Consider the following 138,484-nt stretch of genomic DNA (forward strand, 5'->3'; position numbering starts at 1 on the left):
TAATATCTTAGGATTAATTAAAAGGACATAAAACTTAAATAAAGTCGGAAAGCTAGTTGTAAGTGTTTCATGAAGAAATTCATAATGAAATAATAAATTGCGGAATAATAAAATAAGACATAAGAGTTTTACGTGATTCGGTCTGTAATATTCTACATCCACAAATAAAGCCTTAAGGGCTACATTATACTTTTATTCAATAAATAATTTTACAATACAAATAGTCTCTATTTATAGGGATATAGAGATAATACAAAATGGTATGATTGATAGAATCAAATCACGTATATTTAATTCTGATTTGATTTTATCAATTACAATCAATGCTAATATATTCTCATAATATCACAATATATTCTAATATTTCAGAGCGTTTTCAAAAGCCACATTCAATGGGGCGAATTCCAAAAGTCAGATCCGGCATATTTGGAAATGCCAGCCTCTTATCGGTTGTTATGGGAACACAGATATATATTCATAATGTATTCTCTTTATTCGATGGGTTGTTAAAGCAGTTCTGGTTGTTGGGTGGTCTTGGCCGGGCATCTCTTAACCCCAAAAGTTAGCTCAAAATGTAAGGCTTTTTCTCACACTTTATAAGTAACCACTAGCCCCTTCTACAACCGATATGGGATAACTCCAATAATCTCCCCCTCACACATTGGGACTTGGGATTAGAGTAGAGATAACCTAATTTTCCTATGAAACGAGAAACAGAGTAGGCTGCCAAACACGATAAGGATCTTCTCCATGTTAAATCAAATAGATAGTATATTCATTTCATGATCAGGATTAGAAGTTTGTGCATTCGACGATGTAGATCATTCTACCTTATTTAAATGTTTTAAAATCTGTATTAATATCGACTTCATATAATTAACAATTAGATATACCAATTTTAAATCATTTTAAATGAATATAATCCTAGATATTCCTACCAAACGGTCTAGACTTTTTATTTATTTAGAGCTTGTTTGGGATTACCTTTGAAAAATAGAGTTTTTAAGTCAAAAAGCTTTTTTTGGCAAAAGCTTCATTTTTAAGCTTTTGTTAAAAGTGTGTTTTGGCCATTTTAAAAGCACTTTTAATTTTTTTTACCAAACAACTACTTTTTTCATCAAACAGACTTTTTGAATATTAAACGTACTTTTAAGCTCCTCAAACGCAATTCCCAACAAGCCCTTAGTGATCTACCATTTCTTCCATAAGGGTTTGGTGGTTTACGGTACTTAAGGTCAAAAATGGAGGAAAAGGATTTTTTTTTTTTTTGTTTTCCAATGACTAAGATTGTATGAAACAAAATAAGAGTGTGATAAATAGCAGCCCTCTACTGACTTTGTTGTAATTTAATTATGAAGATTCTAAAAATTTGAAATGCTTTCAACTGGCTTGCAGACATTATAATCTTAAAATATTAGTGCATAACATGCACTCATACATTAAAAAATTTTACAAATCAAATATGACTTGATCATTAGAGACGATATATAGGAGCTTCTTGGAATTTTCGTTTTGTATTAAACGAAATTATTTACTTTGACTAACTTTTCAAATTTTTGATTGTTTGCATTAAAAAATGTTCTTTACATTTATTATTCTAATAATCTTATAAGTTCCTTGACAACGAAGGACGGGACGGGATTCCTAGTCTTGAAATTCTAACAACCGGCTTTCAGACATTATTTGGGTTGTTAAAACAATCTTAAAATTATAATAATATTAGTGCGCGCATCACTTGCATTCATACATTACAAAATTTTGGAAGACAAAAATATCAATGAACATGCATGTATTTGATCATAATTCAATTTTTAATTTTCTGCTTATAGGTATATTTTGTCAGAACAATTTTAATTTTTGCTTGACTTCATCTCAACTGTCTTGTCTAGTTATACTTGAGGCAAAGTTTTTTGAGTGCCTTGTCGAGTGTATACCCGAGATGCAGTTGTTGTTTAGGATTGAGTTTGTTTAATAAGAATTACTTAGAGTTAAGTTTCTTCTTGATTTTCCTTCAAAACTAATGTAAGTCGGGATGCCGTCTGGACATGCCTTCATTCTGTTCGAACAGGCTTGCATTCTGCCTAGACGGCCTGTCTTACCTTTTAGACTTTTATTTGAATTAGGTTTCTTTGTTAGTCTTTTACTTGTTTTAGTTTTACTTTTTAGTCTCATATTTGACTTTCAGTAGGCCGGTCCGGACGGAGGTTTATTCCGTCCGCACGGCTAGTTGTTTTTCGTAGATTTAATACGGTTTTGTGAGGGACCGTTCGGACGGGAGTATGTCCCGTCTGAACATGCAGCGTAGATTTTCAATTTTTATTCTAATTCATAGTTTTATTACGTTTAGGAGTCTTTGGGCTATAAATTCATGCTTATAGCCTCAAGAAACGTAGATTTGGATTATTATTGAGTTTGTTTAATAAGAATTACTCAGATTTGAGTTTCTTCTTACTTTTCCTTCAAAACCTAGAGAGTATCTAGCATTTATAGAAGTTTTTTTAGATAATTGATAGAATCTAGATCTGTAAATAGATATCCGCTGCTTATTTATGTTATTTGCTGCAACCCACTAAGTCACGTTGCATCAGTTGGTATAAAAGTTCAAGTTACTTTCCATGAATGGGGAGGGGCAACCGACTGACAGACATGAACGAAGTGCATGTGCGCACGGAGGCAGTACATAAGGAGCAACCAGCAATTCGTTGCCACACATGGAGGAGAGGTTTGGTAGTATAGTCGTGCAAAAGAAGGAGCGTGAGCGCACCCAACACGGGGTCCTTACCGATCACTTAGCCAACATGAATGGTTCGAGCGTTCGTCGTCATCAACCAAGACCGCAGAACGCATGGGCGGGTGACAAATTTATCGTTGAGAGTGAACTTGTCAATGCTCTTGTGGGGCGTGGAGTGTGGAGAAAATATCCTACGACACAAGCTCATGCTATATCATGGGACACAGGCGTCAAGCTCGACACCCAAAAAGAAAAGGTAAAAAATTCCGACAACAAGAAGGTGCCTAGAGAGGTGGCAGCAAGGAGGAATCAATCGGAGATCCGTTGGCAGCAACATGTGGATGATCAGATGGAGACCTTGTGAGAACAGATAGACAATCTCACTAACCAGTTAGCTAACATGGGTGGTCCAAACATTTGTCACCGAAAATCAAATCTGCAATGGAAGACATGGGTTGAGGCGGAGATTCCACGACAGGCTAACTTGACCCTTATTCGCCAACCTCAACTTCATCTACCCAATCTATATGTGGAGGGGGAAGGTGAACTAGTTGATGAGGAGTTCCAGGAATTTGATTTCCTTAATGAAGAGTTCAAGCATGAAGATATTGAAGATCATTCACAAGGATTCAAGGATTGGGATTCCCCACCAACCTATGATGACGATATCAGTTGGGTAGATCCGAATGAAAGACCTTTGTCATTCGACCTAAAGGAAGAGTACGAAGAAGATGGGTTTTCTTCCATGTTTGGAGGCTTCTACTCCGAAGAAGATGACCCATTGGAAGAGGAAGAACCCATGGATAACATTGCAGATTATGAAGAGGTTGATGAAGACCTTTGAGGTAAAGTGCTTAATTTTAATGATGAAGAATTAGGTTATGTTGATTTCCTTGGAGTAGACGATATATTGTCAGATTCTCGTAACATTAATCGTGATGAGTTTTATGCTGATGAGGAGAATTATATGTTCATAAGGGAGACAACGACTAACTCATTCTTAAGTATCTTTATGGCATGTGGAAGGAAAAAGGCTCAAGGGAAGCCCGGCAAGCCCGAAGTATGGCAAGGTAGCGTGTAGAGCCTTCAAAATAATCATCATAATCTACCGATGATTAAGAGCATCATGTTTGTTGTGAGGTGTTTCTTTGTCTTGATCTTGAGGAAGGGAGAATGGAACAAGTTGACAGGGCACCCGAAGAACCGTGGAAAGGACAGTCCAAATTTGAGGGCGAATTCTCTCCAACTTGGGGAGGATGATGTAGATCGGGATGCTGTCCAGACAGACCTTCATCCCGTTTGGGCATACCTTCATTCCGTCCTAACAGGCTTGCATTCTGTCTGGATGGCCTATCTTACCTTTCAGTCTTTTATTTGAGTTAGGTTTCTTTATTAGTCTTTTACTTAGTTTAGTTTTCCTTTTCAATCTCCTATTTGATTTTCAGTAGGGCTGTCCACACTATGTTTTGTTTTTAATTCTTGAGAAGGGTTTTTTATTCTTCTATATATATATATAGAAGTCACACGGACAGAAAGTAGGATGGCCATTCTAGACAACAGGGGAACACGCAATAGAGTTCTGAACTTCTCTCCCTCGATGTATTTTTAGCTTTAATTTATTTTTTTTTTATTTAAGGTTTAATGTTTAGCACATTATGTTTAAGATTTATTTTTTATAGTTATGTGTAGCTAATTTTTCAACTAAGGTTCAATTAGTGAGATGATTATTGGATTTGAGTTCAATTATGTTTTTCTCATGATTTAAGATAGTTTTATTAATTGATTTACTTGGGTTTTCATTTATCAAAACATTGGATATTTATTGTGTTTCGTTCTACGGATACATTTGATGATTTTGTTTAAATTATATATCTTTTATGATTTGTTGTGCAAATGTATTCATTTGATGATTTGATTAAATTTTTAAAGCAAAGTAGAACATACATAAGATTTTTATGTTGAGAATTTCGGATATATTAACGACCATGAGAATATGTTGTTATGATTTGGTAGGTGTGGATTCCAAAACCTTAGTGCTTTATCTTTTGATTAATTTTACTTTGTTTAGTTTATGTTTTGTTTTTTATTCAAAAAAGAAATCATAAATCCTTGGAACTAGGTTAAGATTTAATTGGTTCAGGTGTAATTGTTTTCATAAACATAATTCCCTATGGGTTCGACTTCGCACTTGCAAAACTATATTGCAAAACGATTCATATACTTGGGAGTACATTAAAATTTCATGACTAGTTTTTGCAATGCGTCCCACTAGAGTTCACCACTACCTCCAGCTTGTAGGACCACAAAGACAGAGTGCTGAGAAAGCTTATGATTTGCAACAACTCGGGTTTTGAAACGCTTTCGAGGCGGTCATTCTGGGGGTGGGTTGATATCAATGGTTGCATTGTTAGTTGATAAGTGCCAAATATTGCATATTTGGACCCCTTTATTTACATTAGTTAATCCTAGCTGTGTCGTTATTTAATATTTTGTGTTAGTTTTGTGTTTTTAGTATTTTATAGGTCATTGAAGAAAAACTACAGCTTTAAAGGGAAAAATGAGAAGTTTAGAAGAAAGAATATTTTGAGAAGACCTAGATGATGTGGTTAAGTTCAACCAAATCCAAGGAAAATGTTAAGTCGGATTAAGGATCAGATTGGATAAGATTTCGGATCAGATTCAAATTCAGATTTTGTACATGTCTCAGTATTTTGATCGTAACTTTCTTCTCAAATATCGGATTGAAGTGATTCAAACGGAATTGGAAAGCTAACTCAAAATACTACAATTTGTTGTGAAATATGATTTTCCTAATTCGGACGGTTTCTATACCAAAATCGCCTCACAATTAAAGAACACAAATCTGGACGAATCCTATTCCGATTTCAGGCTTCTATTTTGACTGGGAGACAGACCTCCGAATTATCTAGGTTTACTTGGGCTTCTAGGACTTCCCTAAGCCTATAAATAGACTTCTTTGCATTCAAGAAAAGATACACAATCCCAGAGAGCAAAATTCTTTTGTTTAGTTTTTCTTTAGGTTTAGGTTTAGGTTTAGATTTTATTTTTATGTGGAGCTAAATTCCCAACTAAGGTTGGGGATGAAGCCTCACCGATGAAGAACAACATCACTTTTATGTAAGTTTTTATTATTCTGATTTTATTGGGTTTTATATTTTAATTGTTTTACTTCTAATCAATTGTATGGAGTGATTCTTGGATATCTCTTGTGATTCAAGGATACATGTGATGATTTGAGATAATTTCATATGATTGATTGCTTGGCTTTTAACTCATAAAAATTGGATATCCCTTGTGATTTGTTCTACGGATACATCTGGTGTTTCAATTGAATTTGGATTCCTTTTGTGATTTGGTCAATGAATGGATACATTGGATGGTTTTGATTAATTCTTTAAAGCATAGTAAAACATATCTATGATTTAATACAATTCTCTGTGGGATCGACCTCACACTTGCAATCCATTAAATTACAATTGATTCGTGCACTTGCGAGTTAAATAAATTTGCACAACATTAGTCACCTTCTATTGCAAAATTCAATTTTACTAATTTTGCCTCTAAACAATCAAGGCTTTGATCTAATTTGGAAGATGGTGAAGCCATTGTTGGCTCTGATACCAAGTTGTTACGAACCTAAGTTTGCAACGAGATAAATTAGATTCTAAGGGAATTAGGACCTTCCAAACACAAGGTTTGAGATTAATTATTTCCATGCCTTTATTCATAGCATGTCCTCTTTTAAATCGAGGATTCATTACATATTAGATAAAAGATCAAGGGTCAAGTCACCAGAGACTTTTATTCAAATAATAAACTAAGGCTGAGTCATCAAGACTCTTAATGAAATAATATCATAACCCTAATACGGGTAGGATTAGCCGACTTATGCTAAAATAATATAACCCCAATTTTTCGCTGTTAAGGTCCCTCTTGAGAAATTCCCTATAGATAGATGTTATTATGTTCAATTTTTCTTTCAATATTTTGCCTAATTATGTCCGTAATTTGTTTTTATTTTGGCATGGCCATTCATCCATTTCTAATTTTTTATTTGGAATCTATCACCATGTCGAGGAATATTCCTTGGAAAATGACAAATGAATTGAAGACAAAAATCCTCTCCATGACATTTAATGAGAATGAAAAACTTACTGATGTTTATATCTAGATTCTACATCTTTATCGCTAAACTAAAGTTTACTGAATGATTATAGTTGAGCTTGATTTTTTACATTCCAGCATCTTCAAATTAGTAGTTGGTTTAACTTGCATGCCTCAATCAATTGACACTGCAAGCTGTTGTGACAAATGCAAATTCCAAGATCACCAAAGAAGTAAAAAAGTGCAAAATAGAAAATAACACAACCACACAAGACACCAAGATTTAAGTGGTTCGGCTTAACAAGCCTATATCCACTGGCGGAGACGATCCAAGAGAAATTCACTAACAAAAGAATGGAGTACAAATAGTAGTATGAACAAAACCACTCAAGCCCAAAATCCCCAATACACCTCAATCTCACTCAAAAGAGAATTAAATACAAAAGAGAAAATATTCTCTAAAATTCTCTAAGCTTTTCAGCACTCCAAACGTGAGATCAAACTGAAGAAAAATGATGTATCTCTTCTTCTCTCTGCAACACAAGTTTCTCTCTCTCTTGGCAACTTCAGCTCTTCTTTCTCTCTATTTTTAGCTAAAGTTGCTGCCTCCCTTTCCTTAATGAACGAATGGCTTCAATAGGAGACAACAAAGCCTTTTTGTCAAAGCTTCTAGAAGAAGCTTAATGAATGGAGAGACAAAATGGGCGTGTGGGAGAGAAACTTAAGTTAAAAGGTATGGGATGTAAAAGTAATCATAATGGTTTGGGGCCCATGGTAAGGTTGATGAACAAATTCAAGTCACCTAATTTGACAAATCTCCACCTCGACTTGAATTTCATCAAGTCTTCAACACAAATCTCCTCAAGACGTCTCCTCCAAGACCCTTAAGGGTAATTACAAACGACAAACACTAGTCAAGCCCAAGCAATGCTTGAACTTAAGGATCAGAAGTGGCTTAGTCAACATGTCTGCTAGATTTTCTGCCGTAGCAATTTTCTTCATTATGATATCATCTTGTGTCATCACGACCTCCCGAAGAAAATGATATCTAACATCAATGTGTTTGGTCCTCTCATGATACATTTGATTTTTGGTCAAATGTATTGCGCTCTGGCTATCACAAAATACAATAGTCTCATCTTGTTGCAAACCCAGATCACTAACCAAAACTCTGAGCCAAATTGCTTCCTTCACTGCCTCTGCTGCTGCCATATACTCTGCCTCCGTAGTGGACAAAGCAACCGTCGACTGTAAAGTCGCTTTCCAACTAATGGTACACCCCGAGAGAGTGAAAACAAAACCTGTCAGAGATCTTCTTTTATCCAAATCACCAGTATAATCTGAATTAACATAACCAATGACACTAGAACTGATATCACTGCCTCTATCATAGACTAAGCCAACATCTATAGTGTCCCGTAAATAATGGAGTATCCATTTCACTGCCTGCCAGTGAACCTTACTCTGATTCGCCATGTAGCGACTAACAACACTGACTGCCTGTGAAATATTTGGATGAGTGCACACCATAGCATAGATGATACTCCCAACTGCACTGGAGTAAGGAACACGCGACATGAAATGCTCCTCCTCCTCACTCTGTGGCGCTGACGCTTCTGAAAGTCTAAAATGAGCTGCAAGTGGAGTACTCACTGGTTTAGAATTATGCATACCAAAGCGTTCAGGTATTTCTCAATGTACTTTTTCTGTGACAAGTACAACTTTCTCGCTTTTCTATCCCAGTGAATCTCTATACCAAGGATTTTCTTCGCAGCACCCAAATCCTTCATTTCAAACTCATCACCCAACAAAGATTTCAGTCTTTTAATTTCCAACATGCTTTTAGCAGCAATAAGCATGTCATTCACATAAAGTAACAAATAAACAAAAGAACCATCAGACAATTGCCTGTAATACACACAACTGTCATAGCTACTTCTTGTGTAACCATGTCCGATCATAAAGCTGTCAAAGCGTTTGTACCACTGTCTTGGAGATTGTTTTAAGCCATACAACGACATCCTCAACTGACAAACATGATCTTCTTTACCTTTAGCAATGAACCCCTCTGGCTGATGCATGTAAATGGTTTCCTCAAGCTCACCACGCAGAAATGCAGTTTTCACATCAAGTTGCTCAAGTTCCAAATCATTTAGAGCAACCATGGCAAGCAAAACACGAATAGAACTATGTCTCACAACAGGAGAGAAAACTTCATTGAAGTCCATACCTTCTCTTTGACTATAGCCCTTTGCTACCAAACGTGCCTTGAACCTTGCATCTTCAGCACCTAAGATTCCTTCATTTTTCTTAAAGATCCATTTGCAACCAACAGTTTTAGCGCCTTTAGGTAATTTCACTAATTCTTATGTTTGGTTCTTATGAAGAGACTTAATCTCCTCATTCATGGCAACAACCCATTGAGCAGACTCACTACTTATGACAGCTTCTAAGTAAGTGGAAGCTCCTAAATTGCACTGTCCTCTGCCACAATAAGTGCATATGCTACCAAATCTGCATAGCCATATCTCTGAGGTGGCCTAATATGCCTCCTGGGTCTACTAGCCACAATACTAGTCTCTTGCTCTTCTTGTGGATCATCATCATCAGAATTGGAATCATGAACATCTATAACAGGCTAATCTTGAGTGTTATCTTGCACCCTCTGTGAAGCGTCCACCTGAAGCTTCACCTCCTTGCTAAAACCCTGCTCCTTTCCAGCGAAAACAATAGACTCCTTTCTCGGGTGAAGCATGGTAGATTCATCAAATACAACATCTCTACTGACTATAAACTTAGGTGATTTAGGATCAGAACACCACAATCTATATCCCTTCACCCCATCCGCATAGCCTAGAAGTATACATTTATTTGACCTAAGCTCAAGCTTACCATCATTCACATGACAATAAGCAGGATAACCAAAAGTTTTTAAAAATGAATAATCAGTAGGAGTATCAGACCATACCTCATAAGGAGTTTTACAATTAATGGATGTTGATGGAGAACGGTTGACCAAATAGCAAGCAGTATTGACCCCCTCAGCCTAAAAATCTCTAGACAACCAGGCATTTGAAAGTAAGCAATGCGCTCTCTCCAAGAGAGTCTTGTCCATCCACTCAGCGACCCCATTTTCCTATGGAGTATGAATAACTGTGCGATGTCTAGTGATGCCTTCATCGCAGAATTTATTAAATTCACCACCACAAAATTCTATGTCGTTGTCTGTTCTGAGTAGCTTGATTTTCTTCCCAGTCTGATTCTCAATTAATGTCTTCCATTGCTTGAAAGTGACAAACACATCACTTTTCTTCTTCAAAAAATACACCCAGACTTTTCTCGAATAATCATCAATGAATGTAACAAAGTATCGAGCACCACCCTTTGATGGAACCTGAGAGGGATCCCATAGATGTGAATGGATATAATCCAATGTACCACTTGTTCTGTGGATGCCTATACTGAACTTGACTCTGCACTGTTTCCTGAACACACAATGCTCACAAAAGTCAAGAGATCCTGTTTTTTGGTCACAAAGCAAAACCCGTTTGCTAGGATTGTCATACTCCTCTCACTCATATGACCCAATCGCATATGCCATAACCGGGTAGTGTCTGAATCTAGATCATCTAAAAAATACACAGCAGCTGAACATGTTACCGTACTACCCTGAAGAAAGTAGAGGCCATCAACCATGTTACCTTTCATTATAACCAATGAGCCTTTGCTAACCCGAATGACTTCACCTTCACCGGAATACTTGTATCCAAGGGAGTCCAAAGTGCCAAATGAAATAAGATTTTTCTTCAAATCTAATATATGTCAAACATTCGTCAAAGTCCTCACAACTCCATCATGCATCCTAATTCTGATTGTACCAATACCAACAATCTTGTAGGCAACATTATTTCCCATCAAGACTGAACCACCATTGATTGAATCATAGGTAGTAAACCAATCCTTTTTAGGGGACTTATGAAATGTACAAGCAGTATCAAGGACCCACTTGTCGTTAGAACGATCATTAGAAACGGTAACTGCAAGGACAAGGTCTGAACCCTTAGAATTTCCTTTGACAACACCAGCCACAGAAGAGGAACTTTGCTTGTCACCTTCCTCTTTAATTTTCAACTTCGGACACTCGGATTTATAATGCCCATACTTTTTACAATAGTGACACTTTACTTTCTTCTTTGACTTGGACTGCGATCGGCCTCTTGATTTACCTTTACCCGAATCCCTCTCACTGGATCGACTTCTAAAATTAGAAGAATTTTCAGAACGACTCTTAACAAATAAACCATCTGCCTGATTGTCACTTCCTTTACTATTCAATCTTGTCCTCAACTCCATAGAATTTAAAGCAGATTTAACATCCGCTAAGGAGATAGTATCTCTACCGTACAACATTGAAGTAACAAAATTATCAAAGGCATCAAGTAGTGAACACAACAAAATTAGGGCTTGATCCTCATCATCTACTTTAATATCAATATTTTTCAGATCCAAAATAATTCTATTAAAGTCATCAAGATGATCACAAAGCAGCATACCTTCTTTCATCTTGAGGGTATATAAACGTTGCTTCAAATACAATCAGTTAGTGAGGGATTTCGTCATGTACAAGCTTTCCAGCTTCTTCCAAAGTCCAGCAGCTATTTCTTCCTTAGCAACTTCTCTTAAAACTCCATCTGAAAGAGACAACAAAATTGCACTTTGGGCTTTTTCTTCAAGTTCCTTCATTTCCTCCGTTGATGATGTTGATGGCACCTCGCCATCCAAAATCTTCGCCAAGCCTTGTTGTCGTAACAAAGCTCACATCTTAATGCACCAAAGGCTGAAACTATTCTGACCATCAAACTTTTCTACTTCAAATTTTGTAATAGCCATCCCGCAAAATAAATACCCGAGCTCTGATACCAGTTTGTTGTGGCAAATGCAAATGCTAAGATCACTAAAGAAGTAGAAAAGTGCATAATAGAAAATAACACAACCACACAAGACACCAAGATTTAAGTGGTTCGGCTTAACAAGCCTACATCCACTAGCGGGGACGATCCAGAAAAAATTCACTAACAAAAGAGTAGAGTACAAAGAGTAGTACGAACAAAACCACTCAAACCCAAAAGCCCTAATACACCCCAATCTCACTCAAAAGAGAATTAAATACAAAAGAGAAAATATTCTCTAAAATTCTCTAAGCTTTTCAGCACTCCAAACGTGAGATCAAACTGAAGAAAAATGGTGTATCTCTTCTTCTCTCTGCAACACAAGTCTCTCTCTCTCTCTCGGCAACTTCAGCTCTTCTTTCTCTCTATTTTTAGCTAAAGTTGCTGCCTCCCTTTCCTTAATGACCGAATGGCTTCAATAGGAGACAACAAAGCCTTTTTGTCAAAGCTTCTAGAAGAAGCTTAATGAATGGAGAGACAAAATGGATGTGTGGGAGAGAAACTTAAGTTAAAAAGTATGGGATGTAAAAGTAACCATAATGGTTTGGGGCCCACGGTAAGGCTGATGAACAAATTCAAGTCTCCTAATCTGACACAAGCCGGGCTCTTCATCACCATATCCCAAGATTTCCTTCTATTCTCTCTTGTTTCTATTCCTCGAAACCAAGAAGAATTCTTTGCGGCTCTCTTGTGTTCGTGTTTGCATAAAGAATAGAAGCAAGGCTCTCCTTATATAGGCCCTAAAGTTGGTGAACTTCATCAGTGACTCCTCTAATACAAGTGGTCCATGGATTTCATTTAGGACAAAAGAATAAGCCTTTCCTTCTTAGAGAAGGACAATAATTGATGGGTTTTAAGACATCTTACGTGAACAATCTCCACCTTAACTTGAAACCTATCAAGTCGTAACAAAACGAATCTCCTTATGATGCCTCCACCGAAGTCCCTAAGGCCTATCACAATCCGCAAGTGATACTCAAGTCCAAGCACCTCTTGAACTTGAGCATCGGACTTGGTTTAGATAGAACACCACACTTCTCTGCTAGTCCTCTTGGCCACAAATTTCTCTGTTGACTCTTTCTTTCTCTTGACTCATTTGCACCTTTTACCTTTTTTGTCTTGAGCAATTATGTCAATCCCTAAGCTTTGCCTTTCTGTAGTGACTCCACCTCTGTCGGCATGCCATTTTGAAGAAAGGATGAGTCTCCATTATCAGTTGTCAGAGCAAAGGAAACCATGTCCTTAACTTCGTACCTCTCTAGTGCTTTTCAATCACATTTTTCATTACCTCTTGTTAAAGAATAAGGCTCTTCTCGGTGCTCTAAATCTGTTGAAAATTCTTCATTGTCACATATGTTCGTAAGTATACATTGTTCATCAAGCTCCACCTTCACTACCTACTTCCCTTTCTGGCTCTCAGTCGATGCTTCATTCTCATTCTTTCTTAACATATAGGCCTTAGCAAATACTACGTCTCTGCTAACAATCTTCTTCTTTGAGACTGGATCCTAAAGCCTATAGCCTTTAACACTAGAATTCAAACCAAGACAAATACACTTTCTTGACTTTGAATCTAACTATAATTGTTCTCACTTTGAACGTGAACGGATATCAGACGACCAAATATTCTCAACATAGAATAATCAATCGGTTTACTTGAACATACTTCTTCTAAAACCTTAAAGTTAATCAATGCGGTTGGAGATCGGTTGATGACGAAGCATGCATAATTAATTGCCTAAGCCCAAACAGTCTTTCACAATCTTGCATTCAACCTCATACATCTTGCCTAGCTTTTCCAATAGTGTTCTATTCATCCTCTCGATAACTCCATTCTGTTGTGGAGTCCCTCTAATCATAAAGTGACAAATAATGCCTTATATTTTGAAAATTCCAAGAATGCAATGTCTTTGTACTATAACTCATTGTCGGATCTCACATACTTTACATTTCATCTAGTCTGATTTTCCACTTGCACCTTCCACGGTTTGTAGGTGGTGAAAACCTCTGACTTGTGCCTCATAAAATAAATCTATACCTTTCTTGAAAAATCATCAATAAAACTGACAAAACAATGTGTATCTCCGTTTGACGCATCGCCACTGGTCCCCAAACATTTAAGTGAATATAGTCGAGAACACATTTGCTTGTATAAGACGCCACCTTAAAGCTGACTATTCATTGCTTCCCATGCACATTGTACTTGCAAAAACCTAATTTACATGACTTCACACTTTTCAAGAAATTCCTCTTGTGAAACTCAAACATATTATGCTCACCTAAAAGACCTAGCCGCATATGCCACAAAGTAGTACTATCATTATCTAGTTTTGCCGAAGTGGACACTCCAGCTCCACCTAACCATGTCCTCGAGTAACTTATACCAATTGTCAATTTTCCTACTCTTCATTATCACCATAACACCTCTAGTTATGTTCATAACTCCATCTTTGGCAAAATAGCCATTGCCCAAAGCAATGTGCCTAATGAGATCAAATTTTTCTTAAGATCTGGAATATATCTGACATTAGGGAGTATCCTAACAAGCCCATCAAACATGCTGACTTTTATGGTACTTAATTTGTTCAATGACCTTACACCTAGCATCATTGCCTATTTGGACACATGATATTAACAAGCAGAATCCATGGGCCCTTGGGGGTGGCCAAACCAACTCCAAATTGGCCATGGATGGCTCGTACCACCCCTTAAAAAAAAAAAATTCAAGTTTTTTTTTTAATTATTTATATTTTTTATTCATTTTCAAAGTTTTAATTTTTTTTAATTTTTTTTAATTTTTTATTGAGGCATATGACACATGGCACGTTGTGATTGGGTTGACATGGTGATTCATTAATTTTATGGATGAAATGCTAACGGAGCTACTAACCCCGTATGTATTTACCGATAACAAATGTATCATCTATGATACAAAACATACCATAGGTAGGAAAAAATAAATAATAATAATAATAATATTTTTTTTGGAAAACTTTGTTCATTTCCTCAGGAATAACTATTTCTCTCTTTTTTTTTTTTTTTTTTAGAGGAATAGTTATTTCTCTATGTAAGGAATTGGGAATAACTATTTTAGGGAAAATTACAGTTTACCCCCTCAAAGTTGACAGCGTTTTTCAATTTGAATACTAAAGTTTCAATTTTTGCAATCCACCCCCCCAAAGTTTCAAATTTTTGCAATTTGACCAATTTTATTCAAAACTTTCCATATTGCCCCTAATTTTTATTTTTTTTATTTTTTATAAAAAAATTTTAAAAAAATTCGGGGTGGCTACGGTCATCTAGTCATTTTTGCACCCCCCCAAATTTGTTTTCTTTTTCATAAAAAATAAAAAAAATAAAAATAAAAATCAGGGGCAATATGGGAATTTTGGGATGATATTGGTCGAATTGAAAAAAATTGAAACTTTGTGGGGGTGGATTGCAAAAATTGAAACTTTGATGTTGAATTGAAAAACGCTGTCAACTTTGGGGGGGTAAACTATAATTTTCCCACTATTTTAAGAATAGGACCTTACCAAACAAAAAGATGACTATTTCATTACAGGGGTTTATTCTGTAAACCAAACAGAGTCTAAATTCTTACGTATCACGCTCAAACCATATATCTGGACACAAACTTCTTCAATAATCCTAGTACAGGGTTACATTTATATCCACTTATTAAAGAGACGTAAACAAAAAGAACTACTAAGGGTAACGATAGACTTGAATCAGACTTCAACAAATAACATATATAAGACTCGACGTAAACAAAAAGAACAGTAAGGAAAACATAAGTCAGACTTCAACGAAAAAAAAGTGGATCGATAAGAGATTTCCATAAGCCAAAGACTTCCACTTCTCTTATTGACGTTGTTGTTGCAAAACCACCTCCCAAGCAAAAGCTGATGGATGAAAATAAATTGATGTGTACTGTACTGTCGTATTTCAAATAGCTTATTGCTGCTATTTGTGTGTTTTTTTTTCCTGGGCGTTCCTCGTGTTGCTTGGACCTGAATTGCTTGGCTTGGAGGAATGATCTTGACTGGCTTTCATTCGGTCTCCATTAATTGTCAAACGGGGTATCTCCCGCGCGCGCTTATACGCTGTATGTGACGTTTGCATATCTAGAATCAGTAAGTAAAACTAATTAGTCTCGCACAGACGCCCAACATCACGAATGGCACAAGAGAATTAATGCTCAAAGAAGTAGGAAATTTTAACCATGTCTAAAAGCCCTAAAACACCTTTAAATAAGTTGAATCATTTAATCAAATACTTTTAACACCCTCTCATGTATAGGTTAAATGTTCATTTTAACAGGTAAGGGCCAACCTACACACGAAATATTGAATTGAAATGAAAGTGAATGACTGAAATAATGTTTAAACCCAAGAACCCTAGTTCTGATACTATATATGTTAATCACAAAAACTTAAAGAAATAGGAAAAGACAAATTTATTCATTTAATTAATCAATAATTTAACAAACAGATAGATCCAAACTTTCAATAGGATTACTATGTTGGTTATACCTGAATTTATTGACGTGTATGAATGATCTTGGTTGGCTTCCATTCCATCTCCATTAATTGTCAAACGGGGTATCACCCTCTTAGGCGACGAATATGACGTACCGTGCAACTCATCATCTAGTAAAAATAAGTATAATTAGTCTCGCAAAGACGCCCAACATCACAAATGTCACCAGAGAATGCTCAAGGTGGTCCAAGTTTTAATATGTCTATTAGCCCTGAAATACCATAAATGACATAACATGAAAATTTGCAAACTAGATGATATATATGCAAACACACACACATCCGAAGTTTCAATATGATTACTCATGGTGATTGGAGGTAAATCATTTCTCTTGGAGGAATGATCTTGGTATTAAAGTAATGGTTAAATAATTAAATTTACATCTTCCTATTAGCTTTAAGTTTTTGAGACAACTAGTTGTTTAATGTTAAGAATATAAATCCTTGGTGATAAATGTTGATTTATATTCCTTAAATTAAGAGATTTAGATAATATTTGTTAACCCAATTTAGGGGATATGTTTGTATTTGAAATATTTCAAATCATATGTAAAGCTTTATAAATAGAGCGTGTACTCAGATCATATATCAAGAAAAGATGTTGATGTGTAGATGTAGGCTTTTATATTTATCATATTATGTGTTTCTATATGGTATCAGAGCAAAAAAAAAAAAAAGAAGAAGAAAGAAATTGCTGAGTTGAAAAAAAAAAAGCTCAAAGTGGCAGATGTGTGGCAGATGTTTTGCCTCTTGTAGCCCATTTCAAGCCCATAATTGGCTCATTCCAGCCAAAGTTGCCGCTGTCAAAATTCCGATCAAAGTAACCGATGCCGGCCAAAAAGTTGCTGACATTCAAATTCAAGCCATAGTTGTCGAAGTTCAAGGGCAGTCGATCTTTCAATCAGATGCCATCAACTCCAGCCACTCGATATTCAAAATCAACGATCGCTAACGGACCGTTCATCTTACAGGGGCATGTTAAGGATATAAATCATTGGTGATAAATGTTGATTTGTATAGAAACATATAATAAGAAAGGAAATAAAATAAATATAGAAATTAAAGGGGTTCAGCATATAGCTTACGTTCACACATCAAAGCCTTTATCCCTTAAATCGGGTTAACAAATATTATATAAATCCTTTAATTTAGGGAATACAAATCAACATCTATCACCATGGATTTATATCCTTAACAATTTGTATTCTCTAAATTAAGAGATTTAGATAATATTTGTTAACCCGATTTAAGGGATATGTTTGTATTTGAAATATTTCAAATTACATGTAAAGCTCTATAAATAGAACTGTGTACTCAAATCATATATCAAGGGAAGATGTAGCCTATTAAGGCTTTGATGTGTAGAAGTAGGCTTTTATATTTATCATATTATGTGTTTTTATATTTAACATGGTATCAAAGCCAAAGGTCTAGGAATTGAACCTTGATTCCGTCAATTTTCCTCATTTAAATTAAATATTCCACGTGTTGGACCTCACCTATTAAAAGGAAGTTTGAACCCATATATAAGGGAGAGTGTTAAAGTAATAGTTAAGTAATTAAATTTATCACTTTCTATCAACTCAGCTTCCTCCTGCTGTTTCGATTGATATGAGTCCCTTTGATGCCCATCTAGAATCAGCAAGTGTAATCAGTCTCGCACAAACGCCCAACATCACAAATGTCACCAGAGAATGCTTATCAAGTCCGAAGTTTTAATATGTTTATAAGCCCTAAAACACCTTAAAATGACATGAAAAGAAAATTTGCCGACCGGATTATAGATGCAGACACACACACACGGATACGAAGTTCCAATATGACAAACCTTGGGATGCAGCTGTTGTTTGGTGTCCACTTCTCTTAGCCGTAGCTGACTTCTTGTTATTCCTTCTTGGTTTCTCTTCCTGGGTGTTCTTCATGCAACCCAAAAAAACAAAGAAACCCAAAAAGACCAAAAAAACACAAAACCAAAAACCCACCATTTTTTCTTCTTCTTTCTGACTGTTTCCAAAAACAAAAATTGATTAGTAATGATTATTATTGGAAATGAAAGCAATTTACTCAAAGTTATATCTAATGCAAATGCGTTTTCATAGTATAAGCCAAAGCAATGTAAATTTTTTTTTTTCCAATTAATTAAAGTAATGTAATATCGAAAGAAGGAACAATATATGCTAGACATTTGTTTCGATAAGATCTTGAATGCTTAAAATTGAAAAATGTATACATCTTACTATTTATAATCACTATACATCTATTAATGATCAGATGATATAAATAGTGGATGGTGATGATGAAGATGACGCATGAAAAGAGTATGAGACTAACAAATACCTGCAGAGATATATGATAGTGAGGATAATCAGTCAAGAATTTGCGCAATACACTCCCACTGGTTAGAGTCCCTCAACAAATCAAGCAAACCTCAAGGAATGTATTGCGGTTTCTATCAGGTTTCGTGGGTTTATATATAATGGTCATGGCATATTACCATATTTCCTTCAAAGTCAACTAAATCACAAAAACTATGGGAGCATTAAGACATGGTCAATGGCAATGAGCTGGGTTTATCACTCTGTTTTTAGTTTTTAGTTTTTTTTTTTTTTTTTAAGAAAGAAACCCCGAGGCTCACAATTAATTAAAAACTAAAACAGAAGTAGCACACGCTATTCTCAATGTGAAAGTAATTAAGTCAAAGGTGACAGTTGCAAGTGTGAAAGCACCGACTACTAATCGAAGCCCAGACAAACCTACTCAAATAATTAATAAAAAATTTAAAAAAAACATATCCGAATTATTTAAACCTAAACTATTAATATTTTTTATTTAAATAAACTTTGTATTAGCTTCCATTATCCTCTTCTTATACAATTTAAATATTCTTTCAAATAAATGTTAGAGGAAAGAAAAAACTTTTTTTAATTTGTAAGAGCGCTAGCAGTTTCCCTAAATTTCATTTCGTTCCCTAATGTAGGGAAAACTCCTAAAACAAAACACCTGAAACATACTCATTGATGTTTCCTAAACCAACGGAACCAAAACTGCTACCCTAAATTAGTTTAGCTTCTTTTAACATTATTTTAATATAAAAATAGCTTTCTCTTTTTCTTCTCTCTTTTCTCTACTATTTATTTGAAACAATATTTAAATGGCTATTTATTTCCTCTCTCTTTTCCCTAGCATTGAAATTTAAAGAATATTTCAATGGGGGTATTGAAAATGTTAGAATATATGATGTGAGATTTGATATTATGAGAATATCTTTGGATTGATTGTAATTGATAAAATCAAATCAGAAATATTCAATAGTGATTTGATTTTATTAATCATATTATTTTTTATTCTCTACACATCCCTATAAATATGGATCATCTGTATTGTAAACAAATCATTCAATAAGAGCTTAATGTAGTTATTTGGGCTTTATCTGTGAACGTAAGTCATGGACCGAACCACGTAACATATTTTGTTTCTTTGTCTATTTTATTACTCCTTATTTGATATTCATAATATTATTAATTTCTTCAGAAAAATAGTAAGAAAAGTTTATTAGGAAGTTTATTTGGTATATATCATGTAGTTTTAATTGGGTAGTAATTTTTTATTTTTTATTTTTATTTTACATATCCGCAGAATGGAAAGTAAAGGTTGTTCAAGTACTATTATCATTTGATCAACATAAATCTTATTTAAGAGCTATCTCTAATATAAGCCTTATTTTAATAAACTTAAATCATTGACTTTAAAAGATGAAACACGTGACTGTGAAACTTAATTGAAATGTAAAGTTTTTTCTTGATTAAAAAAAAAAAAAAAATAAACGCGTGATTGTTTGCATAATATATTTTCGTTTTATATATATTATTCTAATATCATGCATGATGCATGTATCACTCTTTTTTTTTTTTTTTTTTTTTTTCCCAAGAATGAATTATGTTAATATTTTCTCTATCTCTTTTGTATCTTATCCTACAAATTTAATGTATCAATTATTAAATTTATGAACTCATATAAACTCCACACAAATTTAATGATAGATTTATCTATTCACTATGAATATAATTAAAAAATGATTAAGCTAAGCAAAATTAGAAGAAAACAAGGGAAGGGGAAATCTTGTATATCACTTGACAGCCAAGAATGGGACAGGATTTCCTAGTCTTTAGGATCCGAGTTTACGGACTTTGATGTACTCCATGTGCATTCTAGCAACTTGAAATTTCAGACATTATTTAGGTTGTCTGATTAAATTTATCTTAAAATATTGTACATCACATGCGTTCATACATTATAAAATTTTGGAAAACAAAATGTAAATGCGATCATAATTCCTAATTAGTGACGTCTTATCCATAGAAACATTTTTATTTTTATTTTATAAGATGTAAGCTGAGATTCGAATCTCAGCTTACATTGTATGAATAGCAGCACTCTACTGACTTTATAGTAATTTAATTACAACTGGCTTGCAGACAATATTATCGGCTTAAAATATTAGTGCATCACATTAAAAAATTTCAGAAATCAAATTATGACTTGATCATTAGTGACGTCAATCTCCCCCGAAAGCATTGCTTGCGTGTTATCGATCCGTAGGAGCTTCTTGGAATTTTCCTTTAGTATTAAATGAAATTATTTCCTTTATGTATTTTAGATTGTTTGCATTAAAAAAATGTTCCTTGACAACAAAGGAGGAGGACGGGATTCCAAGTCTTGAAATTCTAACAACAGGCTAGGCTTTCAGACATCATTTGGGTTGTTAAAACAATCTTAAAATATTAGTGCTTCACATGCATTCATACACATTACAAAATTTTGGAAGACAAAAATATCAATGCAACATGCTTGTATTTGATCATAATTCAATTTTTAATTTTCCGCTTATAATTATATTTTGTCAGAACAATTTTAGTTTTTGCTTGACTTCAATTCAAGTGTCTTGTCAAGTTATATTGGAGGCAAAGTTTATTGGGTGCCTTGCCGAGTTATACGCTTGGCAAAGTACTCAAAAGACCTCGTGCAGTAACCAACAAGAAGCTTTTGAAAGCAAGTCACCATAAAAGATAATAGACGGCCAAATTAATAAAATGAACTTTTTGGTCTCTGTCTAAAACTTTGTGCGTTAGCAATTCATTACTTATAATATTCTCAAAACAATTTGTGTGATCATGGGCTAATTAATATTTTGGATTATTATGGTGGCCAAAGTTCATTGACCACAAGATCGCTCCAAGAAATCAAAATCTGCTAGCTATTCGGCATCTATTGTTGAGGAACATGGCTGAGCCAAGCAAATATCTCTCGAATAGGAGGAGGGAAAGGCAAGTGAAAACCCACCTTGAAGGTCTCTTTGTTGAGGTAGATCTCGTGGAAGCTGGCCACGACAAGGGGCCCATCATCCATATCGGGAGGCCTTAGGACGACGGTGTCCGAAATAACGTAAAGCGAGTAGAACTTGTTGAACTCCCATATCACGCACCTTGGAACTCCTATTACCAAAACTAATCTAAAAGATGAAAATATTCCCATATTTTTTTTATGAAAAAAAATGCTACGATTTTTTTTTAGTGTTTTTGGCATTCTTATAATTTTACGTGAATATTGTTTTCTAAAATAAACTTACCCCACTGGTCCTTTATATTTATTTTAAAAAATAATATCAATGTAGGATTATGAGAACACCAAAAATAAAAAAACACCATGAGAAACCTAACATTTTTTTTTTTCGTATGGAAAAATATCTTTGGCTATTTAAATAGTTTAGAATAACTGGGGATTTTGTTTTTGTTTTTGTTTTGTTTTGTTTTGTTTTTTTTTTTTTAAATGCGGATTCTTAATCAATTAAGTTTACCTAAAAATCTCCAAACGATATGATTAAGAGTATTGGATCCACATCAAAATCTCATTGGGCCAACCAAGTTTGCCCAGGCTGCCACATCAGCAGGGTAGTTTCGAAATTGCCCCAATGCCCCCTTTAAGCAACTTCAATACATTACAATCTGGAATTTTCTTAAAAACATATTGGGAAACCAGCTTACAGGGCAAAAAGCTCTCTTCTCTCTCCTCAAGTATCCCCACCCTTTTTCTCCCGCAGCCATGGAGCGGTGGCGGAGCACATTAGGGCCAGCAGTGGCTGTCGCCCCCCCCACCCCCCCACCACAAAGAAATTTTTTTTAAAAAAAATTTGTAGGCTGTATTTTTTGAGTTATATGAGCATGCCAGCATTGCCCCTCCAAAAAAACAGAATTTTTTGACTTTTTGAATTGCTTTTTTCCTCCCCAACACACCGTACAAGTCTTCTCTCCGTCTTTCCTTCCCTCTCTCTCCCTCTCAAACGCTCTCTCCCTCTCAGTTGCTTTTTTATTTGCTTTATACTACTTCTTTGCAAGTTGCAAGGACAACTGGATCACAAGACAATGAGACATGTATTTATATTGATGAAAAAATAATTTTTGTTTTTTAATTATTTTATTAAACGAGTAATTTTTTCTTCAAACGAACTTTTTTAATGTTAAACGTACTTTTAAACTCTTCAAACGCAATCTTAAACTAGGCCTTAATGATTTTAGTTCTCTAAAAATGCGTAAGTTGCAATTTTAAGAATCTTCGTTTTTGCATTTTTGTTTCCTTTTACACTAGTACCTACATGTTATCTTATTAATATATCAATATTAGTATATATTACGAAGTTGACCGATATAATTTTTGTTACACACATATTGTATATACCCCCCGGGGGTCTTCTAAGGCTTAAATTGCCTTCTTGGAGGCACCATTTGCCTCATTGAAGGCCCTATCCATCGCTATTGGCAATTTATCTTATATCAACAGCTCCGTCGTCTCCTTCTTCACCGTCAACCGTCCACTCACCACCAACTCCAGCCATCCTTAACCTCAAATCCATCCCCTTCTTGAAATTTTGAGATTTGATTTTTTTAAAATCATATTTGTCCATTTCAGGAAGCTCTACCCCTGCGCACGCCACACCATCAAGACCCTGGGTCTTAGCACTACAAGTCGCTGCCAGCCCCGCCTTCATCCGGCCAACATGCACCGAAGCGTGTTCAACACGCGCCGATGCGTGAAGGCTGGTTCCATCCGCTTCACTACCTCCCACTGGTCTACTGGATCCATTTGTTGTATCCCACCATCCACTGTCAAAGAGTGGCCTTCACACGGTGGTGCGTGGGTCCCACTCACCGGTCGCCAATCGTAACCTTGCCGCCTTCCTTCGATGCTCTTGTTTTTTATTTATTTATTTAGTTTTTTTGTTTGGTTGTTTTAGTGCTCGGATTTAGTCTATTTCTGTGCAGGTTTCATTACAATGTTTCATTGTTGTGGAGGTCTCTAAGTTGCAAGTGTAAAATTTTTCAGGTTGCCACCACGGTTTTCTTCACAAAAAACTCGGATCCAAGTCCAATATTAGGTTACTCGTGCAAGCTGGGGCGGGTTGTGGGTAGCATTTTGAAAAAATTCTGGATACCCGCCCTGCCCCTCAATAACCCTAAATCTAAAAACCTAATACCCACAAACAATAACCCATCTTTTTCTTCAAGCCACCTCTTCTTCTTCTTTCATCTTTCTTTTCTCTTTCTCTCTCTCTTTTGCGCAACTTCTTCTTTCTTCTTTCCTCTTTCTCTCTCTCCTTTGTGCAGTTGCCCCTCTCTCTCTCTATGCTCTGCGCCTCCCACTCTCTCTCACTCTCTCTCATATGTGGCTCTCTTTCGTGGAACCTGGTGATGCCCATACTCGCATAATTGGCCCAAACCCGCACCATCCGCCCCACTCCGCTCCGACCCGCCCGCCTTACACAACTCGAAACCCGACGAATATTGTTCATCATTATCAGCCGGGTTGCGGGTCTAATTTTTAATACCTGCAATCTGCGGGTCAGATACCATAATACCCAATACCCGATCTGATCCGACCTGTGCCCAAAAGTGACAGTTAGCGTGTGTGGTCTACATTTACGTCTCCACTTCATATATATCAGCACCAACAACAACTACAGAAAAGTTGGTTCCCAAGCAATTCTAGAACTCTCTTTCTCTGAAAAGCAATGGAATGTTGTTCTATCCAAATATCGTCGTCTTTGTCTTCCTCTGTTCTCAACCTTCAGGTAACCTCCACACCCAAATAAAAAGATAAAAAAAAAAAAATTGATGAAATTTCTTATTCTTTTGTTACATTTAAGAGTCTCTCTCTTGTCAAAAAGGTACAAAACTCAAAGATGCAGTCTTAATGGTAAAATATTCGGTTAGATGAAAAGTCTATGAAAACGTAAAGAAAAATAGCTTGTGTGTGAAAAACAAAGCTAATGAGTGTTTAGTATGTTAAATGTGTATAAGGTAATCATGCAATATTGAAAATATGGAAGGATGATGGGTGAATTGAAATGGGTATGTTTTATCATCTGGGATTGTTTTAGAAAGAGTAGGGTAGATTAGAAACAATCTTAGCAGTATGAATATTGTCTTTTTTTTGAATTAGTTTTTGGTCTTCCTGTGAGTAATTTTTGCACGGTTATGTCGACTGGACACAAATCATGTTTGCTGCAATGTTCAACTGATTTTACTAGAGCACGGAGCCTGACATTATTACAGATTAAATCTTCACATTTCAAGGAGATAGGTTCGGAAATTATCATGTTCAGTTCAAATTTATAATCAAGTTTATGCTACCCAATACTATTTTAAGGAATCTCTTAATTTGTGACTGTTAAATATATTGGATAATATATTAGAAGCGGAAGAAAGAGAAAGAAGAGAGAGAGAGCGAAAGCACACAATGGACTACATTGTATTGACTCTTATATTAATAATGAATACAGAGGCCTCTATTTATAGAGAGGCAAGTAACCTAATAGATTAAGGAAAAGTAAACCTAGTAGAATAAGGAAAGGTAAACCTAGTAGAATAAGAAAAGGTAAACATAGTAGACTAATAATACTTAAAGAAGTAAATAACAAGTAATATTCTTAACATCCCCCCTCAAACTCAATGTGTAAACTTGAGTTTGGATAAACGAAAAGGGAAAGAAAAAGGAATTCGCAGAAAAAGCTGCTTGTGCCGAAACAATTGCCGAAGTAACACCATAAAAGTTGTTAGAGACCGGTGGATTCTGCCTGAATTTGAGCAATGCATTTAAGCTGGAGCCTGGTTCACTTGGTAGTAATTTGACTTGAAAACCATATACTAGTAATGAAGAAGCTTGCCTAGTCGGCTGAGAAAAGCAAGGCCGGTTAAAAGGGGCTTGTTTGGCCCGTAACCCTTGGACCGTCTCGCCTTGTCGGCTGAACAAAAATCTGACCCATCTAACTAGTAGATCGTCTCGCCTGGTCGGCTGAGATAAGCAGGGCCGGTTGAAGAAGCTAGTCATGCCTGAAACCCTTGGACCGTTTCGCCTTGTCGGCTGAACAAAAGTCTGACCCATCTAACTAGTAGATCGTCTCGCCTGGTCGGCTGAGATAAACAGGGCCGGTTGAAGAGGCTAGTCATGTCTGAAACCCTTGGACCGTTTCGCCTTGTCGGCTGAGCTAAAGTCTGACCCATCTAACTAGTAGATCGTCTTGCTTGGTCGGCTGAGCTAAGTAAGGAGAAAAATGGCCGGTTGAAAATGGCTTGTTTGGCCCGAAAACCCATGGACCTGAGGAAAGATTGGTCTGACCTGAGAGTGCCTACCGCAAGAAGAATGAACCGGATTGAACTGCGCCAAAGAAAAGACTATGGAACCGAATTCAACAAGCATGAACCAAGTTGAACCACATAAAACAAACGCCTAAATTTGGAGAATAATATTGTTTTCTGCCATATAGAGATGCCAAAAGAAAAAATAGACCACAAATTTGAAATCAGGACGAAAAATTGAGTAGAAAACACCTGGTCAACTTTTTTTTTCAGTGGTCAAAGTCAACGGTCAACAGTCAAAGTCAACGCTACAAAAGTCAACCATGTCAAGGTGCTGACGTGGCAGATAGGGCTGACGTGGTGCATAGAGCTGACGTGGCTCTGATGACGTGGTACGCATGCTGGCGTGGCACTAATGACGTGGCATTGATGGCAATGATGACGTGGCACACAGGGCTGACGTGGCTATGATGACGTGGCAATAGTGCTGACGTGTCTATGATGACGTGGCAATGAGGGCCGACGTGGCAAGGATGGCGTGGCACGTGGGTGCGATGGCGCGTGTGGTACACGCGCGAACGGAGGAGGCGTGTACTGGCGCGTGGATCTGACGTGCGAAACTTCTGGGGGCGCGTGGAGGGTCGTATGGAGGATTTGAGGCCTGTTCTGGAATCCTGGGGAGCAGATCTATCGATCGGTGGCCTGAGGGAAGCAATCGGACCACCGTGGCGGCCGGTGGCTGGACGGCAGTGGTGGAATTGCCGAACCTTTGGGCGGCGCGTGAGGGCGCGTGTGGGCTCCGATATGGCTGTGTGCGGTGGCTCTGGGACGGTTGTCTTCCGGGCTTTTCAAGCGGTATAGTGATACGCTGAAAACCTCGAGGAGAAGATAGAGAACCGTGAGGATTAGAGAGAAGGATTCGCCGGATAATACTGGCGGCGCCGGAAAACGTCAAAGACGTTTATTGGAGGCCACAAAAAGGTGGCTCTGATACCATGTTAAATATATTGGATAATATATTAGAAGCGGAAGAAAGAGAAAGAAGAGAGAGAGAGCGAAAGCACACAATGGACTACATTGTATTGACTCTTATATTAATAATGAATACAGAGGCCTCTATTTATAGAGAGGCAAGTAACCTAATAGATTAAGGAAAAGTAAACCTAGTAGAATAAGGAAAGGTAAACCTAGTAGAATAAGAAAAGGTAAACATAGTAGACTAATAATACTTAAAGAAGTAAATAACAAGTAATATTCTTAACAGTGACTAATAATATGAATTTCCAAAATCATTTCCATTTTGTTAAGTTCCGGAACAACTCCTAATCATTTTTAATCAAGCGGATATTTTCTCTCTTTATTTTTTTTCTTTCTATATTGCATCTTTTATGCTGCTCTGTGTGTGTGTGTTGCTAAAGTATATCCAAATTGTTCTTTCAATATTTTGCCCAATTATATCTGTAATTTGTTGTTATTTTGGCGTGGGCATTCATCCATTTCTAATTTTTATTCGGAGTCTGTCGCAATGTCCAGGATTCCTTGGAAAATGACAGATGAATTGAAGTCAAAATACTGTCCATGACATTTAATGAGAACGAGAAATGTACAAATGTTTATATCTCGATTCTACATCTTTATCACTATACTAAAGTTTACTGCATGATTATAGTTGAGCTTGAGTTTTTACATTCCAGCATCTTCAAATTTGTGATTGGTTTAACTTGCATGGCTCAATCAATTGACACTGCAGGGCTCTTCATCACCATATGATAGAAAATTTTCGAACAAATCTTTGCATCCTTGGTTACCGTCCTCTCCGCTTCCTAAACCGTTTCTTCAACTTAATGACAGACCACAGTCGTTTGTTTCCCGAAAAAGCTTAGCTTCTCTCTCTTCAAGAACAAAGAGCAGATCCATATCAGCAGAAGCTGCTAAGCAGAGTTGGGACTTCGGTAGATTTTTGAAAACTATATATTTTTTCAATGGACCCCCATCTCCTGCTAAGGTCAGACATGGTGTCTATTATAACTTTGATCACATCTAACATGGAAAGCTTATCTTGCCCTTACTAACAAGAATTAAATATTGTGGAATTGTGAAGTTCTTTGAATTTCTGATTGAGAAACTATCCAGTCCATCACCTAGTAAACCAGAAAAGGCCATGGATACTTCCAGTATTATCCTGGTAGCTGGAGCTACTGGCGGTGTGGGTAGAAGAGTAGTTGATATCTTACAGAAGAAAGGATTTCCAGTCCGAGTATTGGTATTTCTGCTTTTACCTTCCTAATGTATTTGTAATGCATGCTTACCTGAAAGAGCTGCAAGCCAGTGTAGCATTATTCAAGAAAACAATTTTCCATACTCTCTTAAAACTTTCGGTGTACAATACTGCCTATTTACTTGTTTCGATGTATATCCCCACTCTCATATGAAAAATTCTCAGGTCTGAAATGAAGAGAAGGCAAGAAGGATGTTGGGCCCAGATATTGACTTGGTGAGCTAGCTACCATTTACATTCATACTTTGATGAAATTGTTGCATTAAATTTCTCTTTCCAACTGATTAATTTTATGCCTTCGTCAAAATAATTGTGTTGAAATGTTATATTTGGGTGAATTCCTGAATAGAGTAATATGATCGACAACTTTAGTTTTCTGGCTGCCATTTATTGATAATCAGGTCAACTCATGACGGGTCTGGAGGATGTATGTTTTCTGTGCAAGTATGGTGGGATGGACTTCCAAATTTTGGGTTTATTTCCACCTTCTCTGTTAGTAAAATTATTCATGTCCATCCATATTATGTACTTCGATGTAAAATTTCTTCTTAAGTCGTTGAATTCATATCTGGTCCCGATATAGTTAGATATCTAATTGTGCTACTTTTCCTTGGACTGAAAAAAAAAATGATCTTTTTAGAGTTTTGATATTTGATACTCTCATGTTTTTCAGTAGAGTTTCTTAATCTAATATCCTACCAATATGTTTCTAGTATATTGGTTAACACGAAAATGCAATAACAATCAGAGCCTTTCAGCCTTATTGTATGTAATGAGCATTTTATATGAAAACTTGATTGTGTTTTCTTTCTTTACTTTCTATGCTTCCAACAGTGCCCTTTTCTGCAATATCTCAGATTGTTGGAGACATTACTAAGGAGAGCACTCTGGTCCCTGAGTATTTCAAAGGAGTGAGGAAAGCTATTAATGCCGTCTCTGTCATTGTTGGGCCAAAGGAAGGAGACACTCCTGACAGGGCAAAATACAGCCAAGTATGTTTTTGAAAGCTTTTAAGATTGTGAAAACTCATAGTTTCACATATAGATGTGGAAGAGTTCAATTAGAATATCAATCCCATTGTCATCCAATATGGTGGGCCTATTAGTAATGAAAGTTGTATACATGCCATAATATTTTCCATAGGTTGTTCTTTAACACAATATAGGTTGTTCTTTAACACGATACAAAATATTTTGGTGCAGGGAATCAAGTTCTTTGAACCGGAGGTGTGTTTTATTTTTCCTCAAATTGGAAGTTCATTTCCCCTTTACTTTTGCAAATTATACAAACATGTGGCACTGGATAACTATGAGACCTTATTTAATTGATGAGAGCAGATAAAAGGTGATTCTCCTGAAATGGTGGATTACATTGGGATGAAAAATTTAATCAATGCTGTAAAAGGGAGTGTCGGACTTCGAAAGGGAAAACTACTATTTGGATTTGAAGGTACGCCACTTTCTAGGTGAAAATCTGTGATCTAGAACCAAGATTTTGCATTTGACTGAGTCCTTAAACATGTGGTTACGCTGGTTAAGAGTAAAATAAAACTGAAGTAAGGTACATTGCAAAGCAATCAAGTCCATGTGCAGTATGCCAGAAAGAAGCACAATGAAAACAAAATTTCATTAAGTTATAGATATCATAAAACGTGGATATGAAAATTTAATTTATGACATTGTCTTTTTGTGCACAACGTTTATAATTCTATCATGTTTGTTTTGTACTCTACAAGAGATCAAGAGATTTGGTATTAGTCAATAACAATTCATCCAAGATTATCAATACTCTCTTACATAAGGGGGAAAATGTGTTGACTGTGTGGGTTAGGTAGCTCAATAGACCAATTAATACAGGTCATCAGTGCTTTGAAACTTAACCAAATCTTGAATGTCATTGCTCATTATCTGTTAATGAAACACAAATGTGTCTGTCATTTAGATTTTTTTTCCTGCTCCTATGTTGCAGATAATAATTTGAGAGAACTCGCTTGGGGTGCTCTAGATGATGTTGTAATGGGAGGAGTTAGTGAAAGCACATTTCAGATTGATTTAACAGGCAGCGAAGTTGGTGGACCAACTGTGGTCTTCAAAGGTTTGTTCTTGTTAGAAAACTTCCAACTTTCTGTCTGTGTTTTATTTTCTTGGAGGCAATTCCTTGAGGACAATGGCGAGTAGCTTTCAATCTCCAAATGCTTTGATTTATTCATTTCTTTAGCAATTTTTGGTGTATTTTCTCCAGGTGTTGTTTCCACTGCAAACAATGGTGGCTTTAAGAACAAAGGTAAAATGCAATGATTTAACTTGACTTCTTTTTTTTTTTTTTGATAAGTAAAAAGATAATTAATGATTTATCTTGACTTCTTCATAACCCTGTGTCATATATCCTTTTCTGATCCTTGGCCTGGACTCCTTTCAATGTGTATATGCTGATAAATGGCCTTTCATGCCATCTCAAATGAGCCTAATTCATATTTCTATATGAAGTGTTGGTGGCATTTGTCCAGCTGATCAAGATGTGACTTTTTTTGTAATTTTAACTGATTTTATTGATGCTCCTGATTCTTTAGGAAATGGAATGCAATAATTTCATCTATGGGATGTTCAAACATGTCTTCATTTGATTTATTTCGTGTAACCACCTTCAATCATTGCTGACATGAAATTTTCTATGTTTCTCTGGACTGCTTAGTTCATATAGTTCTGTTATTCACGTAGGTCTGTGGACAATAATTTGTTAGCACAAAGGAGTTGCTTTCCCTGTGGATCTGCTTTCCTTAACACTGACTCCTCCACAACCCCCCCCCCCCCCCCCCCCCCTCCGTTTTTCCCATGGCTCTGGGCCAGACTATGAGATAAACATCACTTAATTGCCAAATCTCTACTTTGAGTGGAGTCTTCATGGATGAGGGAACATTTGTTATTAATGAAGGTTTCTTCTTTTGTTAAAAAAAAAAAAATCTTGGGAAATAAGCTTTTCCTTGAGAGTCTTGCTTGTGCCCAACTTTCCTGCATTTTCTACCCCAATGGATATCCCTCAATTCTTGTTTTTCTCCTCTCTTATCTTGGTTCGTGTTCTGGCCTTTGGAATGAGTTAATTTTTAAATACACTTTCTTGTATGAAGGAAAGAAAACTCATGAATTTGGTTTTCAGAATTTCTCAGTCCCAGAGGATGTTTCTGCATATGAGGGCTTGGAGCTTCGCCTTAAAGGTGATGGTTGCAGGTATAAACTTATCATTCACACTAGCCGCAATTGGGACACTGTTGGTTATACAGCAAGCTTTGACACCGTCGCAGACCAATGGCAGTCAGTGAGTGACATTATAAACCCCTTGATCAAATAGTTGCATGTAATAATCACAATTCACAAGCTGATGTGCCCTTTCCCACCCAGATACGATTGCCATTTTCTTCTTTAAGGCCTATATTTCGAGCGCGAACTGTATCAGATGCCCCACCTTTTGACCCAACCAGTGTTATATCATTGCAGGCATGTTTCTGGTTAATCACTGTTTGTCTATTTTCTGCTGCATGGTTACCTTGTTTCTGACCGACAAATCCAAATTACTGCAGCTCATGTTCAGCAAGTTTGAGTATGATGGGAAATTGAATCCAACTTTTGTGGAAGGTGCATTTCAGCTTCCATTATCAAGCATTCGGACGTATATAAAGGATCTTATATGTTCTAGGCGATTCGTTGTGGCATATGGAGGAGAGGTTTGGTGGTATAGCCGTGCAGAAGGAGTGTGAGTGCACCCAACATGGGGTCCCTACCGATCACTTAGCCGACATGGATGGTCCGAGTATTTGTCGTTGTCAACTAAGACCGCAGAACGCGGGGGCGGGAGACAAATTTATCGTTGAGAGTGAACCTGTCAATCTCTTGCGGGGCGTGGAGTGTGGAGAAAATATCCTACGGCACAAGCTCATGTTATATCACGAGACGCAGGCCTCAAGCTCGACACTCAAAAAGAAAAGGTAAAAATTTTTGACAACAAGGTGCCTAGAGAGGTGGCAGCAAGGAGGAATCAATCGGAGATCCGTTGGCGGTAACATGTGGATGATCGGATGGAGACCTTATGAGAATAGATAGACAGTCTCACTAACTAGTTAGCTAACATGGGCGGTCCAAACGTTCGTCGCTGAAAATCAAATCCGCAATGGAAGACATGGGTTGAGGCGGAGATTTCGCAACAGGCTAACTTGACCCTTATTCACCAACCTCAACTCCATCTACTCAATCTATATGTGGAGGGGGAAGGAGAACTAGTTGATGAGGAGTTCCAAGAATTTGAGTTCCTTAATGAAGAGTTCAAGCATGAAGATATTGAAAATCATTCACAAGGATTCAAGGATTGGGATTCCCCACCAACCTATGATGACGATGTCAGTGAGGTAGATCCGAATGAAAGACCTTTGTCATTCGACCTAATGGAAGAGTACGAAGAAAATGGGTTTTCTCCCATGTTTGGCGGTTTCTACCTGAAAAAGATGACCCATTGGAAGAGGAAGAACCCACAGATGACATCGCAGATTATGAAGAGGTTGATGAAGACCTTCTAGGTGTAGTGTCTAATTTTAATGATGAAGAATTAGGTTATGTTTCCTTGGGGTAGATGATTTCTTATCAAATTCGCATAACATTAATCTTGATGAGTTTTATGTGGATGAGGAGAATTATATGTACTTAAGGAAGACAACGACTAACACATTCTTAAGTATCTTTATGGCATGTGGAAGGGAAAAGGCTCAAGGGAAGCCCGGCAAGCCCGAAGTATGGCAAGGTAGTGTGTGGGGCCTTCAAAATAATCATCATAATCTACCGATGATTAAAAGCATCACGTTTGTTGTGGGGTGTTTCCTTGGATCTTGAGGAAGGGAGAATGGAACAAGTTGACATGGCATCCGAAGGACCGTGAAAAGGACAGTCCAAATTCGAGGGCGAATTCTCTCCAACTTGGGAAGGGTGATGTAGATCGGGATGCTGTCTAGACGAACCTTCATCCCGTTCGGACATGCCTTCATTCCGTCCTAATAGTCTTGCATTCTATCTGGATGGCTTATCTTACCTTTCAGTCTTTTATTTGAGTTAGGTTTCTTTGATAGTCTTTTACTTAGTTTAGTTTTCCTTTTCAATCTCCTATTTGACTTTCAGTAAGGCCATCCACACTATGTTTTGTTTTTAATTCTTGTATTTTATATTTAATTGTGGGATATTGTTTAATTATTAATTTGGAACTTAATTTGATATATTAATGCAAGCTATTGCCTTTGTAGGAAAAGAAATAATATATATATATACAGAGAGAGAGAGAGAGAGAGAGAGAAGGAATGCAAACCGTAGCTGTGTATATGGAAAGAATTGAGAAACAATGAATTTAAGAAAAAGGAAAGCCATGCTCGTGGTCCCATGCGTGTTTCGATAAAAAAAAAATAATAATAATAAAAAAAATAAAAAATAAAAAATAGAAAAAAAAAAAAAAAAAAAAAAAAGAGAAAAGAAGGCCTATGCGTGAAGAGGAATTACACAAAAAACAAAATAAGCCTTTAAATGAGCCCAACCATGCGTGGAAAGGTTGAAGGGTTTTTTATTCTTCTATATATATAGAGAAGTCACACGCACAGAAAGGCTGAAAGCAGGATGGCCGTTCTAGATAACAGGGGAACACGCAGCAGAGTTCTGAACTTCTCTCCCTCAATGTATTTTTAGCTTTAATTTATTTCTTTTTTATTTAAGGTTTAATGTTTAGCACTTTATGTTTAAGATTTATTTTTCATAGTTATGTGTAGCTAATTTCTCAATTAAGATTGAGGATAAAGCCTCACCGATGAAGAACAACCATATTTTCTTGTAAGTTGATATTTTTCGAATATATGGGTTTGATATTTTAATATTTTTACTTCATTTCAATTAGTGAGATGATTATTGAATATGAGTTCAACTATGTTTTTCTCATGAATTAAGATAGTTTTATCAATTGATTTACTTGGGTTTTCATTTATCAAAACATTGGATATTCATTGTGTTTCGTTCTACTGATACATTTGATGATTTGGTTTAAATTAGATATCTTTTATGATTTGTTGTGCAAATGTATACATTTGATGATTTAATTAAATCTTTGAAGCAAAGTAGAACATACATACAATTTTTATGTTGAGAATTTCGAGTATATTAATGACCATGAGAATATGTTGGTATGATTTGGTGGGTATAGATTCCAAAACCTTAGTGCTTTATCTTTTGATTAATTTTACTTTGTTTAGTTTATATTTTGTTTTTTATTCAAAAAAAAAAAAATCATAAATCTTTTGGAACTAGGTTAAGATTTAATTGGTTTAGGTATAATTGTTTTCATAAACATAATTCCTTATGGGTTCGACCTCGCACTTGCAACACTATATTGCAAAACGATTCGTATACTTGCGAGTACATTAAAATTTCACGACAAGTTTTTGTAATGCGACCCACTAAAGTTCACCACTACCTCTAGCTTGTAGGACCGCGAAGACAGAGTGCTAAGAAAGCTTATGATTTGCAACAACTCGGGTTTTGAAATGCTTTCGAGGCGGTCATTCAGGGGGTGGGTTGATATCAATAGTTGCATTGTTAGTCACCGTCTATTGTAGAATTCAATTTTGCTAATTTTGCCTCTAAACAATCAAGCCTTTGATCCAATTTGGAAGATGGTGAAGCCATTGCTGGCTCTGATACCAAGTTGTTACGAACCTAAGTTTGTAACGAGATAAATTAGATTCTAAGGGAATTTGGACCTTCCAAACACAAGGTTTGAAATTAATTATTTTCATGCCTTTATTCATAGCATATCCCCTTTTAAATCAAGGATTCATTACATATTAGATAAAAGATCCAGGGCCAAGTTACCAGAGACTCTTATTGAAATAATAAACTAAGGCTGAGTCATCAAGACTCTTAATGAAATAATATCATAACCCTAATACGGGTAGAATTAGCCGACTTATATTAAAATAATATAACCCCAATTTTTGCTGTTAAGCTCCCTCTTGAGAAATTCCCAATAGATAGATGCTATTATGGTTAATTTTTCTTTCATATTTTGCCTAATTATGTCCGTAATTTGTTTTTATTTTGGCATGGGCATTCATCCATTTCTAATTTTTTATTTGGAGTCTATCACCATGTCGAGGAATATTCCTTGGAAAATAACAGATGAATTGAAGACAAAAATCCTTTCCATGACATTTAATGAGAATGAAAAACTTACTGATGTTTATATCTAGATTCTACATCTTTATCGCTAAACTAAAGTTTACTGAATGATTATAGTTGAGCTTGATTTTTTACATTCCAGCATCTTCAAATTTGTGGTTGGTTTAACTTGCATGGCTCAATCAATTGACACTGCAGGCGGGGCTCTTCATCACCATATCCCAAGATTTCCTTCTTGGCGAGGCAAGCCGAGCCCCAAAATTTCAGCTCGTAACGAGCTAGAGCGGAGCTCAAACTCAAGAAGAAAATCATTTATATCCGGAAACTTCAATACACTCAAATCTTATTATCACACAAAAAATATTACTTCCCAAAAAGAATACAAAAAACAGAAATACAAACTCTTTTTTTATTGGGACAAGATGGTAGTTGGTCTCTATTTTTCTCTCATTGTAGCACCCTTTCTTGTTCTTTCTTATTTTGGCTCCTCCTAAACCAAGAAGAAAACAGTCAGCTCCCTTACACACACTACAGCTCTACCCGATATTCTCTCTTGTTTCTATTCCCCGAAACCAAGAAGAATTCTTTGGGGCTCTCTTGTGTTCTTGTTTGCATAAAGAATAGAAGCAAGGCTCTCCTTATATAGCCTCTAAACTCGGTGAACTTCATGAGTGACTCCTCTAATACAAGTGGTCCTTGGATTTCATTTAGGACAAAAGAATAAGCCTTTTCCTTCTTAGAGAAGGGCAATAATGGATGGGTTTTAAGACATCTTATGTGAACAATCTCCACCTTAACTTGAAACCTCACCACAAAAAACTACATGATTTATAACGTGTCTACTGTTCATTGCATTTTGACACGTTACCATTTAGTAATATGTCAATTTGTGACACGTTACTAAATATTTTAGTAACATGTCAAAATTATTTAGTAATGTGTCAACTAAATCAAAAAGTTTTAAAAAAAAAATTTAAAAAAAATTCGAAAACTTTAGTAACGTATCAAAATTGACACATTACTAAATCGAAAACTTAAAAAAATAAATAATTAAAAAAAATCTAAAACTTTAGTAACATGTCAAAGTTAACACGTTACTAAATGGTAACGTGTCAAATTTGACACGTTAATAAATCGAAATTTTTTTTAAAAAAATCGAAAACTTTAGTAACGTGTCAAAGTTGACACGTTACTAAATCGAAAACTTAAAAAAAAAAAAAAATCGAAAACTTTAATAACGTGTCAACTTTGACATGTTACTAAATGGTAAAGTGTCAAATTTGACACGTTACTAAATCGAAAACTTAAAAAAAAAATAAATAAATAAATAAAAAATTGAAAACTTTAGTAACGTGTCAAAGTTGACACGTTATTAAATCAAAAACTTAAAAAAAAAAATTTAAAAAAAAATTAAAAATTTAGTAACATGTCAAAGTTGACACGTTACTAAATGGTAATGTGTTACTAAATCGAAAACACGAAAAAATTTTTAAAAAAAATTCGAAAACTTTAGTAACGTGTCAAATTTGACACGTTACTAAATTGGAAAAAAAAAATAACGTTACTAAATGTTAGTAACGTGTCAATATTGACATGTTAAGTCAATACTGACACGTTACTAAAATGGATTTAGCAACACCCAAATTCTTAACACGCTAAACACATTACTACACACGTTACTAATATTTAGTAACGTGTCAACCCTATTGATATGTTGCTAAATTACTGTAACTAAAAAATACAATTTAGCAAAATGAATCTCCTCTGGATGCCTCCACCCAAGTCCCTAAGGCCTATCACAATCCACAAGTGACACTCAAGTCCAAGCACCTCTTGAACTTGAGCGTCGGATTTGGTTTAGATAGAACACCGCACTTCTCTACTAGTCCTCTTGGCCACAACTTTCTCTGTTGACTCTTTCTTTCTCTAGACTCATTTGCACCTTTTACCTTTTTTGTCTTGAGCAATTATGTCAATTCCTAAGCTTTGCCTTTCTGTAGTGACTCCACCTCTGTCGGCATGCCATTCTGAAGAAAGGATGAGTCTCCACTATCAGTTATCAGAGTAAAGGAAACCATGTCCTTAAATTCGTACCTCTCTAGTGCTTTTCAATCACATTTTTCATTACCTTTTGCTAAAGAATAAGGCTCTTCTCGGTGCTCTGAATCTCTTGAAAATTCTTCGTTGTCACATATGTTCGTGAGTATACATTGTTCATCAAGCTCCACCTCCACTACCAACTTCCCTTTCTAGCTCTCAGTCGATGCTTCATTCTCACTCTTTCTTAACATATAGGCCTCATCAAACACTACGTCTCTGCTAACAATCTTCTTCTTTGTGACTGGGTCCTAAAGCCTATAGCCTTTAACACTAGAATTCAAACCAAGACAAATACACTTTCTTGACTTTGAATCTAACTATAACTGTTCTCACTTTGAACGTGAACGGATATCAGACGACCAAATATTCTCAACATAGAATAATCAATCGGTTTACTTGACCATACTTCTTCTAAAACCTTAAAGTCAATCAATGCGGTTGGAGATCGGTTGATGATGAAGCATGCATAATTAACTGCCTAAGCCCAAATAGTCTTTCGCAATCTTGCATTCAACCTCATACATCTCGTCTACCTTTTCCAATAGTGTTCTATTGATCCTTTCGATAACTTCATTCTGCTGTGGAGTCCCTCTAATCATGAAGATACAAATAATGCCTTATGTTTTGAAAATTCCAAGAATGTAATGTCTTTGTACTATAACTCATTATTTGATCTCACATACTTTACATTTTTTCTAGTCTAATTTTCCACCTGCACCTTCCATGGTTTGAAGGTGGTGAAAACCTCTGACTTGTGCCTCATAAAATAAATCTAGACCTTTCTTGAAAAGTCATCAATAAAACTGACAAAATAATGTGTATCTCCGTTTGACGCACCGCCATTGATCCCCAAACATTTAAGTGAATATAGTCGAGAACACATTTGCTTGTATAAGACGCCACCTTAAAGCTAACTATTCATTGCTTTCCATACACATTGTACTTGCAGAAACCCAATTTGCATGACTTCACACTTTTCAAGAAATTCCTCTTGTGAAACTCAAACATATTGTGCTCGCCTTAATGACCTAACCACATATGCCACAAAGTAGTACTATCATTATGTGATTTTGCCGAAGTGGACACTCCAGCTCCACCTAACTATGTCCTCGAGTAACTTATACCAATTGCCAATTTTCCTACTCTTCATTATCACCATAGCACCTCTAGTTATGTTTATAACTCCATCTTTGGCAGAATAACCATAGCCCAAAGAGTTCAATGTGCCTAATGAGATCAAATTTTTCTTAAGATATGGAATATATCTGACATTATGGAGTATCCTAACAAGCCCATCAAACATACTGACTTTTATAGTACTTAATTTGTTCAATGACCTTACACCTAGCATCATTGCCTATTTGGACACATGGTATGAACAAGCAGAATCCATGGGCCCTTGGGGGTGGCCAAACCAACTCCAAATTGGCTATGGATGGCTCGTACCACCCCTCAAAAAAAAATTTCAAAATTTTTTTAATTATTTATATTTTTTTATTCATTTTCAAAGTTTTAATTTTTTTTTTAATTTATTTTATTTTTTATTGAGGCATATGACACATGGCATGTTGTGATTGGGTTGACAAGGTGATCCATTAGTTTTATGGATGAAATGCTAACGGAGCTACTAACCCCATATGTATTTACCGATAACAAATGTATCATTTATGATACAAAACATACCATAGGTAGGAAAATAATAATAATAATAATAATATTTTTTTTTTTGAAAACCTTGTTCATTTCTTTAGGAATAGCTATTCCTCTCTCTCTCTTTTTTTTTTTTTTTTTTTAGAGGAATAGTTGTTTCTCTATGTAAGGAATTGAGAATAACTATTTTGGGAATACGACGTTACTAAACAAAAGAATGATTATTTCATTACAGGGATTTATTCCGTAAACCAAACAAAGCCTAAATTCTTACATACTACGCTCAAACCATATATTTGGAAACAAACTTCTTCAATAATCCTAGTACAGGGTTACATTTATATCCACTTATTAAAGAGACGTAAACAAAAAGAACTACGAAGGGTAACGAAAGACTTGAATCAGACTTAACAAATAACATATATAAGACTCGACGTAAACAAAAAGAACAGTAAGGAAAACATAAGTCAGACTTCAACGAAAAAAAAGTCGATCGATAAGAGAATTCCATAAGCCAAAGACTTCCACTTCTCTTATTGACGTTGTTGTTGCAAACCACCTCCCAAGCAAAAGCTGATGGATGAAAATAAACTGATGTGTACTGTACTGTCGTATGTCAAATAGCTTATTCCTGCTATTTGTGTGTTTTTTTTTCTCTGGGCGTTCCTCGTGTTGCTTGGACCTGAATTGCTTGGCTTGGAGGAATGAGCTTGACCGGCTTTCATTCCATTTCCATTAATTGTCAAACGGGGTATCTCCCGCTTATACGATGTATGTGACCTTAGCATATCTAGAATCAGTAAGTAAAACTAATTAGTCTCGCACAGACGCCCAACATCACGAATGGCACCAGAGAATTAATGCTCAAAGACGTCGAAAATTTTAACATGTCTAAAAGCCCTAAAATACCTTTAAATAAGTTGAATCATTTAATCAAATACTTTTAACACCCCCTCACGTATAGGATAAATGTTCATTTTAATAGGTAAGGGCCAACCTAGACATGAAATACTGAATTGAAATGGAAGTGAATGATTGAAATAATGTTTAAACCCAAGAACCCTAGCTCTTATACTATGTTAATCATAAAAACTTAAAGAAATAGGAAGAGACAAATTTATTCATTTAATTAATCAATAATTTAACAAACACATAGATCCAAACTTTCAATAGGATTACTACGTTGATTATACCTGTGTATGAATGATCTTGGTTGGCTTCCATTCCATCTCCATTAATTGTCAAAAGGGGTATCACCCTCTTAAGTGACGGATATGACATACGGCACACATCATCATCTAGTAAAAATAAGTATAATTAGTCTCGCAAAGACGCCCAACATCACAAATGTCACCAGAGAATGCTCAAGGTGGTCCAAGTTTTAATATGTCTGTTAGCCCTAAAATACCATAAATGACATAGCATGAAAATTTGCAAACTAGATGATATATATGCAAACACACACACATCCGAAGTTTCAATATGATTACTCATGGTGATTGGAGGTGAATCATTTATCTTGGAGGAATGATCTTGGTGTTAAAGTAATGGTTAAATGATTAAATTTATATCTTCCTATTAGCTTTAAGCTTTTGAGATAACTGATTGTTTAACATGGTATTAAAGCCAAACGTCCAGGAATTAAATCTTGACTCCGTCAATTCTCTCAATTTAAATTAAATATTTGAGCATCGCCTATTAAAAGGGAGTTTGAACCCATACGTAAGGAGGAGTGTTAAAGTAATGGTTAAATAATTAAATTTACCACTTTCTATCATCTTAACTTCCTCCGACTGTTTCGATTGATATGAGTCCCTTCGATGCCCATCTAGAATCAGCAAGTGTAATTAGTCTCGCATAGACGCCCAACATCACAAATGTCACCAGAGAATGCTTATCAAGTCCGAAGTTTTAATATGTCTATAGGCCCTAAAAAACCTTAAAATGACATGAAAAGAAAATTTGCCGACCGGATTATAGATGCAGACGCACACACACACGGATACGAAGTTCCAATATGACAAACCTTGGGATGCAGCTGTTGTTGGGTGTCCACTTCTCTTAGCCGTAGCTGACTTCTTGTTATTCCTTCTTGGTTTCTCTTCCTGGGTGTTCTTCATGCAACCCAAAAAAACAAAGAAACCCAAAAAGACCAAAAAAACACAAAACCAAAAACCCACCATTTTTTCTTCTTCTTTTTCACTGTTTCCAAAAACAAAAATTGATTAGTAAAGATTATTATTGGAAATGAAAGCAATTTACTCAAAGTTATATCTAATGCAAATGCGTTTTCATAGTATAAGCCCAAGCAATGTAATTTTTTTTCTTCTAATTAATTAAAGTAATATCGAAATAAGGAACAATATATGCTAGAAATTTGTTTCGATAAGATCTTGAATGCTTAAAATTGAAAAATGTATACATCTTACTACTTATAATCACTATACATGTATTAGTGATCAGATGATATAAATAGTGGATGGTGATGATGAAGATGACGCATGAAAAGAGTATGAGACTAACAAATACCTGCAGAGATATATGGTAGTGAGGATAATCAGTCAAGAATTTGCGCAATACACTCCCACTGGTTAGAGACCCTCAACAAATCAAGCCAACCTCAAGGAATGTATTGCGGTTTCTATCAGGTTTCGTGGGTTTATATATAATGGTCATGGCATATATATTAGCACATTTCCTTCAAAGTCAATGGCAATGAGCTGGGTTTATCACTCTGTTTTTTGTTTTTTTGTTTTTTAAGAAGGAAACCCCGAGGCTCACAATTAATTAAAACATAAAACAGAAGTAGCACACGCTATTATATTCTCAATGTGAAAGTAATTAAGTCAAAGGTGACAGTTGCAAGTGTGAAAGAACCGACTACTGAAGCCCAGACACTCCTACTCAAATAATTTTTAAAATTTTTTTATTATTAATTGGGTTGTTGAAGTAATTTTTTATTTTTTTATTTTTATTTTACATATCCGCAGAATGGTAAGTAAAGGTTGTTCAAGTACTATTATCATTTAATCAACATAAATCTTATTTAAGAGCTATCTCTAATATAAGCCTTATTTTAATAAACTTAAATCATTGACTTTAAAAGATGAAACACGTGACTGTGAAACTTAATTGAAATGTAATGTTTTTTCTTGATTAAAAAAAAAATAAAAATGAAACACGTGATTGTTTGCATAATATATTTTCGTTTTATATATATTATTCTAATATCATGCATGTATCACTCTTATTTTTATTTTTTTTTGAAGAATGAATTACATTAATATTTTCTCTCTCTTTTTTTTATCTTATGGTACAAATTTAATATATCAATTATTAAATTTAGGAAAATTATATCAAAACACTTTGGGTAAACGCGCCAAAAATTTTTTATCATGAAGTTTTTTTTTTTTTTTTTTTGACAATTTACTCCTTGAGTCAATTAAAATGTTAAGAAAATCCCTACCGTCAAATTTTTTTAACTGCCGTTAGATTGGTTGAAATGCACCGTTTTACCATGTCAACATAATAATTTTTTATTAATTTAATTTAAAAATTAAATCTAAAAAAAAATAAAAAGAAATAAAAAAAGAATGAATGGGTGGCCGCAAGCCACCCCACAAGGTTGGGCAGCCACCCCCGGAGGGGTTAGGGGTGGCTAAAAATCCACCCGTAACCCCTATTGGGTGGCTTGCGGTCACCCTAGGGGGTTAGGGGTGGTTTTCCGGCAACTCCTAACCCTAAGGGGATGGATTACGGCCACCTCATAGGGATTAGGGATGGTTTTCCATTCTTTTATATGTTACTATTAAAAGAGTGGTACTGCTGATGTAACGCTTTATTGATCATTAGATTTATTTTTGACACATATGTTATATTCAAATAAAAAAAAATGATTGAAAATGAGAGAGCAACTACTCTTGTTTTAATTCCCTCTCGTGGTCGAAGTCTGGATTATATGCTTTCTTTCTTTCTTCTTCAATTTTTTTTTTTTTTTTTAACATGTCCACACAAGGGAAAATGGATGAGAGATTCAAATCCACACAACAAAATGTCAAAATCAACCCACCATTAATATAAATAAATATAAGTTCTACCCTCCAGAAAGTTATTGTTAATGCAAAGAAAATAGTATAATCTTTTTAAATAGAAATGAGAAAGGAAAAAAGAGCAGGCTGCGCGCCAATTAACAGGACAAAAATTTTCTCAATTTTAAATGAAATAGATAGTATATTCATTTCATGACAAGGATTAAAAGTTTGTGTATTCAACAGGTAGAAATTTCACCTTATATAAATTTTTTAAAATGTATGTTAATATTAACTTCATATAAATTCTTAGATATATATATATACCAACTTTAAATCATTTTAAATGAAGATAATACTAGCTATTCCTACCTAACGGCCTTGACTTTTTATTTATTTAGTGATCTGCCATTTCTTCCGTAAGGGTTTGGTGGTTTACGGTGCTTAAGGTCAAAAATGGAAGGCAAAGATTTTTTTTTTTTTTTTTCCTAATCCAATGACTTAAAAAAAAAATTGTATGAATAGCAGCCCTCTACTGACTTTATTGTAATTTAATTACAACTGGCTTGCAGACAATATTATCGGCTTAAAATATTAGTGCATCGCATTAAAAAATTTCAGAAATCAAAATATGACTTGATCATTAGTGACGTCAATCTCCCACGAAAGCATTGCTTGCGTGTTATCGATCCGTAGGAGCTTCTTGGAATTTTCCTTTAGTATTAAATGAAATTATTTCCTTTATGTATTTTAGATTGTTTGCATTAAAAAAATGTTCCTTGACAACAAAGGAGGAGGACGGGATTCCAAGTCTTGAAATTCTAACAACAGGCTAGGCTTTCAGACATCATTTGGGTTGTTAAAACAATCTTAAAATATTAGTGCTTCAAATGCATTCATACACATTACAAAATTTTGGAAGACAAAAATATCAATGCAACATGCTTGTATTTGATCATAATTCAATTTTTAATTTTCCGCTTATAATTTTATTTTGTCAGAACAATTTTAGTTTTTGCTTGACTTCAATTCAAGTGTCTTGTCAAGTTATATTGGAGGCAAAGTTTTTTGAGTGCCTTGCTGAGTGTGTACTCGAGACAAGGTTTATTGAGTGCCTTGCCGAGTTGTACGCTCGGCAAAGTACTCAAAAGACCTTGTGCAGTAACCAACAAGAAGCCATTGAAAGTTATATTGGAGGCAAAGTTTTTTGAGTGCCTTTCCGAGTGTGTACTCGAGACAAGGTTTATTGAGTGCCTTGCCGAGTTGTACGCTCGGCAAAGTACTCAAAAGACCTTGTGCAGTAACCAACAAGAAGCCATTGAAAGCAAGTTACTATAAAAGATAATAAACGGCCAAATAAAAGGAGCATTTTTGGTCTCAATCTGCCCAAAAATTTGTGCATTAGCAATTCATTACTTATAATATTCTCAAAACAATTTGTGTGATCATGGGCTTAATATTTGGGATTATTACGGTGGCCAAAGTTCATCGACCACAAGATCGCTCCAAGAAATCAAAATCTGCTAGCTATTCGGCTTCAATTGTTTAGGAACAAGGCTGAGCCAGGCAAATATCTCTCAAATAGGAGGAGGGAAAGGCAAGTGAAAACCCACCTTGAAGGTCTCCTTGTTGAGGTAGATCTCGTGGAAGCTGGCCGCGGACAAGGGGTCCGTCATCCATATCGGGAGGCCTTAGGACGACGTACGGTGTCCGAAATAACGTAAAGCAGGTAGAACTTGTTGAACTCCCGTTCAAGCACCTTGGAACTCCTATTACCAAAATTAATCTAAAAGATGAAATATTCCATATTTTTTTATGAAAAAAATGCTGGCATTCTCATAATTTTACGTGAATATTGTTTTCTAAAATAAACTTATCCCACCAGTCTTTTATATTTATTTTAAAAAATAATATCAATGTAGGACTATGAGAACACCAAAAATAAAAAACACAATGAGAAACCTAACATTTCTTTTTTTTTTTCGTATGGAAAAATATCTTTGACCATTTAAATAGTTTAGAATAACTGGGGATTTTGTTTTTTTTTTTGTTTTTTTTTTTTAAAAAAAATACGGATTCTTAATCAATTAAGATTACCTAAAAATCTCCAAACCATATGATTAAGAGTACTGGATCCACTTCAAAATCTCATTGGGCCAACCAAATTTGCCCAGGCTGCCACATCAGCTGGGTAGTTTCCAAATTGCCCCCTTTATGCAACATTAATACATTACAATCTGGAATTTTCTTAAAAACAAATTTGGAAACCAGCTTACAGGGCAAAATGCTCTCTTCTCTCTCCTCAAGTAATCCCCACCCTTTTTCTCCCGCAGCCATGGAGCAGTGGCGGAGCACATTAGGGCCAGCACTGGCTAGCTGGCCCGCCCCCCCCCAAAAAAAAATTAAAAAAAAAAAATAATAATTGTAGGCAGTATTTTTTGAGTTATATGAGCATGCCAACATGGCCCCTCCAAAAACAAGAATTTTTTGACTTTTTGAATTGCTTTTTTCCTCCCCAACACCCCGTACAAGTCTTCTCTCCCTCTCTCGAGTCTCTCCCTCTCAAACGCTCTCTCTCTCCCAGTTGCTTTTTTATTTGGTTTATATTACTTCTTTGCAAGTTGCAAGGACAACTGGATCACAAGACAATGAGACATGTATTTATATTGATGAAAAAATATATTTTTTTTTAATTTTTTACCAATAGAATAATTTTTTTTTTTCAAGCGGACTTTTTTAATGTTAAACGCACTTTTAAACATTTCAAACGCAATCTTAAACAGAGTCTTAGTTATTTTAGTTCTCTAAAAGTGCGTAAGCTGCAATTTTAAGAATCTTTGTTTTTGCATTTTTGTTTCACCTACATGTTATCTTATTAATATATCAGTATTGGTACATATTTATGAAGTTGACCGATATAATTTTTGTTACATACATGCATGTGTAATGAAACAATTCATTTCTATTGTGTTTATCGGGGATATACCCCTTTCCAACCCCTCCCCCCCCCCCCCCCCCCCCCCCCCGCCTCTTCTTAGGCTAAAATTGCCTTCTTGGAGGCATCATTTGCCTCATCGAAGGCCCTATCCATCGCTTTTGGCGATTTATCCTATATCAATAGTTCCGTCGTCTCCTTCTCCACCGTCAACCGTCCATTCACCGCCAACTCCAGCCATCCTCAACCTCAAATCCATCCCCTTCTTAAAATTTTGAGATTTGATTTTTTCAAAATCATATTTGTCCATTTCAGGAAGCTCTACCCCTACGCGCACCACACCATCAAGACCCTGGGTCTCATCGGTACAAGGCGCAGCCAGCCCTGCCTTCATCTGGCAAGCATGCACCGAAGTGTGTTCAACACGCGCCGATGCGTGAAGGCTGGTTCCATCCGCTCCGCTACCTACCACTGGTCTACTGGATCCATTTGTTGTATCCCGCCATCCACTGACGAAGAGTGGTCTTCACACGGTGGTGCATGGGTCCCACTCACCGGTCGTCAATCGTAACCTTGCCGTCTTCCTCTCCTTCCACCGATGCTCCTGTTTTTTTTTTTTTTTTTTTTTTTTAGTTTTCATGTTTGGTTGTTTTAGTGCTCAGATTTAGTCTATTTCTGTGTTAGTTTCATTGCAATGTTTCGTTGTTGTGGTTAAGAGAGGTCTCTAAGTTGCAAGTGTAAAATTTTTCAGGCTGCTACCACGTGTGTCTCGTCTACTGTTGTCGCTAGTGAAGTCCCCATTGTGCTGCCCGCATCAAAAGACTAGATCTATGTTTTTCCATTTTCGTTTGTTATTTGCTTTAATGGTAGTGCACTTTTTAGTGCATAGTGAGTAATTAGATGGGCCCAACCTTGTGTTCGAAAGCTTTCTCGATTCGTCTCCTATTTTCACTTCCTTTCAGATCAAGAATTGAAATGACCCCCTTATGTAGGAGTGGGCAAATACCCGCCCCACCTCGCCCGGTTTTCCTCACAAAAAACTCGGATCTAGGTCCAATATTAGGATACCCGTGTAGGCTGGGGCGGGTTGCAAGTAGCATTTTGAAAAAATTCTAGATACCCGCCCGCCCCTCAATAACCCTAAACCTAAAAACCTAATACCCACAAACAATAACCCATTTCTTTCTTCAAGCCACCTCTTCTTCTTCTTCTTCTTTCTTTTCTTTTTCTCTCGCTCTCCTCTGTGCAACTTCTTCTTCTTTCTTTCATTTTATTCTTTCTTCTTTCCTCTTTGTCTCTCTCTCCTTTGCACAGTTGCCCCTCTCTCTCTCTCTATGCTCTGCGCCTCCCCCTCTCTCTCACTCTCTCTCATATGTGGCTCTCTTCTCTGGAACCTTGGTGATGCCCATACTCGTATAACCAGCCCAAACCCGCACCATCCGCCCCGCTCGGCCCCGCCCGCCCCGGCAAAACTCGAAACTTGACGGATATTGTTCATTATAGTCAGTCGGGTTGCGGGTCTAATTTTTAATACCCACAACCTGCGGGTTGGATACCAAAATACCCAATACCCGGTTTGATACGGCCTGTGCCCACCCCTAAAAAAAAATATCTAGAATTTTATTTTTCTTTTTGTTTTGTTTAATTATGGAAAGCTACAAATGCGTTAATGTAAATAAAATAAATAAATAAATAATAAAAAGAAAAAGGAAATGATTATGAAGATGTTCCACGTTGCAGCCTACTCTAGAAGTGAAGGTTCTCCAAATTGCAGCCAAAAGTGATAGTTAGCGTGTGTGGTCTACATTTTCTTCTCCACTTCATATATATCAGCACCAACAACAACTACAGGAAAGTTGGTTCCCAATCAATTCTAGAGATCTCTTTTTCTGAAAAGCAATGGAATGTTATTCTATCCAAATATCGTCGCCTTTGTCTTCCACTGTTCTCAACCTTCAGGTCACCTCGACACCCAAATAAAAAACTTAAAAAGAAAAAATTGATGAAATTTCTTATTCTTTTGTTACGTTTAAGAGTACCTCTCTTGTCAAAAAGGTGCAAAACTCAAAGATGCAGTCTTAATGGTAAACTACTCGGTTAGATGAAAAGTCTATGAAAACATAAAGAAAAATAGCTTGTGTGTGAAAAACAAAGCTAATGAGTGTTTACACTACAAAAACACAGGTCTTTTATTGATGTGGCAAACAGTAAGCCACTTTTTGCCACGTTACTAATTATTGACGTGGCAAAAGTACAACGTCAATAAAAAATTTATTGACATGTTGAATGTGCCACGTCACTATTCAGTAACGTGGCACATTCCACGCGTCAATAAATAACAACATGTCAAAGATTGCCACGTTTCTATTTTTAAATTCACTTTAATTTTTTAAAATTATGTTTAAATAATATACAATAGTGACGTGGCAAAATATCACACGGCAATAATTATTGACGTGTCAAAACGGCACGTCAATAACTATTGATGTGTTAAAATGGCACGTCAATAATTTTTGACGTAGCATTTTGGCACGTCAAGAATTATTGACTTGCCAGAATGCCATGTCAGTAATTTATTGACGTGTCATTTTGACACGTCAATAATTCTTGACGTGCCAAAATGCCACGTCAATAGTTATTGACGTGCCATTTTGACACGTCAATAGTTATCGACATGCCATTTTGACATGTCAATCAATTATTGACGTGTTAAATGGCACATCAATAATTTATTAACGTGGCATTTTGGCACGTCAAGAATTATTGATGTGTCAAAACGACATGTCAATAGCTATTGACGTGTTAAAATGGCACGTCAATAATTTTTGACGTGCCGTTATTTCACACGTTAAAAATTAATAATAAAAATTATGTGTTTAAAAAATAATATTAGGTAACAAAATTTAATTGGTATATACCCTATACGGAGTATGCTACGCATATGAAGAGATTGCGAGCATTGAACAATACGCCCTATTGCACTGGGTCGAAGAGCTTCGTCAGGGTGACACATGAGGAGGTATGTGTGAAAAATTAATAATAACAATTATGTGTTTAAAACATAATATTAGGTAACAAAATTTAATTGGTATATACCTTATACGGAGTATGCTGCGCATATGAAGAGATTGCGAGCATTGAGCAATACGCCCTATTGAACCGAGTCGAAAAGCTTCGCCAGGGTGACACATGAGGAGGTATGCATGTAATTTACCCTATACTTATAGATGTAAGCATTTGAATATATATAAACATATTTGTATGTTCTATGATTTCGGCAGGCAGTAAGTGTGGGCACTCCTCCTACATGAGCACAATCTTACATCAAGACACACAAGAAGAAGGATGGTCGATATCCGAATGACATAATCAAGGAGAGATGTGTATGCTACTCACCTTTCATATGTTGTTTTGCTTATATATGTGTGATAATTTATTTACGATTAATAGTTGTATGATGCACCAATAATTAATGTAACATACTAGAGAAGATGGAGGAGCTAATACTCACGGACCCTGCAGCATCGTTGAGCGTGACAGAGGTGACAGTACGGTGGGCACCAAACGACGCGTACGCCCAAGCGATTGGAAATAAGCCTGAGTACACTGGTAGGGTTCGACAGGTTGGACCGAATATTCTACCTATGCGGGGCAGCATACACTCATACTATACACGGTCACAGGCACAGTCACAGAACCTCGGGCACTCCGCGGTCTCAGAAGAACTTCTTGACAAAGAACTTGAGGCGGAGAGGGCATAGCACAAGGCACAGATGGATGCGCTGTTGGCCGCAGAGCGGGAACAGACAGTTGCGCTGGTAGCTTGGCAGGTGGCAGAGTAGGTGGCCGCGCAGATGGCCTGCGAAAGATTCGCAATTGGCTGAAAATGAGGCTCATATGGCGGCACATCTTGCGGAAAAGGAAGCTCAGATGACAGCAATGTTTGAGGCCCGTTTTCGCCAGCTCGAGGAAATGATGAGGTCGAGCTCAGCGCCCGAGATGACTCAATATGAGGGAGCGCCAGACAGAGCCTCCCCACCCTTTGTGATTGTGAGATCGTCGGTCGATAGTGGATCAGGTAATGACATTTTTTAATGGTCAATGTGATTTAGAACTATCCCTATATATATGTGCACTTCTAAATTTAGAGTTTGGATATGTTGTACTGATTGTCATTAATGATGTTGCAAATCCTGTTGAATTTGGTTTATATCTTGATTGGTTTGATGGTAGATGTGGGTTAGGGCTTTGCATTTGAAGTGTTTGGTATCGTGAGATGGACCACTATGGTCCTTGTAGAATGTGATGTCCATTTGATTTGATCATGAAAATATGTTGGGGGTGTAGATATAAATCTGAATTTGTCGAGTATGATGACTTTTATTTACATAGTGACGTTGGTCAATGATTAAGACTTGATAATATTCTAGAACATTGTTTGGTGATTGTTTGTTTTATCATTTGCAGCTAGTGACTATGGAGAGGATGCTATTGATATCAATGATGACTTGGATTTAACAAATGGTTAGCCATTCGCACTTGGTGTACATAAGTTATTTTGTTGATGTAATTGTATTTGTGATAATTTTCTTGATGTGTGTCTATATATATATATATATATATATATATATTTGTGATAACAAAGATAGTTTTATTGTGTCTTGCAGCTGGTTTTGGTTCATAGTTTGTTAGATGTACATCGAACTTGTATGTTTGTGATCGACGTTGATGGATATGTATTATGTTATTTGCATGGATCGATGGATAGTTTTGTTGTAGTACATGTATAAGTTGTAAATTAGGTTAAAGCCAAAATTCGGGTAGAACCCCGAAAAAATTCAAAAAAAATATATAGGGGGAGGCAAAAAAACAAAATTTAAAAATGACCAATTTTTTTGACGTGTCAAGTTATGACGCGTCACAATTTTCTGATGTGTCATAACGTTTGACACGTCAGAAGATTTCTGACGTGCCATTCTTGACACGTCAACCATTACTGACGTATCAGTAGTGACACGTCACAAAATTTATTGACGTGGAAGGAGTGGCACGTCATAAAATTTTTTGACGTGTGATCAGTACCACCACATCAGAAAATTTTTTGACGTGTCAATTTGCCTCGTCAATAATTTGTTGACGTGGCAATTTGACACGTCAAAAACATTTTTTGATGTGCCACTTTTTGACACGTCAAAATATTGACATGTTAAACTGTGACACGTCAGAAAATCCCCGTTTTTGACACCCATAATTTTAACGCCCGACACACGTCAATAAAGTTTAGTGACGTATTAGGCCACCTAACATGTCAAAAACACCCTGTCAAAAAAAAAAAAAAAAAATCCATTTTTTATAGTGTTAGTATGTTAAAAGTGTATAAGGTAATCATGCAATATTGAAAATATGGAAGGATGATGGGTGAATTGAAATGGGTATGTTTTATCATCTGGGATTGTTTCAAAATGAGTAGGGTAGATTAGAAACAATCTTAGCAGTATGAATATTGTCTTTTTTTGAATTAGTTTTTGGTCTTCCTGTGAGTAATTTTTGCACGGTTATGTCGACCGGACACAAATCATGTTTGCTGCAATGTTCATCTGATTTTACTAGAGCACGGAGCCTGACATTATTACTGATTGAATCTTCACATTTCAAGGAGATGGGTTCGGAAATTATCATGTTCACACTACAAAAAAAAAAGCAATTTTGTGACGTGTCAAACAGTACCTTTTTTTGCCACGTCAGTAAATGTTGACGTGTCAAAACTGGCACATCAACAATTTTTTTTTTGACGTGCCAAAAGTGGCACGTCAACATTTACTGACGTGTTGAATACACGTCAGGATTTACTGACGTGTGACACGTCAGTAAATTTGAATTCAATTTTATTTTAAAACTTTTTATTTAAATAACCTAAAAATTTAATATTTACTGACATGTCAAAGTTAGACACGTCAGTAAATATTGACGTGTCACTTTGACACGTCAATAATTTATTGACGTGTCAAAGTGACCAGTCAGTAAATATAATGTTTATATATATATAATATAAAATAAACATGATTAAAAAAAAAAAAAAAAAGAAGATAAAAGAAATTCCTGACGAAGGAATATGCCTATACTTAGATTTAGACAACCATGACTCTGCGCCACATTTTTCTTTCTTAGGAACAACCTTCTTATTCCAATGTCTTTGGGATTTCAACTGAGAATAATTTGGTCTAATGTGACCAACAATCCCACAATGGTAACATGTAAGAACAAACTTAACATGAGTTTCCTTGAAAGAGTCTTGAATTCGGGCTTCACACATTTATTCATGCAAGAAGTTTTGCCCTTATCCAAGCAAGCTATATTGGCTTTAACTTCTTCAACTTTCACAGACTCAACAAACAAAGTTTTTCTTTCAAAAAAAAGAAGCATGTGAAGTAGAGGCACCCAAGTTATCAATAAGCATAGTATTCTCAAATTTCAAAGAGTCAATTAAGGCATGTGATTTAGGTAATTTAATAACCAAAGACTCTTTTTCATGCTCAACATCTTTAAGCTTTTTAAGAGAAATTTTATGATGATTAGTCAATTTAACAAATTTCTTAAAGAGCTTTTATAGGCCATCTAAAGGTTAATCTCCTCATTAATATTCATGGTAAGGGACTGAGTAGTATTCATAGCAAAGGAGTCAAGGATCTCACTCTGATATCAATTGAAAAATATATGCGACTCCAAACGACACCTAGAAGGGGGTTGAATAGGTGTATGCAAATAATATACGGAATTAAAAATTAAACAATCATATAACCAACCATTCACCAAAATATGTAAAGCAGTAAATCAATCTAACACATATTTTTGTGATAAAGATGAAACCTTTTAGAAAACTCTTTAAAAGCAAAACTTTTTCGGGGGCCGCCAAACCCAGGAAATCAATCAATTATAAAAGAATAAAGATTACAAGAAGTTCACACTTTCAAAACTTTTGCAATTGACGCTTCCTTGCATAAGACAAGCGACCCACTTGACTTCTACCGCCTTCAGAACCTCTTGAACAATCATTCTATTTGATCTCCTTTATTGAAACTCCGGTAGATTTCGGTTGTTTATGATATGTGATGAAGCCACAACCTTTAACTCCAAGAGAGATTAACTCTAACGCTTAATATCTTAAACGCTCTCTTAGCCATGGAATTCTTATGCGGAATTTCTTACAATTTCGTATATAATAGCTCTCTATATATAGACTACAAGAAAACCTAGTACTAGTGAAATAGGAAGAAAACCTAGTACTAGTTGGAATAGGATTCGTCCACATTTTCGTCATTATCTTCCAGGAGAATTTTGGCATGGCAGTACGTCCGAATTATGAAAATCTTATTTCGTAAAAATTTGTAGAATGTTGTGTTAGCTTTCCAATGCTGCTGGTTTTACCTCAATCCGATTCTTAAGCCGAAAGTTATGGTCTAAATACCAAGTCAGGTGCAGGATACAAAATTTAATCAAATCCGATTTTAACTATAATTAAAGAATTTTGATTTACTCATTTCTTTGATTTGATTAAACTTAACCACATCATATAGGTCTTCTATTATGATTGATTAGGCTTAACCACATTTTCTAGGTTTTCTCTGGATATCTTATATGTACGAGCATCTCGTTGGTCCTCACACAACCTCGTATGTACTCACTGCATATAGGATTGCAGATGAATATAATTTGTCACTGAATTTGGCAATTGAAAACCCAATAAAGCTCATTGGATGAACCTTCTACAGCTGCTTTTGATTTACCTAAACTGATTGATGATCATTTAGCCACATCATACAAACAGAGTCTTTCCAATAACCTCATCGCTCCAATAGGGTAAGAGTACCTTCTACCCATCTCCAAGATTATCATTGTTTTTCTAGTCTAGCTACTTTTGTGAGGCAAGTGCTGAAGTAATGATACAAGAAGGACTAGAGAATCCTCCTAATGCTGACCCTATTTGGCAGAAAACTATGTCTAATGAACTAGATGTCTTTACCAAAACTCATACATGGAACCCGATGAATTTGCCTTCTGGAAAGTCTATAGTGGGATATTGTAAGTGGGTTTATAAAATCAAGACTCGTGTTGATGGAGCAGCGGAAAGCTATAAGGCTCACTTTGCTGCAAAAGTTTTTTCTCAAGAGTACGGACTATGAAGGGACTTTTGCTACTATAGCTAGGCTAACCTCTGTTAAATTTTTCCTTGCAGCTGCCGTTTGGCAGTTATTCTAGCTATCAACATTGATTAGGATTGAGACATAATTTTTTATTTGTATTCAAAATATAGGAGTTTTGAGAAAGGTATTTAATTTGGTGTTTTTTTTCTTCTTTTTTTCTTTTTCTGGTTGATAATTGAAACATGATTATCTTATCTTTTGTATCGTTTGAATGGTTTAATGAAGCTGGTGAAAGAGGCTTGGAAGAAGCAGTTGGTAAAGAAATTCTGCTGCTTGTCCCATGGAATAGATAGAGGATTGGGCTTGTGGAGGCCCTCCGTTCCAAAAAAAGGCTGGTTACATCACTTTCTATTTTCTACTATCACAACGAATTTCTCGTATCTCACCTTCGATCTTCATATGGATGCTGATTTGCTGTCTTCAAACTGGTGCAAATGTACGAGTTTGATTCGTCATGTTCAATTGATAGAAATTGAATTCAAAATTCCGGTGTACAATTGTGGCGTTATAGAACATATTTGGCTTAGTGCCAGGGGAGGACATACCATTTGCCCACAGCCCAACACCATCGTAAGTTAGAGTTGTAGACAAGAGTAAATGTTTGTTTTTTATTCTGGGATGCTCAGTCAATTAGAGGAATCGCTTAATCACTTATTTTTTCATCTTTTACTCGTCTCTTGTTCATTTCCATATAAAAGATTTTACAAATAAAATTACTATTAAATATTTGGAACCACACGTACGTACACGTAGATCCCACATATTAAATGGTAGTGTTGAAAAAAAGATAACCAAAAAATTGACATGTAACACTTCTTGTATACTTATGAAATAAGAATATCTGAAATGTTCAACCAAATGTCAAGTATTGGGTGAGGGAGCTCGAGTGCCAACTGCCAAATCGACATCTCTTTATTTTTTCATAACAATGTTTCCTTCTTTATTCATTGCATAAAAATAAGGGTTTTTTTTTTTTTTCTTTCTAATTTAATAAGGAAATAGTTATAAGGAATGACCATTTCCACTCTTAATCCGAAAGGAAGAAGAAGTGGACGATCCTAAAAACAAAAAAGGAGTGGCTGAGTGGGCTCTTCAACAATAGACCCAAAGCAAACTAAAATAGTGCAAAAATAATTACAAAAGGTAAGAAATTGGTCAAACAAGTGACCTGATCCTATCAAGGGGCCGCACAAGGTGGTTACAGAAGCAAAAGAGACACGAATTAAGGCAAGCCTAAGTGTGTTGTGGTCGGATAGGGTCGAAGAAGGCGGCGTTGGGAAGCTGAGAGGCCAGCGATCACGGTGGACTGGCAGGTGTTGGGGGAAATTGACTGGAGAGAGTAGATCTAGTTTTGAAAAAAACTAGATCTAAAAACCAACAAATTTCAAGGTGACGGCGGATGGTGCAACACAGAGGTGAACAAACGGCAGCAAAATGAAGGCTGAGCGAAGAAGATGAAGGAGGCTAGAGCTCCTGGTCTGGTTGGAGAGCACAACAACAAAAACTAAATAAGAAAACAACAAAAACAAGAAAACAAAAAAAACAAAAAAAAAAAAAAAAAAAAACAAAAAAAGAACAGAGAAGAGGGAGGAGAATGGAAGACTCCATATCTCCTCCCTAGAGAAACCTCACTAATTAAGGAGGTGGCTACTCTCACCGGGGAGATGGAAGGAAAAACCTATGTTTTCATAAAATAAATTCTAGAGAGCGGTTCTCTTTGATATTAAAATTTTAAGTTACACGGATAGTGGACCCTTCATCAAAGGTCAAGAATGTGCAGAAAGGGAAAGGATGCAGACCCATTAGCCGCTATAAGGTATATTGGTTTAACAGAACAATATCATAGATACAATGAGAAAGTTATTCCATCCAAATCTTATCTATATATGCTTTGTTAACTCTTTCAATGTCACTGTCCCAGTCAGTTTCTAAATCTACAGCATATTTTCGCAAATCATGTCCTTGGCCACTTCCTAGTCCATCAGAATATTGTCAACTAGACACTGATTTCCTTGCTTTTTCTTCTTCGCTACAAGTGTATTTTCAAACGCAATCTCTTTCAATGCCTCTACCAATCAGTGATAATTCTTCCATATGTCTAATAATTCATCTACTAGCGATCAACGATTTGTTCTTAGAAAAGACATAAAGAGAAAACGAATGACAAACCGGAGATCTAAGATCACTACTCTGAAGGTTTTGTTCTTAGAAAACGACAAAAGGGATAATTAAAACCCAAAAAAATACCAAAAAACTTTCGCCCCGTAGATCACTGCTGAAAGCAAATCTAAATAAAAGACATACAATAAGCCCTACAGATCCTGAGCATCACCAGACCCACCACTATATTATTCAAAAAAAGATAAGAGCTAGGGGAAGTAGAAACAAATTTATTTCTTCCCTCGTCTTAGAATGATTCTCGTTGACATCTCTTTATGATTTGGAGCCCTCTATGGAAAATTGAGACCCCCTTAATCTTTAGTAAATTAGAAGATGATTTTTGTCTGGTTAATGAATTAATTCTTAAATTGATAAATTATTGATTTGGTGAGGAATCAATGTTATTCTTCCTTTCTTTTTGATTACTTTGTCCTCTTATTCAATTGTTTTGTTTTCATTTATTTACCGAATCAATACTTTTGTTCACATGTGATATGAAACCATGAGGAACATAGAGTAATTCTAAAAGTCACTTTTGTGTCATTTTTGTATCATTCTATGAATGTGGTGGCTTTTAAAATTATCATTTAATCAAAATTCAATAATGATCAATCACAAGCCCAATGGTATTTATGTTTGCTGTTTTATTTTCTCGTTGTATTTCTACCTTTCGGTGTTTGTTCACCGATTTTGTTTGTTGGGATTTGGGTGCTTTTCAATGTTGTTGACCCAACCTTTCTCGGTGCTGGTTCTATGGTGGTTCTCTCTGCAAGAATACTGGAAGGTTTTCTTTCGGTGATTCTTGTATTGCGGTTGTTAGTAGCCCTTTGAGGCCGCCCTTTTTCTCTTGATGGGCCGGATCATTCATTTGATCCATTTCCAATGGCTCTCTGGTTCTCTTATGGGGGCACCGTTTTCTGGTTAGTTCAGGGTTGTTGTGTGGGTTGTCTACCCATTTTATTTTCATAGGATCTCTTGCAATAATAATTTTAAAAATCACATCATTTTTAGAGTAATACAAAAGGGACTTCTAGCATTACTCAAAAACATATCATATATGTAACTGGCATCCAAAATTCAGAAAGTGCCGTAGACTCCTAAAGCAAGAAGCAGTGCGGCATTCCCTTTCCCCTTTTCTCGCATTTGAATAGAAAAAGAAAAAGAAAAAGAAAAAAAAACACTAGTGCGTTGATGAAAAAAAAGACAAGAAAAAAAGGCACCACTATCGCAAAAAGGAAAATAAATAAATAAATAAATAAATAAAAAGCCACAAGTAGCAATGATTCGCTTATATAAAACAAATAAAGAAATTAAAAAAAAAAATGATCCACATAAGAAGAAAAAAAAAAAAAAAAAAAAAAAAAAAAAACCCAAAAGGGTGATTCATTTAAAAAGAAAAAAGAAAAAACAAAAGTAATAATCATTCATGACAAACGCCCGGCCAGTGACCTGAAATAACAACTAGAAGAAGATGAAATAGACGTTTTTCCGACAATCACAACCAATTCAAATTTAACAATAAACACACGATTTCACCAAATTAAAAAATAAAAATAAACACAAAAAATTTAGTGATAAAGTCAACCGATTAGTAAATTTAGAACTTCAGTCATTCTATTGTATCAAGCCTCCTCTACGATCCAAAATTTCAGTGGACGAATATTTGATTTTATGTGGGTTAATGAGGTTTAGCTAGGAGGTTAGAGATCGATTGATGCCACACGGATACAAAAATATCTCTAAGAACACAAAACAATGGCCGGTTTTTAAAAATTGTGCCTTATATATATATATATATATATATATATATATATATGGGCATCGAGAAACTTGTGATTTAAGAGCTTTCTCCGTGAACGGTAAGCTTCATCAAGCTATTTATTTTCATCTTCATTTTAGGACTTGTCAGACCTCTTCCCACATTTTGAAGAATAAAGTCTTTTCTCTATTTCATTTTTTTATGTTTTTATATTTATCCTCACACTTTCTCCCTCTTACCTTTATGGGTTTGTAACTTTATAGGAGTGGTTTTGAGAATAAAATATTAATGAAAATAGAATAAAAATTATATTTAAATATAATAAAGTAAAATTTAAAGAATTTATTATTTGATAATTTTGCATAGCCACTAGTTAAACTAGAAAATAGAGTTTTTTAGCCAAATTTTATCTAAAGAATAAAGAGTTCACTAAGAATATGATTTTGAAAAGCGCTGATAGGTGTTTAGAAAAATCGCGATTTAGATTTTAAAATCGCAATTTTAAAATTGTGCATTTTCAAAAAAGTACCTCATTAATTACCTGCGATTAAATCACAATTTTTTAAAAACACAATCTGATCAAACAATTAATTAGAATACTAAATGCACCTTAAGGGTGTGTTTGAGATTGCGATTTTTCGTAAGAATAATCTACGTTTTTAAAAGATATCGCAAAACGTAAGACGTTTGACATTGCGATTTAAAAAACACTTAATTTAAAATAGGAAAAAAAATCTGTGATATCTATAAGCAGGCTAGGGGGTGCTTATTCGAAGAAGTACGAATTTAAACTAAAATCACGATTTTGCATAACAAGTATTTGATAAAATAAGTACTTTTTAATATGTTTTACCAAATGTCTTTATGATTTTAAAAAGTAACGATTTCAAAAATACAATTTTTAAAAATTGCAATCCCAAACGGACCCCAAGTCTTATTCGGATTGTAGTTTAAGATATACCATTGTAATCTTATTCAGTTGTTCTTTCATTTATTTAATAGCATTTTTTTTTTCTTGACATATCAACACAAGGAATGAGAGAGAAATTTAAAGTACTATTGACCTCCGCTTCATGAGACGTGATCTCCATTCAATTGACCTACCCCTTGTGGTCAACACATTTTGAGACTTGAAGTGTAACACCCCACCCCAAATGATATGATATTATTTATTTTGAGCCAAATTTATATGATTTTAATATTGGGCTTACCTAAAAAAAACTCATACCATTAGAAAGAGCATATTTCATATAATCATATCATATTTTTCGCACCTAAACCATGTAGGACGTCACATGGGGAGCTGGAGAAAAAAAAGGACACAGTTGCTTGAATGAGATATGAAATGATGAGGACCATATATATCGTATAAGTAAATTGCGTTCGGAAAATCAAAAAGTGTCGTGGACTGATGGACTCCTAAAGCAAGAAGCACTATCGCAAAAGCAAACGGCAAACACGTGCGATCATCATTAAAAGCAGAGCAAGATAAAAGTGAAAATTATTAATTTATTTATAAAATAAAAATAAAAATAAAGTAACAATGATTCGCTTACGAAAAACAAACGAAACATATATATATATATATATATTAAAAAAAGTGGAAATAAAAATGATTCCAAGCCACTTCCCCCGGCTGGTCTTGAAATTTTTACTTAGTTTTAGAGGAACCAAGGGCCCCTCTTGGTGGTATTGGGTTATATATACAAGTTTATGAAACTTTAATTATGATTCGTACTTTTATTTAACTATGTTCTCAAGTGACGGCAATGGAGATTATTGTAAAGTTTCATTAATGAGAAAAGAAAAGAGATGTCGGATGGAGGAAATTGATAATAATTGTTACCTATGATGGAGCTTAAGTATCTCCACATGCCTTACATATAAGTTTAATCGTGTTTAATTATATGAACTTTTAGACACTCTTTTCTTATAAATCAAGTTTTCAAGAATAAATCCTACCTAACAATAATTCACTTAATATATATATATATTACTCCTGTTGGAACTTTGATAACCATATATTTTGACGAGTCATGTATGGATGAACATCATCTTCCTCGAAGCTTTTCAACATGTGGACGTCTTTCTGACACCAAATAATTTTTTAATAATAAAACATTGAATTTAAAGGACTCACACCTTTATTTTCTTGTACTAATCGTTGCTTAGTGCTCCATGTTGAGTGTCTGTGCTTTTTTTTTTTTCTTCAACTTTCTTCTTTTTAAATAGTATTAATTTTAAAATTAATCATTTAAAATTACCTTTTAAAACATTGCGATTTGAAAATAAATAAAATCCACATTTTTAAATCACATGCAATTGATTCTTTTTTAAAAAAACTCAATTTGTAACGATTAAATTGTAATTTTTTGTGGGTAAGAGATAGTGGAGTTGCTTTATTTATTTATTTTAATTTTTTCAGGGTGGGGGACGATCGTGGAGCTGCTTGGTTTTGAAGTTTGTTGTACCATCGGGGAGACGCTTACAAATGGGCGGCTCCAACCGCAATAAAAAATTAATTTTTTAAAAAGAAATAATATAATATTTATTAATTATTAAAAAAATTAATAATTAAAAGTAAAATTATTAAAAAATTAAAACTATTAAAAAAAAAAAGGAAAATAAAAACTGAAAGTGGCCAGAATGGATCGCAGTGAGGTACATATTTATATGAGCTCATAGTACAAAAGTCTATAGCAGAGAGATAATAGCAAGCTATAAAGTATATTAGATATGTTATGTGGGAACAGCCTGAACAGTTTTTCTAGTATTAATTAAGCAGCTGGCCATGGCTTACACAAAGGATGCATCAAACTTCCATTAGCTAGTATGGATATATTTGAAAAACTTATCTTGTCTTCCTAGTTTATTCCAAGGAATTCTTTCTATGGTGCTTCCCTTTTCGAAAGCTCGTATTAGACAATCAGGCAACTCTCGCTTATACTTATGTGAGGACAAAACTTGATCCTAAGCCTCCATATGTTTCGGTGTAAAATGATTTCCTGAAAATGATTTTCGTATTTTACGATGTTTTGTACGACGTAAACTGGTGGATAAACTGAAATCATTTTCTGTTAACCAAAATATCCTTAATTAATTTTGAAAAACAGTTTCAATTTTTTAAAAGCGTAAACCATTTTTCGAGTTTCAGTATCTCATTCCAAATTGACAAACCCAACTAGAACGTCACTGGGATCTGACCGGGACTTGACCAGGACTCCGCTAGGATCCACCAGGACTCGCCTGGGACCCCACCGGGATCGCGCTAGGACATGCCTCGGACAACGCTGGCATTGCGCCAGGACCTGTCCGAGACCCGCTTAGGACCCCACCGAGACCTCGTTGAAACCAGCCAAGACCCCTTAGACCCACTTGGACCGCTGGAACTCACCCAGGACCGACACGGGACCCTGCCGAGACTCAACCCATGACCCCATCAAGACCCACCTGGGATCGGAACGAGACCCCACCAAGACTTAGTTAGGACACCTTCGGGGCCTCATCGAGACAATGTCCTAATTTATAGTTTAAATGATGTAATGAAATATATATATAATTTGTGATTTTTTGTATGCCCCAAATACTGTAAAATGTTTTCCACTGAAAACATTTTTGACGACAGGTTCTAGGCGAGTCCCAATATATAAGTGCCAAATATCGGAAATGTTTTTTTGACATCGAATCCTAGTCGGGTCTTGACGGGGTCTTGGATAGGTTCTGGTCAAGACCTGGTCGTGTCCCAACGACGTTCTGGTTGGGTTCAAGTGGGGTCCCGGTAGCGTCCTTGTTGGGTCTCAGTAGGGTTCCACTGGGGACTCGATTGTGTCCTGGGGGTTCCGGGTGAGTCCTGGTTGGGTCCCAGTAGGACTCGTTTGGGACACCTCCGAGACGTGCTTGGGACATTTTTTGTAATTTAAATTTTAATAGGATTGAATGAAAAAATATATATTAAAAAAAAAAAACAAATTTTGTGATTTTCTGCTGAACATTTTTCGATGGAAAACATTTTACATCGAAAGAAACGGTGCGTAAGTCTTGAGAAGGAATCAATGGAAGAATATCAATTACAGTTCTGAATTTAGGAAATTATCGAGAAAAATCAACAATTTCCATTATTTCTTAGATTTATGTACCGGATTCAATTAAGTAGAATATTCCATCGTTTTTTTTTTTTTGGTCTTCAAGAAGGTTTTGTAAAAGAGAAATGCTAAATACCATATATTTATCTCACAACTATTTCACCTTGCTGGCACGGCTGTTCAAACAAACTCTTGGATATTTTATTTTTATTTTTCTAACAATGATTGATTTAAGAATTGGTTGGGACAACAATGCCAACATTGTGTGATAATTATGAGATAAAATTGTTGTATCTAGCATTAACCTTTACAAAACTCCAAAACTCTAAATTTGTTCCAAAAGTTATTAGATCAAACATAAATCTTCCATAAAAGAATACTTAGGCTCTGTTTATTTTGACATTTGGCTCATATAGAAAATCACAATTTTTTTTTTAAAAAAAATTATATTAACCTCTAAAAATCAATATTTATACAGAACATGAAAATATTAATATAATTTTTTAATAACATTTCCGGCGTTGGTGCACTGGGACAATCCCGAGACACTCCAAGGACCCTGCCATAAATACACATAAGTACAAGTCCTCGCTGGAGTTTGATGGTGTCCCAAAACAGCAGAATTGGTGGAGGAAGGTAGTAGTACGGTAGAGTGCGGTGGACGGCGAGACAGTGTGCTGCGACAAAACACGTTTTTAATACTCAAGGTTCACTGCATAACAAATTCCATGCAATTTACTTACTACGTTCATGGACTTACGATGTTACTTTCCATAGTAAAACACTTCGGTATTTTGCCGGTTAGGAAGTTTGGAGGACTTTTGATGCATCATTTTGCTAAGATGAAGATGTCAAGCGAATACTCCATTTAGTCAGATTTGATTAGAATAGTCGATTGTGTTTTACTTTTTAGTTTTTAATTATTGGAAGCTCTGTGTTAGAAATTAATGATAGTATATATTTCAAATTGTCTCAGATCAGTTTCTTTCCCCTTTCCGCTTTAGTTTTTACTCTAATTGTTAGTATTGATGTAGTAACTCCAGCGAATTACAAGTTAATTAACACGAAGGTATATATTGCTAGTAACACTCCAAATTGATTATTCCAATTAACCAATTTTAGGCGCATTACAAGTACAATGTAATGGAACACAATATTGAGTTCTACATGTTTCATATTTTTCTCTTTAGTCTTTTGGTTCTGATTGATTTTTGTTTCTCCAGGTAATTAAGTCTTTAGTGTTTCTTCAATCAATGATATAACACTTGTTGATGTCGTATAGATCGACATTAGGTACAAACATGGATGCTAGCGTGTCAAATGAGATAGGTACTTGGCATATAACAAATCATTAACTTTAACTGTAAAGTGACAGAGAGACAACCTATTTAAAACTTGGGCAAAATCTAATGACTATATTATTGAAATTAGAAAGCCAATGACTAATTCTAAATAAGATAAAAACCAACTGGCTAAATAAGATTTTTCCCTTATTTTAAATAGAAAAAGTATGGAATGCCAATCTGATTAAAATAGAGAAATTAGGAAATTACCACTAATTTAAAAATTATGAAATTTCCTACTAATTAAAAATGGAGGAAATTCCTGGTAACTTTGATATAGAGCTGTAAATGAATAGAGCAACTCACGAACATGCTCGGGCTCAACTCGAATAGACTCGTCTCGATATATCCTAGCTCATTTAATGAGTTGACCATGATCACAAAATTATGCTCAATTTGTAAGATATACTTGTATAAACTCGTCTCAATGCGTATAAACTCATATTACTTTATTTTTATTATTTTATAGTATTATTTTAATTTAATAATGAGAACATGTTACGTATTTTAAAATATAAAAGAGAATTGTCCTCCTGATTATATGATAGATATAACTTGAATTATTGTTTTTGTAATTGTTGAAATAAATATATGCTTTTGAGCGTGCATAATGAACTCATATACATAGTATAAAACAACCATATAAAATCAATAGTAGATTGTTTAAGATTCTAGCTAATTCAAATGATAAAATCCTAAAATTAATTAATTAACCAATAATATATATTTACGAAAAAAAAAAATCATGATTTTATTTTATATAATAAATGAATAAGTTAATTGAGAAGCTCACTACCAAGTTTAAATTAAGTCGAAAAATATAAACCAAGTTTGAATAGAGTATCTATTTCAATAATAAACTCGAATTCAGCTGGTCTTCGAAATAAAATTAAATAAATCGAACTTAAACATTCAAGGCCCCACTCCATTCTTTTACAATCCTTGTTTGATATGATATGGTTAGCTTATAGGAAAGCATTTGCTCGCGTATTATCGGGAGAAATTCCTTGCAGATTTATTTAATTATTATAGAAACGTTGCTGTTGAGAAGAAAACAACTTTCAAAAAGTATATGTACTCGCCTATACCGAATAGTGTTTTGTCCATCTGTTTTTATCTCTCGCGACCTTTTGGCCGAAACTCCTGCAACGTTGGGAATCAAAAGACTCGGCGTTTCTTCGGACTGCTCAAGAGGTTCTGAAGCTCAATCTGTAACGGCTAGAATTCGAACAGCAAGTACCTGTAATAAATCTTCACCATAATTGTTGTTGTTATCGTCATGAATTTAGCATTTTTCTCTTTCTCCTTACTATTATTCTTTGATTTTTACCTCTGTATCAATTTTTTAACACTAGCCAAGCATCATGCATTTTTCTTCTTCTTTTCGAATCCGTAAATCAAAATCTTGGTACTTTTGTCATGGCGGTTCTTATTTACCATTTTGCAAATCCGGTAGAAGAAAAGTTTTTGAAAAACCAGATGAAACATCTCAAAGCGGACTTCTTCTGGACAAGCTCTAGTCCTCGTTCAAAACATCGTCTTCTGATGATAATGCAGTCCATCAAGTAGCTGAAGACGGAGATAATAGTCATCAATCAAGTATGTCATCATGTTCTGAAATATCTCCAGCACCAGCAAGCAACAATTCAGCTGGGACATCACAATCACAAGGAAAGTACCCAATTAACCCAAGTGAAGATCTTGAAAGTAAACCTAATGCGAGTAAGTGTCACTCTCTTTCTCTTTGGCGTAACAGGTGACTGAGTTTAATTTCTATTTATCTTAGTGATGCAAGAGAAAATCGACATCAGTGTTATTTTAATTATGCATGTGTTTGTCGATCAGAACAATCTTAGTTTCATCCGGTGTCACATAGAAAAAAGTATTGCGAATGCGTTTAGAGAAAAGCTATGGGTGCCAATGTTTTTACCAAGAGATGAATATTAAGATGATGTGAAACCTATTTATTGGTACTTGTAAGATTTATCTTTATTAATTGTTACGATAATTTCTAATGAATAAGTTCCACAACATCTTAGTATCTATCTCTTGGTAAAGTGTTTATACCTACCTTGTTATCTTGCAAAAACTGCATCGTGAATGTTCTCTAAAGCACACCTTCTGCATGTATAAGCATGAACCAATTATTCTGATTTATCTTTGGCCAAAGTGTCACCTTTTGTAGGCCAAAACAATAATAACAAATAATGAAGCAAAAGAACAATTACAAACACACATGCCCACACACAAAGTACAAAAAATAAATAAATAAAAAATCTTGGTAGTTTTGTCATGGTGGTTCATATCTGGTAGAAGAAAAGTTTATGAAAAACCCGAAGAAAAATGAAGAAAAGGATCAATAAGTTTGTTGTGAGGGATCACTTTATATAATGCAGTGTCCTGCTAAAATTGGATAACAAATCATGATAAAAATAAACTACAACCAGTGACCGCGGGGGGGAGGGAATTGCTAACAAAAAACAGTATTTAAATTTGGGAAAAATTACAGTTACCCTCCAAAGTTGACATGCAGTATTTTTCAATTCGAACAACAAAGTTTCAATTTTTGCAATCTATCCCCACAAAGTTCCAATTTTTTTCAATTCGACCAATATTATCCCAAAATTTCCATATTGCCCATAATTTTTATTTTTTATGAAAAAATAAATAAATTTGGATTTGCAAAAATGGCCAGATGGCCAAAGAGCCACCCCGAATTTTTTTAAATTTTTTTTTTATAAAAAATAAAAAAATAAAAATTAGGGGCAATATGGAAAGTTTTGGATACAATTGGTCAAATTGCAAAAATTTGGAACTTTGGGGGGGTGAATTGCAAAAATTGAAACTTTGGTATTCGAATTGAAAAACGCTGTCAACTTTAGGGAGGCAAACTGTAATTTTCCTTAAATTTGTTAATAAAATATTTGAAGTCTAGTTTTTTTTTTTTTTTTTTTTTTTTCTTTTTTCTATTTTGGCATCTTAAAAAAAAAAAATAAAAAAAATCAATCCAGTTCGCCCTCTAAAGTGAAATTTGTACTTATGTATCAGTCAGTTTAGGTTGTGTAAGTCCAAGGAAGAAAACTTGAAATGATCAAGAAAAAAGAAAAGGAATTACAAAATGCATTTACTCTTGAATCATTCCTCTCTCTCTCTCTCTCCCTCTAAATCTTTAACTTGTAGATATCTCAACAATAACTTATCTAAAAATGTTCATATCCCAATATTATCTCCTACAACAGGTACGTCCTACAACAGCTCTACTCCTCCTCCTAAAGCATCGTCTTCTAATATCTCAAGTTCTGGAATATCTCCAGCAATCAATAATTCAGCTGGGACATCAAAAGGAAGGTCCCCAAGCCCAAATGAAGATCTTGAAAGTAAGTGTACCTCTCTCTTTCTCTTTGGTAATAACAAGTGACCGAGTTTAATTACGATTTATCTGCATGTTCTGTTAAGCACACCTTCTGCATATATTATATCTGCATGCACCATTTCTGATTTAGCTTAGGCCAAAATGCCACCTTCTGTAGGCCAAAACAATATAATAACAAATAATGAAGCAAAGAACATCTTAGAATGCATCCAAGTGGCATGATTTTTCTCCACGAGTTGTAATTAATACATTTGGGCCTTTTCTTTTTTCTTTTTTTAAATAAAAAAATTTAAAACTTCTAGGGGAAAAAAGGTTACTTAGAAACCGTGCCAAGTGTGCTCCCCTCCTTCAAGCTGCCATAAAAGGTGATTGGCCGGCTGCTAAGAAGTTTCTTGAAAAAAACCCGGACTGTGTTCGACTTCCCATAACGAGAGAAAAAGCGACAGCACTTCACATTGCGGCGGCTGCACAAAACACCACTTTCATAGAAGGATTGTTGTCTCCAGAATTAAAGATGACTTCGGAGGACGTGGCAATGCAAACTAGTTATGGATTTACGGCCCTTCACTCTGCTGCTCAATCAGGAAACGTTAGCATTGCTGAGCAGCTGGTGGGAATCAACAAACAACTGCCATTTATCCCTAACCAAAACGAAGAAATGCCACTCCACGTTGCAGCTTATCTAGGACAGAAAAAGATGGTCTCGCATCTATTCTCTCAGACTTCTTTTCGAAATTTGACTCTTGATGGACGCATTGACCTCCTTCATTATACTATTTGCACTGATATGTATGGTAAGCCCTACGTCTGACTGATGATTTTGAGGATTTCCTAATTAACCTTTATTGCAATATTTGTGACCATATTATAAGGATTTCTTAATTAACCTTTTGACAAATGTGCCGTTTTTATGGACAGATATAGCATTGGAAATTCTGGGAATGGATGCAGAATTAGCAACTGCCGACACTCCAGATGGCCCATATGGGTGGACAGCTTTGAAAGTGTTGGCTAAGAAACCTTTTGCAATTGGCAGTGAAAGTCGACCAGCATTCTGGAAAAGTTGCTTAAATTCCTGTTTGTTTGCCTCCATCCCGAACTTCTTTATTTGCACTTCTTTTATATATATATATACACACACGACATTCCCCAAGCAGTTCTTTTATTACATGCATTAGTCACAACTTGATGACCTTGGCATAGGAAAATGCTCTTATTTGATTTCATTAAATCTTTAGATGATATCTACTTCTAAACTAAGGAAAATTCTATGAGATAAATTATTTCCTATTTTATAAGTATTAATCTATTGTAATACTTGTACCTATTTCCTTTATACACACACACAAGGACATGGGCGCTCGTGTTTTTTCTTTTTTGGAAAAAGCTAGCATTTCAAAGGATAGAAGAGATTTAAAGCGCCTGGGTTATGCAAAGACAAAACATCTATTAAGAAGTTAGTAATTAGGACATGACTAGCCGCATCGAATGCTTTAGTCATCTGTGCATTTTTTTTTTTTTATACATATTTCAATATAATTTCTTATTAATGATATTGGTTAACTAATTAAATATATTCAATATTTCCTTATTACCAATTCACCTCTGGTTTTTGAATAGATTCGTTTCTTAACCACAGGGTTCGGAAGGGTCCATAACAAAGATTTGACGAAGACAAGAGACGACCATCATCAATTAGTTTATGAGCTTTGGAATATGGTTCACATTCCAGAGAGACGGTTCTCATTAAACTTGGATCGCTATGATGTGACTTTAATTTTTGAAGCAGCGAAAGTTGGAAATGTTGAATTTCTAATTGAACTTACAAACTCTTATCCTGACCTTTTGTGGCAACAAGACAAAAATCGAATGAGCATATTTCATATTGCTGTTTTATATCGTCAGGAAAGCGTGTTCAATCTAATATATGAGATAGGTGGTAACAAGGATAGCCTTGCAGCCTATGAAACTTTAGACACCAAAGATAACATGTTGCATTTAGTTGGACGATTGGCTCCTTCACATCGACGAAATATTGTATCAGGACCAGCCCTTCAAATGCAACGGGAATTCTTGTGGTTTAAGGTGAGTGATAATATTAATTTGTTTACCCTTCTAATTGCATATATAATGGTTCAACTCTTACCTGTCAATTTATACCTGGTCAATTGTAGGAGATAGAAAAGATTGTGCCACGGTCATGCGTGAACAACTTGAATTCCAAAAAAAAAACACCTATGGAAGTATTTATAAAGGAACATTCAAATTTGCGAAAAGATGGTGAAAATTGGATGAGGAACACAGCAAACTATTGCATGGTCGTGGCAACATTGATTGCTACTATGGTTTTTGCTGCAGCCTTCACTGTACCAGGTGGCAATGATCAAGTAGCAGGCAGTCCTATTCTTTTGCGAAGTAACTGGTTTATCGTATTCTTCATATCAGATGCAATAGCATTGTGTTTCTCTTCAATGTCAATAGTATTTTTCTTGTCAATTCTCACGTCACGTTACACAGAAGAGGAGTTCTTAAAGTCATTACCGTCAAAGGTGGTGTTTGGACTTGCCACCCTCTTCGTCTCCATGGCAGGCATGATGGTAGCCTTCAGCGCGACTTGCTTTTTGGTGTATAAAAGCGTAAAGGCATGGGCTCCAGTTGTTGTAATCACTTTGGCTAGTATCCCAATTATTTGGTTTTTTCTGCTACACCGTAAGCTTTGGGTTGATACATTCCTCTCAACATACAATTCTAGATTTCTTTTTCGGCCAAATGAACATAGACTTTTCCAGCAGAAGATGCAAGGCAAACAAAGAGGTTCAAGTGATCTTGAACAAGGAAAGCAAAGTAAAGACAATTGATTGGTATTTATCTAAAGTATTCCATCAAGACTTATTATAGTGTGTACATACTATCCTATAACATGTGGTATGCGAGGGTTTTTGGTTATAATTTAATTTTAAAAATATTTTGGTGAAAATGTCTTGGAAAAAAAAAAACAAAAAACATAAATAAAAATAATAATTGAAAGGAATTAATAAAGAAAGAAAAGAAAGGTTATATATAGAGGAATGCATTAAATTTAAAAGGTAGGGTTTCTAACAACCAACAATATTAAACCCAAACACGTAGCGGAAAATACAAGTAGTAGTTAGTAAACTATATTTATCAAAACAACCAAAATAATAATCATCAACAAACACACAACACAATATTTTGTTGATGAATAGAAAAACATTCAACAATGAAAAAACTTTTCAAAGCAGCCAAATCCAAGATCCACTCTACTATTATAATAACTAACTACAAAGAAAAGTAAAACTTACACTCTTGCATTTCAACTTAATAGTTTGTTGGACGACTTGCTCCTCATGTAATCTCAATTCCAACAAGTCCCTTGTTGATCGATCTTTTGAGAGTGAATCCTTATTGATCCCCACCAGTAGACTTTGGTTGTGTTTATGCAATCCCAACACATTACTTCGTTGTGCAGTCGCAACACGTTGATCCTTTAGCTTGAATCTTTTACCAAGAGTTACCACATGAACAAACTCTTATCCTACACTCAAGAACTTGTATTAAGTTCTTGGGACTTGTCTCTCTATATTCTTAATGAAGCCTCTAAATTTCGTGTGTCAAAGAGAAGTACCAAAGATTGAGACAAAGCAATCTTTAAATGGGAATAGGATTTTGTTGTAGCGGTGTCCGAACAAGTCTTAAAGTGTCAGGACATAGCTAGGGTTTTGTAAGTCTAATCGCCTTTCATGTCCAAACATTTTTCCTTGTTGTCTTGACATCTCTCAAGCTGAGAGACCTTGTCTGCAACAATGTCCATACTTGTTAGCAAACAAGATTCTCAGTTTCTCTAGGAGGAACTCATGTCTGGATATATGTCCTAGGTGTTCAGACATCTCTTCAACCAAAGAGGGTATGCTTGTATCCTTTTTGATTTAGGGTGGAATTAACAATTGACCAGCTTTACTAAAAAGATCATATCTCAAGTTTCGGACATCGGATTAGAGCAAGCTTGGTGACATTAGAAAGTTAACTCTAATATCCACAAAGTCCTGTTTCACGAGGGTTTGCTAGTTCCAACGTTTACTAGGTCAAGCGAGCTGCCTAAAAGGAGTCCCAAACGCCTCCATTCAAACAGAGTTGTAAATGAAGCATTCCAGGGAGTTACAGAAGCCTCTGTTTGATAGCCTATTCGAACAGGATTGCAAACGGATCATTCTAGGGGAGTCACAGTAACATCCTTTCGCTGGGTCGTTCGAATGTGCTAGTAAATGAGACATTCCAGAGATGTTCATTCGCTAGGCTGTTCGAACGAGCCTGCAAAGAAGAATAAGTCAAGTTTTCTTTAGTTTTGTTTTATTCCTGTCCGAGAGTGGAAATGTCCCTTCCGAACGCTTAGTGATAAGCGCCGAATGTTGCACATTCAAGCCCCTTAATTTGCATATGTTAATTTCTTAGCGTTGTTATTTGTTTGATTTTGTTTTGTTTTTGTGTTTTCAGGTTATAAATAAAGATGCAATTAATTCCATTGATTTTGGGCTTGAAAGCCCACTTTGAGATGATTAAGCTTAGCCAATCATAATAGAGGACTTATATGTTGTGGTTAAGTTTAATCAAATAAAGGAAGGGATTAATTCGGAATTTCTCAAATTGGAGTCAAAATCAGATTGGATTCAAATTTGGATTCTGCATACGTCTCGGTATTTTGGCCATAACTTTCAGCTAGAATATCCGATTGAGGTGATTCAAGTGGCACTGGAAAGCTAACTCAAATTTATACAAATCATTGTGAAATACCATTTTTCTAATTCGGAGCGCCGCAATGCCAAAATCGCATCTCAAGATAGGAACGCAATTCTGGGCGAATCCTATTCCAATTTGGACTTAGGTTTTCTTTATCCTAATTGGACTTGGACTTAAATCTCCGAAATTTCTAGGCTTCCTAGGGCTTCTAGGACTGGCTTGCTCCCTATAAATAGACCCTTAACCTTCAAGAGAAGGTGTGCTTAGTTTTAGATACAAAAATCTTCTTGGAGGCTTGACAAGTTGAAGAGGAGATAACCCATGGCAGGAGGCCATCCTAGCACCCCGATGAGCGGCTAATTCTGTAATAGGGTGTTGATGTAGCCCTATCCAAGCACAATGGTTTGATTGTATTTACTTTCTAGATTTTCAATTTATGCATGTTGATTGTATAACTATGAGGATTGCTACAATTGATTTATGTTATTAATTAGTAAATGCAATTGTTCTTAAATTCCAATATCAATATTTGTAAAATTCTTCTCTTGTCTTAGAAAGTATTTTACTTTTATTGAAATCAAATTATTCTTGTTTTCTGTGATTATGAGGATGATGGTTATACAATGGGTTTAATTGACATATGATCAATAGGATTTGATAGGCCATGCCTAGGGAACACGGATTGTACTACACCCTAGTTTAGTATAATTTAGGTAGACAGTTTGTGCCAACCAAAGATGGGTTATGCTTATTCATTGATTGTGTGTATCCTGTTAAAGAATTTGATAATTTATACCTAGGGAAGACGGGTTGTACCGCATCTTAGTGGTTAGGTGGACGATCCGTGCTAACCGAAGATAGATTATGCTTATTCTTTAATAAGGTAGTTTCTTGTTTATTTATAACATGCATAGAATGAATTTCTGGGATTAATTATGATTAGCCATTGTTGTGCGGATAGAGGTGAAGTCAATACCCTACACTCTCTCTCTTATTTTAAATCTCTTTTGTTTTCATGCACTTTACTTTTAAAGAAAATCAAATCAATTATCCTTTTACTTAAGTTAATTTTAATCTTTCGAATTTTGATAATTAAACCCCTGCAGTCCTTGAGGTTCGACACCCTCTCTATAGCCGTATCCTACAAAGATTCGTCCTATTGCGAGTGGTTATTTTTATAATTGATATTTTTGGTCACAAAAATACCACATCACTTAGCTCAGTTTTTGTTAACCGACTTATTTCGTATTACTATTAAAGATAGGAGTTTGGGGCCTATAAATACATGTTTTAGACCCAAGAACGTAGCTTTATGATATTTTATTTGGTTTCAATAAGAAATCTCAGACTTTTAGTTTCTTCTATCTTTTGTCCTCAAATACTAGATAGACTCTTAAGTTTTGAGAAGAATTACTTAGATCCTTGATAGACTTAAGTTTTTTTAAAATGATCATTTCTTTCTTGTTGTTCATCTATGCTACCCACGATGTCGCGCTGCATCACTTTTTCGGAAAATTCATGAAACAGTAAAACTTCTAGAACGGATCTTGTTTGGCCAAGATGTGTCCCTATTGGACATCTTCTCTTGTACTTGTCTTTTTTCAATAGTTCTTCAATGTCTTCGACTATAGATCGAAGTACATTTGTAACGATCAAGAGAATAATTAAGGGATTTAATATTAGTATAATTGAAATGAAAGGGGTTTAAGATAATGCAAACCAGATTAGGCTAATAACATTTATAGATGTATGATTAATTAATAATAGTATTGTTGTGGTAATAATATAATAACAATATTATTTAATGAGAATATATTATGCATTAGAGGTTTTATAAAGAAATTTTATTGATTGAAATAAGGTATTATTCCCCCCCCCCCCCCCCCCCCCTTCATCCTGTCTAGCTCGAGTGAGAGAAAGAAAGTGAGCTGAGAGAGAGAGTGAGACGCATGGCTTGGAGGAGGAAGAAACTGTGCTCTGATACCACTTTATTGAAAACTGGAAAACAACACACACTAAGAGAGAACACAAAATAGGAAGTGGAATAATAAATTAATGGACGACTTTGTGTTCTATTATTCAACTTGATAAAATAACTTGCTTACATGGATATTTATAAGATACAGATGACATTTCTAATTTCTTCACATTAACTTTATTCATTTACATCTCATATAACTCTCATGTAATTTCTATGTAAAATGACTCTTAAAAAACTAAAAGACATAACCTCTTCAAATCACTTAGTAACATACAATAATATAAAAAGACTCAACTTAAATATTATTAAAATAAAGATTATTATTCAACACCTCAAATTAAGATTATTATTCAACACTCCCTCTTAAACTTAATTGTTATTGACTCCAAGTAATGCTGGTAGCTTGCTAAAAATCTCATTCTTTAGAGACTTTCTAAAAATATTTGCAACTTGATCATGAGTCTTCACAAACTTGAGGTTTACCTACTTCTTGGCAATGCATTCTCTAAGAAAATGATATTTTGTGTTGATGTATTTGCTTTGATCATGGAAGACTGGATTTTTCGTCAATGCAAGTGCTGACTTGGTGTCAAGAAATATTTTTGTAGCATCTTCTTGTGGCATGTGTAGCTCTTTCATCAATCTCTTCAACCAAATTCCATGACAAACACATGATGTAGCAGCAACATATTCAGCTTCACATGTTGAAAGTGTCACAGTTGGTTGCTTTTTAGAACTCCAAGTAAATGCCGAACTAAAACAAATCTGGATGTGCTCTTTCTAACTTCCACATCTCCACGTCAATCACTATCACTATAACCCAAAGTTTTTTTTTTTTTTTTTTTTCTATTAATTAAAAAAAAAGGGCTCACCGATGTTGGTCACTGCCCCGGCCCAGTTAAACCCTAACGTACATGGCGTGGGGTACACCTGGGTAGTAATGGAGCATGCATGGACTCGAACCCACAATCTCAAACTCGCAAGGTGATGGTTTCGAGCTGCTTTGACCATTAAGCCATCGTCGCAGGGACTATAACCCACAAGTTTGAATTCATTATAAGATGGATAAAGTAGGCCAAAATCAATTGTACCTTTGATATAACGAAGAATTCTTTTAGTCGCATAGAAATGAGTTATGGTAGGTGACTCAATATAGCAACTAACAAGCCCAACTCCATAGAGAATATTTGGTCTTGTGCATGTCAAGTATCTCAAACTTTCAACTAAACTTTTGATGATTGCTGGATTCATCCTTTCTCCTTCTTCATGCTTTGAAAATTTAATTCCACATTATACCAGATTGCTAACAAGGTTGCAATTAATCATCTTGAACTTTTTGAGAATTTCCCTTGCGAAACTTCCTTGAGAAATAAAAATTATTTTCTCCATTTGCTTTACTTCAATTCCAAGATAATAGGACATGAGGGCATTTGACGAAGCCATTCTTTTGAAAGTAGTTATCAATTCTACTATTTCTTGCTCTTAGTGCTTGTTTTAAACCATACAATGCCTTTTTGAGTTTCAAAAATTTCTCCTTATTTCCTTTGATGACATAGCCCATAGGTTGTTCGACATAAATTTCTTCTTAAAGAATTCCATTCAAGAAAGCAGATTTTACACCCATTTGATAAATCTTCTATTTATTTTGAGCCATAAGAGAAATTAAAAAATTTTCATACTTAGAACAAAATAAACATTTGTAATAAATTGATGTCCTTCATTTTTTAGGCGAATTAAAATTGTATCGTTCCCTTTTATTGGAACTTTTGAAGGGTTTCCAAAAGTAACATTTCGGCTCACTGATTTATCAAGCTCCACAAACTTTTTTTTGTCTCCAAATATATGGTTGCTTGCTGCGTTGTCAAGATACCACAAGTTCTCCTCTCATCTTTCTTCTCTTATACAAGCTAGCAACAAAGTGGGCTCCGTGATGCAGCGTGATGTAGTGAGATGTTAAGTAGAACAACGAGAAGAAGGGATAAATACTTCTAAGACCTTGAGTCTATCAAAGATTTAAGAAATCTTCTCAAAACTTTAGAGTCTATATAGGTGTTAAGTGCCAAAATATTCATATTTTAGCTCTTAACTTACATGAATTAATCCTTTAATTTTGGTTAATTTATGCAATTTTAGTTCTTTTATATGTTTTCCTTGTTTTTGTAGGTCCTTGGAAGATAAGGAAGCAATCTCAGAAGTTTTGGACTTAAAGAGCGATTTTGAAGGAAATTGGAGGCTCTGGTAGTGCGATCAATCGTAGGGGAGCTGCAATCGAGTGCACTACAGGCAAAGACCATGAGCGCAAGGCACCCGCGATCGAGCGCTCGATCGCAGTCCTGTGATCGATCGCACATGGGCTGCGATTGAGCGCACCCGTGCGTGATGAGCAAGTCAGCCGCCAACCTTGATATGGAAAGTGTGATTTTTAGGGTTTTGTAGCTTTGTGCGAACTAGGGCTCAAACCCTACGATTTTTAGGGTTTCTAGAGTATTTCTAAGGCTTATAAATAGACCCTTAAACCTCTAGAATAGACACACAATTTTTAAGGAGAATAATTGGAGCTCTTCAAGTTCAAGTTTCGGGTTTATTCTTTTTCTTTCTTTTTATTTTATGAAGATGTTTAACATCGGACTCATGTGTAACTAATTTACTTAGTAGGGCTAGATTGAAGCCCTAGTTATGTTTAGTTAATATTCAATATTGGCGCCTTTGTGATGATCATGTTGTGATATTTAACTTGATTAATTCCTACTTTCATGGATTCTTTATATGTGTTTGCCTTATGCATGTGGTATGGACTAGTTAATTAAATCAATTTGGATGACCGAGTTCTGGGTTTAATAGAAGTAACAAAAGATATCTACACCGGATTCTTAGGTTAATCAACATGGGGAAACAGGAGTATACACTCATGCCCTAGGCCTTATGTGTTTGTCGATTTTCATAGAATCATGCTTTCTTAAAGAACAACTTAGTATACACTCATTCTAAATCCTTTAAGAAAGAAAAGAGTTAGATTATACACCCATACCTAACTCGTTGCTTATTAAAATCTATAGCTTAAGGACTATATGCCCATGCCCTTAGGTTGACAAACATTAGATATGCATAACATGATCAAAGCACTAGCATATTGATATATTATCTAAATATAATTAGTGGTGGATATCAAAGCCCTACCTTTTTATTATTATCAAGTCAAAATCAATCTTTGTTTTGTTTTACTTAAGGAGTTTATTTTAAGCAAAATTTAGCAATCTTCGTGGGAATGACCCTGTACTTGCATCATATACTACTATGTTGACCTTGTGCACTTACGGGTAAACCGTACAATTAACTGCGCTTGAGCGCACTAACCTGCGATCGAGCACAGTTCCAGAGAGCATCCGGACAAGCAGCACTGAAGCTGTTTTGACTACAGAAGCAATTCAATTTATGCAAGGTCGTCGATCTCAAGATCCAACCGTCCTTCCACTCAATCCCGAAATTGAGCGGACAATTCGACAAAGACTTAGAGACAAAGGAGAAGAGGAAGAAGTTGGGGAATTAATGGAAGATTTGCAAGAGAACCTGCCAATAGTGCCAAGACCACTAGAGGCAAATCCACCACTGGTGAAAAGTCCAATGGAACAGGCTTTCATCCCAACGAACCTAAATCAGCCATCACGCATAGCATATGAACCGGAGGTGGAAGGCAATTATTATATTTCTTCTCAAATACTCAATGCATTGACTCACTTCAAGGGCACAGCTACTGAGGATCCTAACTTGCATCTTAAGGAGTTCTTTGATTTATGCAAGCTGCAACACATACAAGGCCTAACTCTAGAGAGACTCAGGTTAGTCCTTTTTCCTTTCTCTTTGAAAGATAATGCTAAACTGTGGTATAATTCTTCGCCTGTAGATTCCATCCATACTTGGGAGGAATTAGCCACCAAGTTCCTGACGAAGTTTTTCCCAGTTCAAAAGACAAGACGGCTTAAAAGGGAACTCCAAATGTTCCAACAGAGAGATGGAAATCTTTTCTTTGAGGTATGGGACCACTTCAATGCATTGCTTCTAAAGTGTCCACATCACAACATCCCTCAAGATGATCATGTACAATTTTTTTATGAAGGATTAGATGATACTAACAAAGGGATGGTTGACTCAGCTTGTGGAGGAGCACTTATAGAAAAGAGCAGTGAGGAAGCCATAGAGCTCTTCGAAACACTAAGTGAGCACTCCCAACAATTCTACTCTAGAGGGAGGCGAGGAGTAAAAAGTAAAAGCATGTATGAAGTGAACCTCAATGGTGGATCTCCAAATCAGATGGTTGTTGTGGAAAGAAAGCTGGATATGATTGTCAAAGCAATGACTGCTCAGAGCATCTCACCTATTCAACAGCACACACAAAGCCAGGTATGTGCTATATGTTCTCATTTTGATCACACTACTGCGACGTGTCCTTTATCTCTATTTGCAGATCAAGAAGAAGTGAATTATGTGGGACAAAACAATTTCCCCCTCAAGAACAATCCATACTCCAACACCTACAATCCAGGGTGGCGCAACCACCCCAATTTCTCATGGAGTAACAATCGAAATGCTCTAAACCCTCAAGGGCAGCAGAGGGGTCCCCAACAAGCAGTCCAACCAGTTCAAGAGCCAAAGAAGAATGACTTGGAGAGTATTGTACATCAATTTGTGATTGCACAACAACAAACCAATGCCAAGCGTGAGCAGTCCATTCAAAGGACTGAGCAAGCTTTCCAAAGACTGGAAGTACAAATGGGGCAAATGGTAAAGGAGCTGAGTGAAAGAAAGCAGGGTGAATTTCCATCCCAAACAATACCCAATCCAGGGGGTCACCAGCAATTGAAAGCAGTCACAATCCTCAAAAATGGCAAGGTCATAGGAACTGAAGAGCCATCTCAAGCATCCCCAGATGAAGCCTCAACATCCATGGTAAGTAAAATGGAGAAGGTAAATGCACCACCCTTCCCTCAAAGGTTAGTAAAGCCAAAGAAAGATAAACAACTAATGGATATCTTTGAGACCTTGAGGAAAGTAAAAATCAACATTTCTTTATTAGATGCAATTAAACAGATTCCTTCATATGCTAAATTTTTAAAGGTTTGTTGTACTAATAAAAGGAAGTTTCAGGAGCATGAGACAGTGGCCTTAACAGAGGAGGTAAGTGCAGTTTTGTTAAGAAAATTACCACCAAAGCTAACAGATCCGGGTAGTTTTACCATTCCTTGCAGGATAGGAGACCATCTTTTTGAGTATGCATTGTTGAATCTGGGAGCAGGGGTCAATTTGCTGCCTTACACTGTATATGAAAAGCTGGGTTTGGGGGAGCTTCAACCAACCTCTATCACCTTGCAATTGGCAGACAAAAGCATCAAAAGACCAAGAGGTATACTTGAGGATGTTTTGGTAAAGGTAGGTACATTTATTTTACCTGCTGATTTCATTGTATTGGATGTGGAAGAATCTTCTATGCCATCACCTTTACCTATTATCTTAGGAAGACCCTTTATGAGAACTGATGATACTACAATAGGTGTGAAAATGGGTATTGTGAGTATGAAGGTGAATGGTGAGACAATAGAGTTCAAAATATTCGATGCATTGAAATTACCTCAAGATGAAATAGAATGTTTTGATATTTGTATGATCCAAGGTGTTAGTGAGCCAGTTTTGCAGGACCAACATAAAGATCCATTGGAGGCCCCCCTCACCCATAGTTTCACAAGGCAGGACATTGAGCCAGAACCTGAAGATGTTACTGATGACATCATTGAAACGGTGCACCTTCTTGAGGCCTCTCCAAAACATTCAAGTAAGTACACTCCTCCCTTTGAGATTCTTGAGCCTACTAATATTTCTCTCGTCCCTTCTATTGTCCAGGCACCAAAATTGAAATTAAAGCAATTGCCAGAGCACCTGACATATGCCTACTTAGGAGAAAACAAGACGCTACCAGTCATAATTGCTACAAATCTGAGTTGTGAGGAAGAAGAAAAGCTATTGAGAGTTCTTAGAAAGCATAAAACCGCTTTGGGATGGACCATTGCTGATATCAAGGGAATAAGTCTAGCAAAGTGCATGCATCAAATCTTCCTTGAGGATGAAGCAAAGCCAACCAGGGATGCATAAAGAAGACTCAACCCACACGTGAAGGAGGTAGTCAAGGCAAAGGTATTAAAACTATTGGATGTGGGGATTATCTACCCCATCTCAGACAAGAAATGGGTCAATCCAGTCCAAGTAGTTCCAAAAAAGAGTGGAATCACAGTGGTGAAGAATGAAGATGATGAGTTGGGGTTGCCCGCTGGAGCTGAACAAAGTAACAAGAAAAAACCATTTACCCCTACCCTTCATTGATCAAATGCTAGAGAGGTTAGCTGGCCATAGCTACTACTGCTTCTTGAAAGGGTACAGTGGCTATAATAAGATTGCAATAGCACCAGAGGACCAGGAGAAGACCACCTTCACATGTCCTTTTGGCACATTCGCCTACAGAAGGATGCCATTTGGATTATGCAATGCACTAGCCACATTCCAAAGATGCATGAGGAGCATTTTTTCAGATATGGTGGAGAATGCCTCAACCATCTGAAAAGTGTTGATAAGTGCCAAATATTTCATATTTGGACCCCTTTATTTACATTAGTTAATCCTTTAGTTGTGTCGTTATTTAATATTTTGTGTTAGTTTTATGTTTTTAATGTTTTGTAGGTCATTAAAGAAAAACTATAGCTTTAAAGAGAAAAATGCTAAGTTTGGAAGAAAACATACTTTGAGAAGACCTAAATGAGGTGGTTAAGTTTAACAAATCCAAGAAAAGTTAAATCGGATTAAATATCAGATTGGATTAAGGTTCAGATTTGATAAAATTTCGGATTGGATTCAAATTCAGATTCTGCACATGTCTCAGTATTTTGAGCATAACGTTCCGCTCAAATATCTGATTGAAGTTATTCAAGTGGCATTGGAAAGCTAACTCAAAATACTACAGTTTATTGTGAAATAGAATTTTCCTAGTTCAAACGGTTACTATGCCAAACTCGCTCCGCAATAAAAGGACATAAATTTGGACGAATCCTATTCCGATTTCAGACTTCTATTTTGACTGGGCGACAGACCTCCGAATTATCTAGGTTTATGTTGTTCACAATTATCTACCTAAATTAATAGGCAAATAATTGTGTGTTTTACCCGCAAGTGCACGAGGTCAACATAGTAGTATAGTGTGTAAATACGGAATCATTCCCACAAGGATTGCTTAATCTTGTTTAAAATCAATTCCAAAAGTAAACTAAAACAAAGATTGGGTTGAGTTGATAATGATAAAAAGGTAGGGCTTTGATATCCACCACTAATTATATTAAGCTAATATATCAATATGCCAATGTTTTGATCAAGTTATGTCTATCTAATGTTTGTCAACCTAAGGGCATAGGTGTATAATCCTTGAGCTATAGATCTTCCTAAGCAACGAGTTAGGCATGGGTGTATACTCTAACTCTTTTCTTTCCTAAAGGATTTAGCATGGTATATACTAAGTTGTTCTGTAGAAAAGCATATGTTCTATGGAAATCGATAAACACATGAGGCCTAGGGCATGGGTGTACACTCCCATGTCCACATGTTGATTAACCCAAGAATCCGGTGTGGATATCTTTTGTTATTTATGCTAAACCCAGGACTTGGTCATCCAAATTGATTTAACTAACTAGTCCATACCACATGCATATGTTGATCAGACACACACATATGAGGAATTCATGCAAGTAGGTATTAATCAAGTTAAATAGCACAACAAGATCATCACAAAGGCGCCAATATTGAAATATTAACAAAACATAATTAGGGTTTCGACCAAGCCCTACTAATTAAATTAGCTACATATAGAGTTGATGTTAAACATCTTCATAAAAGAAAAGAAAAGAAAGGAAAAGAATAAACCTGAGACTTGAACTTCAAGAGCTCCTATTCTTCTCCTTACAAAGCATACCTATTCTAAAGGCTTAAGGGTCTATTTATAGGCTTTAGAAGTCCTTGACAAAGTAGTAAACCTAGGGATTTCGAAGGGTTTCAAAACCTATTACAATTGGGAATTGGAAAACCCTAATATGGAAAGAAAGACACTCTGGCCGCCACTTGATATGTCTCCTGCACACAGGTACGATCGATCGCGGCCTGTGTGCGCTCGATCACAGGTCTGCGATCGATCCTCTTTTGTTATGCACTCGATCGCTCAAGGCCTGCTTCGCATTGTGTCTTCTCTGGACCTGCGCTCGATCGCAGTGTTAGGGGCTCCCATTTTTCTCATCTTCTCTCTTTGAGCCCAAATCTTCCTGATTTACTTCATTTTCTTCCAAAAGCCTACAAAAGTATGGAAAACACAAAAAGGAATTAAAATGACCTAAATAACTAAAACCAAAGGATTAAAACATGCAAGTTAATGGCTGAAAATGTGAATATTTTAGCACTTAACACACCCCCAAACTTACATATTGCTAGTCCCTTAGCAATACAAAACTAAAAACAAAATGGAAAAACAGAAAACAAAAAGATAAATCGATCTTTCGTGGGATGTACGATTGCATTTAGCATATGCAATAAGCCTTTTAAACCTCTAGGAATTCTCTAGAGGATGAGTGAAGTCTCATGAGGGTTTTCGAGAAATGTCGCCCACAAACATCATGCAAGAGTTCATGTTATTCCAAAAATTAAAGCATCACTTCAAGATTATAATTTTCATTCAAAAGCAAGCTTAAAAAGATGAACTCCATCTTCACAATGAATTGGAATCTAAAAGTGCAATTACTTACAAAGGACATGCTAAATCATCACAAGTTTGAAATTTGTGTACAGTGAATTAGTACAAAATTATGAGGCTTCCAAATATTTCCAATATGCAATGTCTCCTTATCTCAGAATTTACTGAAATTCCTATTAGAATGACACAATGACATATTTCTTTTTCTCTTTTTGTTTTGTTTTGTTTTTTTTTGGTCAGGTTGTACAATGTTGGATTCCTTAAGCTTTCTAATTGACCCTTGTAGCGAGTGTTAAGTCAATGACTCCCAAACCAGGTGGTTTTAGGGCATTAGGTGTAGAGACACCCCTAAGGACCTACTAACTCGAGTCAAAAAGGCTATGTTGTGCAAATTTATTTAACTCTCAAGTGCACGAATCAATTGTAGTTTAATGGATTGCAAGTGCGAGGTCGATCCCATAGAGAATTGAATTTTTGAAAGAGCAATTTATATCTAAACTAATTAAATCCTAATCTAGTTCCAAAAGGATTTTGATTTTTGAGTTTTGAAAATTAAAGGATAAACATAAACTAAATAAAATAAGTAAATCTAAGGATAAAGATACTAAGGTTTGAGAATTTACACTCACCAGATCATAACAACATACTTTATGTTCATCAATATTAATCCGAAGTTCTCACAAATTAAATCATCGATATGTTTTACTATGCTTCAAAGAATTAATCAAAACCATCCCATGTATCCATTCATTGACCAAATCACAAAAGGAATCCAAATTCAATTGAAACGCCAGATGTATCCATAGAACAAATCACAAGGGATATCCAATTTTTATGAGTTAAAAGCCAAGCAATCAATCATATGAAATTATCTCAAATCATCACATGTATCCTTAAATCACAAGAGATATCCAAGAATCACTCCATACAATTGATTAAAAGTAAAACAATTGAAATATAAAACCCAATAAAATCAGAATAATAAAAACTTACATAAAAGTGATGTTGTTCTTCATCGGTGAGGCTTCATCCTCAACCTTAGTTCGGAATTTAGCTCCACATAAAAATAAAATCTAAACCTAAACCTAAACCTAAAGAAAAACTAAATAAAAAAATTTTGCTCTCTGGGATTGTGTATCTTTTCTTGAATGCAAAGAAGTTTATTTATAGGCTTAGGGAAGTCCTAGAAGCCCAAGTAAACCAAGATAATTCGGAGGTCTGTCTCCCAGACAAAATAGAAGTCTGAAATCGGAATAGGATTCGTCCAGATTTGTGTCCTTTAATTGCGGGGCGATTTTGGCATATAAACCGTCCGAATTAGGAAAATCCTATTTCATAACAAATTGTAGTATTTTGAGTTAGCTTTCCAACGCCATTTGAATCACTTCAATACGTTATTTAAAAAGAAAGTTACGGTCAAAATACTGAGACGTTTGCAGAATCTGAATTTGAATCCGATCCGAAATCTTATCCAATCTGATCTTTTATCCAATTTAATCTGATTTAACCTATTTCTTGGATTTGGTTAGACTTAACCACATCATCTAGGTCTTCTCAAAGTATTCTTTCTTCCAAACTTTGCATTTTTCCGTTTAAAGTTGTAGTTTTTCTTCAATGACCTACAAAATACTAAAAACACAAAACTAACACAAAATATTAAATAACGACACAGCTAAAGGATTAACTAATGTAAATAAAGGGGTCCAAATATGCAATATTTGGCACTTATCAGGCTACAAAGCCAACTAACCATGATATTGATCAAATCAATATTTTTCACCTTTTGATGTGAACACTCAATGCTTTTGATAAGTGCTAAAATATTCATATTTTCAACCCTTAACTTGCATGTTTTATTCCTTTGGTTTTACTTAATTAGGCCATTTTAATTCCTTTTTGTACTTTTCATGTTTTTACAGGCTTTTGGAAGAAAATGAAGTAAAATTGGGTGACTTCAGCTCAAAGAGAGAAGATGGGAAAAATCGGAACTCCCTGACACTGCGATCAATCACAGGGTACCTACGATCGAGCGCAGTACCCGAGGGGACATAGAACAAAGCAGGCCAGGGGCGATCGAGCGCATGCCAAAAGAAGGGTTGATCGCAGACCTGCGATCGAGCGCACACGGGTTGTGATCGATCGCACCCGTACGCAGGAGACAACCCAAGGTGGCGGCTAAGATGTCCCTATTTCCATATTAGGGTTTTCCAACTCCCAATTGTAATAGGATTGAAACCCTATGAAATTCCTAGGGTTTACTACTTTTGCATGGACTTTTAAAGCCTATAAATAGACTCCTAAGCCTTTAGAATAGACAGGCTTAGAGAAGGGAGAAGAATAGGAGCTCTCAAGTTCAAGTCTCGCGTTTATTCTTTTCTATTCTTTTCTTTTATGAAGATGTTTAACATCAACTCTATGTGTAGCTAATTTATTTAGTAGGGCTGGATTGAAGCCCTAGTTATGTTTTGTTAATATTTCAATATTGGCGCCTTTGTGATGATCTTGTTGTACTATTTAACTTGATTAATACATGTTTGCATGAATTCCTCATATGTGTGTGCCTGATCAACATATGCATGTGGTATGGACTAGTTAGTTAAATCAATTTGGATGACCGAGTTCTGGGTTTAACATAAGTAACAAGAAATATCCATGCCGGATTCTTAGGTTAATCAACATTGGGAACCGGGAGTATATACCATGCCCTAGGCCTCGTGTGTTTGTCGATTTCCATAGAACATATGCTTTTCTAAAGAACAACTTAGTATATACCATGCTAAATCCTTTAGGGAAGAAAAGAGTTAGAGTATACACCATGCCTAACTTGTTGCTTAGGGAAATCTATAGCTTAAGGAGTATACACTATGCCCTTAGGTTGACAAACATGAAATATGCATAACTTGATCAAAGCATTGGCATATAGATATATTAGCTTAATATAATTAGTGGTGGATATCAAAGCCCTACCCTTTATTATAATCACTTCAACAATCAATCTTTATTTTGCTTTTGCTTAAGGAATTTACTTTTAAACGAAAATTCAGTAATCCTCATGGGAATGATCATGTACTTGCATCCTATACTACCATGTTGACCTTGTGCACTTGTAGGTTAAACGTGCAATTATTTACCTATTAATTTAGGTAGATAATTTGCACATGCAAGAGGTCCAGTTACTCAGTGAAAAGCCATCAATGATCATTTATTTCATACTTTCTCTGTTTTTTTTTTTTTTTTCATTACTATATATGCCATAGTGTCATCTAATAAGTCATCCAATTTCATCCAAGATGCAAAAGCACACATATTAGACCTAATGTCATACCTCACAGATTATGTGCTAATGTGCTTATGTGATCATATCAAACATGTGATTTTTCAACTATCCTCCACTAGTAATCAAACTAACAGATTCACTCATCAGATCAAGTGTTCAAAATTTTAAACTCATTGATGAATTCAAGCCACAATTCTTTCTAGATCAACTTAAAATTTTAAAGCAAACATGAACATGCATAACCTTTTTTTTTTTTTTTTTTTTAAATAAACAAACAACATACAAAACAAATAACATGAAATTAGGACAAAGTGTGTGTGAACATGTGTGCCCATACCCCCAAACTTAAGTGACACATTGTCCCCAATGTGTCTAAGTAAAGGAAAGAATGTACCCGGGAGATGGACTACATAGTCTTGGAAAGCATGGCTCATAGCACACCCCAAACTTGAAGTGAATTACACTTGTCCCTGCAAAATAAGAAAACACACAAACAAGTAAAAAGGAAAAAAACTAAAACTAAATAAAAATTAAATTGATAACACATTAAACAAAAGGATAAACGATAAACTATGGGGTGCCTCCCATGAGCACTAAGTTTTACGTCTTCAGCCAGATGGTGGTCCCAGCTCATTGCTGTCCAGAAGTAGATGCTCCAGATAGTGGTGGCAAACGGCTAAGGATGGACCACATCAATTCTTCCAAGGCAGCTAATCATTGATCCATCAGTGCTTTATCTTCCCGAGCCTCCCTTCTTTGATCAGTCAGTTCTCTCCGAAGGCTCGCCATCTCTTCACTAAGGAAGCGGTATTAGGCGGCTCGAAAGACGATCGGGGCCTCCTCCTCTTTTGTTGCTACCGGCTCAGCTGCTAGTTCATCTTCTGCCATTGGCTCGGCCTCATTTGCTTCTTCACTAGCTTCTGGTGCTGGAGGTGACCGGGGCATATGGGCACAGCATTTGTTCCATTGGCGAATGCCAAATATGGGAGTAGTAGTGACTAGCTCATCAGCTGCGGTGCCCTTGATGCCTTTCTTTCGGAGGATATAGGTGATGAGGTATGAAAAAGGCAACCCCCATGAATGAGTGGACTCCGCTCCCCCAATGTGCACTCCATTCCAAAATTTATGTATTTGGTTCCAAATGATGTCGGGAATGGAGTACCAAGCATCTTTGTGGAAGGCGTAGAGGGTTTGAAGAAATTGATCACGCCTTTGAGTTTTGTGTCCCAAGGGGAAGGCATTGTGATGCAAGATGGAGTCCACCACAGCCTTCGAGGTAGCTTGGACCGGCTACCGGCATTATGGTGGGCATCCGCATAGTGCCCTTGGCATATATCCTCAACGATTTCCACCACATAGTATCGGGGCGGTTGCTCGGCAAGATGTGAAGCATCTGGAGGATGCTCATCATTGCATTGAAGGGCGGCGGCAATGTCGGCCCTAGTCACATCAATAACTTGGCCTTGCACCTTTGAGGAGAGAGCAGCCAAATTGTCATAGTCATGGGAAAGTTTGGCATAAAATTCAATGACCAACTTCCGGTAGGCGGTGGAGGTGACCGGTTTGAATATCTTCTTGAGTCCCTTTTGCTTAAACTCGGCGACCGCCCATTGAGTTGCTTCAAGGTTTTGAAAATCTTCTCTTATGGCAAATGTTGTCTCAAACAGCATCTCCCGCTCCTTAAAAGTGGGCGGGGGAGAAATAGCTTGAGTATCGGACCCCTTGGAAGATGAAGCACGGGTTCTAGGCATGTTGAGCTTGATTAGGGACTTTTGTCGAACAGGTGGTGCGCACTTCTGATGACCACAATAACACAATACAGCAAAAGATGCCCAAAACTCCCTTCAAAGACAAGAAAAACCCAACATAGAGGCAATGTGGGTGGATGAACACCCACAGTTGCAAGAAAATAGAAGAGAATTAGAGGTTGGGGGAGTGTTCGGAGAAGGGTGTTAATGGGAATGGTGAAGGGGTTATGGGTTAATGTGGTGGAAAATATGGTGGTATAGTGGCCGGAGATATGGACCGTGTGGTGGTTGTGTGGTAGAACTCGTGAAGAAGAGGAGAAAAATGGGAGTAAGAGTGTGCCGGAGGTGAGTGTGGGGAGAACTCGTACAGCGCTGGGAGAAAAAGTTGTGGGGCAAAGGGGAAAGTGACCTAAAATAGGTCACGTGCCCTGATATCCGAGTGCGCTCGATCGCATTCGGCCAGAGGTGTGTGTGTGTGGGTGATGTGCGCTCGATCACACCCAAGGTGCGTTCAATCGCACTAACAGAATGTTTAAGGCCATCACTCGGTCACTACGCTCGATTGCATACTTGTTGCGATCGATCATAGCAACAGAATGTCAAAACTTTTTTTTTTCTTTTATACAAAACAAAAGAAAAATAAAATAATGGTCAATAATGAAAACGGAACACAAGGGATAATTGAGACATATGTAAAGTAAAGAAAGTAATATGAAGAAAACACGAGGGGAAAATGTTACCGCCTTCAGTGGCCTTAGTACCACTGTTTTGAGTAGATGCGCTTGAGGTTCTGGACTGCTCAAACACATCTACTTATGACTGTAATGTTTCTAGTGTGAAGAGTTGCACTTGAGCTCTTCAGAATTTGGCTCAAGTGCCCTTGTAGGAACATGACCTCTCAGAACTGTGGCTGTCTTCAGCTGCTAGTGACTCCCTAGGTTAGGTATTGTTTGAGCTGGAAATTCTCCCTGCTTCCACTTACTCAGCTCCTTTGCCATCTGACCCATTTGCACTTCCAGTCTTTGAATGGCTCGATCAGTCTTTGTATTGAATTGTTTTTGGTCAGCCGTGAATTGCTGTTGTGAAGTCACCAGGTTGTGTATTATATTCTCCAGTTGGTTCATCTTCAACTCTTGAGTTGGTTGGCTTGCTTGTTGGGGTCCTTTCTACTGTCCTTGATTATTACTCCAAGAGAAATTTGGATGGTTGCGCCATCTTGGATTGTAAGTATTGGAGTATGGATTGTTCTTGTGGGAGTAATTGTTTTGTCCCACAAAATTCACCTCTTCTTGCTCTGCAAATGGAGATAAAGGACACGTCTTAGTGGTGTGATCTAAATGGGAACAAATAGCACATACCTGGATTGGTGTGTCATGTTGCAGAGATGAGATTTTTTGAGTAGTCATGGCCTTGACAATCATGTCCAACTTCTTTTCTACAGCTGCGAACTGATTGGGTGGTCCCTCACTGAGGTTTACTTCATACATGCCCTTGCTTTTGATTCCTCTCCTTCCTCTTGAACAGAATTGCTGTGAATGCTCACTTAATGTCTCAAAAAGTTCCACAGCTTCCTCACTACTCTTCTCCATAAGTGTTCCTCCACAAGCTGAATCAACCATCCCCTTGTTAGTATCATCTAATCCTTCATAGAAAATTTGTACCTGCTCATCTTAAGGGATGTTGTGATGTGGGCACTTTAGAAGCAAGGAATTGAAGTGATCCCAGGCCTCAAAGAACAAATCTCCGTCTTGTTGTTGGAACATTTGAAGTTCTCTTTTAAGTTGTTTTGTCTTCTTGGCTGGGAAAAACCTCTTCAGAAACTTGATGGTCAATTCTTCCCAAGTATGGATAGAATCTGCAGGCAAGGAATTGTACCATAGTTTAGCATTATCTTTCAAAGAAAAAGGGAAGAGAACTAACCTGAGTCTTTCTGGAGTTAGGCCTTGGACATGCTGCAACTTGCATAAATCAAAGAATTCTTTAAGATGCAAGTTGGGATCCTCAGTAGCTGTGCCTCTAAAGTGAGTCAATGCATTAAGGATTTGAGGAGAGATATAATAGCTGCCATCCACCTCTGGTTGATATGCTATGCATGAAGGTTGATGGAGGTTTGCTAGAACGTATGCCTGCTTCATTGGTCTCCTCACCCGTGGTGGATTTGCCTTTAATGGTCTTGGTCCAATTGGATTATCTTGCAAATCTTCCATATCAATTTCTTATTCTTATTCTTCTTTGTCTCTAGGTCATTGTCGAATTGTTCGCTCAATTTCAGGATCGAGTGGAAGAACGGTTGAGGCTTGAGATCGACGACCTTGCATCAACAGAATTACTTCTTCAGTCAGGCAGCTTCAGTGCTGCTAGTTCGGATGCTCCCTGGAACTGCGCTCGATCCCAGGTTGGTGAGTTCGATCGCACGGTGCTCGATTGCACTTGGCTGACGATTGATTGCAATCACAGAATGTTTATCCGCAACCTAAAACAGAAAAAATGAAAAAATTTAGAATCAATAGAAAATATTTTTGATAAAAACAAAATTGAAAATTGAAAATTAAAATAACACAACTAAAGGAAAATAATTTTAAACAAAATTCGCCGCAATCCCCTGCAACAGCGCCAAAAACTTGTTGTTCACAATTACCTACCCAAATTAATAGGCAAATAATTGTGTGTTTTACCCGCAAGTGCACGAGGTCAACACAGTAGTATAGTGTGCAAATACGGAATCATTCCCACGAGGATTGCTGAATCTTGCATAAAATCAATTCCGAAAGTAAACTAAAACAAAGATTGGGTTTAGTTGATAATGATAAAAAGGTAGGGCTTTGATATCCACCACTAATTATATTAAGCTAATATATCAGTATAACAATGTTTTGATCAAGTTATGTCTATCTAATGTTTGTCAACCTAAGGGCATGGGTGTATACTCCTTAAGCTATAGATTTCCCTAAGCAACGAGTTAGGCATGGGTGTATACTCTAACTCTTTTCTTTCCTAAAGGATTTAGCATGGTATATACTAAGTTGTTCTTTAGAAAAGCATATGTTTTATGGAAATCGACAAACACATGAGGCCTAGGTGATAAGTGCTAAAGTATTCATATTTTCAGCCCTTAAGTTGCATGTTTTAATCCTTTAGTTTTAGTTAATTAGGCCATTTTAATTCTTTTTTGTGTTTTTCATACTTTTGGAGGCTTTTGGAAGAAAATGAAGTAAATCTAGATGATTTGAGCTCAAAGAGAGAAGATGGAGAAAATTGGAGCTCCCTGGCACTGCGATCGAGTGCAGTACTCGAGAGGACACAGCACAAAGCAGACCAGGAGTGATCGAGCGCATACTAGAAGAAAGATCGATCACAGACCTGCAATCGAGCGCACACGGGCTGCGATCGATCGCACCCATGCTCAGGAGACACATCAAGTGGCGGCTAAAGTGTCACTCTTTCCATTTTAGGGTTTTCCAACTCCCAATTGTAATAGGTCTCAAAACCCTACGAAATCCCTAGGTTTACTACTTTGCCAAGGACTTCTAAAGCCTATAAATAGACCCTTAAGCCTTTAGAATAGATATACTTTGTAAGGAGAAGAATAGGAGCTCTTCAAGTTCAAGTCTCAAGTTTATTATTTTCCTTTCTTTTCTTTTATTTTATGAAGATGTTTAACATCAATTTTATGTGTAGCTAACTTAATTAGTAGGGCTTGATTGAAGCCCTAGTTATGTTTTGTTAATATTTCAATATGCCATGCCCTAGGCCTCATGTGTTTGTCGATTTCCATAGAACATATGCCTTCCAAAGGAACAACTTAGTATAAAATCATGCTAAATCTCCTAAGAAAGAATAGAGTTAGAGTATACGCCATTCCTAACTTGTTGCTTAGGGAAATCTATAGCCTTAGGAGTATATGCCATGCCCTAAGGTTGACAAATATTAGATATGCATAACTTGATCAAAGCATTGGCATATTGTTATATTAGCTAAATATAATTAGTGGTAGATATCAAAGCCCTACCCTTTATTATCATCACTTCAACAATCAATCTTTGTTTTACTTAAGGAATCTATTTTTAAACATAAATTCAGCAATCCTTGTGGGAATGATCCTGTACTTGCACCATATACTACTATGTTGACCTTGTGCACTTGCAGGTAAAACGTACAATTATTTACCCATTAATTTAGGTAGATATTTTGCACATCACTAGGGCATGGGTGTATACTCCCAGTTCCCCATGTTGATTAACCCAAGAATCCGATGTGGATATCTTTCGTTACTTATGTTAAACTCAGGACTCGGTCATCCAAATTGATTTAACTAATTAGTCCATACCACATGCATATGTTGATCAGGTACACACATATGAGGAATTCATGCAAGCAGGTATTAATCAAGTTAAATAGCACAACAAGATCATCACAAAGGCCTGCGTGACAGGCGGGAATACTTACCACTATACTACAACTTGGAACTTGTTGTGCAAATTTATTTAACTCGCAAGTGCACGAATCGATTGTAGTTTAATGGATTGCAAGTGCGAGGTCGAACCCACAGAGAATTGTATTTTTGAAAGAACAATTTAAATCTAAACTAATTTTACCCTAACCTAGTTCCAAAAGGGTTTTGATTTTGGTTTTAAAAATTAAAAGACAAACATAAACTAAATAAAATAAAACAAAAGGTAAAGACTAAGGTTTAGGAATCCACACTCACCGAATCATAACAACATACTCCATGTTCATCAATATTTATCCGAAGTTCTCACAATTTAAATCTTATGTATGTTTTACTATGCTTCAAAGAATTAATCAAAACCATCTCATGTATCCATTCATTGACCAAATCACAAAAGGAATCCAATATCAATTAAATCATCAGATGTATCCGTAAATCACAAAAGATATCCAATCTTAATTGAAACACCAAATGTATCCGTAGAATAAATCACAAGGGATATCCAATTATTTAGGCAAATAAAATCAAGCAATCAATTATGTGAAATTATCTTAAATCGTCACATGTATCCTTGAATCACAAGAGATATCCAAGAATCACTCCACACATTGATTAAAAGTAAAACAATTGAAATATAAAATCTAATAAAATCAGATAAATAAACACTTACATGAAAGTATTGATGTTCTTCATCGGTGAGGCTTCATCCCCAACCTTAGTTGAGAATTTAGCTCCACATAAAAATAAAATCTAAACCTAAACCTAAACCTAAAGAAAAACTAAACAAAAGAATTTTGCTCTCTGGGATTGTGTCCTCTTTTCTTGAATGCAAAGAAGTCTATTTATAGGCTTAGGGAAGTCTTAGAAGCCCAAGTAAACCTAGATAATTCGGAGGTCTGTCTCCCAGTCAAAATAGAAGTCTGAAATCAGAATAGGATTCGTCCAGATTTGTGTCATTTAATTACGGGGCAATTTTGGCATAGAAACCGTCCGAATTAGAAAAATCCTATTCCATAACAAATTGTAGTATTTTGAGTTAGCTTTCCAATTCCGTTTGAATCACTTCAATCCGATATTTGAGAAGAAAGTTACGGTCAAAATACTGAGACGTGTGCAGAATCTAAATTTGAATCCGATCCGAAATCTTATCCAATCTGATCTTTTATCCAATTTAATCTGATTTAACATATTTCTTGGATTTGGTTAGACTTAACCACATCATCTAGGTCTTCTCAAAGTATTATTTCTTCCAAACTTTGCATTTTCCCCTTTAAAGCTGTAGTTTTTCTTCAATGACCTACAAAATACTAAAAACACAAAACTAACACAAAATATTAAATAACGACATAGCTAAAGGATTAACTAATGTAAATAAAAGGGTCCAAATATTCAATATTTGGCACTTATCAGCGCCAATATTGAAATATTAATAAAACATAACTAGGGCTTCAATCAAGCCCTACTAATTAAATTAGTTACACATAGAGTTGATGTTAAACATCTTCATAAAAGAAAAGAAAAGAAAGGAAAAGAATAAACCCGAGACTTGAACTTGAAGAGCTCCTATTCTTCTCCTTAGAAAGCATACCTATTCTAAACGCTTAAGGGTCTATTTATAGGCTTTAGAAGTCATTGACAAAGTAGTAAACCTAGGGATTTCGTAGGGTTTCAAAACCTATTACAATTGGGAGTTGGAAAACCCTAATATGGAAAGAAAGACACTCTGGCCGCCACTTGATATGTCTCCTGCGCACAGGTGCTATCGATTGCAGCCCATGTGCTCTCGATCGCAGGTCTACGATCGATCCTCTTTTGTTATGCGCTCGATTGCTCAAGGGCTGCTTCGCGTTGTGTCTTCTCTGGTACTGCACTCAATCGCAGGGAACCTGTGATCGATCGCAGTGTCAGGGGCTCTCATTTTTCTCATCTTCTCTCTTTGAGCCCAAATCTTCTAGATTTATTTCATTTTCTTCCAAAAGCCTATAAAAGTATGGAAAACACAAAAAGGAATTAAAATGACCTAATTAACTAAAACCAAAGGATTAAAACATGCAAGTTAAGGGCTGAAAAATGTGAATATTTTAGCACTTAACAGTTTACTTGGGCTTCTAGGACTTTCCTAAGCCTATAAATAGACTTCTTTGCATTCAAGAAAAGAGATAGAATTTCAGAGAGCAAAATTCTACAGTTTTTCTCTTTTTAGTTTAGGTTTTCTTTAGATTTAGGTTTTATTTTTATGTGGAGCTAAATTCCCAACTAAGGTTGGGGATGAAGCCTCACTGATTAAGAACATCAATAATTTCATGTAAGTCTTTATTTATCTGATTTTATTGGGTCTAATATTTTAATTGTTTTACTTCTTTTCAATGTGTGGAGTGATTCTTGGATATCTTTTGTGATTCAAGGATACACATGATGATTTAAGATAATTTCACATAATTGATTGCTTGATTTTATTTGCCTAAATAATTGGATATCCCTTGTGATTTGTTCTACGGATACATTTGGTGTTTCAATTAAGATTGAATATCTTTTGTGATTTACGGATACATCTGATGATTTAATTGATATTGGATTCCTTTTGTGATTTGTGCAATGAATGGATACATGGGATGGTTTTGATTAATTGTTTGAAACATTGGTAAAACATATCTAAGATTTTAATTGTGAGAACTTCAGATTAATATTAATAAACATGGAAGTATGTTGTTATGATTCGGTGAGTGTGAATTCCCAAACCTTAGTATTTTATCTCTTAGTTTATTTTAATTAGTTTATGTTTGTCTTTTAATTTTTTAAAACCAAAATTCAAAACCCTTTTGGAACTAGGTTAGGGTAAAATTAGTTTAGATTTAAATTGCTCTTTTAAAAAGACAATTCTCTGTGGGATCGACCCCGCACTTGCAACCCATTAAACTACAATCGATTCGTGCACTTGCGAGTTAAATAAATTTGCACAACAAGTGTTCTCAAGAGATGTGAAGAATGCAACCTAGTGCTCAATTGGAAAAAATGCCACTTCATGGTTCAACAAGGCATTGTATTGGGTCATGCTATTTCAAGCAAGGGCATTGAGGTAGATAAGGCTAACATTGACATCATCTCCAAACTTTCTCCACTTCTGACAGTGAAGGGGGTGAAGAGTTTTCTTGGACATGCCGGGTTCTATAGAAGGTTCATTAAGGATTTCTCCAAGATCTCTAGACCCTCTGTGCATTGCTAGGGAAGGAGGCCAAGTTTGAATGGACTACAGGATGCATGATTGCCATCAACGCACTGAAAAAGCTGCTCACATTTGCACCAATAATGATGGCACCAAATTGAAGTTTACCATTTGAGCTCACGTGTGATGCTAGTGACTTTGCCTTGGGAGCTGTCTTGGGTAAAAGAATCAATAAGGCGCCTCATGCCATTTATTATGCTTCTAGAACATTGAATAATGCTCAGCTAAATTATTCTACCACTGAGAAAGAATTATTAGCTGTCATATTTGCTTTGGAGAAGTTTAGATCATACCTAATTGGTTCTAAAGTTATTGTATTCACTGATCATGCTGCTTTGAGATATTTGTTTTCCAAGAAAGATGCAAAACCTAGATTGATCAGATGGGTATTATTATTGCAAGAGTTTGACCTTGAGATTAGAGACAAGAAGGGCAATGAGAATGTGGTGGCTGTTTGCAGATGAGCAGCTGTTTGCAGTTGATATCCAACTTCCATGGTATGCAGATATTCTGAATTATATAACTGCCAAAGTTTTTCCTCCAGGTATGTCTAGTCAAGAAAGGAAGAGGTTGATGTCTATATCTAGACAATACCATTGGGATGACCCCTATCTGTTCAAATTCAGCCCTGATCAAATCATTAGAAGGTGTGTCCTAGAAGAAGAACATTTGAGCATTCTGCAACATTGTCATTAGTATGCCTGTGGAGGACACTTTGGGGCCAAGAGAACAACGCTTAAGGTATTACAATCTGGTTTCTATTGGCCTAATGTGTTTAAGGATGCCTTTATGTTTTGTAGCACTTGTGATAGATGTCAGAGGACAAGTAACATCTCATCCAGAAATCAGATGCCATTGCAAAATATTCAGGTGGTAGAGCTCTTTGATGTATGGGGTATTGACTTCATGGGTCCATTTCCTAATTGATATGGTTATTTATATATCCTTGTGGGTGTGGATTATGTATCTAAATGGGTCGAGGCTGTCCCCTCAAAGACTAATGATCACAAAGTGGTTGTGAAGTTTTTGCAGGATAACATCTTTACTAGGTTTGGGACGCCACGGGCAATAATTAGTGATGGAGGTAGCCACTTCAACAATTATGCCTTTGCTTCTTTGATAAAGAAGTATGGGATCACACATAAGGTTGGAACCCTATACCATCCTCAAACTAGTGGTCAAGTGGAAATAAGCAACAGAGAAATCAAAAGCATACTAGAGAGGATAGTAAATCCCATCATGAAGCATTGGTCTCTGCGCTTGAATGATACACTATGGGCTTATAGGACTGCTTACAAGACGCCTATCGGTATGCCTCCATATCGGTTGGTCTTTGGGAAAGCATGTCATCTACCAGTACAGTTGGAACACAGAGCATATTGGGCCATCAAGCAGTTTAACTTTGATATGAAACAAGCTGGTGACAAGAGGAAGCTACAACTCAATGAACTGGAGGAATTGAGGCGTGATGCATATGATAACGCCAAGCTCTACAAGGAAATAACCAAAGCATATCATGACAAAACAACTGGTCAAGAAGGAGTTTCATGTAGGACAGAAGGTGTTGATCTATAATTCAAGATTGAAACTTTTCCCTGGTAAGCTTAAGGCAAGATGGTCTGGTCCCTGTATTATTACGCAAGTGTTCCCTCATGGAGCTTTGGAGGTTCACAATCCAGAAAGCAATCACCCATTCAAGGTTAATGGACACAGAGTAAAGCCATATCTTAAAGTGAAATTGGTACCAAGAGATGAAGATCTAGCACTCTAATCTATCCCTTACGTACCACCATCAGGAGTATCTTCTTCAGGCCCATGATGAGAGGGGACCCACCGTCTGGCTGAAGACGTTAAACTTAGCGCTCATGGGAGGCACCCCATAGTTTATCTTGTTATTTTGTTTTAGTTGTTTTTCCCTTAATTTTTCTATTTATCTTTCGTTTTGTTTTGTTTCCTTTTTCTTGTTTTCGTATTCTTGTATTTTACAGGGACAAGTGTGCTTTGATTCAAGTTTGGGGGTGTGCTATGAGCCATGCTTTCCAGACCATGCTGTCCATATCCCGGTTAATTCTTTCCTTGTTTTAGACACATTGGGGACAATGTGTCATTTAAGTTTGGGGGTATAGGAACACTCTACACACACTTTGTCTCAGTTTAATGTTATTTGTTTTGTTTGTTTGTTGTTAAAATTAAAAAAATAAATAAATAAATAAAATTTATGCATGTTCATGTTTGCCTTAAAATTTTAGTTAATCTGAAAGAATTGTGGTTTGCTTTCATCAGTGAGCTTAAAATTTTGAACACATGATTTGATGATAGAATTTGTTAAGTTTGGTTACTTGCTTAGAAAAGTTGAGGAATCACATGTTTGATCTGATCATACAAGCACATTAGCACATAATTGTGGGGTATGACATGGAAGTCTAATGTGTATGTTTTTATGTCCTGGGTGAAACTGGATGAATTATTAGATGGATACTTTGGCATATATATATGTGATGATATATATATGATCATTGATAAGCTTTTTGATGTGGTATTTTTGTGACCAAAAATATCAATAATAAAAATTACCACTCGCAATAGTACGAATCCTGTAGGATAGGGCTATATTCAGGGTGTCGAACCTCAAGGACTGCAGGGGTTTAATTATCAAAATTCGAAATATTAAAATTAACTTAATTAAAAAGAGAATTGATTTGATTTTCTTTAAAACTTAAAGTGCATGAAAATAAAAGAGATTTAAAATAAGAGAGAGTGTAGGGTATTGACTTCACCTCTATCCGCACAACAATGGCTAATCATAATTAATCCCAGAAATTCATTCTATGCATGTTATAAATAAACAAGAAACTACCTTATTAAAGAATAAGCATAATCTATCTTCGGTTGGCACGGATCGTCCACCTAACCACTAAGATGCGGTACGACCCATCTTTTCTAGGTATAAATTATCAAACTCTTTAACAAGATACATACAATAAATGAATAAGTGTAACCCATCTTCGGTTGGCACGGATTGTCTACCTAAATTACACTAAACTAGGGTGTAGTACAATCCGTCTTCCCTAGGTACGGCCTATCAAATCCTATTGATCATATGTCAATTAAACCCATTGTATAACCATCATCCTCATAATCACAGAAAACAAGAATGATTTTATTTCAATAAAAGTAAAATACTTTCTAAGACAAGAGAAGAATTTCACAAATAGTGATATTGGAATTTAAGAACAATTGCATTTAATATGAAGAACATAAATCAATTGTAGCAATCCTCATAGTTATACAATCAACATGCATAAATTGAAAATCTAGAAATTAAATATAATCAAACCATTGTGCTTGGATAGGGTTACATCAACACCCCACGAAGGGGTTTAGCTGCTCATGATCTTCTAAGCTCCAAAGACAATTTTCTGATTTCTAGCTCTAGGAAGCGGTGTCCCTGTTTACAATGTTTAGAGCCCTATTTATAGGGATTATGAGAACCCTAAAAACCCTGAGAAAACCAGAGAGCAGTCTCCCAGTCCAATTGGGAGACTGAAATCCAAGTCCAAGCTAGAGAGGAATTCTTGCCGTGCACTGTACGCTCGTGTGCGCTTGATCCAAGATTTGGTGCGCTCGAGCCTAGCTGGTGTGCGCGCGAGCGCAAGTATGCGCTTGATCCTTGGTCGCAGACGCTCGAGCGTAGGTGCGCTCGATCCCAAGGGTACTACGATCGATCCTAGCTCCAGAATGCTCAATTTGTTGTCCTTTTAAGCCCAATTTCCAATGGTTTGTCAAATAAGACCTTAAACAAAAAAACAAAACAAAATTAAACAAATAACAACGTTAAGGAATTAACATATGCAAATTAAGGGGCTTGAATGTGCAATATTCGGCACTTATCACTTTTCACTGAGTAGTTAGACCTCTTGCCTCAAAACATTGAGTGTTCACATCAAAAGGTGAAAAATTTTGATTTGATTAATGTCATGGTTAGTTTGGTTTCGTAGCCTTTTTGACTCGATCTAGTAAGTCCTAGGGGTGTCTCTACACCTAATGCCCTGAAACCATTTGGTTTGGAAGTCATTGACTTAACACTCGTTACATGGGTCAACTAGAAAGCTTAAGGGAACCAAACATTGCACAACCTAACCAAAAGGAAAAAAAAAAAAAAAAAAAAAAAAAAAAAAAAAAAAAAGGGAAAAGAAGAAAAGAAAAGAGAAATATGCCATTGTTGTTCATTCCAATAGGGATTTCAATGAACTTTGAGAAGTTGAGACATTGCACATTAGAAATAATTGGAAGCTTCATATTTATGTGCTAGTTCACTTTACACGGTTTTCAAACTTATGATGTTTTAGCATGTCCTTTATAAGTAATTGAACTTTGAGATTCCAATTCATTGTGAAGATGGAGTTCATCTTTTTAAGCTTGCTAATGAATGAAAATCATGATCTTGAAGTGATACTTTAATTTTTGGGGATAACATGAACTGTGCGTGATGTTTGTGGGTAATATTTCTGGAAAACCCTCACGAGACTTCTATCATCCTTTAGGGAACTCCTAGAGGTTTAAAAAGCTTGTTGCATATACTAAATGCAATCGTACATCCCACGAAAGATGGATTTATCCTTTTGTTTTCTGTTTTTCAATTTTGTTTTTAGTTTTGTATTGCTAACGGACTAGCAATATGTAAGTTTGGGGGTGTGTTAAGTGCCAAAATATTCATATTTTAGCCGTTAACTTACATGTATTAATCCTTTAGTTTCGGTTAATTTATGCCATTTTAGTTCTTTTATGTGTTTTCCTTGTTTTGGTACGTCCTTGGAATAAAAGGAAGCAATCTCAAAAGTTTCGGACTTAAAGAGCGATTTTGAAGGAAATTGGAGGCTCTGGTAGTGCAATCGATCGCAGGGGAGCTGCGATCGAGCGCATTACAGGGAAAGACCACGAGCGCAAGGCACCCGCGATCGAGCGCACAGCACAAAAGGATCGATCGTAGTCTTGCAATCGATCGCACACGGGCTGCGATTGAGCGCACCCATGCGTAATGAGCAAGTCAGCCGCCAGCCTTGATATGGAAAGTGTGATTTTTAGGGTTTTGTAGCTTTGTGCGAACTAGGACTCAAACCCTACGATTTTTAGGGTTTCTAAAGTATTTCTAAGGCTTATAAATAGACCCTTAAACCTCTAGAATAGACACACAATTTCTAAGGAGAAGAATTTGAGCTCTTTAAGTTCTAGTTTCGGGTTTATTCTTTTCCTTTCTTCTTATTTTATGAAGATGTTTAACATCGAACTTATGTGTAACTAATTTACTTAGTAGGGCTAGATTGAAGCCCTAGTTATGTTTAGTTAATATTCAATATTGGTGCCTTTGTGATGATCATGTTGTGATATTTAACTTGATTAATTCCTGCTTTCATGATTCCTCATATGTGTTTGCCTGATCAACATATGCATGTGGTATGTACTAGTTAGTTAAATCAATTTGGATGACCGAGTCCTGGGTTTAATAGAAGTAACAAAAGATATCTACACCAGATTCTTGGGTTAATCAACATGGGGAACCGAGAGTATACACCCATGCCCTAGGCCTCATGTGTTTGTTGATTTCTACAGAATCATGCTTTCTTAAAGAACAACTTAGTATACACCTATGCTAAATCCTTTAAGAAAGAAAAGAGTTAGAGTATACACCCATGCTTAACTCGTTGCTTAGGAAAATCTATAGCATAAGGACTATACACCCATGCCCTTTGGTTGACAAACATTAGATATGCATAACATGATCAAAGCATTGACATATTGATATATTATCTAAATATAATTAGTGGTGGATATCAAAGCCCTACCTTTTTATTATTATCAAATCAAAATCAATCTTTGTTTTGTTTTCCTTAAGGAGTTTATTTTAAGCAAAATTTAGCAATCCTCGTGGGAATGACCCCGTACTTGCATCATATACTACTATGTTGATCTTGTGCACTTGCGGGTAAAACGTACAATTATTTGCCTATTAATTTAGGTAGATATTTGTAACAACAATAGGGTTTGAAGGAAAAATAGGAAAAAACTCAACTTTGAGTATTCTTATTGATAAAAACTTAATAATAATCAAAAGCTACATTCTAGGATCTGTAAAACATGTATTTATAGGCCCCCAAACCCTAAACCTAAAAGTAATACGAAATAGAATCGAGATTGGTAATTCTACGAGGGCCATCCGAACGGAACATAACAACATCCGGATGGTCACTAAAATAAAAAGATGAAAACTACAAATAAACATAGGTGTTCAAACGGTCTCCGAAAGAGACTCCAGATGAGGGTCTCTGGAATGTTACGGTATGACGCGTGTCCGGACGAGACTTCAGATGAGGCTCTCTGGAATGTTGCAAGACTAATCACGTCCGGACGGTTGCAGACGAGCTTGTAGACGAGGCTCTTGGGAAAAGACTGCACTCTCCCCATCCGGACGGACTTCAGACGAAGTTGTAGATGAAGCCCTCTAGAATTCAGCTTCTGCGCGAGTCTACGATCTCGTCTTGATTCTCCTTGGTACGACTCCTCAAGCTACCTCCACAATTACATCTGCACGAGTCTTCCTCATGAACTCCCAAGCACTCTGATCTACATCACTCCGCTTCCTCGTTTTCAACATAATTGGCTTCCTCTTCAACATTGTTAGCATCACTTCTACACTCCTAAGCATAATGACCATATTTTTGGCAATTATAGAATTTAACTTGAGATTTATTATACCTTCTTCCACATTGCTACAAATTATATCGTCTTCCTCTTCCTCGTCCTCTTGATGCTTGACCTTTCTCTTCGTAATTGTTCCAATTATGTCCACCTCTTCCTCTTCTTCTAGTACGGCCACAACGACGTCCTTTTCCTTGTCTTATTTGACTCATTTCTTGCTCTTCTTCCTTATATTAGAATAAGAGCTTTGTAGCTAGAACTTTCTCCAATTGCTCTTCCTTCTTCTTGTTGAGCCTATTTTCGTGGGCTTGTAGAGATCCCATAAGTTGATCAATACTCATGGTTTCTAAATCTTTTGACTCCTCATTAGCTATAACGATATAGTCAAATTTTTGTTGCAAGGAACGAAGGATTTTTTCATTGACTCGAACTGTTGGGAATTGTGTCTTGAATCCCTATGATTTTATATCTATGTTGACATGTAAATGTTTTTTATAAATATATGTTATATTTAGTGCTTAAATGATTTGAGACTATGTCATATAAAATTTCTCTTACATGCTTATTACTAAATTTCTTCAAATTTCTTATGTATGTGAAGGGTCTTAGGATTACATTGAATATGGCTATGAGTGTGAGTAACGTGGTTATCACACAAGGTCTTAGTCCATAATCCTTGTATCCTAAATATAAATAGTTCGCAGTCGGAAAATGGAACTGGGCATTCCATTTTTATAAATATTGTTACACATCGAATCTTAGTGATCTACCTTGATCAAACGAAGCGGTGACTTCGCACTGATGTGTAGGTACTGAGATTCTAAGGCACTGAATGGAACAAGGAGTTGTCTTTCTACAAAGATATTTTTTATAAGGAAAGACAATAACTCCTGAAAAATTGCTTTAGACTTTGATTCTAAATTTTCAGAAAATTGTGGACTCAAATGTTTCATGTAGGTTGCTTTGATGTATCAAATAGTGAGACTTATCATCCTTCGAAATAACCTCAATACATTGGGTGATCACATGAAACATTGTGGGAAAGCCTTTTTCCAAGAAGAAATCCAAATCCTTTGTCGGAGAACAAATTCCAATTCAATGTGAAGATGGAGTTCATCTTTTTAAGTTTGCTTATGAATGAAAACCATGATCTTGAAGTGATGCTTTAATTTTTGGAATAACATGAACTCTTGCATGATGTTTGTGGGTAACATTTCTGGAAAACCCTCATGAGACTTCACTCGTCCACTAGGGAATTTCAAGGGGTTTAAAAGGCTTGTTGCATACGCTAAATGCAATCGTACATCCCACCAAAGATGGATTTATCTTTTGTTTTCTATTTTTCCATTCCTGTTTTAGTTTTGTATTGCTAAGGGACTAGCAATATGTAAGTTTGGGGGTGTGATAAGTGCTAAAATATTCATATTTTCAGCCCTTATCTTACATGTTTTAATCCTTTGGTTGTAGTTAATTAGGCCATTTTAATTCCTTTTTGTGCTTTTTATGTTTTTACTGGCTTTTGGAAGAAAGTGAAGTAAAACTGGGTGATTTGGGCTCAAAAAGAGAAGATGGGAAAAATTGGAGCTCCTTGGTACTGCAATCAATCGCAGGGCACTTGCGATCGAGCGCAATACCAGAGAAGATACTGCACAAGCCAGGCCAGAAGCGATCGAACGCAGGCCAAAAGAAGGATCGATCGCAGACCTGCGATTGAGCGCAAACGGGTTGCGATCGATCGCACCCATGCGCAGGAGGCATCCCAAGTGGCGGCTAGAATGTCCCTATTTCCATATTAGGATTTTTCAAACTCCAAATTGTAATAGGATTGAAACCCTACGAAATCCCTAGGGTTTACTACTTTTTCAAGGACTTCTAAAGCCTATAAATAGACTCCTAAGCCTTTAGAATAGACAGGCTTGGAGAAGGGAGAAGAATAGGAGCTCTCAAGTCAAGTCTCGGGCGCAGTTCCAGAGAGCATCCGGACCAGGCAGTGTTGAAGCTGCCAAGTTCATGCAAGGTCGTCGATCTCAAGCCTCAACCGTTTTTCCCCTCAATCTTGAAATTGAGCGGACAATTCGACAACGACCTCGAGATAAAGAAGGAGAAGAAGAAGTTGAAATGGAAGACATGCCAGAAAATCCAATTGGGCCAAGACCCCAAGAAGCAAATCCACCATGAGTGAGGAGACCTATGAAGCAAGCATACGTGCCAACAAACCTCCATCAACCCTCATGCATAGCATATCAACCGGAGGTGGATGGTAGTTATTATATTTCTCCCTAAATTCTCAATGCATTCACTCACTTCAGAGGCACAGCTACTGAGGATCCCAACTTGCATCTAAAAGAATTCTTTGACTTATGCAAGTTGCAGAATGTTCAAGGCCTAACTCCCGAGAGACTCAGGTTAGTTCTCTTTCCTTATTCCTTAAAAGATAATGCTAAACTGTGGTACAACTCCTTTCTTGCAGAATCCATTCATACTTGGGAAGAATTGACCACCAAATTTCTGAAGAGGTTTTTCCCAGCCCAGAAGACAAAGCAACTTAAAAGGGAACTTCAAATGTTCCAACAACGAGATGGAGATTTGTTCTTTGAGGCCTGGGATCACTTCAATTCCTTACCCCTAAAGTGTCCACATCACAACATCCCTCAAGATGAGCAAGTACAAATCTTCTATGAAGGATTAGATGATACAAATAAAGGGATGGTTGACTCAGCTTGCGGAGGAACACTGATGGAGAAAAGTAGTGAGTAAGCTGTGGAACTGTTTGAAACATTAAGTGAGCATTCACAGCAGTTCTGTTCAAGAGGAAGGAGAGGAATTAAGATCAAGGGCATGTATGAAGTGAATCTCAGTGGAGGATCAACTCATCAGTTGGCTGCAGTAGAAAAGAAATTGGATATACTTGTCAAGGCCATGACCGTCCACAAAAATTTAACCTTTGCAACAAGACACACAATTCCAGGTATGTGCTATTTGTTTCCATCTAGATCACACCACTAAGAAGTGTCCTTTTGCAGAACAAGAAGAGGTAAACTTTGTGGGACAGAACAACTACCCCCACAAAAACAACCCATACTCCAATACTTACAATCCAGGATGGCGTAACCATCCTAATTTTTCCTGGAGTAATAATCAAGGACAGCAGAAAGGGCCCCAACAAGCAAGTCAACCAGCTCAAGAACAAAAAATGAACCAACTGGAGAATATGATACATAATCTAGTGACTTCACAACAACAATTTTTGGCTGATCAAAAACATGTCAATACAAAGACTGAGCAAGCCATACAAAAGCTGGAAGTGCAAATGGGTCAGATGGCAAAGGAGCTGAGTGAGAGGAAGCAGGGGGAATTCCCAGCTCAAACAGTACCTAATCCAAGCAATCACCAGCAGCTGAAGGCAGTCACAGTTCAAAGAGGTCCCACTCTTACAAGAGCACTTGAGCCTAAATCTGAAGAGCTCAAGTGCAACTCTTCACACTAGGAGTCCTACAGCCACCAGTAGATGCGTTGAGCAGGCAAGACCCTCAAACGCATCTACCCACAACAGTGGTACTGATGCCACTAAAAGGACAGTAACATCTTTTTCTCTTGTCTTTTTATCTTATTTTCTTTCCTGCACATATGTCTTGATGTTTTACTTTTCTTTTATTTCAAAAAAAAAAAAAATTGACATTCTGGTACTACGATCGATCGCTGAGTATCTGCGATCGAGCGCAGTAACCGAGAGGGGCTAAATACTCTCTGTTAGTGCGATCGAGCGCAATATGCCCAGATATGCGCGCCTTTGCCCAAATGCGATCGAGCGCACCAGGTGTGCGATCGAGCGCACTCGGACAGGAGAGCCTGCGAACTATTTAGGTCAAATTTTTCCCATGGCCCACAACCGCTCTCCCGGCGCCGTACAACCCCATTTCACATCTCCACCTCCTGCACTCCTTCTTCTACCATTATTTCACCCAACTTTCACCAAAATCTCTCCCTCACCTCCATCTAAGACCTTTTCCGGCTGCCATACCACCATCTTTCACCAAAACAAAACATCACACATCCCATTCTCACTCAAACCCTCAAACTCCAAACACTCACCTAACCCCAATTTCTTTTTCATTTTTCTTGCAATTGTGGGTGTTTCTCCACCCACATTGCTTTTTTGTTGGGATTCTATTTATTTGCAGGGAGTTTAAACTATAGCTGGCCGAAGTTGCCTTTGAAGTCTTCAGAAGTGCACACCACCTGTTCGACGAAAGTTCCCAACCAATTTCCAAATGCCTCGAACACGTGCTTCATCTTCCAGAGGGTCAGCAGCTCATGTCGTTTCTCCCCCACCAGCCTTTGAAGAGCGAGAGCTCCTATTTGAAACCACTTTCGCCATCAGAGAAGATTTCCAAAACAACGAGGCAACTCAATGGGCGGTTGCCGAGTTTAGGCGAAGGGGTCTCAAGAAGCTCTTCAAACCAGTCACCTCTACCGTCTACCGAAAGTTGGTCGTAGAATTCTACGCCAAGCTCTCTCATGACTGTGACAACCCGGCTGCTATCTCCTCCAAAGTTCAGGGGCAAATAGTTCATGTGACAAGAGCCGACATAGCTGCCGCCTTGCAATGCAATGATGAGCATCCTCCCGACACTGCGAATCTCGCCGAGCAATCGGCCCGATATTATGTAACGGAGATCATTGAAGACATGTGTCAAGGACTCTATGTAGATGCACACCACAATGCTGGCAGTCGGTCCAAGTTGCCGCAAAGGCTATGGTTCGTGGATTCAGTACTTCACCGAAATGCCTTCCCCTTGGGACACAAAACTCAAAGGCGTGATCAATTCCTCCAAACTCTCTACGCCTTCCACAAGGATGCATGGTACTCCATCCCCGACATCATATGGACCCAAATCTACAAATTTTGGAATGGAGTGCATGTTGGGGGAGCAGAGTTCACTCACTCATGGGGGCTACCTTTCCCTTACTTAATCACACATATCCTTCGGCAAAAGGGTATCAAGGGCACTGCAGCTGATGAACCAGTCACAACAACTCCAATATTTGGCATTCGCCAATGGAATAAAAGCTGCTCCCATATGTCCCAGGCACTCCCAGAAGCTGAGGAAGAGGTGGAAGAGGCCAAGCCAATGGCTGAGGATGAACCAGAATCTGAGCCGGTAACTGACAATGATGACGAAGCGGCAATTGATATTCGAGCCATCCAGTATCGAGCCCTTTGTGACAAAATGGGAGGACTTCAAAGAGAGCTCGCTAATCAACGAAGGGAGGCCCGGGAAGATAAGGTCCATATGAATCAACGCTTGACTGCCATGGAGGAAGCCATGCGGTCCATCCTGAGCCGACTACCCCTTCCATCATCTGGAGCATCCACTTCTGGACCGCATTGAGAGAGGACCACAGTCTGGCTGAAGACGTAAAACTTAGCGCTCATGGGAGGCACCCCATAGCATATCCTTTTGTTTTGTTGTTTGTTTTATTTGTGTTTTCCTTTGTGTTTTATTTTATTTTGGTGTTTTAGTATTTCAAATTCTTTTGTCAAGTTTGTACATTCTGTTATTGCGATCGATCGCACCACATATGCAATCGAGCACAGGTCTCCATTTGTGAGGCTGCTGCACTCTGTTAGTGCGATCGAACGCACAACATGTGCGATCGAGCGCACTTGGCAGCATCTCCTAGTTATTGTTATTATTCTTTTTCTGTTCATTTTTACTTCGTTTCAGTGTTGTTGTTTTTTTTTACTTGTTTGTGTGTTTTATTATTTTGCAGGGACAAGTGTGCTTCAATTCAAGTTTGGGGGTGTGCTGTGAGTCATGCTTTCCAAGACATGGTCGACCATCTCCCGGGAACACTCTTTTCTTTACTTAGACACATTGGGGACAATGTGTCATTTAAGTTTGGGGGTATGGGAGACACTTTACATACACTTTGTCCCAGTTTTATTTGTGAAAAAAAAAAATCAAAAAGAAAAAATATATGCATGTTCATGTTTGTCTTAAAATTTTGGTTGATCTTAAAAAAAAAAATTGTGATTTGATTTCATTGGTGAGCTTAAAATTTTGAACACATGATCTAATAATTGAGTTTTTCAGTTTGGTTACTTGCTTAGGATAGTTGAGAATTCAAATGTTTGATCTGATCTCACACAAGCACATTAGCACATAATTTGTGAGGTATGACATGAAAGTTTAATGTATGTGTTTCTATGTCTTAAGTGAAACTGGATGATTTATTAGATGGATACCTTGGCATATATATATGTGAAAAAAAAAAAGAAAAAAAAAAGAGAAAAATATGATCATTGATAAGCTTTTCACTGAGTAACTGGACTTCTTGCCTCAAAGCATTGAGTGTTCACGTCAAAAGGTGAAGAATTTTGATTTGGTGAATGTCATGGTTAGTTTGGTTTCGTAGCCTTTTTGACTCAAGTAAGTAGGTCCTTAGGGGTGTCTCTACACCTAATGCCCTAAAACCATCTGGTTTGGGAGTCATTGACTTAACACTCGTTACATGGGTCAATAAGAAAGCTTAAGGGAATCAAGCATTGCACAACCTGACAAAGAAATAAGAAGAAAAAGAAAAATATGCCATTGTTGTCCATTCAAATAGGGATTTCAGTGAACTTTGAGATATTGAGACATTGCACATTAGAAATAATTGGAAGCTTCATATTTATGTGCTAGTTCACTTTACCCTATTTTCAAACTTGTGATGTCTTAGCATGTCTTTGGTGAGTAATTAAATTTTAAAATTTCAATTCATTGTGAGATGGAGTTTATCTTTTTAAGCTTGCTAATGAATCAGAATCATGGTTTCGAGTGATACCTTAAGTTTGGGATGACATGAACTCTTGCATGATGTTTATGGGTAACATTTCTGGAAAACCCTCACGAGACTTCACTCGTCCACTAGGGAATTCCTAGTGGTTTAAAAGGCTTGTTGCATACGCTAAATGCAATCGTACATCCCATGAAAGATGGATTTATCTATTGTTTTCTGTTTTTCCATTCCTGTTTTTGTTTTGTATTGCTAAGGGACTCGCAATATGTAAGTTTGGGGGTGTGATAAGCGTTAAAATATTCATATTTTCAGCCCTTATCTTACATGTTTTAATCCTTTGGTTTTGGTTAATTAGGTCATTTTACTTCCTTTTTGTGTTTTTGATGTTTTTACAGGCTTTTGGAAGAAAGTGAAGTAAAACTGGGTGATTTAGGCTCAAAAAGAGAATATGGGAAAATTGGAGCTCCCTGGTACTGCGATCAATCGCAAGGTACCTGCGATCGAGCGCAATACCAGAGGAGATGCTGCACGAGCCAGGCTAGGAGCGATCGAGCGCAGGCAAAAGAGGCATCGATCGCAGACGTGCGATCGAGCGCACACGGGCTGCGATCGAGCGCACTCGTGCGCAAGAGGCATTCCAAGTGGCGGCTGCAATGCCCCTATTTCCATATTAGGGTTTTTCAAACTCCAAATTGTAATAGGACTGAAACCCTGCGAAAACCCTAGGGTTTACTACTTTTCCAAGGACTTTTAAAGCCTATAAATAGACTCCTAAGCCTTTAGAATAGGTGGGCTGGGAGAAGGGAGAAGAATAAGAGCTCTCAAGTCAAGTCTCGGGTTTATTCTTTCTTTTCTTTTATGAAGATGTTTAATATCAACTCTATGTGTAGCTAACTTATGTAGTAGGGCTAGATTGAAGCCCTAGTTATGTTAAATTAATATTTCAATATTGGCGCCTTGTGATGATCATGTTGTGCTGTTTAACTTGATTAATACATTTTTGCATGAATTCCTCATATGTGTATGCCTGATCAACATGTGCATGTAGTATGGACTTGTTAGTTAGATCAATTTGGATGACTGAGTCCTGGGTTTAACTTAAGTAACAAAAGAATCCACACCGCGATTCTTGGGTTAATCAACATAGGGAACTAGGAGTATGTATCCATGCCCTAGGCTTTGTGTGTTTGTCGATTTCCATAGAACATATGCTTTTCTAAAGAACAACTTAGTATAGACATGCTAAATCCTTTAGGAAAGAAAAGAATTAGAGCATGGACCAAGTGGCTAATTCGTTGCTTAGGAAAATCAATAGCTTAAGGCGTTAGAGTTTAACCCTTTGGTTGGCAAACATTAAATATGCATAACTTGATCAGAGCATTGGCATATTGAAATACTTGTTTAATATAATTAGTGGTGGATATCAAAGCCCTGCCTTTACCCTTTATTATCATCTCATCAATAATCAATCTTAGTTTACTTTGGTTTAAGGAATTTATTTTTAAATATAAATTCAGCAATCCTCGTGGGAATGATCCTGTACTTGCACCATATACTACTCTGTTGACCTTGTGCACTTGCAGGTAAACGTACAATTATTTACCTATTAATTTAGGTATATTTTTGCACAACATTGACCATGTGCACTTGCAGGTAAAACGTACAATTATTTACCTATTAATTTAGGTAGATTTTTGCACAACAATACCCTAACTTTATAAACAAAAATTTCATATAATACCCTTAAAATTAAACAAATTAAAAAATATATATATTATTAATGTATCTGTACCAGTTTCAATAAAAAAAAAAAATCAGAAATCAAAAAATCAAAATTAAAAATTTTATATATTTATATATTTTTTTGAATTTTTTATTTGGCGGTATTTTTGTCTTTTAATGTGATTTAATGGCTAAAAGATAATATTCCATCCAATTGAAGGGGGTTTTGGGAAGAAAATGATAGTCTGATAGGGTCGAACCGTAAGCTTGGCAGTTAATGGGAAAAAATTGACAATGTCTTATAGTTGATGGGGAAAAAAGTTAATTACTCCTAAATGTTATTAAAATTAAGTTTATTATTCAACAAGAGAACCGACATTAGTGTTATTTTACTTACGGATGTGTTTTTTAATTTTGTTTCTGCAGCTATTATACGTTGTTAGAATAATTTTAGTTCTTCGAAACGTCACATAGGGAAAAGTGTTGCGAATGCGTTTAGAGAAATCCTATGGATACCAAATTTTTTACCAAGAGATGGATACCAAGATGAAGTGGAGCTTATTCATTGGTACCCGTAATATTTGTCTAATTATCAATTGTTTTAATCATTTCCAATGAATAAGCTTAACAACATCTCGGTATTACATCTTAGTAAAATATTGGGGTAATTACCTTTTGCCCCCATGAACTACAGCGCCTTGGTACTTTCCCCCTATGAATTACCAACTATGACACTTGACCCCATCAAACTACTATCTTATGATAAAAAACCCTCTTCCATCAGTAAAATGGGTTAAAATTGACGGTCAATGGTCATGTGTAAGTCACTTTTGCCCTCACTTCAGACTGGGAAAATGACGCTTATACCCTCATAAACCCTAATCCAACACATGAAAACAATTTAAAATGAGGGTAAAAGTGGAAGAAAAACAATTTAAAATGGCACATGCTTGTACATGAGCGTTGACCGTCGATTTTAACCCCTTTGATTGACGGAAGGGGGTTTTTTGTTATAAGATGGTAGTTTGATGGGGTCAAATATCATAGTTGATAGTTTATGGAAGAAAAGTGCCAAGGCGCTGTAGTTCATGGAGGCAAAAGGTAATTACTCCTAAAAGATTTGGTATTCCTACCATTTCTCATGTGTTTATAGGTACCATATTATCTTGCAAAACCTGCATTGTGAATGTTTTCTTAAGCACACCTTCTGCATATATCTGCATGCACCAATTTTGATTTATCTTAGGCCAAAGTGTCACCTTCTGGCCAAAACAATAATAACAAATAATGAAGCAAAAGAACAATTAGAAACACGCATGCTCACACAAAAAAAAAAAAAAAAGACAAAATTCCACTTGCTCCACATATGTATAGGTCATGAGATAAATTAGTTCGTCCAACATATTAGAATGCATCCAAGTGTCATGATTTTTCTCCACAAGTTGCAATTAATACATTTGGGTTTTTTCTTTTTCTTGTTTTTTTTTTTAAAAAAAATCTTTTAGAGCCATTTTATTGGTGTTGGTGTGACATCTAACAGAATTCATCAAATGTTTTAATGAAATTTGACTCTAAGATCTAAATATTTTTTTTGGCATATTACAAAGATCTTCGAGTTCACTTTCATATGACATGGAGTATTTTGTAATTTAGGCCAACAACATGATCTAATTTTGCGTTTGTCCCTATTTTTTACACTGCACGAGCCATTTGTAATTTAAGCCAACGAGAATGACTAGTTTTTTTATTTATCCCAATTTTTTTTATCCACACGTTGGTTTTTTTTTTTTTTTTTTCTCTCTTTTTAGAAAAATGGTTTTGTTTAGTTTTTCTTTATTAATTTTTTTTTAAAAAAAAGAATAAGGGTATTATAGGAATATAATAAAAAGTGTCATTTTTGGCACCCCTTGGTAGTTTGATGACATTTTATACTTCACGGAGATTTTTTAAAAATGGCTGTTAGTTTAGGGGATTTTTTTTTTTAATTTATATATATATATTTCCCATTTTTTTCAATTTCAAGCATCTCTTAGGATTTTGGGTTTAATCCTAATGGAGGGGTGTCAAAATTTTCAAAATACCCATCTTTTTTTTTAAGGAAAAAAAATTGTAAAAATAACCACGCTTAAATTTTGCAAAAACATTTAATGTATATTTTTAAATAGGGGTATTTTGGAAGTTTTGACAAGATTTAACCGAAAATCCTAACCAAGTGGTAAAATTAAAAAAAATAAATAAATAAATAAATAAAAATTGAAAGATGGATAGACGAAATTGACACTTTATAAAGTTTAAGCGTATAATTGCAAAAATGATGAAATATCAGAGGTTGTACGTGAAGTTTTCTCATACATAAGCTTGAGTGTTTTTTTTTTTTTTTTTTTTTTGAACTTTATAAAGTAATTGTAAAAGGGATAAAATTTTAGGAGGATTAAGTAAATTTTCTCTATAACAAAACATGAAAAAAAAAAAAAAAAAAAAATGGCCCCCAAACTAACAGCCATTCGCGATAAAGTCTCATAATGTTCAAAAGGTTCCAAAGTAGCCCATCAAACTATCAAAGTGTGTCAAAAGGGCAACATCTTTTTGTTTATTCCTCTAATACCCCTATTCTTTTTAAAATTAATAAAATAAAAAATAAACTAAACTATTTTTTATACAAAAAAAAAAAAAAAAAAACCAAGGGGCGAATAAATACAAATTTTTTTTTTTTTGAATGAATAAAAAGTTAAGTCACTATAGTTAGCTTAAATTACAAATCGCTCGTGCGGTATAAAAAATATGGATAAATACAAATTTTTTTTTTTTTGGAATGAATAAAAAGTTAAGTCACTATAGTTGGCTTAAATTACAAATCGCTCGTGCGGTATAAAAAATACGGATAAATGCAAAATCAAACACAGTGATTGGTTCAACTAGCAGCCACCCCTTTCCTTTTTCAATTTTTAATTTTTTAATTTTTTAATTTTTATTTTTTGAAAATTTAATTTTTTAGTTTTTTATTTTAGTTTTTAAAAGAATAAGGGTATTATAGGAATATAAAAAGATGTGCCGTTTTTGACACATTTTGGTAGTTTGATAAGTTACTTTAGCACCTTTTGAACATTGTAAGGCTCTTTAAAAAATGACTGTTAATTTTGAGAACTTTTTTATATTTTTCCAAGAAAACATTCAACATGTACAAAATTTGCAGCAAAAGCATATAGTATGAGTACTTTAATTAATCTCTTCGCCTTCTTCTTTGTAAGGAATTGATGGAAGGATAGTGCACGAGACTAGAGAGAATGTACGGGCAACAGGTAAAGGAAAACATAAAATAAACAGGATAGAGTTGTTTGGTTAAAACCAAACAGAAAATACAGCACAAGCATAACTTCATAGAAACTAAAATAAACAGGATAGATTTGTTTGGTTATACAACAGTACTGCACCAAACAGCAAATACAGCACAAGTATAATACGATCATCCACGTCCAAGCGCCATTGCACGACGTAATTGGGTCCGAGTGTTATCGCGTTCACGCATCCTAGTTTTCACGCTTTCCAACAAAGCCGTTAACTCTCGATTCTTTTCTTCCAAAACCTCCATCAACTGCGCAGCCGTAAGCGCTGGTACATGACATACAGTGATAAAGATACAACATTAAAATCCAACCAAATATATAAAAAAACTAAAATAAACAGTATATATATATATATATATATATATATATATATATATTTGTTTGGTTATAAAACAGTGCACCAAACAGCAAATACAGCACAAGTATAATCCAATCTTCCAAGTCTAATCCTCATCATCAGTGGTTCGTACCCATTGCATTTCCAGCCAATGCACGACACAAATCAACCACAGTGTTAGTGAGTTCACCCATCTTAGTTTGCATGCTTTCGCACGAAGTATTTAACCTTAGCTCAATTTGTTCCAAACGCTCCCTCAACTGCTCAGGCGTAGCCGCTGGTATATAGTCAATAACAAATTAACGTTAGGGTCATTTCTTTAAACTGACACCATATATATATCATAACAATTTATGAACCAGATAATGATACATGCAAACACGCACATGCACACATGGATTGCAAGTTGATTATAATATGGCAAATAGGCAATATATATATATATATATGACATTATTTGGTGCCAGCGCGCCTGTTGGGTACTACTGCTCACTTGTCTTACCAATAGCTAACATAAGTATAATTAATTAGTCCCAATCACGAATGGTACCAGAGAATGCATGCTCAACAACTCCCAAATTAATGACATAACATGATATATATATAATGTTTCAATTGAAAAAATTCGCGGGCCTAACTCATCTCATAAAACCGGTTCAATAAGAGAGGATTGTCCCGCTCATTCCTTATAAATATGTCCAAGATCTTGTCCACAGGCAATGTGGGATTATTCCTCAACACCCTCTCTCACGTGCAGGCCAGTATTTTTTCTGTTCCTTGTCACGGGGTAAGTAATGCGAGCCACATTCGTCCTGTAGTTGTTTTTGATACAATAAATAAATTTGTGGGCCTAACTCATATCTTAAATCGGTTCAATAAGAGAGGGTTGTCCATTTCTTATAAATATTCTCAAAATCTTATCCACAAGCAATGTGAGATTATTCATTAACATCAATATAACAAATATATAGCTGATGATAGAAACGAAAAAACCTATTGTAGGGTGTCGATTTCTGCCCCTTGGTCGTTGGTGAAGATGCGGAGGTTCACCCATTTAAAAACTTACAAGGAAAAAACATGGACACATTAACATAAAAGAAAATTCCAACTATAAAAATTTAGAAAGATTATTTGAGCTAGTACTTAAGTTTAAATTGAGAAAATAAATACATGTGAAATTTTGATACCATATTTAAAACTTACAAAGAAGTTCGATGTGAGCCTTAATTTTTTTTTTTTTAAATTTATTATAATATCTAGTTTTTCTATTTTTCTTCCTAGTTTTCGTGCTCGTTAATTATTAAAATTCGTGTACAACGAAAAATGTAAAAGAAAAAAATATTGTGATGTTGTGGAGAGAATTGTATTTTTTTTTTTTTTTTTTGGCATCATCCAATTAAATAACAAAAGAAGATGACATACTACGTACGACCGAACTAGGTTTCGGGTGAAATACTATTGAAATATATAATACAAAAATTAAGAAAATATAGAAAAGTTATTTTTGCTTTTGACTATTTTCTAGTTCTCTTTATACTTTTTAGCTGTTAAAAGAGAGAAATGTTTCTTTGCATTCTAGTATTCATTTTGAGTACATATCTGCTGAGTTGATATGCTCCATTTACCCTTAATTAAGAAAAAGAAAAAACAAAAGAAAAAAAAAAAAACACTAATGGTGGATAGATATAGCATATATATCAACTCAATAGAAATGTACGAAAAATAGACCCAGAATGCAAAGAAAAAAGATAAAATTTCTGTCTAAGGATTTGATCATGTGAAACGCTTGACCTGCATGCAATAGATAAACTGTTGTCTATCAAACATAATCCTTGGACAAATTTCAACATGCAATTTTACTTCCAAAAAAAATGTTGGCCAGGGACGTTGAATCTTCCATATCTAGCTCCCTGAATAAAATATATGACTGCAACCCAAAAATCCACATCTTTTGTTTTTTTTTTTTTTTTTTGGTTTCACAATTTCCAAAAGGAATTTGATTAGCAATGCTATTTATCATAAATCAAAGCAATTTCAAGTAATTAACTCAAATTCTCATAGCTCTCCAGCAATAGTAGTTAAAATAACTATCGAAAAAGTACAAATTTTTACTTTAACTACTAATTTTTCTTCACACATTTTAACAAATTCTCTATTTTTATTTCTTTTTTATTATAAAGAGAGAGAGGGTGAAAGAAGGGAGAAAGAAAAGACTAAAAAAATAGTTAAAGGTGCTGCATTTACCAAATTTTTGAAAAATTTTTACTTTTGTTGGAGCATTAATATAGTACATAATAGCTAAATATAACATAAATTATTTATTTGAATGGTTTCTTGGAGATACTATGATATATTATAATGAGGAATACTATGTGTTCTTCTAATGTTCTCTTAATATCCACTAAGGATGCGAAAAAAAAAAAAAAAAAAAAATCCACTAAGGACCAGGAGGATATGAGGTGAACACTACTTAATGGTGATGATGGACACAATATTACGAAGACGTGACAAGAGTATATATTAAGTAGACAAACAAATACCTGTATAGAAAAGATAATCACTCAAGAATGGTGTGGTAAATTCTCCCTCAACAAATCAATCCAGCCTGAAGGAGTGCAATATTGCAGTTTATGTAAGGCCTTGAGGATATTTATAACGAAAACTTAAGACCCCATCATTATCACAAAGTCAATGGCAATGAGCTGGGTTAATTTTCTATTTCAATTTTTTTTTCTTATGATGGAGACTTTAATATTCAAACTTCCGCTCATGCCAGATAATATTATTGTGACGTGAATGTTAACATGTCAAATGTCAAATGAGACATACATGACAGATAACAAATTGTTTGCTTTGGCAACCTTCTCGAGTACATCTCCAATTAATGATCAGTTGGCATATGCTTTATCTACCATTGATTTTTCTTTTTCCTTTTTAATTAATGCTAGATAGAGTATACCAACTTAACAGAAATCTACACGAGATGGACGTTAGAATACAAATAAGCATTTCTTATAATTTTTACCTTTATGTGACATGCATCAAGAACATTTTTCCAACAAAAAACAAAAACACCTTGCCAAAACACATTAACAAACATACCATTGCTTAATTTATCAAGCACATAACAAAATTGTTTATCCTCTTTCATTAAGTTTGGAAGTTAAATTCTCCGAATGATTTTATTAACATCATATAACTGTCTTTAAATAAACTAACAATGAGATAGCACCCAAACTGATAAGAAGTCGAATCTTAAAATATCTTAATTCTTATTAAATAAAACCTGGATATAACTCAGCTTCTAATCTTATGCATGTACATCCTAACCTCTAACAAAGTCATTGGAAAAAATGGCCTTTTTGCTCACATGGATATATACAGAGGAGGATCTACGGAATAGGAGTGCAGGCGTCTCTGTTGAGCGGAAGTCCCTAATTGTATTTCAGACATTGTTTGATATCTGTTGAGCGTTGTGCTTAAATTGTTTGTTATCTATAAATCGCTCTAAAAAACAAACAAAAAAGGAGTGCAAGCGTCTATATATGTAAGGCCTCGACTTAATAACTAAATCGCAAGCGGAACATATTTCATTTTCGATGGGATGCCAGTATTGTAATTCAATACAGCAGAAATCTCACAGCGAAATAATTTTTTTTTTTTTTTTTTCTCTATACAATACAATCACATGTGAATACACATATCAGAACGGCAGAACAGGACTATTGTAACGCCCAACAATAATATTTAGTCGTTGGATTAATTATTATTATTATTATTTAATTAAGATTAAAAAAGTGTTAATTATTTAGTGGCTAGTGGTTAGAACTACAATAGATAATACTTTGGAGTTGATTTAGAAAATACAAAAAATAAAAAAATAAATCACGTCTTTGACTTGAATTGTTTGAGAAAGAATGCTAGCTTTCACCAAAAAAAATGAAAGGCTTAAGAAAAAAAAAAGAAAAGAAGAGTGTAGTTGGGGCGCTGCCCCTCCCATGCACGACCATGAAGGAGTAAGAGGAAGTTTACTTCCTCATATATATATATCAGAAAAGCTACTGAGCCTTTAACTGACGTGAAGCTTATCCGCTGAACTTTGAAACAAAAATGTCTCTGGCAGTAAGTCATGTTTTGTTTAAATAAATAAATAAAAGACAAATAAAAACGAAGTTTCGACAAGCTTTTTGCTCTTTCTTTCGTAAGATGAAGCAAAGTTCTTCTCTGTATCATATCTTTTCTTACGGTGCAGATTTATTTTCCTTAAAAGCTTTTACAAAAGTTTCATGCAGATTTTAGAGTTCTTTTCCACCTCCGAAGCACCTTATTTTCCTCCACGGTAAAAAAATTCTTTCTCTTAAATGCTGCATCAGAGGAGTAATGGCATGAAGGAAGGAGTTGATTTTATTGTCGGCCAAAATCTAAGGAGACAAAGTTTTTCTTCCCCATTGTGGGTCCATATAAGGCCAATTGCAAGTTTCCTTCAATTCTTTTACAAACATCTGTCCTTATTTTGCAACAAACATACCGAACAAAGCAGTTGAGAGTGGGTGTATACTACAGCAAGACGAGGTTTCTTTTTCTTTTTCTTTTTCTTTTCCCTTCTAATATTATTCTGCTTTTATTTATTATTTTCGTAATTATTAATTAAGCAAAAATTCGTAGTAAGATGGGAAGCAGAAAATATAAAGATTATAAGGACCAATAGAAGTAGAGTTTTATAAGAAATGATTTTTAAAATAAATGTGAAATCGGAAGGCATGGTTTAAATGTAAGTACTATGCATAATTTTTAAGCTGATGACTAATAAAATTTTGGGTAAAGTCCACTTAGTCCCCTCAAACTACCACCTTAATGACAATCTACCCCATAAACTATTAATTACGACAATTTACCCCCCACACTACCAAAACAATGACAATATACCCCTTAATGCTAGCAAAATGATGAAATTACCTCTATAGAATTTTCAATAAGACAAAAATATCTTTAAAAATTTGGAAAAAATTTAAAATTTAGTATTTTTATTTTTATTTTAATAAGGGTAATTTCTTCATTTTTAAAAAAATTGGGGTACATTGTCATTGTTTTGGTAGTTTGGGAGGTAAATTATCGCAATTGATATTTTGGGGGTAGATTGTCATTGTGGTGATAATTTTGAGGGAGTTAAATGAATTTTACCCTAAAAGTTTTCAGACAATTGGATTGTACGCTTTGCGGGTCGAATGCGTAACTTTGAACGACTGTAAGTATAAAATTTATTGACCTTGCGCTTGATGTTTTATTGCATGAACTTGTTAGTGGGTTATGAGCCTGTACATGTGTTGAAAGAAATGTGAGTTAATTAAAGGAAAATTTGTTTTAAAGGAAATGAGTTTTAAAGGAAAATAAGATATAATTATATGTGATATGTGAAAAGTTTGTAAACGATACTAGCACGTTGAAGTTATAAGAGGTATAATTTGGTAGTAACCCGACAGTTAAGTAGAGGTATATATACACTTAGCACCCCAAAGTTATAAGAGGAATAAACTGGTAGCAACCCAACGGTTAAGTAGTGGTATACACTTAGCAAACTTCAACGGCCAAGTGAGAGTATACACTTGACATATGCAAAACATGAAATGAAAAATGAACATTGAAATGTGGAATGCGATAAATGAATTTGATATTATATTTATTATTTGAATAAAGCATGTGACATGATATATCTTGTTTTATGTTTTTAATTTTTTTTGTTTTTTTTCATTAACTTGTTATAAACTATTTTACTGCTCCATATATATATAGTATGACATGTGGGGTTCGATATGTATTAAATCTAAGGAAACGATTTGGGATTTTTATAAGTAGGTATGTATTAACAAAACTCTAGGCTTGATATACAAAACAACTATAAAAGTTAGAAAGTCAACACTTTCATGTGAGATAGTTCTTTAGTAAATTCAATATAGAGGCTTCCAAGTGAAATAGAGGGACTCAAATCACACATATTTTATACTTACTGAGTGGTGAACTCGCACATTTCTCGTGTGAAATTGTGTTAATTTTACAAATGTTGGTGACAAGAAGTTAGATGACAACCTTTATGCTGCCTAAGCTTTTGGTTGATGAAGCTTGCAAGAAGCCTCTCATCTTTGGAAAGACCGACTCATGTTGGATCAATATTTTAAATTATGAGAATAAAGGCCCTTATGGAATCTTTTGATTTGATGACAAGATAATATTAGCTTATGTTGTTGTAATAACATTATGTTTAATTTATAATATGTTATTTTATGTGACAATGAGTGAGTTGTGTATGGTTTTGTAAAAATAAAAAATTATACATATTTTCTTCCGCTGCGAGTGTATGTAAAGATAGTAGCGCCACGTGGAATTAAGATAATTCTGCTTTGCGACTTATATAAAAGTCGAGGCGATAAAACTGTTGTATAAACTTCTATTTAAATAAATGTTCACTTTGTCATTTAATACTTTAAATACACACTAAATCATTTATCTGGGTCAGAAACTATGGCAGCAGGCACTCTAAATTACTTCTTGGTAAGCTTCTCCTCAGCCCGATCGAGGAGGTCTTCCTGCCCATCTATTATTGAGAAAAAGTATTATCCTTCTCCAAAATCATGGAACTCATACACTACTTCATGCAACACACAGACTGTTGCAATGGCTTAATTTGCATCCGCACTTTTTATATTTGTTATCATAATCTTGTAAGTCCCTTGACAGCCAAGAAGGGATAGATCATTTTGTTCTACTTGAAATGCCTACAAGTGGCTTGCAGACTTATTTGGGTTGTTAATATATAAACTAATCTTAAAAATATTAGTGCATGATCATATGCATTAAAATTTAAATCATTACAAACACTGTACAACCTCAACCTCAAAGAACACCATTATATTTGCATGGCAGTCAATTAGAAGATTTCAATTGATTTCAATTATTTGCCCTAAAAGGTGATTGGCAAAAGTACTTGCTAAGGCTCTAATTCAGAAATATCCAAATAGCTTACGTCGTCCCAACTAGTTTTATAATATATATATATATATATATATATATTATTTGTTTTTTTATTATTGCCTAATCACATTGGGACCATTTTATTCAAATCAACTTTGGATGCATCCAAACTTGATTCAATCATTCTTGGTAATGAATCAAGAAAATTATAATGCCTGCCATATCTTAAACACACCAAATTAAACACTAGTACTTAATCCTTGCCTGGTTAAACTTACTTATAATATGTAAACATGAATACTTTTTTTACGTCCATTCTTTGTTTCTTTAGGGAATAAATTTCATAGTACTCATTATTTAATGATATTGTTCTTCCGACATTTTTAATTGTATATATAATCGGTTAAAAAGGATAATTTTATAAATTTTTGTCCAGTGGGTGCTTAAGGAATATATTCTTGTGGCCTATAAATTTCTTTCTAACTTCGTCTTGATTCATATTAAATTTTTCACTATTAATAATTTCAAGTTGGTTAGTCGACATTTGGGATCTAGATTATGAATTCCTAAAGAAAGAACTCACTAGATTGTAGACACTCGAATGGTTTAAGGTTTTCTTGACGGAACTCTACCGAGACCGGCCACCTTAATTAAAGACATTATTTATTTTCCAAATGGGCTGACCAATGATTCATTGGCTTACCACACAAGAGACCTTATTATACCAAAGCTTTTGAATTTATGAGAGAAGAGTCGTAATGATGTGACCTTATATTGATATTTAGATTTGTTTTTGACACATATTATATTCAAATAAAAATAATAATATAATTCTAAATGAGGGGACAACTACTCCTATTATAAATCTCTCTCGTAATTGTCATAGTTTGGATTTTATGTTTTCTTATCCATTCTGCAAAATGTCAAATAGAACTAAACTTATTCTAACAGCTTATACGACACCAAATAAAAGAAAAGATTGAAGGCTATAAAGGGAACTTACAAAAAGAGAAAATAAAGATTAGGAAAAAATGGTCTGCAGGCATGCTTCATACCGATCATGGTGTTCAAAAACCAGAACAGGATTGTCATCATATATACGAGTTCTCCTAACTGGATTCTGAATTGTTATTGTCAATATCGCGTCTCCAAGTCGGCCAATCTTCTAGGTATTAAGAGTAAAATTGGACAGATTTATGTTATGTTTTATTTTCTGTGTAATAGTGACAATGACTACGTTTTTATATTGTTTCGAGTACATTGTGTAGCTTATATTGACAATTAATATATAGGGGAAAGCCGACATGTTCCCCTCAAACTACTAATTAATTGATAATATTCATCCCAAACTTTTATTTGCGATAATGCATGTCAACTCTAAATTACTAACAAATTGACATTGTCTTCCTAATAAGGAAAATGTCCTTAATTTAGAAATTTAGGATGATTTTTGTCATTGGAGAGACATTATGAATTTTTTGGTAGTTGAAGGTGTTTTATTTGATTTGTGGATTTAATGGTATATGAATTGTGAAATTGAATATATGTGGATCTCAATTTGGGTTGATTAATTAAAAGATGAAGAAAAAAAAAATGGGTATACTGGATCTAGTATACCCATATCTTTTTATATATGAAATAAATTAATGGCTTTTTTCCAAAAAAAAAAAAAAAAAGCCGCTAATTTCTTAGGAAAAAGAAACACGTGGTTTATTAAAAACAACGTTAAAAATTAGAAACAATTCTCATCCCATGAATAAAAATGCTACTATTTATCTTCAATATTTGACGTCTTTTTGAATAAAAGACGTTAAAATATTGGAGATAATCCTCGTCTGTTTTAGAATTATCTTGCATATTTAACTTTTCTTATTTGATAAACATCGGGAACAAACGACACTATATATATCTATGTGTGTGTGTATATATATATATATATATATATATATATATATCGTTTTTTTAATGACGAATGGCATTTTAAAAAGGTTGCTAATCTGAGGGTCTTTTTTTTTTTTTAAGTGGTTAAGGACTTTCACATTTAGAACCTGTTCATGTTGATTGCGACTACACCAGCTGCTGCAATGGAACTATCCGGCTTTGATACCAACTCCGGACTGAACTGTGATCATTCTGACAGCGCATGCGAGGAAACATAACTAAAAAATTAAAAGATATATACATAAATTATAAAGAGATAAAATAACAATTAGAGAAGAGAGACCATAGAAAAGCATAAAATAACTTTGAAACACTTAAAATTTGATTAGAGTAATGTTATATCTAGCTACGACTTTTTCCTAATTTAATTTCCAATAGTAATGTAGTTTTTAAAATTATAATTAAATCAAAATTCAACAGTACTTCATGAATCCCAAATTCATTATTGCTTGCATGCGTATATTTACTTATTATTCTAATCTTATAATAAGTCCCTTGACAGACAAGAAGGGGATCGGATTCCTAGTACTTAGGATTTGAGTTTACTCATGACTATGTTGTACATGCATATATAATGTATGTGGATTCACGAAACTTGAAATGCCTATAACTGGCTTGCAGAAATTATTTGGGTTGTTAAACTAATCTTAATAGATTAATTAGTGCACCACATGCATTAATACATGACAAAATTTTAGAAATAAAATATGCCAACGCGACAAGATAACGATCAAGTAGTATTCACTGCCCTTAAATCATTAGATGAGCCTGTCCAATTAAGATGAGGATCTTATAGATTAACCTAATTATTTGGGTCGTTAAACTAATCTTAAAAGATTAATGCATCACATGCATTATTTAATAATACATTATAAAATTTTAGAAATAAAAAAAGCGAATGCGACATGCATGGCTGGATCATAATTGACCAATGCTCACACAAAATCATATTTGTGGGGTATTATGGAAAGGAACTTCTTGTAATGTTCTTCTAGTATTAAATTACAACTGGGTATAAACGAACAATATGTCAGCTGGTCGATCGGTTTACAAATTATAAACATTAGTGGACCAACCAACGAGTCAGCTCCGCAAATTTTTTTTAATGATCATGAGCTTTGATATATAAAATATCAACATGTCATTAAAAAAAGCCCAAAAAAAAAAAGAAAGAAAGAAAGAAAATACATTATCAAGTATTAATTTACAAAGAAAGTCACCACTCATATCAAACTTCACATAAAATTCATTACAGATCGAGTATGCCCATTTTGTAGGAGCCTACGCACAATTAGAAACAAGAAGCCAGAAAAATCCATATATTTTTTGCCCAAGAAACAAAACCGGTATAATAATATAACAATAGATTGGTCTGTTGATATAAACTCGCCTATAACCCGTACTATGTGGAGTTTTTTTTTTTTTCTTTTCTCCAAAGTCAGAAACTTGTATCTTACTGGTCATAATTGGAAACGCATGTATTTGTCCAAATGCAGAATATCTGTATGACAATAACATGCAAAAAAATAAGAGTGAGATCTTAGACGCCATGGAAGGAGGGAGCTTTGACTCCCTCCTCCTCCCCCTTGCTTCTACTCCCTTCTTCCTTTCACCCCCTCTGCTGCACGCCTCTTTGGAGGTCTTCCTATTTGCCTCTTTTGAGGCCTTACTTTGGTTCATTGGAAGTATTATCCGCATCTTTTGAAACCCTATCCCACATATCAAACCGCTCACCACAGTCAACACTGGTTTTCCATCATCTCTATTGTGTCTCTTGCCGGATTTGTCAAGGTTCTCAACTCGAAATCTTTCGAAAATATATCTACTTTCCTACACCAGACCAAGCATGACACGTCCCACCCCCCCATGCACGATGTGCGGTCCCCACTAAAGAAAAAAAAAATAGTTTTTATTTATTTATTTATTTTTATAATTCTTTGCCTATTAGAATTATGTTTACTTTCCTATTAGGATTAGATTTACTTTCTCTACTAGAAGTAAGTTTACTTTATTACAAGGATTTCTCTTCTATAAATAGGCTAGCCTATTATGTAAAACTTACTCATTGAATTATTCACAAATCAGAGAATTTTCTTTCAAATACTCTGTGAGGTTTTATTTTTCTTTTAACCTACGGGCTTATTTTAATCTTTTGGGTAAGACGCTTCTCCTTACAGAATCAAAGTCGCTGCTTTTAGTTAGTTATCTTAGTCTTCCGCTATGTCACCACTGGCCACCTCCCACCCAGCCTTTGACATTGTACTGAGGAAGCATTTTACCCCATTTGATTGTTATATCAATGAACAGATATCATTCAAAAAAATAAAAAGAAACATGCCTTAAATACTCCATATCAGCAACTGCTTAGGATAAACTCTTTTGAGAAGATACATAGTAACGTACTAAACGTAATCAGTAGAAAGCAACTGGACAACAGTCGTGCAGTCCAACACCCATGAGCAGTAGCTTGAGTCAACTTGCTGGTAGAAAACAAAATGATCAAGTTAAATCCAAGACTCATTGAGTGAAATAAGGAAATTATTTTAGCCAAACAAGCATATGATATTTAAGCAAATGAGACACTTCATGTCTTCCTCAAATGGTAGTTCAATCGGTTATAAATCACATCTCATGAAATGAAAGTTACTAGTTTGAATCTCCGTCCCTATTTCTCTCCCTTTTATGTAGACATGTCAAAAAATAAAATAAAATAAAATAAATAAAACCTGTACAGTTCATCATTTTGAAACAATCTCCCGTAAATATTCCTCAACATATATAAAGCATCAATATTGCATGTTAAGGATAGAAATCCTTTTGATTAATGGGGATTTGATTTGTAATTAATTACTCTTAATTCAAGGTTTTTGTTTTGTATTTGAAATCACCTTATAACTCTATAAATAAAGCCATATACTCAAATCATATACTAAGAGGACATCATGAAAAACCCTAACATTTCTCTTTTTTCCTATTCAAAAATATCTTTTACCATTCAAATTGTTGGGAATAAAATTATACTACAAGCCCATCAGATTTGGGGTCTTAGGGCCAATGACAGGCGCACAAAGCTATTAATTAAATAGCAGAAGATACAATCCAAGTAGGGCTTTATTGAAATAATATGGGTCAAGAAGTCCTACTCAAAGTCTAAATTGGAGTAGGAGCCCAAGTCCAATTGCACCTCTCAGGACTCCCAAATCAACTCAAATAAGAAGAACTAGTCCAAAGTCGACCTCAACTCTCCAACCTATAAATAGGCCCCTACACAAGGTATAAAAAGATCTTCAATTATCATAGTACTAGAGAATACGAAATAGAGCTCAATTTGTCCACATTGAGTATATTGGATTATTGTCCGTTGAAGCATATCTTTCCCCCAAAAACTGACTTAGGCATTGGAATTGTTAGGAAATTAATCCTATTTCCCAAGACCCGTGAGATGCGAAAAATAAGAAGAATGAAGAATAACAAAGATAAGAAATCACACATGACACAAAGATTTAAGTGGTTCGGCTTAACAAGCCTACATCCACTGGCGGAGACGACCCGGAGAAAATTCACTATCAAAGGATGGAGTACAAAAATAGTAGAAAGAAAATCACTCAGATCCAAAGCCGCAATACACCCAAATCTCACTATCACACAAGAGAAATTATTCCCAAAATAGAATACAAAAGACAGATGTACAAACTCTTCTTTTGTTGGAACGGATGAGGGCTGATCTCTATTTTCTTCTCTCACTCTGCAGCACCCTTTTTCTTCTAATCACTTGTTTTTGGCAAAACCACCAAGAAGAAAACACCACACTTGGCTTTTCTAATTCCCTTATGCGGTACCCCCTTGTGCTTACTGCCCTTGTACTCTCATGATATCCCTATCTCACGTTTTGTCCCACACGTTTTTGGCACACCAGAACACAAGCAAATATTACCTTTCTTTTTGCTCTACACTTTGCCGCACAGCACCATGCCATTATATATTGGGCAAAGACTCCAACTCCAAGTCAGAATAGTACTCTTAATACAAGTTAGAGAAGTACTCCAAAACCTCCCAGGGCAAGGACTCAAAGTCGGTGTGTACCACATAAGGAATCCAACTAGGAGAAGTATTCCTAGGTTGAACAGCAACTTGCAATGGGCCCCACGTGTATTGACTTGTCTTATTCAAGTCACAAATATCAATAGAAATTTCCTTGGCATAGATGCCAGAGGATCTTTTGACGCTTTTATTCTTTTGCAGCTATTTGGATTGCCTGACGACATATTGCAGATCTAGAATGCCCCGAAGAATGCCCAGTCCACACCATGTCGAAAACTGTTAAAACCCAAACGGACAGAGTTTTCCTTCAAACTGGGTTGAAGGAGCTTCCTTCAACCTAGTCTATAAAAATGACATGTGTACTGGTATGACCTGTCACCCATCAATTATTCTTGCTATGTCATGGTTGAAGAATTGAACATCTTAATTGCACATGGGTAGTTGAGAGGCTCATGATTTAGAGTTGGGTATCTTAATTGTACATGGGTAGTTGAGAGGCTTATGGTTGAGAGTTGGGCATCTTAATTACACATGGGTAGTTGAGGGGCTTATGGGTATTTAAGAAGGGTTGGTGGAGCTTGCTTATATAAAGGAATGAGAGCTCATTTGTGGATCATCCCATTCTAAGAGAGCTAGAGAATGGTGAGAGAAAGAAGATCCAAAGCTCAAGTGAGCCATCTGAGAGAGTGAGAGAATTCTCTTTGTAGAAACACTATCAAGTGTTGTTTTGGCTGTACTTGGGTCTTTGGGTGTAAGCCACTATTTGTATCTCCCTTGTTTTTCATAATAAAAGATCTTGATTTGTCTTCTCCAGTGGACGTAGGCCAAGTCAGGGCCAAACCACTTAAATCCTTGTGTCTATTTTGGTAGTTTTGTTTCTTGTTTCTTACTTCTCAATTTATTTTGGTGCCTCTGTTTCAACAAATTGGTATCAGAGCTTGGGTTATATCAAGCTGGGTTTTATGCGTCTGGATACTGTTCATAGGTACTGTGTACTGGTTTTGTTCAAAACTATGTCTAGGGAAGTTCTGTCAACCGGCAACTTAGTTGTCTAAGGAGACTGGGTTTTAAGTGGGACCGTTGTGACCCCTCCAGCCTTTCCTGGGGACCAACCTAGTTGTATTTTGGACTTACCTGTTTCACAGTTGTAACTTGTGACAGTATTGACAAATTCAACAAAAGATGGCGACAAAATTCGATATTGAGAAGTTCGATGGAAGAAACGACTTCAACCTCTGGCGAGTGAGGATGAAGGCCTTGTTAGTGTAACAAGGGCTATCCAAGGCACTAAAGGGAAAGGAGGCACTGCCAGAATCATTGAGTGAAGGTGAGAAGGAAGAGATCTTGGAAAAGGCAGACAGTGTAATTCAGTTGTGCTTGAACAATGAAGTACTACACGAAGTAGTAGAAGAAGACACATCTACCAAGTTGTGGTTGAAGCTAGAGAGCTTGTACAAGAACAAATGACTTACAAATCGCTTGTATTTGAAGAAGCGGTTGGCCACACTTCATATGCATGAAGGTATGTCGATAAAAGATCATCTTGATAAATTCAATCGAGTGATTAATGATTTGAGAAACATTGATGTTAAAATTGAGGACGAGGATCAAGCTATTGCTCTTCTGTATTCTCTACCACCTTCATATGAGCACTTTGTTGATACCATGATGTATGGTAGAGATACTCTGTCCGTAGAAGATGTGAAAGCGGCCCTAAACTCCAAAGAATTGAAGAAAAGAGCGTCTGAAGGCGTTACAGAAAGCTCGGGTGAATGATTGGTTATAAGAAGATGATCGAATCAGAAGTTTGGTTTCAGCACAAGAGGACGATCTAATTCACATCCCAGAAAGAAGAAACTAAAATGTTTCGAGTGTCACAAGGAAGGGCATTTTCGAAAAAATTGTCCTGAGATCAAAAATAAAGGGAAAGAGAAAGTCTCTAATATTGGGAATGTAGCTGTTGGAGAAGGCGATTCTGATGACAACGGAAATGTTTTGGCCGTGTCATCTTCCAGTACTTCCGAAGGCTGGGTTCTTGATTCCGCATGTTCCTTTCATTTATGTCCCAACTGTGACTGGTTTGCTTCTAACAAGAGTACTGAAAGCACTGTTTTGATGGGCAATGACATGGCCTATAAAATAGTGGGGATCAGAAAAATCAAAATCAAGATGCACAACGGAATTGTGAGAACCCTGACTGAGGTGAGACATGTTCTTGAATTGAAGAAAAATCTTATCTCTACGAGTGCTCTAGACTCCAACGGTTGCAAAATTGTGTAGCAAAATGGAGTTCTAAAGGTTATTCGTGGTGCCCTAGTCTTGATGAAAGGTAGCAAGGTGGGAAATTTGTATCATCTTTGATGCAGATATAGTTTTGAACGGCTTATCTTATCTTATCCTATTTTACATTTTAGTCTTTTGTTTAAACTAGGTTTCTTTGTTAGTTTGTTATTCTATCTTATCTTTCAGTCTTTCATTTTGAATTAGGTTCTTTGTTAGTCTTCTCTCATAGACTTCTAAACCAACTTTATTTCATTGTTATTTTAGGGCTAGGAGTCTTGGGCTATATATATATATGCTTATCGCCTTTAGCAATTTAGTATTTGATTATTAGATTTGGATTAGTATTGAGTTTGTTTAATAAGAATTACTCAGAGTTGAGTTTATTCTTTGTGTTCCTTCAAAACCTAGAAGTATCTAGCTTTTGTCAAGAACATTTCTGAGATCATTTATAGAATCAAGATCTAGAAGTATTTATCAACTGTTTAATGTTGTTATTCGCTGTAGCCCACTAAGTCACGCTGCATCAGTTGGTATCAAAGCTTCAGGTTTTCTTTCCATGAATGGGGAGGAGCGACCGTCTGGCAGACATGAACAAAGTGCACATGTGCACGGAGACAGCACGTAAGGAGCAACCGGCGATTCGTTTGAGGCACATGGAGTAGAGGTTTGGTGGTCTAACCGTGCAGAAGGAGGGGCGTGCGCGCACCCAACACGGGGTCCCTGCCGATCATTTGGCCGACATGGATGGTCCGAGCATTCGTCGTCGTCAACCAAAATCGAGATACGTGGGGGTGGAAGACAAATTTATTGTCGAGGGTGAACCTGTCAATCCTTATGCGGGGAGTGGAGTGCGGAAGGAATTTCCAATGGCACAAGCCCATGCTATATCACGGGATGCATGCATTAAGCTCGACACCCAAAAAGAAAAAATAGAAAATTCTTACAAAAAAAGGTGTCTTGGGAAATGGCGGAGGTCAAGCATCAATCGGTGTCCCGATACGTTGGAGGTACATACCGACAATTGTAGACTACATGCACCATGGGGGGCAAGGTGGCCAAGCTTGTCATCGATCCAAGGAGGGGTATGAATGTAGTCTTGGAGGAAGCGGTTCGGAAGCTAGGGCTTGAGACCAAGAGACATCCTACTCCCTATCGGTTGGAATGGCTCACGAAAGGAAACGAGGTAACGGTTTCTAAACGTTGTCTAATTTCTTTTTCTACTGGAGCTAAATATGTGGATCATGTGTGGTGTGATATCGTCGACATGGATACGTGTCACCTATTGTTTGGAAAGCCATGGAAATATGATAGAGCTGCTATCCATGATGAAACAAAGAACACATACAGCTTCATGTTTGGTAAAACCAAATTGACGTTGCTACATAGTCCATGGGCGGAGCCAAAACCTTCACAAGTAGTTGGTCAATCCTTTGTAGCCAAGCAAGAGTTGACGGAAAAGGAAAGTGGCATCAAGGGAGAGGTACCGGGGCCGATAAAGGAGCTGCTGGGGAGATGTGTCGACATAGTCCGAGCAGAATTACCGAAAGCGATGCCATCATTGCGAGACATTCAACCTCAACTTGATTTGGTACCGGGGACTAATGTTACTAATCATCCACATGACATCAAGAGTCCTAAACAGCTTGAAGAATTGGGGGAACAAGTGGAAGAGGTAAATCTTTCAGAGAGTATCACAATTTTTCATGAAGAAGAGGAACCCTTGGAAGAGGTAAGTCTTTCGGATAGTTTTGCACTTTTTGACGACAATTCTACATATCATGTGCCTGATAAGAGCCCCGAAGATAAAGTCTTCAATTTTAGTGTTGAGCCAATTGACTTTGTTGATTTCATTGGGATAGATGTTATTTTATCAAATTTATTCTAACCAAAATTGTGATGAGATCTATATGGTGGAGAAGACTTTCTATCAAAGATTGAAAGGGTCTTTATGAGTTCTTTGGGGATTCTCATGGCTTATGGGAAGAGCAAAGCACGAGAGAAGCATGACAAGTTTACATAGCAAAGGGGTGTGTGGGGATTTCACGACAAACAACGAGGTACTTCGATGATGAGAAGCATCACGCTTATTGTGGAATGTTACCTTGTCTTGATCTTGAGGAACGGCGAGTAGAATGAGTTGACTGGGCATCCGAAGGACTGTGGAAAGAACCAGCCAAATTCAAGGAAGAATTCTCTCCAACGTGGGGAGAATGATGCAGATATAGTTTAAAACGGCTTATCTTATCTTATCTTATCCTATTTTACATTTCAGTCTTTTGTTTAAACTAGGTTTCTTTGTTAGTTTGTTATTCTACCTTATCTTTCAGTCTTTCATTTGGAATTAGGTTCTTTGTTAGTCTTCTATTTGGTTTAGTCTTCTTTCATAGACTTCTAAACCAACTTTATTTCATTGTTATTTTAGGGCTAGGAGTCTTGGGCTATAAATATATGCTTATAGCCTTTAGCAATTTAGTTTTTGATTATTAGATTTGGATTATTATTGAGTTTGTTTAATAAGAATTACTCAGAGTTGAGTTTATTCTTTGTGTTCCTTCAAAACCTAGAGAGTATCTAGCTTTTGTCAAGAAGATTTCTTAGATCATCGATAGAATCAAGATCTAAAAGTATTTATCCACTGCTTAATGTTGTTATTCGTTGTAGCCCACTAAGTCATGCTACATCAATCTTGCTGGTGATATAGTGACGGATAGAGTACCAGGTTCAACATCAGGTGATAGTGATGTAACCTCAATTCACTTATAGCATATGCGTTTGGGCCATATGAGTGAAAGAGGTTTGGAAGAGTTGAGCAAGCGGGGCTTGCTAAGGGGAACGAGAACTGGCAAGTTGGATTTCTGTGAGCATTGTGTATTCGACAAGCAATGCAGGGTGAAGTTCATGACAGCCATATGTCGCACCAAAGGTACTCTTGACTATATTCATTATGATGTATGGGGACCCTCACGGGAGTCGTCAAAAGGTGGAGCTCGGTACTTTGTTACCTTTATTGATGACTTCTCTCGGAAAGTATGGTTGTATACTTTTAAGAGTAAAGACGAAGTCTTTGAAACATTCAAGAAGTGGAAGACAATGATTAAGAAGCACACTGGTAAAAAGATCAAACGATTTAGAACCGACAACGGCGGTGAATACACTTATGGGCCGTTTATGAAGTTCTGCGAAGACGAAGGTATAGCAAGACACTTCATGGTGAGGAAAATGTCACAGCAAAATGGGGTTGTTGAACGAATGAACCGTACCCTATTAGAAAGGGCTCGATGCATGTTATCCAATATTGGATTGGGTAGAAAGTTTTGGCCTGAGGCAGTAAACACCGCATGCTACCTTGTAAATTGATCACCTTCCATAGCTATTGATTGCAAGACTCCTCATGAGATCTGGTCAGGAGAACCTGCTGATTACAGTTCTCTTAGAGTCTTTGGTTGTGCAGCTTATTTTCATGTTACAGAAGATAAGCTTCAACCAAGGGCTAAAAAGGGAATTTTTCTAGGATATGCTAGTGGTGTGAAAGGATACAGAATATGGTGTCCTGAAGTGCATAAGTTCGTGATCAGTAGAGACGTGACATTTGATGAATCTACTATGCCAGCTTCCAACAAGCAGAAGGACGTGCAAGAGCAGGTTAAGGGAGATTTGGTAGAGGTGGAGCTGAATACTCCAAGGCATCAAGGAGTGAAGCTGATAATGTCCCAGATAATGAGCAACAACCATTACAATAGCAATAAGTATAACAGTAACAACAATCTCTGGCAAGCGGTAGAGCAAGAAGAACACATAAAGCACCGGTTCGCTATGGGTTTGAAGACGTGGTGGCCTATGCTCTGAACATTGAAGAAGATGAGCCATCTTCTTTCAACAAGACAATGCAAGATGATAATTGCAAGGAGTGGAAGGTAGCCATGGACGAGGGGGTGGAATCTCTTAAAAGGAACCAAACTTGGGAACTTGTCAGGTTGCCCAGGGGAAAGCGAGCAATTGGATGCAAATGGGTATACGCAAAGAAAGAAGGAATTCCAGGATCCAATGGTATCAGATATAAGGCTCGATTGGTGGCCAAGGGATTTTCCCGAAAGGAAGGTGTGGACTATAATGAGGTATTTTCACCAATTGTCAAACACACCTCAATACAAGTTATATTGGCCATTGTAGCTCAATTTGATCTCAAACTAGAGCAGCTCAATGTCAAGATAACCTTTCTACATGGTAATTTGGAGGAGAAGATCTTCATGAAACAACCAAAGGGTTTTGAGATTGCTGGTAAAGAAGATCATGTGTGCAAACTGAGGAAATCTTTGTACGGGCTGAAGCAGTCGCCATGGCAGTGGTACAAAAGGTTTGATACTTTCATGATGGGACTAAGCTACACCAGAAGTGAGTATGTTCATTGTGTGTATTTCAAAAAGCTTCTGGATGGATCATTTGTTTATCTGCTATTATATGTTGATGACATGCTTATTGCGGCTAAGAGCATGAAAGAGATCAACAAATTGAAGACTCAACTCAGTAAAGAGTTTGAAATGAAGGATTTGGGTGCAGCGAAGAAAATTATTGGTATGGAAATTCATCGAGAGAGGAAGAAGGGCAGATTATATTTATCGCAGCAGAAGTATCTTGAGAAGATTATTTCTAGATTTGGAATGGAGAACTCAAAACCAGCAAGTACTCCATTGGCAGCTCACTTCAGACTCTCAGCTGAGATGTCTCCTAGTACTAAGGAGGAACGAGAGTACATGTCTCGTGTAACATACGCAAATGCAGTTGGCAGTTTGATTTATGCTATGGTGTGTACCCGGCCTAATATTTCACATACAGTCAGTATGGTTAGCAGATACATGGCAAATCCAGGAAAAGAACATTGGCAAGTTATGAAATGGTTGCTGAGGTATCTGCGTGGTACGTTGGATGTAGGATTGGTGTTTCAAAGGGACAATACTTCAAAGTCTCATGTCAGCGGGTATGTTGATTCTGATTGTGCTGGTGACTTAGATAGACGATAGTCTACGACAGGCTATGTGTTCACATTAGCTCATGGTCCAATTAGTTGGAGGTCTATGTTACAGCCAACAGTTGCTTTGAGTACTACAGAAGCAGAATATATGGAAGTGACTGAGGCTGTCAAGGAGGCATTATGGCTACAGGGTTTAGTTGATGATTTAGGATTCACACAGGAATATGTTAACGTCTACTATGATAGTCAGAGTGCCATTCACTTGGCAAAGAACCAAGTTCATCATGCCAGGACCAAGCACATTGATATTCGGTTTCATTTCATCAGAGAAATTACTGGAAATGGTGAAATTTCTTTACAGAAAGTTGACACCAAAGATAATCCGACTGATATGTTGACGAAGATTGTTCCAGCAATCAAGTAAAGTCATTGTTTGGACTTGATCAATATTCTACATGTTTGAGCGAGGCGTAGAGGAGAAGACAAGACAGATGATCAGATTTCCGACAAGGTGGAGATACGTTCTTTATTAGACTTGATGGTTTCAAGTCAAGGTGGAGAATTGTTGGGTATGACTCGTCACCCATCAATTATTCTTGCTATCTCACAGTTGAAGAATTGAACATCTTAATTGCACATGGGTAGTTGAGAGGCTCATGGTTGAGAGTTGGGCATCTTAATTACACATGGGTAGTTGAGGGGCTTATGGCTATTTAGGCTTATGGGTATTTAAGAAGGGTTGGTGGAGCTTGCCTATATAAAGGAATGAGAGCTCATTTGTGGATCATCCCATTCTAAGAGAGCTAGAGAATAGAGAGAGAAAGAAGATCCAAAGCTCAAGTGAGCCATTTGAGAGAGTGAGAGAATTCTCTTTGTAGAAACACTATCAAGTGTTGTTTTGGGTGTAATTGGGTCCTTGGGTATAAGCCACTATTTGTATCTCCCTTGTTTTTCATAATAAAAGATCTTGATCTGTCTACTCCAGTGGACGTAGGCCAAGTTAGGGCCGAACCACTTAAATCCTTGTGTCTATTTTGGTATTTTTGTTTCTTGTTCCTTACTTCTCAATTTATTTTGTTGCCTCTGTTTCAACAATGTGTCCCTTTTTTTTAATAACATGTGAGATGCACCTGTTTTTAATATTATTTATTCCAACTTTCTCCCTACTATTAAAAAACTTGTGCATCTCACATGTTCAAATGACACAAGTCATTTTTATAGGCTAAGTTGAAGAAAGTTCCTCAAATCCAATTTGAAGGAAAACTCTGTCCCAAACACAAATAATTTAGAATAACTGAGGATTTGGTTTTATTTTTCAAAAAATATATATATTCTGCGGATTCCTAATCAGTTAATAATAGAGAAATGTTAAGGATACCAAATTTTTTACCAAGAGAGCCTTACCAAACTAATGTGTAACTCATTCATTGGTATCTGTTACATCTTTCTTAATTAATTGTTTTATCCATCTCCGATAAATGAGTTACACATCAATTTGATAAGGCTCTTTTAGTAAAAAATTTGGCACCCCTATCATTTCTCTTAAGAATACCTAATAATCTCCAAACCATATGATTAAGAGTACTGGATCAACTTCATAATCTCATTGGGTCAACAAAGTTTGCCCCAACCCATCTTCAAGGGCTGCCACATCAGCAGGATAGTTTCGAAATGAGAAATGCTAAAATTTGATAAAAACTCTATATTTTGTCCATAAAATTCCACGTGGCAAGATGCCACAGCATTTTTTTGTGGAAGGAAAAAGACAACAAAAAGAAGATTATGTGGCATCTTGCCACATGAACTTTTATGGGTAAAATATTGAGTTTTTATTAGATTCTAGCATATCTCTTTTGAAACTGCCCCTCTTAAGCAACTTTAATACATTACATATCTGGAATTTTCTTTTTCTTTTTGTTTTGTTTAATTAAGGAAAGTTAAAAATGCGTAAATGTAAAAAATAAAAATAAAAAAATAAGGAAATGATTATGAAGCGGTTCCACTGTTGCAGCCCACTCTAGAAGTGAAGGTTCTCCAAAGTGCAGTCAAAAGTGACATTTACTTCTCCACTTCATATATATCAGCACCAACAACAACTACAGGAAAGAAATTCTGCTGCTTATTCAATGGAATAGATAGAGGATTGAGCTTGAGGAAGCCCTCCGTTCCAAAAGATGGTTACAGCAACTTTCTATTTTCTACTTTCAGAACGAATTTCTCGTCTCTCACCTTCTTCATATAGATGCTGATTTGCAGTCTTCAAACTGGTGAAAATGTACGAGTTTGATTCTTTATGTCCAAATGATAGAAATTGAATTCAAATTGGTTCATTTTGATACAACTTTTTAGTTTAGTTGTTAGTATATATAAAGAGTTGGGCACAATTCAGGTTTACAACTGTGGCGGTATAAAACATATTTGGCTTAGTCCCACGGGATCGGACATACCATTTGCCAACAGCCAAATTAAACAACATCGTAAGTTAGAATTATTGACAAGATTAAATGATGTTTTTTATTCTGGGATGCTCATTCAAGAGTAATGGCTTAATCAAGGAAGTAAGAATATCTCTACTTTAAAAATATAAGAATATTGGGTGAGGGAGCTAGAGTGTGCCAATATCGTATATGTAACTAGAGTAGCATTAGATGGAAAGATCTGTTCAAAAAATATATATATATTAGATGGAAGATCCATGTCGTCCTCTATAGCGGTTTTCAAAACTATTATTAGATCAAATCCAATAATTATTTATCATAAAAAAAAATAAAAAAATAAAATAAAAAATAAAAAAGTAAAAAAACCGATGATGAAGATTCATTAAAAGTGAAAAATAAAAAAAGGGGCCAAAAGTAGCAATGATTCTTTTGTATAGAAATAAATAAAGAAATTTAAAACAAAACCAAAAAAATAATGATTTGCTTAACCCAAAAGGAACAGTGATTTTGATGTAGACCAAAAAGCTAGAGATTCCATAAAGGGGAGCGGGGCAGTTGTGAGGATAAAGGGTCTTCAAAAGACTATACCAGTCAGGGGTAACAACACAAGGTCACAAGCTTGCGAAGGGGAATTGTTAAAGCAGCCACAGAAGCCTCCGTTCGCTAGCTATCTGAATGGTCTAGCGAATGGGACACTTTCAGGAAGTCACCATAGTAAAACCCGAGGCGTCCATTCGCAACCCGTTCGAACGCTCTTATGTTATATTTCAGTTTTCATACTTAGTTTTAGTCTTTTGTTGTGACCGTCTAAATGAAGATATGTTCCATCCAAATGTCCAGTTGTTTTACGTACTTTAAATTCAGTTATCTAATGATCGTCTGAACGGAGGTATATTCTGTCCGAACGGCCTGCGTAGAAGTCAAAACAGACTTAAACTCCTTTTACTGCTATGGTTAGGAGTTTGGGGCTATAAATATATGTTTATAGACTCCAGAACGTAAATTATCATTATTATTCAGTTTTTCTTTATCAAAAATAAGCGTAAGAGTTGAGTTTCTTTAATATTTTCCTTCAAACCCTAAATAGACTCTAGCATTTTGATAAGATTTCTTATATCTTTGATAAACTCAAGATCTGAGTAATATTTATCCTTGTTAAGAATATTATGTTAGAGTTATTTATTTCCTTATGTATTTTAAGTCTACTAGGTTTATCTTTCCTTAGTCTATTAGGTTACTTGCCTATTACTCATAGCCTCTATATAAATAGAGGTATATGTAGTCCTTCATATCTATCAGATTCAATACAATGTAGTCCATTATATGCTTTCGCTTTCTCTTCTCTCTCCCCTTCTTCCGCTCTCCAATATATTCAACAATATATTAACATGGTATCAGAGCCACTTTTCTGTGGCCCTCAATAAACGTCTCTTTTGGCTTCAACAATATATTTAACATGGTATCAGAGCCATTTTTCTGTGGCCCTCAATAAATGTCTTTTCTAGTGTTTTCCCTTTGACGAATTTTAGTCTCATCACCCTACATCAAGCGCCGCCAAAATTTATGTCACCCATAGTCTCAAAATCATCCCAGCCTATAGATCCGGAGCCACTCAGTCTGTAGCCACCAAGCAGTTTTCTGCTCAAAATCTCTTCCACGCCTTCATCGCAGCCTCATCTA

General features: G+C 35.9%; 2 protein-coding genes and 1 long non-coding RNA gene across 3 annotated transcripts; all 3 read left to right on the forward strand.

Annotated features, from left to right (window-relative positions):
* Positions 1–24,271: 24,271 nt before the first annotated feature.
* On the forward strand, positions 24,272–30,550 carry LOC132170999 (uncharacterized; the record flags this gene model as incomplete). Its single annotated transcript, XM_088513890.1, is given in 9 exon segments — positions 24,272–24,468; positions 27,827–27,980; positions 28,077–28,238; positions 28,419–28,469; positions 29,111–29,245; positions 29,456–29,479; positions 29,591–29,702; positions 30,222–30,347; positions 30,495–30,550. Coding segments are annotated over 9 exon segments (1,017 nt in total), but the record flags the coding sequence as incomplete, so codon positions are not given.
* A 788-nt stretch (positions 30,551–31,338) lies between these two features.
* Positions 31,339–33,461, forward strand: LOC148588028 (uncharacterized). Its single transcript, XR_015912684.1, has 3 exons — positions 31,339–31,565; positions 31,649–31,744; positions 31,828–33,461. It is a non-coding gene; the product is annotated as an uncharacterized LOC148588028 (long non-coding RNA).
* A 16,595-nt stretch (positions 33,462–50,056) lies between these two features.
* On the forward strand, positions 50,057–69,935 carry LOC148588029 (uncharacterized). The gene is made up of 7 exons (XM_088513893.1): positions 50,057–50,237; positions 50,627–50,683; positions 66,944–67,081; positions 67,380–67,871; positions 67,996–68,154; positions 68,717–69,162; positions 69,252–69,935. The coding sequence occupies exons 1-7, from the start codon at positions 50,057–50,059 to the stop codon at positions 69,933–69,935; spliced, it is 2,157 nt and encodes a 718-aa protein (XP_088370019.1).
* Positions 69,936–138,484: the final 68,549 nt, after the last annotated feature.

This window comes from Corylus avellana, chromosome 1 (assembly GCF_965113065.1).
Source record: "Corylus avellana chromosome 1, dhCorAvel1.hap1.2, whole genome shotgun sequence".
Classification (NCBI taxonomy): Eukaryota; Viridiplantae; Streptophyta; class Magnoliopsida; order Fagales; family Betulaceae; genus Corylus; species Corylus avellana.

Bases quoted from the DNA above. Each gene is read 5' to 3' on its own strand.
- LOC148588029 (XM_088513893.1), top strand. From the start codon at position 50,057: ATGGCGGCACATCTTGCGGAAAAGGAAGCTCAGATGACAGCAATGTTT. The intron at 67,082-67,379 runs GTAAGTGTACCT...TAAAACTTCTAG, and splicing joins CCCAAATGAAGATCTTGAAA to GGGAAAAAAGGTTACTTAGA. The intron at 69,163-69,251 runs GTGAGTGATAAT...GGTCAATTGTAG, and splicing joins GGGAATTCTTGTGGTTTAAG to GAGATAGAAAAGATTGTGCC.